At 36.5% G+C, this 144,179-nt stretch overlaps 2 protein-coding genes across 3 annotated transcripts; one reads left to right on the forward strand and one right to left on the reverse strand.

The window, feature by feature from the left end:
- The first annotated feature begins 4,696 nt into the window (after positions 1-4,696).
- Positions 4,697-114,903, forward strand: CDC73 (cell division cycle 73). Of its 2 annotated transcripts, XM_084796412.1 has the most exons (18): positions 4,697-5,033; positions 8,212-8,317; positions 12,065-12,134; positions 16,974-17,036; positions 17,121-17,173; positions 21,532-21,620; positions 26,845-27,061; positions 28,717-28,746; positions 31,149-31,247; positions 32,815-32,893; positions 35,350-35,414; positions 71,728-71,785; positions 81,163-81,198; positions 81,489-81,576; positions 96,586-96,747; positions 98,524-98,624; positions 104,160-104,301; positions 105,121-114,903. In XM_084796412.1, exons 1-18 carry the CDS (start codon positions 4,903-4,905, stop codon positions 105,155-105,157), a joined length of 1,626 nt encoding a protein of 541 aa, XP_084652538.1. In that variant the 5' UTR covers positions 4,697-4,902; the 3' UTR covers positions 105,158-114,903. The 2 variants fall into 2 exon arrangements, with proteins under 2 accessions (XP_084652538.1, XP_084652539.1); XM_084796413.1 differs by lacking the exon at positions 28,717-28,746 and having other exon boundaries at positions 4,698-5,033.
- B3GALT2 (beta-1,3-galactosyltransferase 2) lies at positions 52,989-60,668 on the reverse strand. The gene is made up of 2 exons (XM_084796440.1): positions 59,396-60,668; positions 52,989-55,091 (listed from the first exon to the last, which is right to left on the reverse strand). Exon 2 carries the CDS (start codon positions 54,967-54,969, stop codon positions 53,701-53,703), a length of 1,269 nt encoding a protein of 422 aa, XP_084652566.1. The 5' UTR covers positions 54,970-55,091; positions 59,396-60,668; the 3' UTR covers positions 52,989-53,700.
- Positions 114,904-144,179: the final 29,276 nt, after the last annotated feature.

Here is a 144,179-nt window from a genome sequence, read left to right on the forward strand (position 1 = left end):
CATCCATAATCCCAATTACTTGCTAATGTTCTTCATCTAGGCCGAACCCTTCATCCATGCTGGCCATGTGCTTCTTTCTCCCCAAGATCCTTCACTCCCCAAGCCCCTGAACCTTTTCCACGCCTAGCTTTCTCAGGCCCTACCCAGGTATCAGCATTTTATTGGTCAAACAGGGAGGCAAGGTTCCACAGAGTCAAGGTATCAAGCCGATCTTGGGAGCCAGTAATTAGCATCAAAATACATCAGACCAACCTCCAACAGTTAGAATTTATGGCCATCCTGAGTTAGGGAGAACCGTAGCAGGCAGGCAGTCCAGGCACCAGTGCAGTAGCTAAGAGCTCATATCTTGAGATACAACCACCAGGCAGAGAGTTAACTGGAAATGGCATGGGCTTTTGAAGCCTCAAAGCCTGACCCGAGGGACAAGGCCACACCTTCTAATCCTTCCCAAACAATTCCATAACGTGAGGACCAAGTATCAAATGTATGAACCTATGGGGCCAGGCTCATTTAAACGGACATGCTGATGAGTTGCTGGAGGCACAGAGTGGGCAATTCTGATAGGTAACCTAGTCCTAGGGAGACTTCCTAATGCTGCTGTTATCTCTAGGATTTGGGCCTGTGTTCTCCCAGTAAATATCAGAAAACAACAACAACAACAACAACAACAAATCCCATCATTTATCCAGCAAAGTGCCAAGAAGAGATACTTTCGAAATATAACAGAGAACTCTTTTCTTAACAAGGTTTCTTCTAAAAAACAAGCAAAGGACCAGAAAACCTAACCGGTTAACTCTGGTCTGCTGGAATTTTGTCAGACCCTACCTGACCTATGAGATAGAATATCAAATTGCAGTCGTCTGTATCATCTATGTGGGAGAAGGGACAAGCTGAGACAAGCTGACGCCACACTCACTGTCCTGCCTCTCCGAGGTCGAGGAGACCGGTGAAGTCCTCAGTTCAGCTCCACAAGCCTACTTTGAAGACCTAATGCTACTTATCGGAGACAGAGTGTGTCCCCTTCCTGTAACTTAATGCCACATTTCAAGGCCTTGCAGCAATTCCCTTTAACTGGTCCATTATGTGCAGATTAAGGGGGAAAAAAAAGGTTTATCAAACAGAATAAAAGCATGATTTGAATAGACCGAAGTTGGTACTACTGTAAACACACTGTTATTTACATTAGCCTACCCCAAAGCGTAACACTTAGGTATAAAGCGAACCAAATATGAGTGAGATATTTGTGAGAAAAGTTAAAGAGCCCTAAGTCAAATAGCTAAACAAATGAGATGATATTCCATGCTCATAGACACTTTTATTTTATGTGCATTGGTATTTGCCTGCATATATATCTGTGTTAGGGTGTCTCTGCCATATGCATGCTGGGGATTGAACTTTGGCTTAGCCACCATTAATCCCAGCACATGGGAGGCAGCAAACAGATCTCTATGGGTTAAAGGGCAGCATGGTCTACAGAATGAGTTCCAGGACAACCAAGGCTACACAGAGAAAGCCTGTCTTGAAAAATAGAGAGGGCAGGGATAGGGAGGAAAAGAGGGAGGGAGGGAAGGAGAGAGAGAGAGAGAGAGAGAGAGAGAGAGAGAGAGAGAGAGAGAGAGAGAACTACATACCCACTAGATGGCCATAGTCCATAACCCTGAACACTGACAACATTCAAAGCTGGTATGGATATGGATCAACAGGAGCTTTCACTCATTGTTGGTATCAGTGAAAATGATACAATCACATTGGGAGATAATTTGGCAGTTTCTTGCAAAATTAAGCATTCTTTTACCATTTGACCCAGCAATCTGACTTCTTGGTATTTACACGGGGAATTTAAAACTTCCATCGATACTAAAGCCTGGGCAAAGATATTGGTATGAGGTTGATTCAACCTCAAAGCTGACAAAACTCAGAAGTCACCAAAAGACATCCTTCGCTTTGTAAATGATTGACTCATAGCACATCCAGGGAATGAAATATTTGGTCCTAAAAGTAAATGAGCTGTCAAACCAGGAGAGAATATGTATGTATGTATGTATGTATGTATGTATGTATGTATGTATCTATTATCTACCTATCTATCTATTGATCTATCTATCTATCTATCTATCTATCTACCTATCATCTGTGAGCTTTCAGGGACAACCATTTGGTTTTGGATAGCCAATGTTGTGTTCTTCCCTGAGTTAGTCTCCTTCCCCTTTTCTCAGCTTTCCTTGCTGCCTGTAGTTCTTTGTCTAGGGTTGAGGCCCCATGAACTTTCTCCCTTCTGTCTATTGGCGTCATTTCTTGTTCAGGTCATGTTTAGGCAGCCACGCTAGTGAGACTTCGTGGGTGTAGCCCGTCTTTCAATCTTTACACTGCTCTCTTTAGAAATGACCTCTGAGCTTTAGGTGCAGAGTTGGGTTGCATATGTATCAGTGAGGGCATAGCTCCACAACTCTGCATTTGATCAGCTGCAGTTTTCTGAAATGGTGAGTTGCAAAGAGAAATTTTCTTGGAGAGGAGTGAGAATCACACGTATTTGTGGGCATAAGGACAAATGTTTAGAATGTAGTTAGGGATTATGCTGATGAGTAAAGTGTTGACTGCAGGCCCTCCTTCAGGATCCATGACCTCACTAGCCCTGGGGAGTTGGCTAGGTCTTCTGTACCAGGCATCATTTCCCTCTTGTTGAGGGAGGCTTAAGACACACTAATTACTGCCAAAAGTATATGTGTCACTATGAAGTACATAGCTTTTGCTCAAGATAAAACTATTTTGAGTATCTTTTAAAAGTTAGTTTTCCAAACTTTCAGGTCTGTTACTATTACCTTTTATTATATTTTGACATTCTTCCACCACCACCTTCTTTGTGTAGCAGAACCCTGGCTGTCCTGGCCTCGCTTTGTAGACCAGGCTTGCCTCAAACTCACAAATCCCCCTGCCTCTGTCTCCCCAGTGGTGGGATTAAATTCATGCACTACCATACCCAGCTATACTTTGACATTCTTGACTTAACTAACATTAGAGCAGCAATTTAAGGGTATTTATATAACAAAAATGATGTACACATTTCACTGTTTTAACTGATTTAACTACTAATCACATACCTTACAACTTTGAGTTTAGGGATCATTAACCTAAAAAAAGATAAGGTAATCAAAATGAGGAATTGCTTGGAAATTATTTGTATATGAAATAAAATTCATAAAGCTATTGTTGACTTCCAACTCATCATAAAACTTGTCCATGCGTTTATTACCCCAAACTTTACTAGGAACCTTTATTGTGTCACTTATTGATTCAATATTTTCTAGGAGCTGTTACTGTACCAAGTAACAGTTTAGATGTTCATATGCTGTCACGGGTGTATAGTCCTTTCATTTCCTAGGAGGCAGGCAAGCAAACAAATAAAGAGGACCAGAAAATACGGAGTGCTGTGATACAGGCATAAATACAGAGTGGTGAACTGGGCAGACGAGCGCAGTCGGTTCTTCATAACCTGCGTTGGCAGAGAGGTTCAGAGACTCATAGGTCAACATGTGTGGGGTAGACATTTTTAACCTCATACTTTCATATCCAAAGTGGCCTTTGCCACACATAACAAAAGTTCATTCCTTTTTCAAAACAGGTCAAGAAATTCCATGCAGAGTTGATTTCTAGGTTTCCATAATAGTAAGGGCAACAGTAAGTCTTTTGAGTGCTACTTAAAAGTCAGGTTGTCAGGAGCCTGGATGTGTGCCTTTAATTCCAGCACTCAGGTGGGAGAGGCGGGTGATCTCTGAGATCAAGTCCAGCCTGGTCTACAAAGTGAGTGCAAAAGCCAGGGCTACACAGAGAAACCCTGTCTCGAAAAACTAACCTCCCCATCCCCCCAAAAAGGTCTGGCTGCCTCAAAGTGTTCTAATTGAGGTTTCTGAAGGGGTACTTCTTCCATTCATAACCTGGAACCATATCTGGTGATTACACGGGAGAAGTTGCGGGAATGGAAAAAAGTTACTTCCAAGGAAAGGAGCGGGGAGCGTTGATAATTCATTGTCACTTCGTCAACGCGTTAGGATGCTTTCAGCCTATTGTATCAATTTTATTCTGTCCACCAACCAAATGACGTTAGGAGACCAGCGACTAACACAAATGGTGCCAAAATCGTTCTCAACCCAACTCTTCTTTTCCTCTTTGCAAATCCATCCCTAACTAAAACCAAACCTAAACTTCATAAGCGGGTACATTCCAAAGCCTCAGCTTTCCGTAGTAACTTATCCTGACCACAGGGACCTGAAGACCTTTCGCTGAGTGTCGCTCGGATGCTGACAGAAAGGTAGCTCTAAAGGCTCCTCAAACTGCTGCAGCGAAGCAGAAGGAAGCCTGGGGCTGGGAAAGCAAATCCCCCGGCGCGCGCTCCGGGACCCAAAGTGCGGAAGCGCCCAGCAGGTGCGCGCGCACCTGTCGCTTGCCCTTTGCGGGCCTTGGATCCCGCACCGGGCGCAGCTCCGCTAAGTCTCTGCACCCATCGGGGAGCGGCGTAGAGGGGTCCCCGTTTCCCCCCGAGTCCTCGGCGAGCTCACCCCGACAACGGGAGTCTGGGAGGCGCGTCTGCTCGGGCGGTCTCCGCGCCCCCTGGCGGCGGCCCGCGGCGCTGGCGGAGCGTGGGTCAGTCAGGCGTTCTCCGCGGGCAGCCCGCGGCGGGGCCTTGCCTTATATAGCGCGGGGTCCTCGGCGGCCTGGGTAGCTAGTGCCCGTGCTGCTGTCGTAGACGCGGACGGCTGTTAGTGCGGCGGCTGTTGGGTCCCGGCGGCGGCGGCGGCGGCGGGGGAACGAGGGCGAGGCGACGGCGAGAGGAGGCGACAGGCGCGGCGGAGACGGCGGTGCCCGGGGCCCGCGGCGGCGGCGGCGGCAGCAGCGAGGGGGGCGAAGATGGCGGACGTGCTCAGCGTCCTGCGACAGTACAACATCCAGAAGAAGGAGATTGTGGTCAAGGGGGATGAAGTGATCTTCGGGGAGTTCTCCTGGCCCAAGAATGTGAAGACCAACTATGTAGTTTGGGGGTGAGTGCGGTATGGCTTTGGCCTAGTGGTGGCGGGGCAGCGTCGGGCGCCCCCGGGCGACCTCTTCCCTGGCCCCCGGCGCCTCCTCCCCCTCCCCTCCTCCCCGGAGTCCCTCGGGGATGGGAGGAAAACCTGTGCTCTGGGGAAAAAGTTATTCTCTGGAGCAGAAGTTGCACTTTTAGGTTGAGGAGGGAAGAGGTGGAGCGGATTCTAGAGCGGTCAAGTCTGTTCTGTGTGTTGGAGGAGCCAAAGGGAAAGGTACCCTGGGATTTCCGACTTTACCAGTTGGTGTTCACCAATACGTGTAGGTTGTCCGCACGGCGTGGGGCTGGTGCTCTATACCTGAGGGAAGGTATAGAGGCAGAAAAGCACAGCATCTGGCGGCCACCGAGTCGCTTTTTGTTCTTAGGTTTTTTTTTTTTTAATCTCCCAGAGGCTGCCATGTGTTGCAACTGTCTCCTCTGGCTCTTCTTTGAGCGCCCGGGTAATTTTCTTTTTCTCAAAGTTGGGGAGGGTGATGTTATTCTTTAAAGAGGAAAAAAAAAAAAAAAAAGAGGAGGGAATAGACTACTTAAAGTTTAGGATAGAAAGAGATTAGGAGCGTTTTGGAAGTCAGTAAAATCAGTGCTGGAGATGAAAGCAGGGCTCTGTTGGGGAGAAAGTTACTGGTGAAATGAAGGCTTTTACATACAGGGCCGAGAAAATGATCCTATGTGCTTTTCGGAAAGTGCTTTAAAAGGGGGAAAAGTTGAGAATGTTGATCCATGAGTGCCATGAATTTAAGTCATTCAGGAAACCAGAGGATCAAGTTTAATAATCCATTGGGGCCTCTTTAATGATATTACTGTCATTGATGCTTCTCTTTGATAATTAAAATCATGAGTCAGAGTTTTGGTACCCATTTTGTTTGATTGAATGACTTTATGAATGATCAATTAAAAACTAGAAAAATTTAAGTTTTCTTGCAGCTTATTGATTGAGTCTCTTTTTGAAATGTTAAGTGACAATCTGAGTTTCCCATGTTTTACTCTTTCAAATAAATTACCTAGAATTATGATTATACTTTATTAAATTTTAATGAGTATTCCTTAGAAACTCAAGGGATAAGGACGTTTAATTTGAAAACATCTCTGGTAGTCCTATTTCACATGATGCTAACCTATTTTGACTAGAAAAGATGAAACAGATTAAGTTGATGTGAGATGGTTTCTTGTTGCTAGGAAGAGAACAGTTGTTTACCTCTAAGTGGGGGGTTATTTAGAGAAGTCTTTATGGAAGTGTGTTTAACCTGAATCCATTCCACAAAGCCTTCTTGAGTAAATGAATGAACAAATGAATAAGCTTTAAAGAATGGCTAAGATTTCTGAGTGAAATGGTGGAAGAGCCTCCATAGTGAGGGAACTGTATACTTAACATAGGAGCCCTTAAAGGACATGTTTTGACAGGAGCTTGTAAATGAGTGAAAAAGCAAAGCTTAGGAAAAAAATGTGAAACTTTAGCCTTGCCAGGCATGGTGGTGCATGCCTTTGGTCCCCAGCACTAGGGAGGTAGAGGCAGGTGGATCTCTGGAGTTAAGAGACCAGCCTAGTCTATAGAGTGAATTCCAGTACAGCTAGAGCTACACAGAGAAACCTTGTCCCGAAAACCAAAAACAAACAAACAAACAAACAAACCCGAAAAAACAAACAAAAAAAGAAACCCAACCCCCCCAATTTTTTTTTAACATCTAATCTTCAGCAGAAGTTATTTTCCATATGTGTGCACATATAAATATCTACACATATAAAAGATTAATCAGTGCCTTTAATGCATTTAGTGCTTTCTACCCTTTTTTTTTCTCTCTTCAGACAGGGTTTCTCTATGTAGCTTTGGCTGTCCTGTACTCACTTTGTAGATCGGGCTGGCCAAGCAGTCTGCCTGCCTCTGCCTCACCAAGTGCTAGGATTAAAGGCGTGTGCTGGCACCTTTTGGCTATTTTTATGAGAATTACTTTGTATAATCACAAGTGATAGTAATTTGACATATATCAGTTTAGAACAGTGGTTCTCAGCCTGTGGATCTCGAGCCATTTGGGTGTTGTCAAAAGACTCTTTCACAGGGGTCACCTAAGACCACTGGAAAGCACAGATATTTACATGTGCAGCAATGGTACATTTATGAAGTAGCAACGAAAATAATTTTGTGGTTGGAGGTCACCACAACATGAGGAACTGTATTAAAGGGTCTCAGCGTCAGGAAGGCTGAGAACTACTGGTTTAGAGGAAAAGTGACAATAGAGCTAGTCAGGTAGGTTTAGGACAAATTACAATGAGCTGTATTCACATGGATCCATAGAGTTGGATCACTGTAAGTAGATGGAGGAGGCAGAAAGAAATTAGAAAGCTGTGCAAGTGTTAGTAATAGAGAGCTTGCGTCCCCAAGACGACATTGTGTGATCACAGAATTATATTTTGGTTTTGTGATATTGACTTTTACTTTTCACTTTACAGAGTGTTGTTGAGGTTGTTGTATGGCGGCAGTCTCTTGTTTAGATCCAACTAACACGTGCAGCCTGCTGCTGATTCCTTCACCTAAGCAGTTTGTTTTCTCTGGACGATCCTTTCCATTGTGCAGCTGGTTGTAGTATTATTATTGTTATTATTGTTGTTGTTGTTGTTGTTGTTATTATTATTATTATTATTATTATTATTATTATTATTATTATTATTAATTTTCTTTCAACAGAGCCCAGAACCCAATTTTTTAGGTCTTATTTTAAACTATGTATATAGTGGGGCTGAGGATGTAGCTCAGTTGGTGGATGCTTGCCTAGCATTTGCTGTCTAGCACCACATACAGCACGATGTGGTAGATACTAATGCCATCCTAGGATCTGTAGCCGGTTTGAGGCCAGCTAGGGCACACAGACCTTGCCCGTCTTAAAAAAAGAAAAAAGTGTAGTATTTTAGAGTATGAATTTGGGTGCTCTCCCTGTTTCTTAAATTTTTTTATGTTGTCCTCTTTTTGCCCCAACGACAACTCACTTACTATGAGAGTTTATACTGTGTGTATGTTTTTGCTATGTTAAATATTAAATATGTTGTTAAGTAACCAACCAGATGTAGTTAAATGAATGGTGTAACTAAGATTAAGTAATTGACTTAAAATCTTAATAAAAATCATGCCTTAATCATTTTAGGACTGGAAAGGAAGGCCAACCCAGAGAATACTACACATTGGATTCTATCTTATTTCTACTTAATAATGTGCACCTTTCGCATCCTGTTTATGTCCGACGTGCGGCTGTAAGTAGAAGTCATTTTAAAACTTCATTGATTAAACAGTTAATAGATAACTTGCCTTATGGATTTCAAATGTCTGAAATTGTCTTGAAGAGTGAAAATTAAGCTGCTATGAGATTTATTCAGATTTTTTAGTTGGTAATTCATTATTCATGTAAAATTTAGGTAATGTTTATAACAAGTTTGAAAAGCACTTACATAGATCTTTTAAAAACATATAAGTTGGTAGAGCTCCTGTAATCCAGAAGTATAATATCAAGAAGACTTTCCTTAGCATTGTCATTGTAGAGCAAGAAAGCGCAAAGTGATGTAAATTTAGTACTAAAGTATGAGACTCTCAGAAAACCCCAGTGTGAACAAATACTTTTTTAGAAGTTTAAACAGCATAATTATTTTTGTACCTTATTGACAGTTTTATTGTTCTTCAGTTTCATCTGCTTTCTCAGTGTTTGAAAATTCATTGCTGAGAGGAAATCATTAGAAATAATTAAAAATATCTCATTTCACAGAGATTATTGTGATGAGACTCTTCCACTGGCAAGGGACTTTTAAACTTTGATAAGTAGCCGGTCGTTGTGGCGCACGCCTTTAATCCCAGCACTCAGGAGGCAGAGGCAGGCGGATCGCTGTGAGTTCGAAGGCCAGCCTGGTCTACAAAAGTGAATCCAGGACAGCTAAGGCTACACAGAGAAACTCTGTTTCAAAAAAGAAGAGAAAAATTGATAAGCAATTAGGATTCAGAGTTATTTGAGTTTGACATTGCAGATTGCCATGAAAGTCCAAATAAGATGCTTCCCCAGATACTTTTTTTGGGTATTGGGGGACACAGGTATCTCATGTAGCTGTGTAGTTTGGACATAGAATTTTTTTTTTTTTTAAGATACTGATACAATCAAATATCCACTCTAAATGTTGTTTTAACTTATGAGGACATACTTCACTGCATTGTGTTAATTTGGAAGTATTTTCATTTCTTAAATTTCTTTTTTTTTTTTTTCCTTAAATTTCTTAAAACATGCTTTGCATAGAGTCATTATTTTGCCTCCATCACTTTTTGGCTGTCTAATACTACTGCTGGATTGCATTATGTTGTGTGAGGTTTACTTTTGTTTTAATGTTTAAAAAGCAAAGATTTATTTATTTAATGTATAGTGAATACTCTGCCTGTGTGTATACCTGCATTGCCAGAAGAGGGCATCAAGTCACATTACAGATGGTTGTGAGCCACCATGTGGTTGCTGGGAACTGAACTCAGGACTTCTGGAAGAGCAGTCAGTGCTCTTAACCTCTGAGCCATCTCTCCAGCCCCTGAAATATACTCTTACAACCTTTCTTTGAAAGTAGTGATAGCTGAGGTTTTTAAATAGTAACTTGATATTTGGAACAGTTGAGAGAGCTCATCATTTAATGGGAATGTATAGTACTGCTTTTCCAAGCAAGAAACATATTCAATGTTTAATACATTTTTTAAAACCTTAAAATTGGTAAGAAGTATGGAAAAATATTAATAATTTACCAGTACACTATTCTTTATTAGATCTTTAAAAATGAAATCAAGCAATAATTAGAATTATTAAATAATTTAAGTATTTAGTGATTTAAAGATTATATATATATTACTATCATTATTTTATTTTTTTGGTTTTTTGAGACAGGGTTTGTCTGTGTAGCCCTAGTTGTCGCGGAACTCACTCTGGTACACCAGACTGGCCTCAAGCTCAGAGATCTGCCTGCCTGTGCCTCCCATACCATTGCCCAGCAGGATTGTATTCTTGTGAGTGGTTATAGTTCATAACTAATAGTTAACAGTTGTTACTGTGAACCCTAGGATTTATAGTCATATAAGATGTAACATTTGTTTTTCTTAAAAATTTTCCAAATGAGGTGTGGCAGAGATCTAAAACTCTATAGTTCTTCCTTCGGATTAGAGGCTGCTTTTTAAAATTGCTGTGTTACTTGCTCTTTTTTGGGTGGGGTGCCTTTTCCTGGAATAGTTGCTCCTGATCCTTGGTGCCTTTTAGTGTCAGAAGAGCTGTAACTTCTCAGGTGGATCTAACTTGAACATAAACCATATCAGACTTTGAGATAGTAATTTAAAGAACATCAGTTAAAGCTGGTGGTGGGGGTGAGCACCTTTAATCACAGCACTCTGGAGGCAGAGGCAGGTGGGTTGGAGGCCTGCCTGGTCTACAGAGTGAGTCCCAGAGCAGCTAGGGCTACACAGTAAACATTGTCTTGATAATCTACTTTTTGTTTTGTTTTTTTGTTTTTGTTTGTTTTTGGTTTTTTGAGACAGTTCTCTGTTTTAGACTCGCTTTGTAGACCAGGCTAGCTTCGAACTCGCAGAGATCTGCATTCTTTTGCCTCCGTAAGTGCTGGGGTTACAGGCCCCATGCCCTTTTGAAACCTTGTCCTGAAAAACAACAAAACGTTAATTCAGATATGTGTAATATTCCATGTAGGCTAGTTTAAAAAAATGACAAGGGCAGAAATACTTGTAGGTTTTAAAACTTGTATATATATACTCATAAGGAAAAAACAAAATTTAGTCTGACCCTTTGAAAAAAAATTAAGCGATTTGTTCAGCTAAGTAAGAAAAAAGTATGTGCAAATAATGGGTGTAGTGACATATAGTGGTCATTATGAGGTAATTGGCTAGTGATACTAAGGGTTCTCATTACATCATTGTTTATAATAGTTGACAAAAGTTTTAATCTATATAATCCATTGGCAACCAGTTTTCCTTGCACTCTGTTGTTTGTATTAGACAAATGATAAGGAAAAATGTGGTAATGACAAAGTTCATTGGCCCAAAGATAACCTGATTCTTGAGTATACATTTTATTTGTTTTAGTCATCTTTTTAAAGGATTTGCTATTTTTACTTGGGTCTCTGTGTGTGTGTGTGTCTAAATACACATGAGTGCAGAGGAGTTTTACTGCTCCCCCAAACTAGAGTTAAAGGTGGTTGTGAGTCACTTGATGTAAGTGCTGGGGAATCAAACTTTGGTCGTGGAGGTTCAGCAAATGCTTTTATTGCTGAGCCCTAGCTTTAATCATTGCTTTACAAATACTGAGTGTAGGTGGATTAAAGCAAAATCACTCATTTTTCTAAATTGATAATACATTTCAGACAAAAATTTTTCAATTCTTTTTCCTCCTCTGCTATCTGAATTTATATACACTCAAGAATAAAAAGAAATTTGTTATATAAAGTAAACTACTCTAATTAACATTTTTTAGGTTTTTCTCATGTTCTTGTTAATTATCAAAATTTATATTTAGTCCATTTGGAAGAATTTCAGTTGAATAGTTTGAAGAGGTTTGGTCTTATGGGGAAAAAGCAGTACAGACACCATATAAAGTGAGGCCACATTAGGACTGAAAAGATAGTGGTCTTATATGTGCATAACATGATGAGTGCAATAACAAAATAACAGTAATGCCAAGGGCTGAGAGCATGGGACTGATACTTGGAAAAAAGATAAAGTTATTACTTATGAAAACAAGTGTCATTTGAAAAATAAGTGTATTGACTATATCTTTCTGAAATTTCAGAAGTAAATTACTAAAAATTAACATTTGAGAAATTTGCAAAGTTTTTAGATTCTTCTGAGCTTTTTCTTTAAAACAAATATGACTTTAAATAAATTTTACCCCGGTATGTTAGGTAAATGCAGAGATTATATGATATTTATCAAATTTCATAGTTGATTTCTATTCAATATCTAATTTACAATTTTGGCTTCAGACTGAAAATATTCCTGTGGTTAGAAGACCTGACCGGAAAGATCTACTTGGATATCTCAATGGGGAAGCATGTGAGTAGTTGTAAAATTGCTCCCACTCTTAAAACATTGTTTTTTAAAAATCTTTTATGAAAATAGATGTATTGGGAAATTTGTATCTCTACTAAATACCCTACTTGAAGCTGTGTCCTTGTGCTTCTCCCTGTAGTTGCACAAAGTTGCCCCATTTTTAGGCTGTCACTCCACCCTTGTGTGAGGGTTCTTTGCATACTATCAAAGACGTTGCCTATGTAAATTATTTTTGTCTTGCCTTACTGTTTTTTCCTTTTTTCTAAATCATTAACTATTAGAATAGATCTAGAAGAGATATATTCTTTAAAAACTATTTTTGATTCCATAGTTCTATTTATCAGTGTTTCCTTTTTGTTACTGTGAAAAGGAAGAGTTGACATAGCATCACTGTTTATTTTTTACCTGTTTCTTGAAGTCCTCCTGACTATCCTCACTATCCCATTAACGTCAGCAAGACTTGAGAATGGGCACATCCTTTGTTTCCTTTTTTCCCCGCTTTTCCTATGAACAATTGGTATTGTTGCACACTTTCTTCTTTAAGTCCTTCATTTGCCATTTGTGACACTAGACTTTGGGTTTTCTTTCTGTTTGTTCACCTTTCCATATATTTTGTCACTTCTATGCCACTGTTAGTTGTCTTAGGGTTTCTGTTGCTGTGATGAAACACTATGACCAAAATCAGTTTGGGAAGTTATCTTTCAGGGAAGTTAGAGCTGGAACTCAAGGCAGGAGCTGATGCAGAGGCCATGGAGGAGTGCTGCTCTCTGGCTTGTTCCTCACTGCTTGCTCAGCCGGCTTTCTTATGTCCTCTAGGACTACCATGGTGCTTGTAACCACCCACAGTAACCTGGGTCCTCCCACATTAGTCACTAACAAGAAAATGCATACATGCTTGCCAATAGATAATCTTACTGAGGCATTTTCTCAACTGAGATTTCCTCTTCCCAAATAACTTGTGCCAAGGTGACATAAAACTAGCCAGGACTCCTATTTTCTGTGGCTTGATTTATTTTTTTTCTCTTGTAACCTTAAAATCTCTAGATGACCTCGTCTAAGTTTTATTCTGTAAATGTCCACTCCTATTCATATTGTTGAATTCTAAATATAATTGGCCTTTGAATGACATGGGTTTGATAAGTACAGATCCACTTATATGTGGTGGGGATTTTTGTTTTTGTTTTAGATTTGTAACAATTTTGAAAAACATTAGCCATCAAAACATACCATAAAAAAGTGTGTCATGTTGTATACTAACTTAACAATAAAAATACAATGACAATAAGAAAGTATGTCATAAATGTGTTATTTTTATTCATTCATAATTCAAAAGCCTAATAGGCACAGTTAAAACTTATCAAAACTTAGGCATATAGATATCATATTTCTATACTATATGATACCATTCAGGGCTGAGAGAAATGTAAACAAACATAAGATGCAGAATTAAGTCATAAGTATAAAATCAAGGTTAATATGTTAGAGCTTTATAGTCATCTCCTTTTACAGTTGTAGTCAGCCGAGTCTGCGGAGTTATCTGCTTAAAATGCCACGAAATGTAATTAAAAAAAAATAAGTTGTAATCTTATAATGAGATCACCTTTAGAGTATGGTGTATTATTGTAAGAACTGATTTCTGGCAGTTCTTAGATATTTTTTCACCACACATCATGTGTACAGTATATGAAAATAAAGGTTATTAACTATGTTATGATTAAGTACCTTCTGGTAAATATCAGTTATTAATTTTTTTAGCAGTTTTTGACAAGTCAAAATGTATGCATGAATTTTCAACTTAATGAAAACGTGAGTGTCCCAACTCCCATGATGAAGTCTCAGCTGCAGTTTTCTCCCACTGACTCATAAATTTACTGTTGTCTTCTTCCTTTGAATGTTTTGCAAGCATCTGAAATATAACATGTCTAAAATACAGTGCCCAATTTTCTTCTTCCTGTCTCAACCCACACAACCAAAACTGAGCCTGTTCTCATCTTAGGAGTAATGGTACCTTATGTAACTTAATGCAATGAGTTAGACCTTAAACCCTAGTAGGAAATGCTTTTCTGTCATATCTACACAATTTGTAAGTACTTTTCTCTGCCTTGAAAACCATGACAGTTTTTCCTCTACTCCAACCTTGTCCCATTTGTTGTCTTTATTCTAAAACCTGATTACATGTTCCTACTCATTATTTGCTATAGTTTATTTTGTATCAAACAAGATTTTTGTTTGTTTGTTTGTTTTTTCGAGAGAGTCTCTCTGTGTAGCCTTGGCTGTCCTGGACTCGCTTTGTAGACCAGGCTAGCCTCAAATTCACAGCGATCTGCCTGCCTCTGCCTCCCTAGTGCTGGGATTAAAGGTGTGCGCCACCACGCCCGGCTCAAATGCCTGTCTCTTTACTCCCCCATCCCCCAAGTGTATGTGTGTATGAGGTCGCATGAGCCACGGCTTGAAGGTTGAGGTCAGACAGTAACTTGGTGGAGTCATTTCTCTTCTTCCACCTTTATATAGCTTCCAGTAATCAAACTCCCGATTGCTAAGTTTGTGTGTCAAGTGCTTTACCACTATCCCTCCTTGCTTATTCTTAAATTACGTTTGGGTACTGTGCACAAAGCAAAATCTTGTTCCTTTTATACAAAGTAAACAAGAAGTGAGGAGGAATCATTTCTGCAAAGGCAATTAAAATGGCAAGAATTTTAAAAAGGCTTCCTATTTTTGTCTGTTTTTAATAAGGCCAAGTTTAGTTATTTGGAGCATGAGAATCATGGTATACCTGTTAAAATTGGGTTTTTTGTTTTTTGTTTTTCCTTCTGAGGCTCACTCTAATTCTCCCATTAAAAAAGTGTATTGAAGGGATTGTAGGATTTGTCAGTTTTACTAAGTGTCTCAGATGCTCCTGTTAAATAGGTTCACTTTGGGAGAGTCTCAGTGAGTTGTTACTCACATCATTTCTTATGTTTTCTATAGGATAAAGTTAGTTCTCAGATGATGATGATGATGATGATGATGATTATTATTATTTTTGAGGCAGGGTTTCTCTGTGTAGTCCTAGCTGTCCTGGAACTCACTCTGTAGACCAGGCTGGCATCAAACACAAGAGATCTGCCTGCCTCTGCTTCCTGAGCACTGGGACTAAAGGCGTGTGCTGCCACCATAGCCCTGCTCTTTTGTTAGTTTGTAAAAGATGTTACTAGTTCAATGAAAAAAGTTGAACTGCTTTTAAGATCATGTTTGTAGGTCTATTATAATTAATAACTTAAAGATATTAGCTGTTAATGTGAGTTAAAATGATCTCCATAAAAACCTAGACTTTTCTTGAGCAGTAGAACTACATGGATAATTTTAAATTTTATTTGGTAAAATTGAGTGTCTTAACAATATGAGGAAAAGCAATGAGAAGATACTCATCATTCTCGATTGTAAAACTTAAAGACCTAATAATTTAAGAGCTGAGAGTGAGTTGACATATTAATAAAACTAGTTTTCATATATTAGATTAGAAATACAAAGATGAGGCTGGCCAGCCTCATAGTAGGATGGTAGTGCATCTGGTTCTAGAAATACACATCAATTTAGTATTGAAACAAAGGCATGTCACATCAGCGGGAGAAGGTGGGACTGTCAGTTAATATTTTGATAAAGATAAAACAAGTTCTATATCATAAAAAAAAGCCCTGATAAACTGGGAAAATGTTCCAACTCCTGTATAAGAGAAAAAGTCAGTTGTATGCATGAAGTGTGACCTTGGAAGTAGATGCACAAAAGACCAACTACTTGAATAGTTATAATCAGTATAATTATCAGAAAAGGAGATAAATCAAGTATAGATATGATTTATTTCATTATAAATTACAAATTCAAAAGAGTAAGATAAGACTTTAAAATTTGCTGTTAATGAATTCTGATGAGGCTGTGATAAAGCGCTTGTGTTGTTGGTTGTGCCACTTTATACCTTTCCTTCGATTGCTGACCGCTCATTACAAATAACACAGAAACCTTACATTTGGAAGTGTCCTAGAGCTATACTTGAAATTATAAAAAGTCATATGCATGTGAAGTTTCTTCATGCTGTTGTTTATAACAGAAGACTTAGAATTGAATGCTGTGCTCACTGGAAACCAGTCAAATGCATTATAATGATTCTGTACAGTAAGATACCCATAGATGTAAAAACTAAAAGCAGTTAGGGAGCTAGGGCACCTACTGGTGGTGGAAGGGTGTCTGAGCTGATATTCTTTGATGAGTGGCAAATAAGTTCCACAACATTTGTGTATTATGTTGTCTTTGTATAGAAAGGTACAAGTACAGTATAATTGTGTTCCTTAAATCTGAAGAAGGACATACAGGACAGTAACTGGTTACCTAGGTGAGTAAGAACTTGGTGGAAAGGACACCAGGTGCTCTTTTTTTTTTTAAAAATAGTTTTATTATGATCCATTCAACAATAAAATACTTTGTAGGGTAGTTGAAAGTTTCCTACCAATGGTGAGTAACTAAACTTTGTATGTTAATATGATGTGTGCATATGTAAGTATTTCTAGTAAGCATACTTTTTAAATGTGTTTGTTATAAAGGAGTATAATCTGAAGTGAACAGTTAACTTCAGTAAGTAGAATCTCAGCAGTTTTTAAGCTAAATTTAAAAAAATCCTTTGTTCTTTCACATACTTTCTAACATTGAGTCATCTTGTTAATAAAATACTTATAGAGCTGCGTTTTGAAACCATTTTATCTGGGAAATCCTTCTATGATACAAGAAATGAAACAAAGCTTGAGCATTTCCCATGGAATAACATCCAGGATATATTGATCTGCTTATATGATTTTTCTTTTCCTTTTCCAGCAACATCAGCAAGCATAGACAGGAGTGCCCCATTGGAAATAGGTCTTCAGCGGTCCACTCAAGGTACACCATGTCACATCCATATCTTGAACTTTAAATAAAAACCCTGTTCCTAAAGTACACACTTAACCTTTATTTTTCTTATAGTCAAAAGAGCTGCAGATGAAGTTTTAGCAGAAGCAAAGAAACCACGAATTGAGGTAATAGAACTCTATTTTTAAAGTAATTTGTTTTGTTACTGAAAGTGGAATTCTATGTCAGGTGGTGGTGGTGCACACCTTTAATCCCAGCACTTGGAGAGGCAGGGGCAGGCAGATGTCTGTGAGTTTTGAGGCCAGCCTGGTCTACAGAGTGAGTTCTAGGACAGCTGAGCCCACACAGAGAAATCCTGTTCTAAAAGAACAAAACAAACAAACAAAGAAAAATAATTCTTTATAGTAATTCTAGCAGCTTTTTTTAAAACTGAAAAGTAGATCAATAGGTAGCTTGCTTGTGTTACTGTGACATCTAAGCTCTGTGATTAATATGCCATTTTATTTATTTTTGCTATCTTTTGCTATATTCATGGAAACTGGGTGAGAAGCTGATATCTGATTGTGTTAAAGGTCATGTGCTAAGTAGCATAGGTTTTCGGGCTCCTGCAGTCTTGATAGCTGCACCTCCATCTTGCTGCTCTCTGATACTGCTATGGGGAAGCATTCATAATCACACATAAATGGATAGATGGTGGGGCCAGAACTGGTCTTCAGGCTGCTTTGCTGACCAGGAGGATAAGGTAGTATGGGGATATGTTTTCCTGTTCAGGCTGTGAATATGAAGTGCTTATTGTTATTTCATTAAAACACTGACACAGGTTCTAGATTTCTAGTGTGTTAGTGAACACAAATGTGTTGGCAACTCTTTGTCACTGTGACAAAATACCTGAGAAAACAGCTTAAAGAAAGGTTTGCTTTGGCTCATCATTTCAGCCCAGGGTTACCTGGCCACACTGTGTTTGGGCAGAGTATGGAAAAGGGAGTAGTGGATAGAAATTGCCCACCCTCCTGCAGAGAGAAACAGAAGGAAGATGTAGAGCAAGATAAACCTTTCAGAGCACAGCCTGTGCTTCTTTACTCAGGCCCTATAGGTCCATGGAGTGGTGGGTTCATCAGCTCACTAGAGCCATAGGTAGAGAACCCTTAGAGTCCAGCTGCCTCTCATAAGCCCATTAGGTGGCAGCCATTTCCTTAATACCTGAGTCTTTTGAAGTTATTTTTAGGTTCTAACTATACCATTTACTTGAAATAGAGGACAGGTAAGAATGTAATTGACATTAGAGTATCTGTTGTATAATTGTGGTAACTACTTAATTAACCATGTATTGTATTTTGAAAATTGTTAAGCAAAAAGTGTTCTCAGTAGAAAAAAGTGGCAATATGTAAAGTAATGACAATGTTAATTAACTAGATTGAGCCATGTCATAGAGTATGCAATTTTCAGAAGATAGTATTATTTATAATATGTACTTTTGGACAAGTCAAAAATTGCTGTTATCATTAGTTGACCAGTTAGTGTTATGGTAAATTATCCTTTGGAATTTTAATTACATATAGAACTATTAATGATTTATTAACAAGCGCCATATTATTTGTATGCATAGGAAAATACTGGATGTAGAGAATAATTTATTAGGAACTTAAAATCTGGCAGTTTTATAAATCTGTATTATTTATAGTCAAGATCTTCACAAGTGTTAACAATACTAGAAACCATATATATTTTTATTTTAGAATATACATATATACTGTAAATTTTAGACATATATATGTATATATATATATATATGCTTCTTTTTTGCTATATAAACAACAAAGTTTCTACAAGTAAGGATGAGGAAGGTAGCTAGGTATAATGTTGTTTAGCAAGTATATAATAGTGGAGTCAGTAAGAATGTGATTAAAATAATGTAATTTTAGTTAAGTATATTTTGAGGAACCAGGAAGCTTGTGCTTTTTAAGCAGTGATAACTAGTTCATTGTTATTAGTCTATACAAGATGGTATTTTAAGTGCTTCAGTCATACTGAGTCATGTTCTCTTTAGTTCTTCTACCCTTTGCCTTTACTCAGCATCTCTGATTAAACAGGATCCACACATAAGTGACTTGTTGAGGTTTGTATAACCAGAACTAGCACCAAGACAGGGTGGCTACTGAGCCATTCTGCCCTGTTTACTGAATATGCATTTTGTGACAGTAAATCTAAGTTTCTCCATTTCCTCTTACAAAAGAAGACTGACCACTGTTAAAACAGTGAGTGCATTTAGGGTCATCAATTAGTTGGAAATAGGAAAAAATCACAATATAATCATTTGAAAAGAAATTCAACACCCAAGAAAAGTTAATACCAACGCTACCAGTTACTTGAAGCATCAGCAGGAAGTAGTACTATCTTTTCTGTCATTTATAAAGTTGTAACATTTGTATTAGTATTTAGTTCAGCAATTTGAATGCTTAGGACACTGTGGGAAGAAAAAGAAAACTTGAGGTCAGGATTTCTGATGTGATTAAAATTTAGGTTGTAATTTTAAAATTTCTAGTTTCTTGAGGACCTTGACCTTCATGGATTATAACGTCCTTACAAATGGTAAAAATTAAATGCATTTATTTCAGCTGATGTGTCTTTTTTTCTTTTTTTTTAAACATTTTTACATGCTAGAAAACTAATAGGGCATGAATTGAAGACCAATATTTTTTTCTCTTTTGATGCCTTAAAGTTGTGATAATGTATAGTTTCATACACTCTTTTACTCCTTGGCCCTGACTTTACTCCTTGTTTTTTTATTTGTTGAATATAGACTTTGATCTAAATAGTTGTCACTGAATTTTTTTTCTTAATCAGCCACTTGTCTTTCAAATTAAATTTCGCTTGGTTTTCAAATATAAGTTATAAATCGTATTTCCCAAGTTGACCTCAAGCTCACAATTGTAGCCAAAATTGTCTTTAAACTCTTGATGCTTGACGGTTGGGATTATAGGCATGAGCCACAAACATTTTGAAATAGTCTATTAGGAACTTAGTAGCAAGATTTTAATGTTCCAAGGAACTTGTTTTGAAAGCTATTGACTTTTTGTTTCTAATGTATCTGGAAGATTTTGGGACCTGTAGTACCAGATTGGAAAACAAACAAAACAAAACAAAGCAAAACAAAACTCAGCATCTAAAATGAACAATTTTACTTTGATGAAGACTTTCTTTAAAAGTTAAGATGTTTTTTCATCAAGAGTGGATCCATAGGGCTAGAGAGATGGCTCTGCCGCTAAAGGCTAGTTTCACAACCAAAATACAAAACAGATCTATAGGGGCTGGAGAGATGACTCAGCTGTTATGAATATTTGTTCTACCAGAAGACCTAGGCTCAATTCACAGAACCTGCTAGTGATTCACAACCACTTATAACTCCAGCTCCTCTGCAGCACCAGGCATGTATGTGGTGCATGTACATACATAACAAATAAATTTACACATAATAAATCTAAAGAACATTTTGAACAGGGTGAATTATACATATGCATGTGTGTGTATGTCTACACACACACACAAAAACATACACACACGTATGTATTAGTGAAAGTAGTGATAATTAGGAGAGCACATAGAGATGTCTGGACACCACTCTGTAAATGCTTACAAATGGTTTTCAATGATATTTTTTCTAAGTTTTTTGATGATACAAAAGCAATAAATATATGTTTAGAAGAGTTTATTTTACTTTTCAGCACAGTTTTCAATAAAATATAAGATGCCCAATACTTTATAATACAACAGGGTTTGTATTATTTGGAGGCTAGTCTATATGTTCAAGTAAACACTGAACTATGAGATTTAGTAGGTAGATGTGCAAAAACACATTTTGGCTTATGTTTTAATTTTACCAGGATATTTTAATTTGAGTTACTATTGCTATGATGAAACACCATAACCAAATGCAACTGGGGAGGAGCGGGTTTCTTTGCTTTGTGCTTCCACACCAATAGTCCATCACTGAGGAAAGTCAGGACAGAAACTCAAACAGGACAGTGACCTGGAGTCAGGAGCTGATGGAGAGGTCATAGAAGGCTGTTCTTTGCTTGCTTGCTTCTCATGGCTTGTTCAGCCTGTGTTCCCATAGAACCCATAAGCACCAGTACAGGATGACATCACCCCCATTGGGGTAAGCCTGGCTCTCCCCTGTCAATCAGTAATTAAGAAAATGCTCCTCAGGCTTGCTTACAGCCCAGTCTTATTAGAGGCATTTTCTCAGTTGGAGTTCCCTCCTCTCAGATGATTAAAGCCTGTGTCAAGTTGACATAAGAGTAGCCAGCACAAGTAACACATGTAAGTAAGGAACATCAGAAGTCAATTCCAGACTTAAATGATCCAAAATCCACTTCTTGTCATTGTGTAAGTAAAAGCAGTTGACTTAAGTACAATATTGCATTGAACTGTACTGCGCTAATTTTGGTAAATTTTGTGTAGTGATTTTTTTCCTCGTAGAATTTAAAGAAAACTTAAGATGTTACTAAGTGGTGATTATTTTTAGGATGAAGAGTGTGTGCGTCTTGATAAAGAGAGATTGGCAGCTCGTTTGGAAGGCCATAAAGAAGGGATTGTGCAGACTGAACAGATTAGGTAAGAGTTTCTTAAGTACAGATTTTATGTAACGGTATGTGGAAAATGGGATGATTCGATGTTACTCACACTTTAATTGGCATCTTCATTCATGGTATACCCCTGTTCCCTAAGTTTAGAAAAATGCAGTTGTCCTTCAGAATCTATTGGAATTGGTTCTAGGATCTCTCCACAGATATTAATATCCAGAGGTGCTCTGTACTGGGCTTTAAAAAAAAAAGTTACGGCCCTAGTTGCTTCAGTAGCCATGCTTTACTGTGTCATAATGTGAACTTATTTCCTGGCACACTGCACTTTCAAGACCTTCCCTGGTTTTGTTTTGCTTACATTTATTACAATAAATTGGCTAAAATCAGCTAGCAGTATCCATGTTGAGCTGCCTTGACATTTCCTCTGCCTTACTGTTTAGTTTATTACTTTTAAATTTAGCACGACTCAAAGCCTGGGAGCATGGACAAATGATCACAGTTTCTTAGGAATGGTTTCTGTGCAAATCCTAGTAGAGTCCTTGCTCTCATACTAAACTTCATACTTAGCCAGCCTCAGTCTTTCTGAGTTCCCACAAGAATTAAGCTCTACATAGCATTCCAGGGCTTGTCTAGTCCATCTCTTCAAACTTAACAGATTCTGTCCACAAAACAGTTCCTAACGCTTATGAACAGAATAGGCAAGTAATCGCACCAGTGACCCTACTCTTTGTACCAATTTTCTTTGTTAGACTGTAGTGATAAATACTTGAGACAAGAAAAAGATTTGTTTTGTCTCATGGTGTCAGGGGTTGTAGTTGGTTGTTACATAACTGTTGCTTCTGGGCTTATGTGTCTGTAGCATCTAGTGAGGAAAGAAGAAAGTGACTTACCTCGTGGCAGGTAAGTACACATACATGAGCACAGACCAGCCCACACAGCTGTTTCCTGTTTTTCTTTCTCTTGGCCCTTTAGAGTCACCCTCTTTCCTGTTCCACAATTTCTTTTTGGATTTTTGAGATAGGGTTTCTCTGTATAACAGCCTTGACTGTCCTAAAACTCACTTTGTAAGCCAGCCTGTCCTGGAATTCACAGAGATCCACCTGCCCCTGCCTTCTGAGTGCTGGGATTAAAGGCGTGCTCCACCACTGCCTGTCCTGTCCCATAATTTGACTATGGACTCATGTCATTCTTTTTTCCCTCCTGTTTGTTCATTCGTTTGTTTGTTCACTTACTTACTTTACAGCCTGATTCCAGTCCTCCCTCTCCTCTTCTCTCAGACTTGTGACATTCTAACTCTCCAGGAATTTCTAATTACTCAACCAGCCATCTTTGTAGGATTTTTACCAAAGGCATGACTTTCTTTTTTTCTGGGACTTTATATTGAACAAAGATTGATTAATTAATTCTGATTTTACATGCAGTAGTGTTTTAGTAGACTTCCTAACATCTCATAGATATTTTTCATTTTCTGGTGGGAAAACCTTGTATTAACAACGTAAACTTACTGGGTGGTAGTTGTTTCCAGGTTTAGTAGTTTCTTCGTTAAGCCCATGTGTTAGCATTCTACTGCAGTAACTTATGCAGCTCTTTCTTAAATACTCTGTACCATACAAACATTTTACTCTTACTATATTCCAATTTGGCTCACCTTATGACCTATTTTGGAAAAATTTAAGACAGTAAGCCAGGGAAGTTATAGGAGTTACATTGATTCTCATTTGTCAGAGAATCACTGTGTTCAGTGTTTAATACCTAATACCTGGTAAACCATTATGTTGTGTATTTTAGCTGGTCATTTTCTGGTATGTGAGCTAATCTAATCACTAGCACTTCATCTTGGCTGGAAGTAGAAGTCTGATAATTGAAAGCCCAGTGCCAGCTTGAGAGCCAGCCAGACTGCTCACTGGATAAATGCCATTCTGCCAAACTCAACCAGTGACCTGAGTTTGATATCCATGCCCACTTGGTAGAAATATAGAACTGATTCCTGCAATTTGTCCTCTGGTTTCCACACATGGGCTATGGCATATGTTGTGCTGCATGTGTGTGCATGCACACAAACATATAATAAAAACAAAGTGAATTTGTCTAAAATCACTCTTAGGGGATTGTTGTAAGGTATATTCAGATGAATTGTCAGGTGCATATTGAGTATCTGCTATAAGATGCTTTCATACTCACTCAAGCAAAAATCAGAATACTGCATTCATTCATTCGTTCATTCATTCATTCATATTTATTTATTTATTTATTTTTCTGAGACAGGGTTTCTCTGTGTAGCTTTGGCTGTCCTGGACTCGCTTTGTAGACCAGGCTGGCTCCGAACTCACAGTGATCCCCCTGCTTCTGCGTCCCGAGTGCTGAGACTAAAGGCATGACCACCATGCCCAGCTGCATACTGTTTTTCAATATCCAGTGATCGATCTAGTGATTCTTTTTTTCAGATTGTATGAAAAAGAGTGTCAAAGTTTGCATTTTGTAACTGAACTAATACTTTTTCCTATAGGTTTTAAGGTACTCTGTCACTTTAAGAATAGCCAAAATGTTTAATTGTTAAAATACATTGACAAAGCAAATAATTTATATTGTAGCAATAAATATGTATGGATCTTAGGAGAAATTGAAGAGTTTTGTAGATATTTCACTAATTATGATTACAAGTCCTTGAAAACACAAAGTAACATTCTGGAATACAAAGATTACATCCAGGTAAAATAAGACTGAGTGGCTATAAAGCATTTGTAATTATAGATTTGATTAAAGAAAATAGGAATTTAATCAACATGTTCATGTGGCATATACATTTAGCTTATTTTTAAATATTGTGATACATCTTTCTTAAAAAGCAATTCTTGGACATCAAGTAAAGTTAGGGAAACAATAATAAAAGAGGGTGAGATAGAAGCATTCACTTAATTTTATAGCTAGAAACCAATGCAAAGTAGAATGAGAAAAAAGATAGCAAAAATATTACAGCATTTATTCTGCACCTATAGTTTTCACTGTATACCAATTTAAATTTGAGCAAGAGAGCAGAGTGTAGGAGGGATCATGTTCAGAATTTCTTTTGAAATATTTGTTCCTGTTACAAATCTACTGGAGACACATCCCCTCCAAATTGATGAGCAAGTGCATACTTATTGAGTTGGTATGTTATTTTTCTTTAATGTTTTGTACTGTCTTTGTTTGGACACCATATTGACATTTCAGATGGCATAGACTAGCATAGCCTTGCACAGTTGCCTCTTGTCACTCTCTGTTAGTGGTTCTTATATGTTTAGCTGTTGCTGCAAGGCTTTGACTCTTGCTTGTGCTGGTTGAGTTTCCATGACCCACTGTATTGCTGGCGTGGGTTCTGTTTGTTATGGGTCTTTGCTAAACACACAGCCTCATGCTTGCTAGGCAAAGGCTGTACCACCAGTCCTCAACAACTGTGGAATTAGTTTTCTCATTTCATGTTATAAAAAACCCCAGCACATTATCAGTGCAGACTAAATCCTCAAATGTCTGGTTTCCACATGTGGTTCCATAAGAGGTGTCTTTATTGGAGATCAGAATTTTAAGTTATATTTTTCACTGAATCTGCCCCCCCCCCCTTTTTTGGGATGTGTGTGTACTTTGTAGTTCTTTGTATGTACTATTCAACTTAATATATTTTATTCTTTAGATAATAAATTGTTAGAGAGTTATTATAAATACATACACACACATACACACATACATACATAAATACATACACACACATATATGTATATACACACACATACATACATACATATATAATTCAAAACAGGTTTCCTGGGCTGATGATTTTTTTTTTTTTGATTTGGTTTATTTTATTTTGTGTACATGTATGTCTGTGTACCTTGTGCCTGGCACACACAGAGGTCAGAAAAAGGCATAATGTTTCCCTGGAATTTGAGGTAATGGATGATTGTGAGCCCAGGTCCTCTGTAAGAGCAGCCAATGCTTTGAACCTCTGAACCAACTCTCCAGCCCCTGGAATACTGATTTATTGTCCCTGAATCTTAAAGAGGAACATGCTAGGAAATTTAAAGCACTGAGAAATTTACTTCATTTCATTGCATACTACAGTATTTAGTTGTGTCACTGTTGATGAGTAAAAATAATTTTTAAATAAGACTAAACCTAAGATGATTGTTTTATGAAGTCTTAATGTTAAAAGTCTTTCATTGTTGTGAAGGCATAGGTTCTCTGCTTTTTGCTTATTTGAGGATCAAGTAAGTTGAAGGCATAAAAGCTATTCAAATACATTTATTTCAGTATGTGATTTTTTTTTTTAACTTGCAAGTTTCTTATATTGAAGTTTTAATCAAATTAAGTATGGCTTTTTTCCCTAGAAATTAAAAGGATGATTGTGACACAAAGTTTCTTTTGATTCTGAAGTCTGCTGTTTATTTGGCTTGTAGTTGTAAAACCTTGAAATACATTTCATGGAAAAACCCAAGCTTTGGGCTTTTTGGTTTTTAGGGACAGTGTTTCCTTGTGTAGCCTTGCCTGTCCTGGACTCACTTGGTCTTGAACTCACATCGATCCACCTGCCTCTGCCTCCTGAGTGCTGGGATTAAAGAAAGGTGTGCACTACCACGCCAGGCAGCTTTTTAATAGAATGAATTTTTCACCCCATTACTGTGACCTCCCTGCTTATGTATAATTTCCTTATGTAGGCGTATAGAGACAGTGGTGAAACTTCAGGGAATATTAGCAGAAAAACACTTATTTATTAGTTTTGCTTTTTGGGGAGGATTTTAAAACAAGCAAAGAATTTTATTACGGTTACTTTTTTTTAAAAGAAATTACTAATTCAAGGTTGGAGAGATGACTCAGTAGTTATGAGCACTGCCCATTCTTTAGAGGACCCTGGTTTTGACTCTCAGCACAAATGTAGTGGCCCTCAACTGCCTGTAGTTTCAGTTTCAGGGTTGATGCCACCTTTTGACTTTACTGGGCAACAGGGATACAAATGATGCACAGACGTACATGTAGGCAAAGCATTCAAACTCAAAATAAAAATTAAAATGAAATTACAATCTTGCTTTTAGAGGATTATATCTATGAATTGTTACCTGTAAAAGTTCTGTATGACTATAAAGTAACAAATATTTAATTTTATAGAAAAATGTATTGCCAGTTGCAGTGCTTCTTCCCCAAGTCCCATCAATTTAAGTGCAACAATGTACATGTTGTACTGAAGAAATCTTTGCTGTGAAATTTATAAAGTCAATTCCTTTTAGGTCTTTGTCTGAAGCCATGTCAGTGGAAAAAATTGCTGCAATCAAAGCCAAAATTATGGCCAAGAAAAGATCTACTATCAAGACTGATTTAGATGATGATATAACTGCTCTTAAACAGAGGAGTTTTGTGGATGCTGAGGTAGATGTGACCAGAGATATTGTTAGCAGAGAGAGAGTGTGGAGGACAAGGACAACTATCTTACAGAGCACAGGAAAGGTAATGAAAATATTTTACTCATTCTTTGGAATGCTATAGGATTGTTTAAAATTTATTAATAGGTTTCAAATTTATTTATTCATGTTTACACAGCCAAGGGCTGATTATTTAAAAATTCTGTTCAGAGTAAAATGCATGCACTTTAAAATTTGAAATATAAGAATTTGAATACAGATCTGGTAATCTGAAGGTTATTCAAACCCATGTAAAAATGGAATGGAGGAGAGCATCCACTCAACAAAATTTTCCTCGAATCTTCATGCACATTCTGTATCCCCGCATAGTGTATGTATAACGCACGCGCATACACACACACACACACACACACACACACACACACGCACACACACACACACACACTCACGCACTCACTCTTTGATAATAGATGCTCTGGTACGTCAGTTGATCTCTTAAAAAGATGCATCAGTTCTCTTAGGTGAACATATCTTTCTCGGTGTTGTGGGCTTTCCTCTTAGCTTTCGTAGACATTGATTTTTCTTTGATGCATGGTTGCTAACAATAGTGGTTTTTAGAGACATTTGAAGAAGAGTGTGAAATTATTGGGGAACTGACCTTAACGTTTACATAGACTTTGTTTAGAGAGACTGTTTTTGAGATAGGGTCTTTCTTACTGCCTTGGGCCTACCTTTGCTCAATAAGTACACTATGGGTATGTGCCACCTGGCCCAGCTGGTTTTGATTGTAGCATAATATTGGGACTTGAGTTTTTAATGTACTGTCCTGTTTTGCCAGGAATAAAGTTACTAGAAAAGGAACTAGTAAGGAAAATAGGTATTTGTATTTATTTTGTATTTTGTCTTGTCCTATATTAATAAGCCACATAGATGACTCAGTTGATGAAGGCCCTTGTTGTATAAATCTGGCAACCTGAATTAAGTCTCCAGAGCCATGTAAAGGTGAAAGAAGCAATTCCACCAAGTTGCTCTCTGGCCTCTGCACATGGTGTTTCATGTGTGCCCTCATATACATATCGTGAATGTGTGTGTGCACACACAATAATAGTAATAACTTTAATTTAGACAAGAAGGAAATTATCCAGAACCAGTGAGATAGCTCAGGAGTAAAAGTGCTAGCAACGCAAGCCTGGTAACATGCATTTTGTTCCTGGAACCGCTATGATGATGAAAGGAGAAATTGGACTGCACAATGTTTTTCTCTTACTTCTGCATTTATGCTGTAGTGCATATATCCTCATATACATATTTTAAAAATAAAAAAGGAACCTTTTCTAGGGCTTAGAATTACAAAAATATGTGAGGTTATGAATACACTTTCATTTACTTCATTTTTGTTATTTACAGTTAATTGTTATTATTCTCATTTTCATTGTATGATTTGGCTAATACTTGAGTAACACTGTGACTTTTTAGTTCCTTTTTTGTTTTACTTTGTTCTGAGACTGGGTTGTAGTGTAAAGACCTGGCTAACTTGGAACTCAATATGTAGACTAGCTGACCTCTATCTCAGAAGGATCTGCTTGCCTCTGCATCTTGAGTGCTGGGATTAAAGGCATGTGTCACTGTAGCTGGCTGTTTTTAGTGCATTTTAACTTTGTCTTAAACTTAGAGTTTTCTTTTGTCTCAAACGTTACAATTTTAAATTGTTGAGATGAGCTTTTTTTCTATCAACTCTAGGTGGCAGGATTGTACCAGTTTAAAAGTGTTGTAAGTTAATGTTGGTACCACTGTATCCTTTTAAGGAAGAAATCATTTAACAATTGCTTAGAATCGAGGTTTGCTTTTATGAGTATTAACTTTTAACAGTTTTATTTCTAAATGTTAATATTTTAAAAGATCAAAAGTAAACATTTTGACTGCTGATCTCTAGGCATTATACCTTTTTTTATCTGCTAAACTCTAAAAATAGTAGGCACTTAGAGTAGTGTGGACTTCACACTTGTGTGCACATGTGTGTATGTGCGCACATGTGTGTGTGTGCATGTGTGTGCGCATGCTCGTGTGTGTGTGTGTGTGTGTGTGTGTGTGTGTGTGTGTGTGTACTTTTTGTCACAGTGCATGTGGAGGTCAGAGGACAATTTGTGAGAGTCAGTTTTTTCCTTTCACCATGTAGATCCCTGGGATTGAGTTGAGCTTGTCAGGCTTGGCAGCACCAGCTCAATGTAGATTAATTTTCCGAATTTTAAGGAGCAAGAAAGTTCAAGTTCTCATTCTTCTTACTCACTTAATATACCCTAGTTGTAGCAACCTGATTTTATAGAATCATTAAATTATATTGTCTTATTCTGTTTCATGCTGCTATAACAATATCACAAACTAATTTGTAACAAACAAATTTCTCTGCCACTAAATTATTATGTCTTATTCTGTTTTGTGCTGCTGTAACAGATGTCACAGACTGAGTAATTTATAATGAATAGATATTTCTGTGGTTCACCAGCACTTGGGAGGCAGAGGCAGGTGGATTGCTGAGGGTTCAAAGCCAGATTGGTCTACACAGCAAGTCCAGGACAGCCAAGGCTAAACAGAGAAACATATAAACAATCAAAAAAGACGTATGTGTATGAGTATACTATGCACATGCCTTGTGTCCATGGTGGTCAGAAGAGGGCATCATAGTCCCTGGAATTAGTGTTATGGATGGTTGTAAGCTGCCATGTGGGTATTGGCAGCTGAACTTGGGTTGGTTGGAAGAGCCAACCCAGGCTCTTTATTTATTTTTTTTAATTACTCTTATCTGAGCCATCTCTCCAGCCCTCAGACTTATTTTTCTTTTTCCTTAAGATTGTGTGTGTGCGCATGTACGTATGTGTGTGTATGTGTTCGTGTGTGCTTGCTATGGTAAAAATAGGAATGTCAAAGGATAATATTGTGGAGTTGGTTCTCTTCTACCTTTACATAGGTTCTGAGGATTGAACTTGGGGAGACAGGCTATGTCACAAGTGTTTTACCTCTTGAGTTACCTTGCTGGCCTGAGAATGCTTCATTCATAGAGAAGAGAATTTTATTATATTTGAAGTACATGAGGACAGGAACCACATGTTTGTTGATCATCATTCAATTTTAGTGTCACTTCAGGTAGAGAGTTTACAGTAGATGCTCACATAGTTCTTAAACTATTTAATGATTGGTAGCAGGGAAGGAGTGGAAGCATCCCAAAGCGTTTTTAGTCATCGGGCATACTGTTTAGTCATTAGGCAAACATTCAGCGGAGAATAATGTGTCAGGGACCAAAGAAGGTTATTTCATGAAGGGATGAAATCGCCTAGTTGGCAGTGTTGAATATTCATGGAAAAGTTTATTTGTGATTACTTTCTATATTTTCATATTTGAAAAATGAACAGTGACTCCTATAGGTATCCTTTGAGCATCTGACAAGTCTGTGGCAATCTAAATGTAGCACAGAGTTTTACTGCACTTTGAGGATTTAGTAGCTCCCTTTGATACAAATCTGTTACATTTACATACTTACTTTTTTCTTTGTTATATATTTGAGTAAATGCAGAGTAGTACAAATTGTATTTAATTTTTCTAAGTATGATTTGTAATAGTCAGACTCAAAATAGTTGGCTTTTATTTTTATGTGTAATTGTTTTATCTTGTTTTCTTTTGTCTCAATGAAATACCCAAGGTAGGAGGGTGACAGATAGTTAGGGCTGGCTACATAGGCTAGTGTAAAACACGTGCCTGACAATGTGAGGGCCTAGGGTCAGGGGTGAGGTGGAAAGATACTTATTTAGCTCAAGCTGTGAAGACTGAAAGGTGGGCAGCTCCACCTGTTGGCCTGTAGTGTGGAAACAACACAGAGAACTAACTAAACTACTCAAGTTTAGCATCAGTCCCTTCTGACAACAGGGCCCAGGTAACACAATTGCTCCTTATTGGGCCCTGCCTTTCAAAGGCTCCTCTATCTCCACATCGCCATGCTTAGGAGCACCTAATTAGCAAAGGAATGTTTGGGAGACAGACCACATCCAGTCCATAGCAACAATACCTTATGAATTAGGAAAAATTAGTTGGAAGAAAGTTTTGATATAAATTGCTTAATGGATAAACTACTGCCTTTGCACATGTACTCTGGGTTTAATTAGAATCTATTTGTATTTTAGAATTTTTCCAAGAATATTTTTGCAATTCTTCAATCGGTAAAAGCCAGAGAAGAAGGGCGTGCCCCTGAACAACGGCCTGCTCCAAATGCAGCCCCTGTGGTAAGAATCTTTTCTGCTTATGTTGTTGTTTTTTAAAAAGTGCTGTCTGTTTTATAATTTTTACATCTTAACATCTTAAACATCTTAAACATTTTATATCAGTAGGGAATAAAGTTTTGTTACTTAAGCATACTTGAAGGATATAAAAACCCTTCCCAGTTTTAAAAGTTATATCAACAGTAATTATGGGTCATTCTTGAGATATACCTGGGTGAGAGTCTGAAAAGGGGTTAACTAGGAAGTGCCTTCTAAGTAATTATTTTGGATTAACTAAATAAATAATAAGTAGCTGGCCTATTTTATCCTTGAGAAAATTGTTAGCTTTTCTTAAAAATAAAAATTATTGTTACTTTCCAGTTTGGACTTCTTGTTTTTTTCTTTTTTTTTTTTTTTGAGTTTTTGTTGTTATTGTTTTTGAGACAGTGTTTCTTTGTATAGCCTTCGCTGTCCTGGACTCACTTTTGTAGACCAGGCAGCCCTCAAACTCATAGGAATCCACGTGCCTCGGCCTCCCGAGTGCTGAGATTAAAGGCGTGCGCCACCATGCCCTGCTTTATTTATTTATTTATTTTGTTTTTTCAAGACAGGGTTTCTCTATATAGACTTGACTATCTTGAACTCGCTTTGTAGAAAAACCTGGCCTCGAACTCACAGCAATCCACCTGCCTCTGCCTCCAGAGTGTTGGGATTAAAGGCTTGTGCCACCACTGCCCGCAGTTTGGACTTCTTATTTGATATCTGTGCCATTTTATTTTGGTATGTTTGTTTTCCCTTGGTACCCACCATATGGCTCTTTGATTGTACTTTGCCTATAGCTCCTCTGATGGCTGACTTGCCTCACTGTTGAGGTATCACTTAGAACCCTCCAGACCCTAAATTCATGTATGATATGTTTAGTCTCCATTGAAATTCAGAAATATCCTCTAGTTTGCTTTAAATCCTTCTGCCTGTTCTCAAAACTCAAGAAAGGTAGAAAGTACAATTCACGTTGATTCACTTTTATGTAGCATTTCGAAAGAAATTGAGAGTACTAAACATAGCCTTGGACATTTATAGTAATTATACATATGCATGAAATCATTCATGTTTAACATTTACTGAATTATTGGTAATATTTAGACATAGTTGACTTAGCACACTTTCTTTTTTTCTTTTTCTTTTTTTAATATTTTATTTACTTTCTTTTCTTTTCTTTTTTTGGAGACAGAGTTTCTCTGTGTAGCCCTGGCTATCCTGGAACTCACTCTGTTCATATTACCATTGGAGAGAACATTATTTCACAAAGTCATTTAAATAATTAGAATGCATCTGCTTACCATATTCTTTCTGTAGTTTTGATACAAGTATACTTGAAAATATCTTTATTCTTTGTGTAGGGATGTCATTTTCTAGCAGTAAATAATACTGAATCCTAGTCATCAAATGCCAAGTAGTCTACTTACCACATTGTCTTCTGTGCCATTTTGGGAATAACACGTGTTTTGTAACTGCCCCTATCAGGTTTTAATTATGAGAGTTAAATAAGTAATACTTAAAAATATTAACTTGTAATCTTACTTTTCTCTAGGATCCCACATTGCGTACAAAGCAGCCTATTCCAGCTGCCTACAACAGATATGACCAGGAAAGATTCAAAGGCAAAGAAGGTAAGTTGCTTATCCTGTGTCTTCTTCTAATCATGGTCAAGCTGAGCCTGAGTGGTAGTGTAATGTGATATCTAAGAATAAGGGTTGTCCTGCTCAGATGTAATCAATAGGCAGTTCAGTCTCCATTGAGTCCCGTAACATGGGGAGTAGGGACTGCCTCTGACATGGGCTCTGTTGTCCACTTATTGATCACTCCCCTCTAGTGGAGCGGCCTACCCAGGCCACAGAGGAAGAGGATGCAGGCAGTGCAGATGAGACTTGATACCCTGGGGTCAGATGGTAGGGAGGAGAGCTCCCCCTTTCTGCCGACTACGGAATGGAGGGGGAGGGGATGAGGGAGAGAGGGTGGGATGAGGAGGCAACAGGGAGGGGCTACAGTCGGGGTGTAAAGTGAATAAATTAAAAATAAATTTAATAATAAAAAGAAGAGAGTAAGGGTTGTCAAGTAACTTCTGTGGTCCAGATCCAGTTCAGTCACCTGCTTTTGTGATGTTGTCCTGTTGTTTAAACCCAGCCATATTCACTCATTTATGTGTTACCTATAGCTGTTTAACTCTGCCAGCTCTGTTGAGTAATTTTGACAGAAGTCATATAGCCTACAACACCTAAAAGTAGTAATTGGACTTTACAGAACAAAATTGGTTTATCTCTTGTGGGTAGCTTTGATTCTGGATCCAGATAGCTTGTGTTTCAGTTAATTTTTGTGTGAATTTTACTGTGATTTCAATTGTATTCTGTCTGTTACCTCATATCTCTAAGTATTAGTAATACTGATAACTTATTTCATAGAGTTACTTTGGAAATAAACCTGATGCTGAAGATTAAGTTTCTAGAATAATGTCTGATAATGTAATAAACTAACCACAAATATATTATTTATGCTAGTTCTGGATATAAGAATTTTGGGATGGAGAATGTCCCGTGGGGCAAGTGTGAACTTATTTTGTGATAGCCCGATTGACAGTCTAGCTAATACATTTGTGAGCCATTTCTTAATTAGTGAACTGAGACTTCACTAGTTTCTCTTGAGATTTTTATTCATCTTGACTGCTCTTATGAAGATAGGAGATAGAAACAACTGAAAACTTACCTTTTACTATTTTTTTGGTATAGAAGTCTTAGGGCAACTTTTAAAGTAGATTGTATTGCTTTGATGCAGTATTTTTGTGTGCTGATTTCATTTACCAGATAAGCACATGGTGCATGGGTGCCACAGAAAGAAAGTGATCCATTCTTTTATTCACTGTGGTGTTTTCTTATAGAAGGAATTGCATAAAGCTTTTCATAACAAATCCAGTCCTATAAGAACCAACTTCAGCTTTTTCATAAATGCATGTATATTCATCTTGATTTTGCAACACAGCTGCAAAATCTTATAGTTGAGGAAAAGGTATATGGTCTGTAGTTTGCAAAATATATCTTATTTGATTTTTCACAAGATTAGAATATACTCTCTGAAAACATTTCACTTAAAATATTTAACTGATAGTCACATAACCTAGATGAAATTTAAGCAATGAATGTTTTATTTCAATAAAGTATGGTATGTTTATATACTTTCACTGGTAAAATATTGTCAAAGTCCCAAATTGATAGGCATTAATTGATTGACCATAATAAGAGCCAAAACAGGAGTGAAAAGTAAATTGCCCTGAATGTATAGAATTAGGCATTTGTTTTTAAAGGGAAAAAGAGAAGAGTATGTTGCACTTGTATTCTGAAACTCATTATTGTTAAAAGCACCGTTTTCTAACTCTGGTACAAAAGCTTTTATAATTTAGGAACTTCCTATTTTACATGGTGTAATCATTTAGTAGCTAATAGGAAAAATAATGGGGTTACAGTTTTTTATTTATTTTGATTTCAATTTTATTTAAAAGTCTTATTTTATGTGTATGGGTGTTTTCCCTATTTGTATGTCTGTGCACCACATATGTAGCCAGTGTTCATGGAACAGGAACAGGGCATCAGATCCTTTGAAACTGAAGTTAAAAGCAGTTGTAGGCTGATTGTTTGGGTCTTTTGGAAGAGAAGCTACTGCTTATAACTGCTGAGCCTTCTCTCTAGCTCTTTAGTGTGGTTTTAAAACAAAATTTGAAAGATCTTAACCAGATACTATGCAATAAGTGCACTTACTGAATATGTTTTTGTAACTAGTATCTTAAAGTTTTTGTTTGTTTGTTTGTTTTCCCAAGACAGGGTTCCTCTGTGTAGCCTTCCTTGACTGTCCTGGACTCACTTTGTAGACCAGGCTGGCTTCAGACTCAGAGATCCACCTGTCTCTGCCTCTCCCAAGTGCTGGGAAGTTCTTAATCTTTAGAAATATGTGATAAAACTGTGTATAGTATATTCAAGGCTTCATGACACTGTAGAATTGTTAGGTGTAATTAAATTCTGGTAGGAATTTTTATCTGTCACGAAATAAATAAATTATAATAGACTCTTTTTCTTTGTAGAAACGGAAGGCTTTAAGATCGATACTATGGGCACCTACCATGGCATGACCCTGAAATCTGTAACGGTAAGTTACAATGACTGTAGATGTTATTTGTTCCAGGTGTCTTATGTGAGTAGCAGATGATATATATTTATTCTCTAGCATTTTCTAATCGAATCATTTATTTTTTAGTGGCCATTGTAGTGCTAATAAATCTCTGATGTTGATTCATATGTTTTCTTTCTAATCTGAGTTTGAATTTCTAAATGTTTTGACTACTTTGCAACTATGATGATGCAGTGTCATTGAGACATTTAAAGCCACTGAGGAGTTAAAGATCACATAGGCCATTAAAAAAACTAATATCTTATGTTCTTTAAAGTGTAATTCTCTTTGTAAAAGTCAGAGAGGGACTGGACACATAGTTCAGTGGTAGACCCCTTGCTTAGACTGCTCAGTGACATGGGATCAGTCTACAGATCAGCTAAACAAGTAAATGGAGTATAGTACTTGGGAGTGCTTGTAAAAACTTGATAGAATCAAATATTTATACATTCATGAAAGTAAGTCTTTGATTCAAAGACTTTCAGCTAGCTCATTTGTTTTTTCCTTTTCCTTCCTTTCTCTTCTCTTTCTTCCCAACCCTTTCATTTCTTTCCCTCTTTGCTCTTTCCCTCTCTTTTCTTGCTCTTGTGTCCTACTTGTCCCACACACTGTCTTTTTCACTCTTGCTTTGTTGTTTTTAGCTTAGACTTAGAACTTTTGGCCTCCAGGAACCTTCCTTTTTCAAATTCTTTAGTAGCTGAGAATATAGCGCTCTACAAAATTTTATTTTAGCAATAGCTTGGCCAACATCTCTTTAACACTTCTAATTATTGCGTAGTAGCTGATGGTATTTGATGATATAGGTCAGGTATACTTTTAATTTCAGTTTGCATTTTTATATTCCAATGCATACCTCTTATACTTTAAAATCTATATGTATGCGTTAAGTGTCTACGTATTTCAGAACTAAGAATGTTACTTTTTTCTTTGTGAATCACCAGTTTTACAGACCTCACATGATACTGGAATCATAATATATTTGTTGTGGTTTCTGAGTTAAGATTTAGCCTTTATCCTTAAAATTTGCCGTAAAAATTAGTTTGAATTTTGTTCTTAATTTTTAATGGAACTCTATATCAAGTATTTTGCTAATTTTGTATTTAAATTAACAGATTTGATTTTGCATTATATTATTGAAATTGTATGTAGGCTTATAAGTTAACTCAATAATTATTTATCAAGTACTTGTATTAGGCTATTGAATACTACAGGTGAAACTGCTTCAGAGAATAGATCAAAAGGCCTCTCTCTGAGGTCAGAGTTAAGAAAGTCCTGCCAGAAGACCATTCTGTGAAGGAGCCACAGAGTTAAAAACCAACTCAGTAGATAGTAATGTGGCCAGTGTTTGCAGTTTACTGAGCAAGAGCAAAAGTGGTGAAAGATTAAGCCATTTGTTTGGTCATTTCTGATTTCAGAATGTAATTAATGGTGGTAAAGGTTAACCAATTATTTGTTTGCCTGTCTGTCTGTCTGTCTGTCTGTCTATCTATCTATCTATCTATCTATCTATCTATCTATCTATCCATCCATCCATCTATCTATGTTTTTAAAAGAGAGGGACCCACTATATACTTTGGCTGGCCTGGAATTCACTGTGTAGACCAGCCTGGCTTTGAACTCAAAGAGATCTACCTGGCTCTGCCTCCCAAGTGTTAGTACTAAAGGCATGTACCATTGTGCCTGGCTTGAATTAAATTTTTATGTGATTCAGTTAGTTGGTGCTTTCTTGGAGACAGAATTTGTCTGTTGCTGATTCCCAAAGTGAATTGCTAGGGAACTGAAATTACTCTTAGGTAACCATTAAAAGTTAAGTTTTTCTTTTTAAATGTGCATTGGTCTAAGGGTGTCGGATCTCTTGGAACTGGAGTTACAGTCAGTTGTAAGCTGCCATATTGGTGCTGGAAATTGAACCTGCGTCCTTTGAAAGAGCAGGACAGTGTTCTTAACCATTGAGCCATCTCAGTGATTGAGTGCTGTATGAATTTAAAGAATTATTACACACATACAAAAAAGACTAATCATAAAAAGAGATTGCTTAAAAATTTAACAAAAGGCCAGGCGTGGTGGTGCATGCCTTTAATCCCAGCACTCTGGAGGCAGAGATAGGTGGATGTCTGTGAGTTCAAGGCCAGCCTGGTCTACAAAGAAAGCCCAAACCAACCAAGGCTAGATAGAGAAACCCTGTTGAGGCGGTGGGGGGCATGGGGGATAAGGGGAACATGTGGCAAAAGACTAAAAGTGGTCCAAAGGGTTAGTTTTATTATTTTAGTAATTATTTTGAACTTTTATGTGCTGACTTAGTGTTTACTAGAAAGAGAATACACAGACAAATAATGTTTAGATAAGTGTTTATTTTTAGTTACTCCTCAAAGTTTCCCTTTGTTTAGTATATTTACCTTCTCTTTTCTGTTGAAATTATCATTTGTGAGCTGCAGCAACTTACCTTATACTGTTGTTCTGAAAATCTCTCTTATCCTATTAAGACAGAAATGTATGTTAAATGTAAAAGGTTTTATTGCCCACATGTGAATTCTTTCTTTTATATGTATGATTTATATTTGCTAATGTTATTCTTAAAAGTTTTGATGTGCTTAGTGTAATTCCTGAGACTAGCATTGACCTACATCAAGATTAATCTTTGTAACTTTTAACTTAAGTAAGAGTTCTCTTGACAAACAACTAAATCAGTACATTAATAATTTTTATAGTATCTTTTTTTCCTGGATGTGTTTGTTAGACAAGGCTTGTGTTTTAGTAGTCATATTTCATAACTCTAAATTATTAAAACTTTTTGTATGAATCAAACTACTGGCAAATGTTTTGATAATAAAGCTATAAAGTATTGAGGAGCTAGAGATGTTCATTGGTTTAAGAACACTTGCTGCCTTTCCTGAGGACCCCAGTTTGGTTGTTCTTGGCACCCAGGTTAGGCAGTTCACAACAGCTTATGCCTACAGCTTCAGGAGATCCAAGGCTTCTGTGCACACCTACACTCAGGTGCACATGCATGCATACCTTTAAGGTACAAATTTGTGTTGTGAATTTTGGTTAACTATTTCTTTTCTCACTTTAAAAAAACTGTTTTTGGTATTGCATTTTTAAAGACAGTGTTTCACTATGTAGCCTTGGTTGGCTACTGTTTAATATATCTTGAGACAAGAATTGCCTCAAAATCTTAAATTATTCATCTGCTTCTACCTCCTGACTGAGAGTAAAAGCATGGCCACCATATCCTGAAGGAAAAACTCACTAGTTAGATCACATTAGTATTTCTTTGTCAGGGGTATCTCCTTCTATCTTGGCCTCCCACATGCTAGAGTTCAGGTACATGTTGCTTGGCCTAGATTCTGGTTAACCTTTGACTTAGATAGTCAAGGCATAGTTTTGGTTTGACATCAATGGTTCTAGAGGACCAAGGTACAAAAATGTCCTCAGAGCTTTTCTTAGATGGGCCTTTCCCCCCAGATACGTTCCTGGGGATTCTTTAATGTTTTAAGAAAACCTTGATCAAATAGCTTCTTGTAGCAGAGAAATGTGAATGTTTTAAACATGTGGTTATTGGAAGAAAAGAGTATTCATTGGTGGCATTCTCTTCACTTACTTTTGAATGGAATACTCTTAGAACTAATATTACAGAGAATTTAGTTAAAGCTAGCCTAAAGTTATGGGTTGGAAGTAGAAACATACTGAGGAAAATTCTTCATATAGTTCATATGCTAGTGTTTTACTTTAGTAGTATAGTGAGAATCTATAAAATTTACATTTGAAAACTTTTTAGTTAATATGTTTATATATTTTATAGTATGTATAACTTGTGCATGGACCTTCATAGATTAAAAAATATGTCATTAGAGTTTATAGTACTATATGTCTATATTACTTATGCTTGGGATGCAGAAGCAGGAGGATCGCTGTAAATTCGAGATCAGCCTAGTCTATCTAGCAGTTTCCCGACCAGCTGGAACTGTGTAGTGAAAATCTGCCTCAGGACCGCTACTACCCCACACAAGGGGGAAAATGTTACTTGCTAATGTTTTTTTTATTATATGGTAAAGATCTTAAAAAAAAAAAATTTTAGTAAAGATCCTTAAAAAAAAATTAGAATACATTCTTGTTGGTCATAGGGATATGGTAATTTCATTATGAATCACTTAATTTTCTCTGGTTTAGCCTATTAAAAATCATGTGGAAAGATTAAAAACTCTAGCAACTATTTTTTTCGGGACAAGATCTCTCTACATAGCTCTGGCTGTCTTGGAACTTGATAATGTAGATCAGTTGTTCTCAAAGTCACAGAAACCCTGCCTCTGCCTCCCTAGTGCTAGAATTAGAGGCATCTGCCACCATGCCCAGCAGGTACTGTCTTCGTATTTGAGGAAGCATTTTGCACCATGAAATTGTACAAATTTGAAAGCTTTTCTTTAATATAATCATTTGGATTAACTCAACAGGTATAGTAAGTAGTTCTTAAATCTTTTATGGTGGACCATTTTTCAGATAGTAAATATCAAATGAGATAGAATAATATCACCATTACTTTTATTTTTCAGGGTAATATAAAATCTCTCTATGTCATTCAGGTTATAATTCTTAAAAGCAGATATACATACATAACTTCTCTATGTTTTTATAAAATCCCCCTAGTTGTTCTCTGCTGACTGTGTTTTCTGAATACAGTGTTCTGGTAGTGCTACAGTAGGAGTAATGTTCTTGATTTGAGTCTAGTTCTCAGACCCATCAAGGCAGAGAAGCCGCTCAAACATTTCCTTTTGGGCAGTCTGACCTAGGCAGGCAAGCTAGGCTGGCTGACTTCCTTCCTTCCTTCCTTCCTCCTTCCTCAAATAACCTTTTGCATACTTCTATACTGAGATAAAAGAGATAATCTTGGGCGAAAGGTTAATGGATGACTTGAATATGAAATTATAACTGAAGCAAGTATGTAAAGGTACGTTGAGGTGGTAACATTTGAAGACAGAGCTGAGGTTTACGTACATGTGAAGAAAGCCAGAAAACACAAATTGAGAATAGTAATCAAAAATTAACATTAAAAGCTCTGCGATAAGAGGAAGAACATAGAAAACAGAAAGATTTAGGCAGGTGTGGGGTGCACACCTGTTATCCCAGCACTTGGGGAGGCAGAGGCAGGCAGATTGCTGTGAGTTCAAGTCCAGCCCGGTCTATGATTTGAGTCCAGGGCAGTCAAGGAAGGCTACATAGAGAAACCGAGTCTGAGGGGGGGGGGGGCGCAGTGAAAGCAGAATGATTTAAAAGATTGAGGTAATTTTTTAGTGATTATGTCCATAGCAGAGTTTCAGAGTTAGATGCGGCCTGTTGTTCTCAAATGCCAGTGCATCTTTCCACATATTGTTGATTATATGGCTAGCATCATTTTTTTGTTGGTCTAAAATTTGTCCCAAATATATGTTATTAGGAATCTGTTATAACCTCAGCTTCTCATTTTAAAAGTGTCATGAGCAATCTATATAAACTTTCTTTTATGTTATTAGGTATACAATCTCATGAGAAAATAGCTACAATGGCCTGGGCTATCGCTGTGTTTCTTTTAGATTGCCAGAGGACTCTCTCATCGGTCTTTTATCTAACATTATCTATAAGTTACCACCATAGCCCCAACTAGTTTTACATCCCTGATCTAAATAAAGCAAGTGCCAGGTTGCTAAGGAGAAGTACTTGGGAGCACTAAAAATGTAAGGCTTTGCAGACCTAGCTTTGAGTACTAAATTCTGTTTTTATTTGGTAGTAAAAGTAATAGAATTTACATTATAGCTCTGTTAAGGATTTAAGAAACTGTTGAGTCCTAGTTGTGCTAAGGAGCAAATGTTGAGCACAAAGAGGAATCAATAAGGGATAACTTATTGGGTTGTGAGAATATGTATGTATTCCTAGTTTGACTTACATATAATGTTGGTTATAGCTTTGTTGATGTAGTTAATACTGTTTTTATTCAGTGTTACCAAGAGTAATTCATTTAAGTAAGATGCCATTTTTTTCAAATATACTAGGTATTTTTTGTTATAGCTACAAATGCTTATGCTGTAACAGAAATATTTAGCTCTTGAGAGAAGGTAATTGCCAAGAAGTTTTCATGTAAACTGATAACTTAGGGTACCTTTTACTATTTACTTGTTAGGACCCAGATGTATAGGAAGAAATGTTACTTATATTGGTTTTCTTCTTTTGAAAAAAAAATCTTAGTATTTATGATTTCAACATGTTGTAGAAATAGTACTTCTACATAACAAGATTTCATGTGCTATATTTTTAGACTGGTCTGTATTATATTGCATGTGAATATTGCACTCGAAATAACTTTTACAATTTGATTATATATTTCAAGATGGTTATGAACCACCATATGGGTGCTAGGAAGTGAATCCAGGTCCTTTGTAAGAACAGTACAGGATCTTAACTGCTGAACAATCCCTCCAGCTCCCAGCACACACACGTGCGTGCACACACACACACACACACACACACACACACACACACACTAAGGTTTTTAAAGTTAATTTTATAAATTTCCTGGCTTTACATGACTATTAACATTAACACACCAATATTAAATATTAACATATGAATTTTAAAGTTAGACTTACATTTTCACAGATTTTTTAAAGAAGCCATCATTAATTTAATGGATTTTTTTTTCTTTGAGGAGTGGGATATTCAAAACATGCCTGTGCATAGCAGTTTCTCTTGTTTTTCTACCGTCCTTCGTTTCCTTAAACTTGTTTTGTCCTTGCTTTATTTTGCCCCCACTTCCCCCTTTTTAAAAATATTGTGGGACAGGCTATAGATTTGGTTCATATCTTGCTAAGAAGAACTTTATATTATATTCTGGCCTATTTGTTGTAGCATATTAAACATTAGCTTTTATTTGTTTTTAATATGAAAAGGGATATGACTTCTTAGGTTTTTGTTTTGAGGTTCAAATATATACATGAATACCTTGAATTGTATTTTATCCCTAGGGCTGTTTGATTTTAGAATGGAATTTAATTTTACTTATTGCAGAATTTGTTTTATCATGCATGTATAATACTGTAAGTTTTCTATTCTAGTCATATAGCTTGCTCTTTTTCTATTTGGGTGGTATTTAGAGTGAGCACATATTTGGTAAATAAGTATTAATCTCATTATAGGAATACCTTGTTTATAGTAGAGGTTTTAGGATCAGATATATCATTATTTTTCAACATAATCAGCATTTCGGTTATAATGTGCTTAAAGGAAATGAACTAGAGCAAAGAATAGTACCAGATATCAGGGAATTTCAACACATATAAAAGTTTTGTCTTTTAGTTTATGTATCTTACTAGGATTTTCACTGAAAATTCATTTGTTTTTTTAGGAATAAGATTGCATAATCAAATGCAATAGTCAATATTTCTTTACTTAAAACCACCTCTAAATTTTAGAGATGTTACTAACATGTATAGCAAGTCCTTAAAATTAATGTAGAAGGGAGCTAGGGAGATGGCTCAGAGGTTAAGAGCACCATTTATTATTTCAGAGGTACTGAGTTCAATTCTCAGCAACCACCTGGTGGCTCTCAACAATATGTAATGGGATCTGATGCCCTCTTCTGGCATACAGGTGAACATGCAGATAGAAAACGCATATACATAAAATAAATAAGTAAAATCTTAAAAAAACTTAACAGGCCTAAAAGTTAAAAAAAGAATTAATCTAGGGGAAAGAGAGATGGTTCAGCAGTTAAGAACACTTGATGCTCTAACAGAGGACCTGAGCACATTTCTGAGCCTTCACATGATGGCTTGCAACTATCTATAACTATAATTGCAGGATATACAATGCCTGCTTTTGGCCTCTGCAGCCAGTAAGCATATACATGCTATAACTATGTATGGTTCCAAGAATTGCACAAAAATAGACCTTAGTTTTCTTTTAATATTTTCTTTTCCACATATTAGAATAGATCTTTGATTTTTCGCACAACTATAATAATTTTATTTGAGTAAATTTGATATTAATATTAAGATATTTTCATTGTTAAATTTTAACCTATCAGCCTACATTTAGGCTACTATTTTAAATTACATGGATCTCCTTTACTCTTTAGAAGAGTAGATATTAATGTTTAGAATTTCATGATTGAAGATCTGAACCATTTTGTTCAAGTAACAAAATTTAGTATATTTAGTGACATGCTATATAAGGGTGTTGGTTAAGCTTTAGTATACTTCATCAGTTTCTTAATGTTTATAAATAATTTAAGTCTTTTATGTAATTCTTGAATTCAAATTATTATTCTCTTATTAATATTTTGTCATGGCATTCATTGGGTTATCTGCTTAATTCATCTCTTCCCTCTCCCCTTCCCCATCCTGCCCAACTTCATTTGATCTTTAATTCTAAGTTTTGGTTTCTTTTCCAGGTCTTTTTCTTGATGGATGTTTCTTTTAGTGTTGTTCTTCTTGTCTTTCCTGCTTCTCATGTTCCTCTGTGAGTGACTGATCTCGTGTTTATTTTAAGTATCTGATTTAAAATTCTTATTGCTTCTGTTCTGGACAGATCTTATAGTTAGAAGCCTAGTTCTTGGAATTTTGGAATACTGCTTTTTTGTGAACAAGTTGAAGACAAATGTCTTGAAATGGTTGGAAAAAGATCCTACTTTTGCTTTAGTTGCAGAAAGCATTGTCATAGAACTGGATTGTTTTTACAGTCGATCTTGTATTATAGTGACAATGAGATAACTTGATTTTTGCATTTAGGTGAAATAAAGACAGAGTTTGAAATAGGACATTTTAGCCTCTTACAGATTATGATGAATTAATCATATCTTTTGTTATCATCTACAAATAGTAAATTCTTGAGATTATTGATCCTGTATCATTTACCTTCACAGATTTGGTATTTTTAGATAGATAGTTCTATTCTCTTATGTTTCTGTTAGTATGGTCTGATGTTTGTCGTTGTGAGTATTCTAGAATTAATTTCTTGATCTATTAATCAACTAATAGAACTAAACCAACTCCTTGATCTTAGAAGTCACTGATTTTTATCTTCTATTATTGTTATACAGCAAAACCTCTCCAGTTTAGATTTTTATATAATCATATGATTTCAACAATACATCCTATAAAGCTACACAACAAAATATTATATAGTGCCTTTAGGTGTTAGATGGAGTAGCACAGTGTCCTGTCATTCAGATACTAAATCTGTGGGTATATTATAATGTATTTTAAATTGTAACATATATTTTTCATGTAAATGTAAAAGTGACTGTAGCATTAGCAGGAGAAGAAACTTTAAGAACTTGGGCTGAGTGTGGTAGTACCTGCTTGTAATCTTAACACATAGACAATTGGGGCAGGAGGGGAATGGGTTTGAGGCTGTTTTCAGCCACATAATGAGATCTTTTTTTTTTTAATCTCTTAAATATAAAAGGAAAAATCATAAAATGAGGATTAAATGTTCTTTAAAATGCTTGCCTAGCATGTGTGACATCCTGGGTTCAAACCTCAGCACCACATAGGCAAAACAACCTCAGAAATACTTTTTCTTTTAGCTCCATTACACTTTAAAAGTTGAGCTTCAAATAGCTTATCTCAAATTTGGAATATCTATGATATATAAAATTACTCAATTTTTAAGTTACTAGTATTTTATGGTGCCATTTCCTTTGTTCACTACTTGAATGGGCTTCCTCAGTGTTTGCTGTTGTTACTTTTTCTTGTCAGCTCTAATTTCTTTCCAGATCTATAGATTAATAGAATGTATTACTTTAGAACATAGATAATTTAATTTAAGCCTAATACCTTATCCTAGTCTGTTTGCTTTGTTTAGGAAATGCTCCTGAGATAACTAAAGTTTATAATGTAGATATGCCAACACAAGAGAAAGGATAGAAATTGTAGAATGCTTCCCCCACCCCCTCCCAGACAGGGGTTCTCTGTGTAGCCTTGGCTGTCTTGGGTGTACTTTGTAGACCAGGTTGGTCTTTAACTCACAGAGATCTGCCTGTCTCTTCAGTGTTGGTATTAAAGGCATGAGCCACCACCCCAGCTTAGAATGTTTTTGCTTTAACTTTAGACTTTGTGTTAATCACATTAAATTGTGTAAATTTTTAAGTACAGAGAGAAGCAAGGATTTTTAAAAACTGGATTTCATATTTTTATCTTTCATGCACCCTGTCTTGATAAATTAATGGGAATGCCTTCTTCCTTAACTCAATTTCATTGTTAAAAAGCACTACAGCTTTGTTTTTAAAAATTTTTATTCATGGTGTAAAAATATTATAATATACTCAGAGTGAATACAAAAGCCAAATATAAATTATAAACAGAATATTATTACAAGTAGCACTGTAGGAAACTATGAATAAGAACATATGAACTTGGGGGCTGGAGAGGTGGCTTAGAGGTTAAGAGTACTGGGAGTTCAATTCCCAGCAACCACATGGTGGCTCACACCATCTATAATGCGATCTGGTGCCCTCTTCTGGTATGCACCTGGTACATACGGGCAGAGCACTGTATACATAATCATAAATAAATCTTTAAAAAACATATGTAGCTATATTGTGTTGGCATGCACCTACTACACAGCTGTACGATAGCAGCATTAAAGATATTTTGATTTGAAGTATTTATTTAAAAGATGTAAAGATATATAATAGAATAATGATACTGTGAGAAAGAGTTCTTCCTAAAAATAATTGGATTGAATAGAAAGTTTTGTTCACATTTTATTCAGTTGATAGCACTCCACAAATAAAATTTATTTAATGAACTATTTTTTAGTAATAGAAGTAAACACATCTTCTTTTTTCTCTCTCCTCCTTTCTATCTCACATACATAGAAATAATGTTGATATAAATATGCTAGAGGTTGTCTCATACCTAAATGAAATAAATGTGTATTTGCTGTACAAGTAGTGAGCACTGGGGGAAAAAAGAGAGAAAAGAAGCATGCATTGTAACAGGCACCGAGAAGCTGCCTTGCTGAGACGCTTTGACTCCTTCCCTGGCCCAGCATGAGAACTAAAACAAGATAAAAACCTGAAATTTCTGTCTCCAATTTTCGTTTGTGTCACCTGTTTACAGGGCAAGTAGGCGCATTAATTATTCAAGAAGTGTCTATAAGTGAGTGATACCTCAGGCACAAGGACGAATCATTTCATAAACCTTCAGTTATCTTGAACAACAAGTGAAAAGGTGAAAGAGACTGTTCTCAAGATGAGAACAGGTGTCTGTTATGGCAGGACTGTACCCAGGGAAAGATAGGAGCCAGATTGGTCTCCTGGGGAGTGACAGTGATTGCTAACAGTTAAACAGTTTCTTGTGAGATAGGAGTTGCTACCACCCTTAGTAGGTCCATGCCTTCATGTGACTACATGATTATAAGTATATCTCTTTGGCCTCCCTGATTCTTCCTTTATATAAATATATAGTTATATCAGAACTCTGAAACCAAAGTTTGGGGTTGCACCTCTTTCTCTGTTAGTATTCTCAGTACTCATTAAGTTTATTGGAACAGAGAGTTAGGTGTGGCATGTTGTGGCTGCATTAGCTAGGGTTTCTGTTCTAAAACTCTGGTCACACCACTGTACTGGCGTCTTATTTATGTTATATTGATTCTTGTCCTCAGAAATACACAAGGTATCTTTTGCATAGTGTACATTTTACACACAGGCTTTGTGTCCCTGTAACAGTTATGAATTCTGTAGGATTTACTAAACCATTTATTGTCTAAGCTGCTCTTTCAGAAATATCATCATGGAGTTGTTTTAGTGAGATGTGTACTTAGATGGGTAAGATGAACAAAAGTGGATGGTTGTTAGCATATGACCATAACAACAGAAGGTATTAGTAATGGTAATTTTTGGTATTTTCTTGTAGTCAGTAGCTATGCACTGAGGGTGCGGAAAATACATTCATGGTTATAAGTGGCACATGACTTTAGCTGCAGCACTCAAGAAGCAGCCTGAACTACATGACAATTTAGAGGATGAAAGACTAGAAACAGGGGTTAAATATATGCTAAGTGCTCAGATAGTCAGACATTCATATAGACACTTGATTAACTAAGATTTTACTTTTAACTTCAAGAATTGTATTTTTGTGGAAAGTAAGTTTACTGGTCCCCCTTTCCCTTTTAAGTGTATGGTAAGTGTTGTCTGTACTGTTACATAAGTCTTTTAGTTTTTCTTTTTCTTTTTTTCTAGATGTTGTCTAGAGATGAACAGATCTCTGATAATGGAAAGGTGTTTTAAACAAAAACTTAAAAACCAAACTTTAAGAAAAATAGGAGTAAAATGCTAGATCATTTCTCTCTGTTCATTAATTTTTAACCTGAGACATCATTGTACATTGTATCATTAGAGTAATGTTGGCTTCTTACTGCAACAGTCTTAACTCTGTTAATTGTAAGGAGTAACAAAGCTTGGTTATTCTTTGGAGATTTGGCTAAAGATGAAAATGCTAGACAGTGTTCAGCTTTGTATTTTATTCTTCCTCCGTCCGTCCATCCGTCCATCCCTCCCTCCTTCCCTTCTTCCCTTTCTCTGCCTCTGCTTCTCTGCTTGCTTTCAGCTTCTATTCTTTAACAGGTAAATTACTCTTTGGATTCTTCTTTATTCCAATTTGTTCATGTAGCACAGCATTGTGATCATGGTCTTACATTTTGTGGAATCCTCATAGACATTAGAAATGGTTTTATTACTGCAAGGTCTGCTAGTACTGTATCTTCCATCAGCTAGGAGTTTCTGGATGCAACCAAAAACTAAGCAAACAAACCAAAAATTTGGAGAAATTTATACGATTAAAGACATTCATGGCTGAAAGGACAGAAACCACAACAACTCAGAGGATTTGTTTGCAGGAACTGAATACACACACACACACACACACACACACACACACACACACACACACACAAAGTAGTAACTATTTCATTCTTGTTTTTCTTTGTTTTTTGAATACAGAATTGATTTCTTTATATCTTATGGACAGAATTCCCTTTAATAATTATCAAAGTTTTTCATCTATCTGTGTTTTGTTAATTTGTAACTGAAATTCATTTTATTTTAAAATAATTTTATTGTTTGTGTTTAACATAATGTTATAAGATACATATATAGTTTATTTGTTACGGTAATGAGATAAATTAACATACCAGTCATTTCAAGTAGCTGTCCAGATACCTCTCTTAGGTCAGTAGGGTGCCTCTTGAAGTGGAGACTGAAATATTTTTACTTTACTCCTTAATTTTTCTTCCCTTGATACCTGGCATACTTAAATTTTCTACTTCAGATCTGGAATTCACCATTTCTGCAAAGATAAGTGGTTGCTTTTTAAGACAGTGGTATCTCGAAACCGTAACCTAAGCATTGGATGTGTTCAGTGGGCCGGGGAATTGGTTCAGTGCTTGTTGTCAAGCCTAATGGCCTGAGCTCCAGTTTTGAAGGAAGAACCAACTTGTACAAGCTGTCCTCTACTTGCTTTGGCATTTGGGAACTCAAACACATGCAAACACATATAGAATAAATAATCAAACTTTTTTGAGATGGGTCTTTCTGTTATATAGCTCTGGCTCTCTGGCACTTCCTATGTTGAGAACAGCCTGGCTGTGAACTCCTGGAGATATGCCTGCCTTTTTCTCCAAAGTGACATAATTAAAAGTAATTAAAAATGTTCTCTACCACTGAGACTCCCATTGACCTTTATAATATTGTAGTAGACAGAGATAGAAATTTCTTTTGAAATGTTAGATAATTTTTATATTGCTATTTCTAATGTAATCCTAAAAATCAAAAGTTTTACTTAAATTCTTTGTATTGTAAAGGAAAGAGCTCCTGTGATGCTAGCAAGGAGGGATTGTGCACCTAAGCTCGTTCCTTACACTCTACCTACTTACAAGAACATTTACTCCATAAGGGCTGCACCTTTATGGGTCCCAGGTTCAAATCCCTGCACCTACATGGCAGCTCACAACTGTCCGTAACTCCAGTTCCAGGGGCCCATGGTACCAAGAATGCATGTGATGCACATGCATACATACATAAAAAAAATACAGTGTAAGCGTAAGTGATACTAATTGACTTGAAGTAGACAAAAACATTGAAAAATAGCCAACTTCCATTTCCCCACGATTATGATTCTTATGTGTGGTTGTAGAATGTGAGCCATATACCATTTAAAAATATTTTTGAAGCCGGGCGTGGTGGCGCACGCCTTTAATCCCAGCACTCGGGAGGCAGAGGCAGGCAGATCGCTGTGAGTTTGAGGCCAGCCTGGTCTACAAAGTGAGTCCAGGACGGCCAAGGCTACACAGAGAAACCCGGTCTCAAAAAAACAAAAAAACAAAAAAAAATTTTTTTTTTGAATCCTGATTTATTGATAGGAGAGTTTAGTAAGGATATGTTTCACGTATTTCTAAAATTTGCCTTTAATCTTTATTTTGTTTTGTTTTTGAATGAACATTTGCTGTTGCTTTGGCTGATCTGGAACTGCTGGGCTCAGGTAATTGACCTGTGCCTCATTTTGGGGAGTAGCTGAAAGGCAGGCTTGACCATACCCTGCTTGTATTTCATTTTATTTTTGATAGAAATTAGTTTTGCTTAGATATAAATAACTCTCCTGTTCATTTTTATTTTTATTTCTTTTTTCTGACTCTACAGTGTTATGAATTAAAAAGTTGTCATTAAAAAGCTTAGTAGAGTAGGCATTTGAGTAATTAATACTGTAGTTATATTACTTGGGATCTATTTTAAATTAAAAAAATTTTTTAATCTATGTTTTGTGTGTAGATTCAAGTAGCTTGTGCACACTTGTAGTGGCCAGAGGACAACTTGTGGGAGTCAGTTCTCTTTTTCACTATGTGGGTACCTTGGAAAAGGGCACGTTATAACAGTCTTTGGTTTGGTTGTTCTTGAGATGTGGTCTCTGTAGCTCTGGCTCTTCTGGAACTTGCTGTGTAGACCAGACTGGCTTTGTACTCACTGAGATCTACCTGCCTCTGCTTGGCAGTAAAGGTGTGTACCACCACACCTGGCTAAACTTAATCTTAATTAGATGAGTTGGCTTTGACCCTATGACAGATAAGTAGCTGATCTATAGTGGTACAGTGAGTAAGTATATACATAGAAGTATATAGATATTTGTCTGCTAGAATTATCAGTTGTGAAATTTCTATTACTTACTATTACAGATATAACTCTGGGGCCAAAACAGCAGTGTGCACATTTTAAAATTAAAGTTACCATTTACTAATATTTGCAAAGGGGAAGAGAAAACATCCAGGAACCAAGTGTCTTTTCCTTTTCCTTTTCTTATTTGTACCTACCACCTGATGTCATATGCTAGTCAGAGCAGTGAAATCTGTGGGCCCAGCCTGTGACTATAAGCAGAGAATGGCAAATAGTGGGATAAGCCAATTTCTTTGATTTTTTTTTTGTAGACCTGTTAGCTTCTGTCATAAGTGAAATACATAGCAGAACAGCATAATAAGTAAAAGCTCTATCTCTGAGGTAGAAGCCTTTTACTAGCTTTGTGATTTTATGTATTTAACCTCTTGCAGGAATCTTTTCTATCTTTAGTGTTACAAGTACTGTATGAAGTAATAAATGAACATTACTTTAGAACAGTGCCAGGTGTACTGCTTCCACAGTCAGTAAATATGTGTGGTGTTACTGGTATTATTATTGTAGACTTTTCTGGAATTAGGTATTAATAAAGCTCCAATTAGAATGTATGTGCTTATGCATATTATATGCATGGAAGAGATTAGGGAAAATGTGAATTATTTAGTCATTGTAGAATTTCATTACTTGTAATTTTATTCCAGAGAAACTACTGTTGTGAATATTGAAATTTGCATTTTCCTTCCAAAATGTCTATTAACCCTTTTGTGTTACAAAGTTGACTCTGTAATTTTGCCTTTGAACAAATCCATATAGTCATTTCCAAACATTTCTTTCTTATATAGTACTGAGGTAAAGAAGATGCAGCTAACTACTGGTGAGACATTTAAATAGCTTATAAAGTTAACATTTATATTGTTGAAAATGAAATGTGAAATAAATTCATAGTAGAATTTTTATTGTAAAGTAACGTTTGGTTGTTTTCTTAGTTAGGAGTTTGCGGTTTAACCTAAATTTGACTTGAAACTCTCATTCCTCTTAACATCATTTTCCAGGTGCTGAGGCTATGTAAGTAGGTGCTACCCTAAAGACAAAAACACAAACATTAAGAACTTGATGGCTTAGTCCCCTCTGGGACACAGAACCTCATCAGATTATCAGTATTTTTTAGGAGTAATAATAGAAAAGATTTCAAATTTATGCCTCAGAATAAATTTCACTGAAGTATTTTTAAGAATTCTGTTCTTCATAAGTCCGTGTATAAACCCAACAATCTATTATATACTATTATAGTTCAAAAATATCACTTGAAGGTTCTGTTTTTGTTTACATACCTGTGCGTGAATGCTCACAAACATACATGCTCCTCCTTTTCTTTGTAAATCAGAGGGAATTAGTAGACACTGACAGGGTCCCTGTCTTTCATTACTGAAGTGGTTTGGGGTTATCCTCTTGCTCATATAATTTTCTTTTTTCTTTTTGTGGCAATCCTGGTCATATAATTACATAACTTAAGTGAAAATAATCATTAGACAAAAACTGGTGGATGTTTAATAGCTGATCATTCAGAATCATTTGATGTGGAATAGATTCTTAGGCTTCTGATTTTAAAAAATGGAGGATAGATTTAATATAAGTAGAACTCAGTTTATTACTGACATAAAGCCTTTTGTGCTTCTGGCAATTTATCCTTTTATAATAGAATCAGTGATAAAAATGATTATTAGAATTCTGGTAAGGAGACATTCTGACTTCATTAAAATTGATTAGTTTACCTAGAATAAAAACACTTTTAAAGTTAGTGGGCTTATATTTATTGATGTTAAAATTCATGATAAGGGCCAAACAGAATATGAGAATATTTGTATAGCATTCAGTTCAGGGGTTTGTTGTTTATTAATAGTACTTTGGTAAAAGTGCATTCAGTATATTGCCCATTTAAAAAGCAAACGGTTATCAAACATTTATTGCTTTCCTCCCCATCCCTCCCTAAATGTTTTTTAATTGGCGGTGCAGAATATTTGTCATCTACAAAATTAAAAACTGTAGGCCTGTAAACTTGGCATTGAAAGAAAGAAGTAAGTACCATAAATGATTAAGTGTTGGCTTATATACACCTGCTCTCAGGAAATAAACTTTTCCCATATGTTGCTGTTTGGCAGACATGCATCTTAAAAATACATTGAATGAAATTACTGCCTGTATTTCTTTTTTCTTTGTTTCAGCAACACATTATCATTGTGCTTTTATGTTACTAATTTTGCATTAGTTAGAGGAACATGATTCTGTTTTACAGACATATTTGAAGTCTGGTATAGTTGAGGTTAAATAGTCCCACTCTCTGAGAGTATAATATTTTTTCTAAATGCAAATTCAGTGAAATATTGGCTTGGTTCTTAATACCAATGAAGAAACAAAATTGATCTATTTTGATACCTTTAATAGTTCCTTTTATAAAATCTTGAGCCTGAGACACATTAATTTTTTACATCACATCATGTCAAAATAATTTCCCCAGTGTAGATGAGTATTTATAAAAGAAATTAAAATAATTATCAATTATTTTTAAAAGTAAGTTCTTGAATGAGAATTGCATTGCTCAAACACCTGAATGTTATAAGTTTATGGAATAATTTAACTAAATCTTATTGCATGTAGTATAAAATTTTAGAACTCTAGAGTTAGGTCGGGAAATGTGTTCTTTGCACAATTACAAAGTTCTCTTAAAATCAATAGTACTGTTTTATTTACATTTAATTATATGGTGAAAAGAAAAGTAAAGCTGGGGTCTTTTGACTGCCTTCATTTCTTAAATCAGATATATGTAGAAAATGTATGTGGATACATTGTATTGGTCCTTAATGTAAGACTCAAACCATTTATGTATGCATGCTTATTATTGCATGTTAATACAGAGAATCCCCTTACACAATTATTTAAATAGACTCCTTTGGGATACCTTTTGTCATAATTTGTAATTTTATGAATTATCTTATTCAGAAAATAAAAAAATAGTTTCAAATTCCTTTATGTGATGAATTGAACTAAAACTTGTCCTGTGTATATAATCAAAATTTTAACTATACATGCTTTAAACAATATTTACAGATTGTACATTTGAACAAAAATAGTCTTTTAGTGTAGTTTGCGGTGCCGATACCTGCCTGCCTTTTCCTTTGCTGCGTTGGCACAGGCGTTGTGCTTATTTTGTTGTAAATGGTTCCAGTATTTTATCAGTTCACTAGGCTGGAACTGATGAGAGGTAATTAGATGGCTGTATTTACAGCTTGAATAAGAAACTCGCCAGTGATTGAACACGAATTCATTGGGAGGGGGCACAGGATCAATTCTCAACTTGGCAAGACAGATCCCTACATACACATCTTCCAAGTGCAAACGACGGATACCTAAAGAAACCTTAAATATCTTTTCTGCCAGATCCCCAGAAAAAACATAACCAGTTCCTGAGCAGAAGACAGGGTAGCGCTCACTTGGGTAAAGGTCTGGTGGCATGTACCACTTGCTGTCTTTGTTTCTGTTAGGTGCATATCCTCTCATTAGATACCCAGTAAAATAGTTGTGCCTAGGAGGCAGGTCTGGCTTTAGTAACTTGTGTATTAAATATTCAGTATTGACAAACATGTCACTGTCTGTTTTCATAACATATGGAATATGTGGACAGTATGTTGCAACCCAGTTCATACCCATTAGTGTTTTAATGGTCAGATTATAGTATGTGTCTAAATATTCCTGTTGAATTATATCATGATATTGTCTGCTTTCTTCTAGAATTGCATGTTGAAGATAGCCGTTTAGTTTGATACTTATGCCCAACAAAAAAATCCGTGTGATTTGGATGCCAGGTGCTAGAGTTTCATTGCCCCATGTTTGCCGGATAGCTCTTCTTGCTTCTATTTGTCCAGGTTCTGCAGCTATTAATAGTATTAAAAATGGACTTTTCTCTTGGCATTTTTCAGGCTCATTTATAATATATTTGAAATGGTAAGAGTTTGGATGTCCAGTACCTTTTTCATTGTAAATACTTCCATTGGCACTGAGTGTGTTCTCCAGTCCTGTAACTCCTTGTGATGATAGGTCTGTGTTATTGGAGTTAGTTGCTGTCTGAGGCCTCAAAGTCTGAGGAACTGTTTCTTTCCAAATGTTTCGAAGGGAGCTGTGATTTGTCTCACTTTTCGTAGAACGAAATCCTCGGAAAGTGTATGTCACAGGGTTTTCTTTGAATCCAGGTCTACCTGGTAGCCAGTCATGATGATTGAAAAATAAAAACATAGCAAAAAGAAACACTAGAGAAAGTATACCCATAAGGTGGGTCCGGAACAGAGACCTTTTAGCATTCCATGTCATTTTTGCAAAGCAGCAGTGTCTTCTCCTCCACTGAAGCATGTTGTAAATATCCAGTGATAGTAAAGGATGTATGTGGCCAAAAATGCTCCTCTTTTTTCCTGGATCAGTACTGATTTTTGGTCATCATTTTCTGGTTCAGTTACGTGTCCCTCGAAGTCATTCTATAAACATGAAGCAAAATGGTTTACAAGATGTAAAATCTTACAAACTGCTTTAAAAGGGCTCTAGGTGCTAATAAAAGGACCTTTTTTAAACTGAGAAAAATAGGGAAATCTAGATGTAGGGGGAGGGAAAGGAGAGGAAAGACAATATAAGGATATAATGTTTCCTTATGCCAACATAAGATTACTGACAAGATTAAAAAATATTATTGAGTGCAATGAACACGTAAAAGATAAGTAATTTATTTTATTCACTTGATCTTAGTAGCGCTGGTCATCTGTTCTTTTGACATAGGTGAAGATTTTTACAGTGTGTCAGGTAGAAAGGAAGGCTCTGCAAGAAGGCCTTCAGAGCAGATGGAACATTTATTGGCATTAATTAAAATTGATTTGATATACTATGGCAGTATGGTGCACAGTCAGTGGCCTTTTTTGGAAAATGGTCATGTATCGGCTATGGGACAGACGGTGCAGGTTTGATTGTGGCAGAGTTCATTCAGTTAGTCACAGTACACTGCTTGGCATGTTTCCACTGGCCCCCACTGTGTTGAGAAAGTCAGTGAGAAGATACACCTGTCAAAATTAATTTTCAGGGTCGAGTAATTTCAGTGTGAGATTTTAGGCAGTAATAAATGATTAACATTTAAAAGTACTTTGCTAATTTTAACCATCCACCTCAAATAGGATGTATTCAGCTCAGTCTTATCGACGGGTCAGTCTTACTTATCAATGGTTTTGGCAAAGGACATGCATTTTGCAGTTTTTCTGGACTTCTTGAAAAATACAGGCAACATCCCCTACTATTTTGGGTTTCTTTAAACCCCATTTTCCACAAAATAAATTTTAAAATATTCCTGAATTATATATTGTTGTATAATCTGCAACAAACAGATATCAGTTTAGTTTTTAAGTCTTTATAGTAGCATAGCACTTAACAGTCCTAGTTCTTCCGAAAGTTACAAGCTGGTCAAAAGAAATTAATGAGGCCACTTAGTGAAAACTGGTTGTTTTGCAGGAGGCTTTTCGGCACAGCACAGATTTATTTGTATTTATTAATTTGTTTCTATTCTTAGATGACTCTAGATGAAGAAATGAGGTATTAGATGTAGTTTGAATTATGACAAAATGTGTTTGGAGAAGCAAATAACTAGTTTTGATTTTTTTCAGCTTAAAAAAAAAACCAAACCAAAAGTACAAGTCACTTATTTAATCATTAATCCTGATTTTTTAATTTCTTCTGAATCATAAGTTCTTGTGCTCAGGAAGTAAATTTTTTCAGTTATTCAGTGAAATAATTTTTAAACAAAGGAAATAAAATTTTAACATAGCCACTTATTGCAAATTATTTATGTAAATGAATGTGCTTATCTTATGATTTTCCTATGCTTGATGATCCTTTTGTTTAACATTGACACAAATGATTTTTATCAAGAAATATACTTTACATGTAGGTTAAAAAAGAAAACCTGAGTAATTGTAGCATAAAATTTACACATAGTCCTTTCTATTACTGCTTGAAAGCATTAGGTGGTTATGAATGAAGTACTATTCTACTGGCAACCACTAGGAGGAGCAAGTAGGTGGGAATTTGAACAAATTTCTAAAAGAGTTGATCTTGTTTCTGAAATTGAATGGTGCTTTCAGTGATTAGAATATTTGTCAAACCTGAAAAATATTCAGTCACACACACACACATACAGTGACTTTAAAAAATCTAATTTAGTTTTATCTACATACATTTAAATATTACAGCACTATATAAAGAACCAAAGCTATTCTCATTCTATGAAACATGGTTCCTTCAATGACAGATGAAAATTACAGAGCTTGATAATGTGAAATAAGGCCTGATTTAGAAACTATTTTTCCTTCCTATACTTATAAATAGTTTCTATTTAAAGTAGAAAACTATTCTTAAAGAGCTTATTGGAAAATTACATTATGTGGTAGATACTAATGCTATACCCTAACCTCATAATGAAACTAGAAGGTATTTAGGGCTTATGTACATACATTTAAAAAAGAATTTACTTTTGAAAGTCCATTTGATCCGTATCAATTATTATAAATACTATCATGTCACCCTTCTGTTGAAGTCACAGGGAGTAGAACATGACTGAGATCCAGTCATTCAGATGCTTTAAAATTGCAACTTAAAGTTCAAAAAGAATTAAATTCAAGGTCACATATTTAAAGGAATGAGTAAAAGAAGTTAAGGGAATGAAATACTGTAGTAAGTTACATTGTTTTCATGAAAACATGGTCCTTGAAGTGATAATCCAGAGTGTTTTAATGTTACAGAAAGCAGCTAATTTCTAAAATTTATAACAATGTACATTCATAACTGGTTCTAGTATGATTTTATAAGATGGAGGTACACTTAAATTTAAGTTTAATGAGAATTGTCTGTTTGCAAGTATTAATCTAGGAGGGCTTGGAATTCCTGTACAAATATACCTATATGATAAACCCCCATTGATAAATGAAACTCATGCATCTATCATTAAATTCTTTGCTAAAGTTTCTCAGGTTGGAGTGTTCTCTCTCTCTCTCTCTCTCTCTCTCTCTCTCTCTCTCTCTCTCTCTCTCTCTTTCTCTCTCTCTCTCTCTCTCCTCCTGAAAACAAAAAAACCATAAAATTGCCATAACTATTCCACCTTTTGTTACATGATGCAATTATTCTCAAGTTAATGCCTGTTGTAATTTAGTTCTTGAAAATAAGAATAAGACTAAGAGTTTAGTGTTTTGCCATGCTTTTTAAAATAGCTTTAAAAAATAGATCTTTTCTGTTTTGAATATAAATACTTTGTGTGTTTTTTAATCTTATAGATTGAAATTTGTAAAGATGTTACTATTATGTATCCTTCACATAGAGTTCTTACCTTTTGACTTAAAAGTTGATATAAATATATTGATTTTTGAAACAGCTTTTGATTTAAATCATGCTTTGATAATGTATACTTTTGAAATATTTAGTTTATAAATTGTCTTAATTTCTAATAAAGATACTAAGAGAGGCTGGATTTTAAAACCATGTTTTACTTAATAGTTCCTGATTTTACTCTTTATCAGAGTACAGATAGCTGTTATTGATAATTGATGTTGATACACAACAAGGTTTCTTACACTCACTCAATCATAACTTTACAATACAATGCTTCCATAGATTTATTATTTTTTTGTGATTGTTAACAGGCCAATAAGTTTTAATAAAAGTGAGAGGAAAAATCAAAATACTTAATAGGTTTGTAAAATTTTAGGAACACCTTTAAATTCTTGAGCCCTGGGTTGCTCTTCTACCATTGATTGTCCCCAGGATAGTTTATTTCTGACCTATAGACACATGTAGAGGCAGAAGGTAGTAAATAAAGCATAGAAACCCATTATTGATATTTTGTTGACCTCATTATTATTATTATTAATGGATATTTTCATGTTAATCTATTTATGCTAGATTTTTAATTTCACTTTTAAAATTATCTCCATGGACCGGTGTTAACACTTTATTATTTAGAAACAGTTACTTAAAAGCTTCCTTCCTGTTTCACTAATGTACTTATTGCAACTATTGATAGCTCTTTGTTTAAAGTTGTATTCATTGATACTGTAATAACATGTGACTGACTACTGTGCTGGTGTTGTGCTTTGCATAAACTCACTACCGTTTTAATCTGATGCTAATGTTTTGACTTGTAGTGTCTTGTAGCTCAATAATACTTAAAATTTTCTGATATACTCTTGAATTGTGTTTGTTATCTCTCTCTGAGGAGATACATATTAAGAGAAGATATTACTATGAACTGTTAAGATTTTGTTTTGAAAGGATTTTTCTGAAAAGTCCTCATGATATTAAGATCATATTTGATGCTATTTAATAGAATTTTACTGCACTGTTTCTTGATAGCCATTTTAAAGAAGGTGCTTTAATTTATTAGATAAGGAATCAATTTGACCTAATTTGCCAGAGGATTGCTGGTTTTCTTTAAAAGATTTTTAAAAAGGATTTTCTTTTCTTCTTAGTTTAATTTCTTAGAATCGTTTCAGAACATCTTGTTACTATTTGATTTTTCTCTTAATGTTTACAATCCTGCGGAACTACTCCCAGCTGCATATTTAGTTGAATAAAGCAATAACAGCGCGTATCTACTAGAGAAGGCAAATTTTAAAATCGTGTATTTAGAGACCCCTTTCATAGTTTCAAGGGCAGTGAACTGAATGAACTTGTTTATCAAGTGTATTAGTGTCTCTAGGGCTATAAAATCCTAACACATTTAATGAACATTGTACACAAGACAGCGACATACCTTTCTTTCTTGGTCAGGCCATTTAGATGGAGAGGATTATGCCCACTGAAAACACTTTTGGCACGCCATCACTTCAGCAAAAAACGGTGCTATCGAACATGCGCACATCCCCCAACAGTCTGCCTCCTGCGATTGCTTTTCACAGTATCCAAAGTGTCCGTCTGTCGGGTTGTCTTCAAGTTACCCTTCTTGTCCATACGTGTCCTGATCTTCAGAGATTTTCCATTTCTTTTTTTCTTTCTCTCTTTTAAACAAAAGAGCTGTAGTTTTCTGTTCTGTTTGGTGCACTGTTGACTCTTCCCGACAGTTGATGCATTGAAGCCCTTTACATCTGCTGTATTCCCAGCTGGACAATGCAGTGCTGTATTCTCTTCTCAGTATCCATATTTCTAGGAGCGCTGAGCTGCAATGTAAAGCAGCAGAGCTGAGGCTTAGTGTTTCAGTTGCGTTGAAAAAAAAAAAAAAGGCTTTGCCTCTCCCTGTCGTTGTTGCCTGGCAGCTGCAGGAAGGATTTTTTTTTTAAAGCTGTTTTACTGGGGTTTTCGTCTGTAATGTGAAGTCCACGGTCTTCTGTGCTGCACAGGCAGGCAGCAGTTTAAATGTGGGCTTGACAGATGCTCTCTCTGACAGAGCAGAATTTAACGTCACTGCTTGGCTGAGTCCCACGTGATTGTTTGCATTCATTTTGACTAAAAACCTAAGGTAGGGAAAAGCTTAGAAATCTTGCTGCTATGTGATACATAATATTTATTTAGAACAAATACAAGAATGATTATGAAATGAATGTTACGGTTTTTTTTTTAGTCTTTATTTGAACTTACAGGCTTTCTAAATATTTTCTGTGTTTGATGGTGGCTTTTTTTTAATAAGCTTTTGTAGAGCAGAAGTAACAAAAGCTTTTACATGTAAGTTGGTGTAAATTAACTCTTTAGTATATTCTTGCTCTTAAAGTTTCTTTTGTCTAAGTTGTTCTGATTTTCTAGTCTAGTTAAAACTCATTATCTATTATCTGTAACGTAGACTACCTCCCTATTTTTTACAGCTTACCTTGGATTACTTTAATGATGTGATACAGCCTAGTTTTTTGCTCTGTGCACTTTTCAGTGTTCTTGAACGTAGTAAATTTAATTTTAAATCAGTTTCTTGTTATCAACATTAAAAATTTTCATTTAAAGTTACATGTATCATAGAATTAAAAATGATATAGTAGATACAACATGTATAGCTTTTCTTGATTGCTGAGTTCTAGTCTACATGATTGGTTGTACTTTAAAAACTTTAGGTAGAGAAAAGCTTAGAACTTTCGCTTCTTGTAAGTAGTAAGTATATTTATATATATTGCACATGTGTGTGTAGACCAAATATAGTGATGAGCTAAAGTACATTGCTTCTCATAATGTTTAATACTTTTAAAAATGGTTTTGTAAAATGCTGTCAAACAGGTATTGTAAACATTAGAGAAATTGAATTCTTTCTCTGATATATTTATCTAGGATCCTGGGTACTTGGAAATCTTTTTTTTTTTTTTCCCCTTACAGTAGCAATGGGGTAGGTATTTTTGTCACATGTTTTTAATGGCCATAATTAACATTTTCTCTGATAGCCTAGAAACATTAACTACTAGCAATTTATAGTTTTAGGGCTTATATTATATATTTTAGGGGTACAGACTCCATTTCCTCTGTTTCTCACATAGCATCATATGTCATTTCAGGTGAATAGAAAGTATATTTCCTCTAATAGTTTTAAATTATTTCTTTTCATGTTTTATTGACAGTGTGCTTTCTTGGTTTAGGTGTACCCTATAACTTTCTTAGTTTGTGTCTTATATCCTTTAGAAGTGTTAGAACAGTAAAAGAGAAAGAAGAGCGAAAACTAGGGGAGAAACTTAAAGCCTGGAAATTTGTCTTTGTTTAGTTATATTGTATGAAGAGGATGGAAACTCTGGTTTCTTAGCATTTGGTTCTTAAAACTCCATATTCTAGTCCTCACTGCTGTTGTCAGCTCTTCTTCCTCCTCCTCTTCCTCCTCTCCCTTCCCCCCTACCTTGCCTTAGTTGTTAGACAAACTGTAATAGGTAAAGGAATAATGTTTATTGACTCTGCTTAAATTATTTCTCCAAAGTAGATTCCTAATAGTAGGGCTTAACTTAAGTTAGGACTGTACAATTATTTATTCCAAATTAGATTGAGTGATAAGTACCTGAGCTGGTATGTAAACAACCTTCCTTTATGATAGTGTTATTATTGTAGTATCTACTTTAAAGATGAGGAACTGCTACCTATAGTTGTGCAATAATTAACCTAAACACCGGCTAATTACTGATGGGAATGAAGGCTAGCTGAGAATTTTGAAACTGGACTATTTGAAAATTTAAAATCTGATTTCCTATAATCTATTGTTAAACATTATACTACGTGACTGCTAGAAAATTGTGAAAGTTTCCCCCAATATTGACATAGTACCCTAATAATCACTCATGGAATACTGGATGTATTTTTACTTTTTTATTAAATGTTTCTCAACAAACTACTATATGCTGACATATAATTTAAGGCATGGCTTATTAATTTTTTGGGATTATGAGGATGACTGAATAAATTTCCCACCTTCTTTTTAGAGAAGGACAAAAATATCTTTTACCAATTATTGTTAATATATTTTAAATCCATCTTTTGGTGATAACTGAGAGCAAGACAGTGCTAGATACGTTCTCTACTTCTGACCTATGCCCCCAGCAACATGTTTCTTTTAGTTTTAATTTACAGTCGTTATACATATTCATGAGGCCCAGTGAGATGTATAGTGATCGTCTCAGAAATGGCATATTCGTTAACCCAGAGATGGCTCTTTTTGATTGAACTGGATTTATTATGGATCTCAATTGCTGAAGGCTTCATGGACAACTCAATAATGGTTTCCTTTTATGTTGGGTGGAAGCCTGAATTACCCATTAGGGACATGTTTTTTCCTACTGTTTGCTATAGAGCAAATGTTTATATGACAAGAAGATTCCTAAGATTGGTAACCAAAGGTTCCTGTGTGTCAGACATAATACACAGTAAGCAAGAATTTATTTTGAGCTGTAACTAATAACTGTACCTTTTTTCTTAAAATTTAATTTTGTCAACAGCTTAAGGTTTCCAGACAATAGAAATGGTAAAAATCCATGATTAAGGCAACCTTGTACAAATTCTTCCTTTAGTCTAGTTTTTTTTTTTATTCTGAAATCTGTGGGTAAAGTAACTCAATAAAGGTGGCAAATTTCTTCATTAAATTCAGCAAACTGACAGTTGCCTTGCTATGTTTTATAGATTCATGAAAGTACTGCTTACATAAGTCTGTTCTTATTTTTTTAACATAGGCCTTATTTTTGACAGGTGGGGGCGTCTATTACTTTGGGCATCATGGCCCAAACTATCTAGCTGTTTATTTTTTATTTGCTTATTTTTAGCTGTTTATTTTTTATTGTAGAGATTTCCTGGACAAATCTATAATAACCCTTAAGGAATGAAATTTAAAGAAGGGTTTTGTAATGCTTCCTGATTTCTCCTTCCTAGCAAATACACAAAATTATTTCTTTATTCATAGAATTACTGGTTCTGAGTGGCTTACATGATATAAACTAGCAATAACTTTGGGAATTACACATTATTTGGTATGTGTAAGTTCAGTCATGTATCTTTGATTTTAAAAAAGATTGACAAGAAATGGGGGTAGAACACTTGAAACACTGAGCTATTATTGAATAACAGAAGAAGGGAGGCATAAGTCCAGACTTGTCTACATTGGTCTCCTTTCTGTTTGTGCTCATGACAAGAACTAAATATTTTTTACTTTTAGTGCTAGATTTTTGTAACAACTTTCACCACTTTTATTTGAAAATTACTGTTTGATATAGGTATCCAGGGACCAGGTTTAATTTTATTGATATTCCTTAATGTGTATAAAAATATTTATTTGGAGTTTATATTCATTGGCATTTAAAAAAATACAGATTTTTTTCCATTGGATTCGTTTGGTTATTTGATTTTAGTAAATAGCTTTACCCCTTTAAAAATTGCTAATTAAAATAAGTTTTTTGTCAAATCCATTAGTTGTGTATGAACTGTTTTATTGTTCTTTGAACTTAGCATGTATTAGCCCAATTGTAAAGTAGTAGTCTCAGAGTGACCACAAGTGTCAGTGTTTGCCTTATTTTTCTTGCTCAGTTTTCCTTAAGTTGGACAGCAGATAGTCATGTCAAGAGTTTTTCTTCACTTGAAAGCAAAGTTAAATATACATGTCTTTTTCAGAACTCGTTATCAACACCTTTATTTCATTGCATATAATTAAACTATAAATATGATTCATAAAAAATTAATCTAAAAGAATATAATCATTTAAAATTGTCAGTGATTTGATCGATAAATCATTATGCTTGCTTGCATGCTCTTTGTGAGTTAGCAGTTTTAGTTGGGTATATTTTTTAGTTAAAATTAGGGTTGTTGGCTTTGGAGATGGCTCAAGGAATAAAGCACTTGCTGTTCAATCATGATGACCAGGTTCATATCCTCAGTACGAACTTTTTTTTTTTTTTAAGAAAGGTTGTACAAAATGTCATCTATATTTTATACTTTAAACTTAAGTATTTGATGTTTATATCACTTAATGTTAGTCATGAATTGTGATTAATACTAGTATAAAATGTGTGTCCTTGCAAGAAAGGGATTGGGTGACATTTCAGTTCCTTGGTAATTTGAGGGAAGGACTCCATTGTATGGAGAGCCATAGTAGTTAATAAGTTTTGCTTGTTTTTGAGAATAAGGTCTTTATTTGTAGCTCCAGCTATCCTGGAACTCCTTGTGTAGATGTTCCAGCCTGGTCTCCAACTCACAGAGATATGGCTGCCTCTGCCACTCCAGTGCTGGCATTAAAGGTGTGCATCACCATGCATGGCTTGTTAATAACGTTTTATGGGTCAGTTGGTATCTAAGGTAAGCACATCCGTAGGTAGGCTCAAAAAGCAGCTGTGCATGTATCTTAGATCTGATCAAGGGTTGCTTCCTGATTCTATTTAATGTACTAAGTCAGTACTACTACATTTTGATGTTTTTTCACTCATAATTTTATCTGTAATTGCTTATAAAAATATACCTGAAGAGTGCTCAGACTTTGCAATAGTTGATGAGCATAATGTGATTTTCTGGGAATAGTACTCAGTCCTAAACATGAAGCTTATTTATTTTTCATACATGCTTTATATGCATCTGCTGGGCATAGTTTCATGTTTTTATGTAGTTTTCACTGACTCTTAACATGAAGTCAGGCTAGAAGTTTTATAAATAAGGTTTTCAGTTAGAGATGCTAAACTGGATCTGTGTGTGTGTGTGTGTGGGGGGGAGATATCAATCTAACTATTCTGTTGATCCATGAATGTGGGAAGTCTTTTCATTTTCTAATGTTTTTAGTTTCTTTAGAGGTGTAAAAATTTTTAATATTAAGACTTTTCACCTTCTTGGTTAGGTACATCCCTTTCTTGCCCCACCTATATTACAACACACACACACACACACACACACACACACACACACACACACACACACAATCACACAAGAGATAGAGGGAGAGACCAGAAATTGGCGTACATATTCATGGAACTTCAAGAGTCCAACATTGTACAGTAACACACTGGAGACTGAGAAAGTAATTAGTATTGTTCAAATTTGAATCCAAAGGCCTAAGATTCACAAGAACCCATGATATATAACTTACAGTAGGATGTTAATGCAGACAGGGAATTTCTCAGTTTGAAGACACAATTCATTCTCTGTCCTTTTGTTCTGTTTGGGTCTTTAATGGGTAGATGACTGCCACTTATTTTGGGAGATACAGTGCAGTCGGCTTTACTCAGTCTAAAACCCTTATACACATGTAAAATAATAATGACCCTTTCAAAATGGCACACACAACTTCCCATTGACATTGTCCTTATCTTGCTCTCAACTAGAGAAGTCTGTCAGTGACACACAAACTATTTTGCATCAGCAGACATTTTAGGATAAATTTAATGTTGAATCGGTGGAGATTATTTTTGTGGTTCTCCTGTCCCTCTTAAATAATTGTTTTTAAATTTTTTATAAGTGTATATATATATATATATATCTATATCCTTCTTTTTATGATGCATTCATTGTTCAGACCAGTTTAATATTTAGGCATCAAAACAGTACAGATGATAAAGTGAAGTGGTATACATTTTTAATGTTACTGACTAGCATTGTGTTTTTCAATTTTGTATTACTTATAATGAATATTATATTCCTTCTAATTATGAATAGATTTTGATCGGAATTGATTTAGTATTTCTTTTGTTAAGATTAAAATGCTAAAGGCATTTTGTAGTTAAGGTGGCAGAAACCCTCTCAAGTCAGCATGTGTAAAAAAGACAAATACATTATAATAATAGAGTGGTGTAATATATGAAATTTAGGTTTTTCCTTCCTGTTTTGTCTCATTTTTATTTTTATTCGGATTCTGTATATGGGATAAAATATGCTTTGTTTTTCTGAGTTTGCCTTATTTTGTTTAATGTAGTAATTTTTAGTTCCATACATTTCTTTTCTTTCCTTTTTTTGATCAGCGACATTTTTATTTAAATGATTTCCTTTGGTATGAATTTTATATTTTGATTCAATGTTTGCCAATGTGGTGTGTTTCTTGCAGACAGTGAATTGTTGAGTTGCATTTTCTTGATCCATTTAGCTAATCTTTTGAGAGTTTGAAGCCCTTTACATTTAGGATTATTATTGAGATAAACTTACTTATTCCTATAATTTTGTAGTTTTTTTTTTTAGTTGTTTGGGTTGGGTGGTGTTTCTTTTTCTTGATTCTATTATGGTTTTCTAGTTTGTGGAATTGGACATAATTGATTCACTTTTCGTCTTCCTTGTTCATCTGTTGTTCCCATGGCTTAAAAAAAAATATATTCTCATGATTCTTTTTCTTTCCTCCTCTTGTTTATAATTCCCTCATATATCTAAAAAGTGCCAGCTTGACTGTCATACAGTACATTGATTTGGGTTTGTTTTGAAACAAGTTATTTTATCCATCACTTAAAAAAAACAAACAGGTAACTACCGAAGGTGATGCAGAGATGGTTCAGTGGTAAGCACTTGCTGCCCCTGCAGAAGCCTTTTATACAATTCCAACGCTCCCATGACAGCTGACAACCTGAACATTTAAAGCAGAGAACTCCCTGAGTTTGCTGTGGTGTAGGAGAGGCAGTTCTGTTACTGGAGGACATTTTCAGTGCTTTCTAATCTTGAAGTACCCTTTGAGAGGAGTGAGGTTTTGAGAAGTATCCTGTGAACTGACTTTTTCTCCTCTCCTTTTCTTTTTTATTCTTCTCTAATATTTTACATCCTAAGTTTCCCCTCCTGCTCCTTTCCCCAATCTCTTCTCCCACCTTCCCTCTCCCTTAAGTCCATCCACCTCTCCCTGAGGCCTGGCTCTGCCTCCCCTCAGAGAAGAGCAGGGTTCCCAGGGCCATCAACCAAACACTGCATAACAGGCTGTGCTAAGACCATGCACATGAAGACTGGGCTAGACATCAAAGAGACCAGAGAGACTTCATCCAGCAACTGAAGAATATCTCAACCAAGCATTAGGTGGAGCTTGGGGAATCCTATGGAGGAGGTGGGAGGAAGGATCAGAGGAACTAGAGGGTTCAGGTACATCACAAAAATACAGGTCACAGAATCAACTGACTGGGACTCATGGGGCCTCCCAGAGATCAGGAAGCCTGTGGGGGTCTGACTTAGGTAGGTCCTCTTTGTGTATGTAGTGGCTGAGTAGCTTGGTATTCTTGTGGGACTCCTAACAGTTGGAGTGGGGGTTGTCCCTAACTCTTTTGCCTACTTGTGGGACCCTTTCAATGAACCTAAATTTTTTGAGCCTCAGTCCTATGGGTTGCCTCCTTGAGCTGCCTCCTGACTTGTGTTCAGGGTTCTCTGTCTTTATTGCTATTTAGTTTTTGTTGTCACTGTTCATATCCACAGGCTCTTTGCCACCTGAGGCTCCTGCTATTCTATGTCTCAGTGTGTTGGGATGTAGCTTCCTCAGGGACTGTGATTGGATATGCCCAGGTTCTTCTGTTTGTGTTTGTTACCCCAAGAGCAGCATCTTCTTAAGGAAGTAAATGGTCGTAGCTCTCTGAAGTGTGGAGAGTGTCAGGGTGAATTTCTTTTTCAATGGTGACCAGGAATCACTTTCACACCAAACCTGTTAAGTGCATTTAAAGCTTGTAAGAACCATCTGCTGTACCACCTGCATACAAGAATCTTCTCCTTTCATACTCCAAACCTCTCATTTTTGTTGATTGACTTTGTCCAGAGTTTTCAGCTTTGCTGCAGTCTCCTTTATAGTTACAAAGCCTTCAGTATTGTTTCTCTGACTTTTCCCATTGGAATGCTATGTGGGATCCTTGAATTCTGATATCATGGCATGTTTCTAGGAGCTTAAACATATTTTGTGCTTATTCTTTCTTTAATCATAAAATAACTGTAACATATGCCATTTTGTCCACTTCTGAATTCAAAATTCAGTGACACTACATCATTTAAAATGTCCAGCTATTCTTGACATCTCATGTGAAATCATAAAATGTTCCCGTCTTTTCCTTCCCATTTACTAGCATGGCATATGTGTGCTAACATACCTGGAAATACTTTGCCTACTTGTTTAAGCAGCAGGTACTCTATTTCCTAGCACCAGAAAGATCTTAGACTATCTCATTCACTAAAATAAGAGCTACTTATAAAGAATACACCTTGTTTTTTGTCTTCTTCAATATTTCCTGGAAATACAGGTCTGTCATTCTATTCTCCTTCCATATACATTGAGTTGCTTTAACTTTCCCAAAATATTTCATGTCCAAATGTAGCTGTAATGCTTGATTCTTCCCACTCTTCCCCCCAAGAACAAGCAAGTTTCCTTTCCCGGTAGCACAGCTTGTCAACACCTTTGGTGGTTTTCTGTTGATAACTTTCTTTCTTTCCTTTTGTACCTCCTCCCCCATCCCCCTCCCTCGAGACAGGGTTTCTCTTTTTAGCCTTGGCTGTCCTGGACTCACTTTGTAGGCCAGGCTGGCCTGGAACTCACAAGAGATCCACCTGCCTCTGCCTCCCTGAGTGTTGGGATTAAAATTATGCACCGCCGCAGCTGGCTGATAACTATTTTTTATGGTTGGGTTTCCAGCAGTCCAAATAGCTTTTAAAAACAATAGTATTCCCAGTCTATTTAGTATTACTGCTAAATTACTATTGTTAATTCATGCCCAACACAGCTATATACCTTTGAAAATATTTCACCTTTCACTCTTTATCTTTGTAGTAAAGAGTTGTAGAATTGTTACGTTGTTTCTTAGATCTCTTATGCAATGACTTATCTAATTTTATTTCAGAGCAACAGAGATCCAAGTATAATGTGCTTTTTACACTGAGCGTTGGCTAGGGAACCCTGGAAATGGCTATAAATTAATGACATGACACAATAAGGATATTCCTAGTTTTGTCTTATTCATAAAGTACTTGTTCAACAAGTACAGTGTTGTGTCACACTGTATAACTGTGTATGGAGTCACACTAAGGGAAACTACTGTAGTGATTTAGACAACTCAGATAACTGAAGAAGATAACATAGATAAGTTTTTCTTTGTCAACTCACAGGAATTTGGTTCAGTAAATTGAGGTTAAAAGGTATGTAATCAGTGTACAGAGTGATTAAGATGAGGGATTTTAATGATTCATGCTATGAAGAATTGTTAGAGGAAACGTAGAACTTGAATGCCAGTGGGACAAGGCAATGGGTGTTAACAAAGGGAATTAATTGTGTTGTTTTATATGTGTTTATTTATGCCAATTATGCCTTTCCTGCCCGTAAGTTGTCAAAGGATATTATCAGTGATTCTAGGCTTAACCACGTAGTTCAACTTTATGGTTAGAATTCTTATTTATTTATTTTTATTTTGAAAGCAGTTTAATTATACAACTATTTAACAATGGTTAGAATTCTTATCATCTGACTCTTATTTATAAGAAGTAACCTCAGAAAAGGATCTTTGACCTAGTTAGATTATGTGCCTTTTCTTGTGACGAGGGAGTGTTTGCTTCATTGAGAAGGACTGCTTATTGTACAAACTGAAAACGTTATTAATATTTAAAAGGATCAAGGTTTGAGTTTATTCAAAAGTAGACAAATTCTTAAAGTTTATTTGTAATGGAAAAAAGTTTGTATGTGTGTTGCTTCCATGCTCCAGTCTTTTGCCTGGTCTATTTTGACTTGAAGAAGAAGAAGAAGAAGAAGAAGAAGAAGAAGAAGAAGGGAAAAAAAAAAACCCCACCATTACAATGAGTCAACAAATAGTTGGTGCCTACTGTGTTCTAGGCAGTGGTATTACAAAGAATGAAACGAGTCTCTGAAGCTGACCTTAGAGATAAATATAATCAGAAAGTTTCCTAACTTATATTAAGCTCTCAGTTTTCACTTTAGGGATAGCTTATATTATTCTACATTTAATTTTTTTACTTGCATTAATTTATTTAGAAGATAGTGATCTTATTGTAAATAAGCATTATGGGTTTTCAGAAAATGAATACATGCATGAAGTTGGCACTCAGAATAACTGGTAGATACAATGTGCCTACTAACTGCATAGAAGAAAGTGCATTTGAAAAAGATACTTCACTGTCTTTAAGTGCTTTGGACCCCAAAAGTGTTTGCTAGTAAATATTGTAGCTATTGTTTTTCTGAAAAAATGAATGGTTTCTATGACATTGTAACTGAAGGCTAGGAGTATCATTATACTAACAGTGAAGGTATTCCCTCTTATCTTTTAAAAGTGGTGTGGGATATTGTCCAATTCTAGATTATTTTTCATGTAAAATCTCATTTTAATAATTATTTAGTAATTTTAAGTGTTCCTTGTAATGATAACTGATTTTGGTTACGGAACTATAACTCATCTTGATACTTGTCAAATTCTTTTCCATTGAGAATACAATGAGGATAAAATCTCCATACAGCAATGGTTTTGAAGCTTATTGTTTGAAGCTTTCTGTAAAGAAAAATGGGTTAAAATTATTGTGAATATAGTAGAAGCCATTGCACAAAAGGCAGATGCCTTACTAACTGAAGTATTTCAGAAGTATCTTCCTGAGTATACTTCAACACTTAGTATATTTTCTTATACATATTACATCCCAGTAATTAACATTTATTATTATTTTTTAAAATAAAGATTCTTATTTGGTTATAACTTAAGTATAGCAAAAATATTTTTTATAAATGAATTTACCTGGGCATTGAAATTTTTTACATTTATTTTATGTGTGTGTGTAGGTGGAGGAGCAATGCATATGGAGGTGAAAACACCACAGGGCTCTCGCCTTCCACCATGTGGGGAAAGGGGCTTGAACTCAGGTTCTCAAACTTAGTGGCAAGCCACCCATACCTGTCAAGCCATCATACTGGGTCTTTTTGTCCTGACTATTTTAAAGACCTTTACTTATTTGAAAGAGAGCCCCGCTTTAAAGATGTACCAGAAAGTACTATTATATCTATTTAACTTGAAATTGTGTGTCATTTATCCATTTTGGCACTTTTAGGGGAAATCGTTTGAGTTGATTTTAAAATAGGTAGACTACGAGATGTCTAACGTGTACATGGTCTTAAGCTTGATCCCCAACACTTCACTAAAAATAAGCTTCAAAAGTTAACCAGAAAAAGTCAAGCAGTACTGTTTTTGTATCATCATCATCATCATCATCATCATCATCATCATCATCATCCGTCCCCTCCTCCTCTTCCTCCTCCTCATCAGTTAAGCAAATCATTAAAAGTATTCCATGCTTTTAGTACTTGTTCATTAGTAACACTGTACTTTTTCAGTAAGTATCTTCATTAGTATACCTTCTTAAAAATAGAATAAAAGATAAGGAGGGCTTTTGTTTACTTGTTTATTTTGCCTCATGGTTTTAAGGCCTATTGCATCAAGGCAGACAAGGCATACCACCACCAGCCGCTCTGGCTGTGGCAGTGGTAAATTTTTTTAGGTTTAGGGGGTCTTTTTGAGACAGGGTCCATGTGTAGCTCAGAATGGCCTGGAGCTCACTGTATAGCACCAGCTGTTCTCAGACACACTTCTGTCAGCCTCTTAAGTAGTTTAATTTTTAAACTTACAGGTCTGGGCCAAATGACTGACTGACTGGGAGAGCTATATGAGATCTCTTTAAACTGTTTAATTGTTATGTAAATGAATTTTGATGTCACACATCAATTTTTATCTTTTAAAGGAAGGTGCATCTGCCCGTAAGACTCAAACTCCTGCCGCCCAGCCTGTACCTAGACCAGGTAAAAATATAAAACTGATTTTTTTTCTAGATGGTCATATAAATGAATGTTTTTTGATTGTAGTAATCTGAAGAAATCATTGTTTTGCTTAAATACACTGAAAGACCATTTTTCTTCAAAATAATCATCACCATTCCTTAAGCAGTTCTTAAACTGGTGATATACACAAAATATTTACTAGACCTTGGCCAACATCATTCATTAATCTTTATATTCTTAACAGAAAAACATAAAGAAGTTAAAATGAATAGTTTTCAGAATCTTTGAAGTTTTTATTTTTAATATTATTTACTGGGCTGTCTTTTCCTGAATTTGATTTAAAGGCTTGATTACTCACTTGTATATGTAACAAAATATCTGGCAAAAGCAATTTAAAGAATGGTTTATTTTTATTAAAAAATTAAGGGTACAGTTCATCATTGAGGGAAATTCCGGTGGCAGGAGCTGGAGGATGCTGGTAACGTTACATCTGGTCAGGAATCAGAGAGAGATGGACAGTTTGGCTCACTCCATTAGCTTTCTCCTTTTCATGCAGTATGGGACCCCAGCACCTGAAGTAGTGCCACCTCTGTTCAAGGTGACTCTTCTTATCTCAATTAGTATGATTTATATAATCCCTTACAGATGCTTCTGGAAGCTAACGTCATTTAGACAGTCTCTCTCAGATGCTTCTAGAGCTTGTTAGGTTGACAGTCAAGATTGACGTAGAGATCGACGTTACAGGAATCATCAACAGAACAAGTTATGTGATTGTGTAACAGTAGCATATAAATTACACTATGGGGTCTGTTTTTGTTGTTTTGTTTTGTTTTTGAGACAAGGTTTCTCTGTGTAGCCTTGGCTGTCCTGGACTTGCTTTGTAGAGGTCTGCCTACCTCTGCCTCCCAGAGAGCTGGAGTTACAGGTGTATGCCAGTGTGTGCGTTTCATGGGAACATTTGTTTTAACAATTTGATGTAGTTGAAGAGTTAAAGGACATTTTTAGATGATGCTTTTAATTTGGTTAATTTTTTTTGTATTCCTTTACTCAATAATTCTTTGTTTTAGATTCATGATATTCTATGCAAATTTGGATTGTTTTTTCTACAGAAGTTCAGCATATGTTGATGAGCACTTAGAAGTTCTACAATCACTTTTTAAGATAGTTGGTAAGCAAGGGTACTATCAAAGCTATTTTAGAGTCTGTCCCTTCTCTGTACCTAAAAAATGATTTTTGCTGATCCATGTAAGCACAAATAGTATATTCCTAATTATTTCTGTGTATTAGGATAAGCTAAAGAGCACTTTGTAGGAAGAAGGAAAAAATAACATATGCAGGGATGACAGATGACTCTGGGTACAAAGAATAATGTCCATGAACTATAGCTACATTATAGAAGCAGTTGTGTAACCTTTCTGGGGAGGGAAGGATATGAAGTTATGATTTGTCAGCCTAAAGAAGATCACATAAGAGATTCAGAAATTACCAAAAGAAAACAAAACAAAAAACGCTTTGAGTATTCTTATCCAGTTTTGTATTCGTGAATTAATATGAGCTTTTGTAGTTTCTAATAATGAATATAAAAAAGAGGTAGAAAGAAGTTATGGATGTAACAAGTCACTTGACTAAAGTGTTGTGTGTGTGTAGAAATGGAAGTTAAGGGGTGTTTGTGTTTGAGTGTGAAATATTCCCCTAGTCTCATGTGTCTCAATACTTGTTTCTCAGGTGGTGATGTTATTTGGGAAAGTTGTGGAAGCTTCATGAGTGGAGGAAAGGCCCTGGGGGTAGACCTGGAGGCTTTCTATCCTGGCCCTACTTCATGTTTACTATGTATTTACTGAGTGTCGATGCAGTGTGACCAACTGACCTGCTTCTTCCTCCATGCCTCCCTTGCCTGCTGCCATGTCTTCCCTGCAGTAATGGACTGTATCTCTTTGAAACTGTAAGCCAAAATAGACCCTTTCTCCTTTAGACCGCCTTTGCCAGTTTTTTTTCCTTTCTTTTTTAAGTATGTTTGTGAGATTGCATGTGTGCACACTGCATTCCACAGAGCATATATGTGAGTCAGAGGGCTGTTTAGGGCGTTGTTTCTGTTTGAATTCTGGGCATTGAGCTTAGGTTGTTAATGCTTGGCAGCAATCACCTTTATCTGCTGAGCCGTCTTATCAGTCCTTGTTCAGGGTATTTTGTCAGAGCAACAGATTAATTATGAAAAGAAGGAAGTTGGGTTCTATATAAGAAGACAATTATTTGTTAAGTATTGGGTTCTAAAAATTTCAACTCTTAATATCCTATGCTGCTTTTTTCATGTGTACTCAAGAACACAGTTTTAACTAATGGAAGGAATTTAATCTAAACTAAATGTTTAAAATATTTCAGATATGCCCTGCTTATACCTGTGAGCTTTCTTGTTTTATTTATACCTTTAGTTCGTTTTTTTTTTTTAGAATCAGTGTATTCTGCAGCTTAGACTAGCAAGCCTAGACCTTGATCTCTTAATCCTTCTGTCTGAAGTGCAGGTATTGCAGGCACACACCATCATGCCTTGCCATTTACTCTCTGGGTTATTTTTGTTTTGTTGTTGTTGTTGATAGAATCTTTTTCAAACTAGACCTTCCTGCTGCCTTTGCTTTCCGTACTGGTATTGTAGACATGCTTTATTACACTTGGCATCATTAATATTTGCTTCCATATACCCATAGCTCTTACCCAGCATTCTTTTTTTTTTTAAAGATTTATTTATTTATTTTTATTATGTATACAGATTTCGTTATAGATGGTTGTGAGCTACCATGTGGTTGCTGGGAATTGAACTCATGACCTTTGGAAGAGCAGTCAGTGCTCTTAACCTCTGTGCCATCTCTCCAGCTCCTTACCCACCATTCTTAAAGAAATTTAGACATTAGTACTAGATTGGCCTTAAAAACCACTTTAAATGGATGTTTATGGCTTGGAATCTTTATTTGTCCTAATTTTTTGTGAAATAAACTTGTTAAATTCAAGCCAGCTCCCCACCTCTCCAGCTTCAAGAATAGAGAAGGATTGGGGGCGGGGGCACAATCAAATTCAGGGTTGTGATGGCTGGCAGAGTTCTAGTAAAGTACAATTTTCAAAGTTGTCACAATTACAGAACATAGCAGTCACAAGCGGCAGCCCTCCAACCCCTCCCAGATTTCTACTCAGAAAAACAAATTCCTTACTGAAAGCTGTGTCTTAGGACTGTCAGTCCATCTGCCTTAGGGGAGCGGACTCATTTAACTTAACTCTGGCTTCAGAGACCGCAATCGAGAGTCTGAAAAGGGAGACTCCAGCAGGTACGGTTTTCCCACTGTGCTTCCTGGCTTGTCACATTCCCACCCCATGGTTGCCAGCGAGACCCACCTCCCAGCCAGGGACTGAAAGCAGGAGCGCTGGGTTGGGGTGTTTTGGTCCTGACCCAGTGTTTTCTCTTGACAGGGGAACCACTTGTGACTACAATTTCATGTACCACTACTAGTAAACTCATTTGAAATGAATTTAAGTAGATTATAAATTAGCATAGTGAAAGGATAAGATTATTTTATTTTTTGCTAGTTTATTACTTTATTATTTTGAGATAGGATCTTATAGTGTAAACCTACCTGTAAAACTCATTTTGTGGGCCAGGTTGTCCTTGAACTCAAAGAGCCCCATCTTTGGGTTTGAAGATATCTCATTGTGCCCAGCCTTCTTGCTTTAAATCGTTTGCTTATAATTTAGAATTCTTCTTAAATAATTGGCCTATAGCTCTTGCGTGCGTGCGTGTGTGTGTGTGTGTGTGTGTGTGTGTGTATGTGTGTGTGTGTGTGTGTTGTACACTCATGTGAGATTGAGACTTGTTTACTTCAATCAAATTTCTTATGGTATTAGTTATTCAGCTTATAAGTGATGTACTGGATGGATTACTTCTATAAACATCCTATAGCTTTAAATGTGTATGCTGAGCTGGGCAGTGGTGGTGCATGCCTTTAATCCCAGCACCTGGGAAGCGGAGGCCAATGGTTATCTGTGACTTCTAGGCCAGCCTGGCCTACACACTTAGTTCCAGGACAGCCAGGGCTAGGCTACACAGAGAAACCCCCAAAATATGTATGCTGATAATTTCCAAATTTTTATCTTTGTCTAGCTTTGTCACTTGATATTGAAAATATTGGTTTTCACTTCTATATGAAAATAAGTTATAGACATCTTAAAACAAATTAAACATTTTCCTTCCCCCATACACACTCCAAGATCTCTCTCTATATTTCAGTAAGTGGCACCACTATTAAGTCTGTTTTTTAACCCCCAAACTAGTTAGCATTCTTCATATCTCCTTATACCTTTCCTTTCTTCTGAGTTCTCTCAGATTTACTTTTTCTGCATACCCCCTTCACCTGTTTCACTTCTTAGTCTCTACCTTAAGACCCACCATTTCCTTAAATTAGAGCATCTTACATTGTAGACAACAGACCATATTGTATCAGTCTGCTAATTTTCTGCTCCTGCTCTGCCCTCCCAAAGATAAAAGGTAGAAACTGTCACAGGCATTTGGATATATAAAAATCTGTTTCATAATTCAATTAATTCAATCAATTTAATAGTAATTGTTACAACCTTTCCCCATTTAGCCTTAGAGAGGAGTAAAAAGCCTTCATTTAAATTGCACATAATTTGACAAGGACTTTTTTTTTTTTAACTAATTCTGCCCGAGCTTTCTTAAGCTCCTGCTGGCCAGAAGCTCAATGTTATATGCCAGAAAGACTGCAAAACCAAATATGCCTGCTTATGCTCCTACCTCCTGCTGGGGTTAAAGGCCTGTACCGTGACATCTCCTCCAAAAAGTTCTCTTTTTATTCTCTGTCTAAATCCCCTATTTTTCTTTTGTAGAAGATATAAGATGAAAATAGTATGGTGCCACTTTCTGGCTAAAAATTATTAGGCTTTTACTAGGGGGAGAGGCACACCAAACATTTTAATATCCCTTTCAAATTAAAAGTTAATTGAGATTCCATATCATATGTGCCAGATTAGTGTGTTGTCAGACTGGTTGGTAGCACATATCTATAGATGCTGTTAGTTAGAAGTGGGAAGATAAGGTGAGTCCAGAACTTAAATTCCTGTGGATTCAGCCCACTAACTGAAAAGTCTGTGAAGATAGATCCTGCTGCTGCTTGATGACTATATGAAATGTCTTGTGCAAAGGTTCTCCTTATGACGTTTAAAATAAGGAGTTCAATCATTTGTAACCAAGCAAAGGAACTATAATATTTCTTTTGGTTTTTATTGGTTGGCATATTGACAGTGGTTGTATTTGCTTTAGTAGTAGTGGTGCTGGTGCTGGTGCTGGTGCTGGTGGTGGTGGTAGTAGCAGCAGCAGTAGTAGCTGCAGCAGGGCTAAGTAAGTGACATAAATATATGCCAGGTCTGGCTAAGGATTTAGAATACACCATTATTTAATTTTTTTTTTTTTTTGTGGCATTTAGTAGGATGTAGAATTATTTCTATTCTGCAGTTGATGAAACTGGGTAAAGTGAGCCACCTTACCAGTTTAATTTATATAGACAATACCAAATGTGGGCATTGAGCATATTTTTTTTACCTGTTACTTTCTTCAGCTTCCTCTTAGCAAATTAGTCCCCTTTCTGTTTTTGTGGTGTGCATGGGCATATATTAATGTGTATGTTTATAAAAAATAATCTAGGCTCCATATATGAGAGAAAGTATCCTGCTTGTCTTCCTGAATCTGGCTTGTTTTTTATTTGGCGTTATATGTTTGGTTGTCATAAGTTTTAGCTGTCTTCCTCAGTGACTCTCTACTTTGCTTGGAAACAGTGATTTTAGCAAAGTTGGAATTCATGGATTAGGCTAGATTGGCTGGCCAATGAACTTCAATGACCTATCTTTAAACACCTCCCCCAACTCGAGGGTTGTCATGGGCCCACATCACTGTACCTGACAGTTGGTTAGGGTATCCAAGCATAGATCTTTGTGCTTGCATAACAGACACTTTACTTGCTGAACCTTCTTCCAGACCATACTTGTTTGTCATTACAGCCGAATCTAACTCCATTATGTATATATACTACATTTTTTTTTTTTTTTTTTTTTTGGTTCTTACTCATCTTCTAATGTACACTTAGCAGTGGTTTATAGCGGAATCTTGTGGTATTTGTTTTTGTTTTGTTTTTAAGGAACCCACCACGTGGAAATCCATAATGGCTACTGTAAATTTCGGTTTTGCCATTAGTATGTAAATGCCTCCCCTTTGAAATCCTTGCCAGTATTTGTTACAATTTTTTTTTTAAAGTTACACCAAGGAGGAGAGGGACAGAGGGAGGGAGGGAGGGAGAGAGAGGAGAGAGAGGAGAGAGAGAGAGAGAGAGAGAGAGAGAGAGAGAGAGAGAGAGAGAGGGAGGGAGGGAGAGGAGAGACACAGACACAGAGAGAGAGATCGGGAGCCCTTGTTTGCCAAGGCACATGTATGGAAATCAGAATGCAGTTGATCTCTTTCCACCATGTGTGGGGACTGAACACAGTTGTCATGTTTGTAAGCAAATGTTTTTGCCTACTGAGCAATTTCGCTGGCTTTTTCCCCCCCCATGTTACTTCTTACATAGGGGATAGAGAATCACAATCTAGTTTTTATTTGAATTTCCTTGATGGTTACGGATATTGAACTTTTTTCTTGTTATTTGTTCTAAGATCTTTAAGCAGTATCTTCATTTTATATACCCATTTATTGACAAGATTTTGTGTGTGTGTGTTTAGTTTCTCAAGCTCTTTCTAGATTCAAGATATTAATCCCTTCTATAGTGTGCACCTGACAAGTGCTTTCCCTCCTGTAGGCTGTTTACTCTGCTGTTCTTATTGCTCTGCAGAAGCCTTGGACCTTTAATTAGTTCATTTACCCATGCCGTGGGTGTTTTCTGAACCTGGAGTCCTTAGAAGTCCTTAACAAAGTGTCCTCCTTCTGACTTTGCACTTGGAGAGTCATGTCTTCCCTTAAGGTCTTGGAGTCAATTTGAGTTGACTTTGTACAGGAGGAAAGAAAGGGAACTGGTTTCTGCATGTGGGTATTTCCCGGCACTGGTTCTTTTTTTTTTTTTTTTTTAAAAGAGGCTTATATTCTACAATGTATGCTGTTCATACCTTTGTAAAAAATTAAATGGCTATAGGTATGTGGGTTCATTTCTGAATCCTACATTCTATTCCTTTTCTCTATATGTTTGTATTTATGTTGGTACAATACACTTGTTCTTTTTGGTCATAATTTGTGTGGCCAGTTGAGAGATTTTATGTTTCCTTGTGAAATTTAGTTTTTTTCTCCTTCTCTATTTCTGTAAAGAATGTCATAATTTTGATAAGAATCACATTGAAACTAGATCACTTTTGGTTGTGTAGCTATTTTTACAGTATTAATATTGCAAATTTATGAGCATACCATACAGAATTTTTATTGAGCCCACACAGTTGTTTTTCCCTTCTTAATCAAGCTCATCAACATGAGTTTCACTAGGCCTCTGCTTTGCTACTTAAACACTTAAACACAAGGAACCTACTACTTTTTTTTTTGAACTTTACATGTGTGAGCTCTTAAAATTTTAATTTTTCGTGTACTTGGTCTTTTGAGAGTTTATTTTAGCAATGTTGCTTTACTTCCTAAATCTACCTGTAGATTCCCATGATAGAAAACAAAGAAATCTGACATTGACATAGATTTTCTTTCTCATCTCCCTCTCATAGCATCTTTTCTATGTAGTGTGTCCATTTTTCTACTTAATATATCTCTAGCTTATCCTCCACCAAATGCTATTTCCCAAGACTGTATTATATACCAAATAATATGATCTAGCTACTCACATTTATTCATGGTCCTAAGAATCAGTTAATAAAGTTTGTATGTTTCCTTGGGACAAGAAAAAATGAAAATATTACAAATATGTGTATGTGTGAGCTAGTCTTTGTAATGATCATACTGTACATTCTATAGTCATAACAAAATAACTATGCAGAGTATGAAGAATTCATTAGGATGTAGCACTTTGCTCTCTAAAGAATGGAGTTTATTTAAAAAATGGTTGTACTCTGTATTCACTTACAGGTGGTAACTTTCTGAGAATTGACTATGAATTTGAATCTTTCCCACCATTCACTAGTTTAATTATGTTACATAAAAGCAGTGGTTTTGGAGTTGCTAAAACACATTTCCCGTGGAACAGCTGTTATCAGTTAGGTATACTGTTTTGCATCTAGTCTCAGAGACCTCATTCACAGTTTACTTGTTAGCATCTCTTTGTCCTACCCTCCTCTCCCCGCACCCACCCCCACCTTGTGCATGTACCTGCAGTACATTTAGGTCCTATTACCATAATCTACCACAGTCTGTTCTGAGAGCTTTCTACTCTCCCAAATGATTTGTTTCTTTTTTGGGGGGTGGTTTAAGGGGGGAGGGCTCAAGACAGAGTTTCTCTGTGTTGCCTTGGCCATCCTAGAACTCACGCTGTAGACCAGAACTCACAGAGATTCCCCTGCCTCTGCCTCCAGAGGCATGTGAAAGGCATGTGCTAACACCACCCAGCTTCTGAATTTTTTCCGCCTAATTTATTTCTTAAATATTAGTATTTACTCTTTTTTCTTCTATGTAGTTTAATGATCTGGATAAGTGCTCACGTTCTTGTGTATTTCATCACTGTATGTGACACATAAAAAGTATTTCAGAAGATGTTATATAGATAAATAATAAAACCAAACATACAACACTATTTATTCTTTTCTGTAGATCATTAATTAATGCCATATGCTAACAAATATTTCTATGCTGCTACAAATAGAATAATAAAACCAGAAATATTTGTGTTTTATAATGCAGCCATAATTACTACCATTGAAGTCATTTCCAGACAATATAGATTACATAGATAATCAGATATAGTTGACTCACTGCTTTTAATGGACTTTCTCTGATGAAAAATCATTTAAAAATCTTAAAGACAGAAAAGAATTTAAAAACTATTTCAAATCGTAATCACCAATAACTTTTTCTCTTTTCTCAGTTTCCTTGCCTTGAATATACTGCATTAGATGTTCTTTTAATACTCTTCTTTTACATTTATAACAGTTAATTTCTGTATTATAAAACTATTTTTTTTTCTTTACCAGATGCAGACATCCATCTAGCGACATACTATATAGCACTGTTAAATTATTCATTTCTTATGACACCAAGTTGTTGAGTAATGCTACAACATTTTAATATTTGTAAAAAGCAGAGGCATAAAGTATGGAATGTTTTTGTTTCACCACGAGTCCTATGAATATTGGCAATATTTAGGCTTCCTTTTGCAAGTTGGAAAATTTTTTAAAAATAAAAATTATAATATTGTGTTTTCTCTTTATAGTTTCACAAGCAAGACCTCCCCCAAATCAGAAGAAAGGTATGATTGTGCCTTTGATTTACTTGAGGAGGTAAATGTGCATGAACTAGGTTACAAAATCAGGGCTAATATGCTTATGTATGTATATTGAGTGTATCTACTTAGTATTTTTGCTTTGAAGGAAATAAGCCACATGTGCTATTAAATATTTTTGTCATTATTGCTACTTTAAAATCATTTAGTATAAAAGAATTAAGGTTATAAATGTAAAGGTTATTTTAATAAAGGAAGTAATTTCAGTAATAATAATAGTGATGATGATTATTTTTTACCTTAAATTTTTTTTACAGGGTCAAGAACACCCATTATTATTATTCCTGCAGCCACCACTTCTCTAATAACTATGCTTAATGCAAAAGACCTTCTACAGGACCTGAAGTATGTAATTTATAGATTTTTTTGTTTTTTGTTTTTTTTTCAGCACAGTGTTTCTTTGTGTAGCCTTGGATGTCCTGGAACATACTCTGTAGACCAGGTTGGCCTTGCCTCTGCCTCCTGAGGGTTGGGGTTAAAGCATGCCCCACTACCACTGCTAATTTATACTTTTTAAAAAACAGTTAAACTTGTTCTTTATAAGACACTGATGTTACTATGTGGTTTTTATTTTTTTTAATTTTACTAATTTATTCATATTACATCTCAGTGGTTATCCCATCCCTTGTATCCTCCCATTCTTCCCTCCCTCCCATTTTCCCCTTATTCCCCTCCCCTATGACTGTGACTGAGGGGGACTTCCTCCCCCTGTATATGTTCATAGGGTATCAAGTCTCTTCTTGGTAGCCTGCTGTCCTTCCTCTGAGTGCCACCAGGTCTCCCCATTTAAGGGACTTGGTCAAATATGAGGCACCAGAGTTCATGAGAAAGTCAGACCCCACTCTCCACTCAACTGTGGAGAATGTTCTGTCCATTGGCTAGATCTGGGTAGGGGTTTAAAATTTACGGCCTGTATTGTTTTTAATTTTTTGATATTATAATATAATTATATTTCTTTTTCCTTTCTTCCCTCTAACCCTATGGTCCTACATTTTCTTTATTTGGAAAAGAAATTGCTCCATACACTATATACTGAGCATTCTTTTCTCTCTCCAAACTCCTCCCAGGTCCCAGGTCCTGCTTCCTTCTCACTTAGCCAATTTCATTATTTCTCTCTCCTTCTCCCTCCCACCTACCCTCTTTCTGTCAAACAATGACACAAATAAACCCTTCACAAAAGTGAAAACCAGAATGTGCAAGCGAAGACTAATAAGACAAGAAATACCCAAATAAAGCAAAATGAGCCATAAAGTTTACAAAAATAGCATTATACTTCTGGGAAAGTGACATACCCTGATGTGTGTTTAATATACCCAGCAAGACTCCATTGGAGAAAATGAATTTTTCCTTTGCCAGCAGCTGTAATTTGCAGATAGTTTCTCGCTTAGGGATGGAAGCACATGTCCACTGCCCCCCCGCGGCACTGGGACCCCTTCTTTTTAGCTTAAACCTGCTCAAATCCTATGTTTGCTGCAGTGGTTTCTGTGATTTTTATATGTGTACCAGAAACATTGTGTATGGAAGACAAATTCCTTTGAGTCACCCATCACCCAAGCTCTCACAATCTTTCCACACCCTCTTCCACATGCGTCACTGGGCTCTAAGGGAATAGGTATGACTTAGTGTTCCAATGTCTCACTCTCTGAACATTGTCCAGCTGTGGGTCTCTGTGTTAGTTCTCATTTACTGGAAAAAGAAGTATCTCTAGTGATGGCTGAGTGAGGCACTGATCTATGGATAGAGCAGAATGTCATCAAGAGTCTGCCTTAGTTGCCTCTCTGTTGCTGTGATGACATACCGTGACCAAGGTTACCTTTAAGCAAGCATTTAATTAGTGGCTTGCTTCCAGTTTCAGAGGCTTAGTCTGTGACTGTCATGGCTGCCAGGATAGTGTCAGTTGGCAGATAAGCATGACTCTGGAGCTACACTGGCTAAGAGCTCACTTCTCACTCCATAAGTTTCAGGGAGAGAGAGTGAGACCTGGCTGTGTGTAGGCTTTTGAAACCTAGAAAAGTCTACCCTCACAGACACACCTCCTTCAACAAAGCCACACCTGCTCTAACAAGGCCAAACTTCTTCATCCTTCCCAGGTAGTTCTAAAAACTGGGGACTAAGCATTCAGACATAGGTACCTATGTGGACCTTTCTTGTTCAAATCACCACAGAGTCATTTTATTGCTCTATTCTTTTAGCAGAATAGTAGTTTTAGGTTTTCCCCATCTTTTCTAAGGTGCTTGACCACTCTAGCAGTTTGATCTTGATTTAACTTTGATAGATCCAGAAATTTAATCACTTCGAGTTTTTCTGGTTTGTTAGTTTGTTAGATTTTTAAAGTATGTATGATTCTGTGGATTTGTTTGGTATCTATTACAATGTACCCTCTTATCTCTCTCATTTTATTAATTTGCATCTTGTTCTTTCTGTGTCTTAATTAATTTGGTTAAGGGTTTATCCATCTTAATGGTTTTCTCAAAGAACCAACTCTGTCATTAAGTCTTTGTTTTTGTTTTTGTTTGTTTCTATTTTATTGATTTAAACTGAATTACATTATTTCTTGCTATCTATACTTTCTGTGTTATTTCTTCTTCTAGAGCTTTCAGATGTGCCATTTAGTTACAAACATGAAATCTCTCCTTTTTTTTTTTTTTTTTTAATGTAAGCATTTAGTGGTATGAACTTGCTCTTAGCACTGCCTTCATTGTGTCTCTTGAGTTTTCATTTTCATTCAATTCTTTAAAAAAAAAAAAAAAATTAGCCGGGCAGTGGTGGCGCACGCCTTTAATCCCAGCACTTGGGAGGCAGAGGCAGGCAGATCACTGTGAGTTCGAGGCCAGCCTGGTCTACAAAGCGAGTCTAGGACAGCCAAGGCTACACAGAGAGACCCTGTCTCAAAAAAACAAAAACAAACAAACAAACAAAATTAAATTTCCTTCTTCATTTCTGTCTTGACAGATTTTTTTTCTTTCAGTAGTAAGTTTAGTTTGTATGTGTTTGTATATATATGTTGTTGTTGTTGTTGTTGATATCCAGCTTTAATTAAGATGATGCTCAGACAGGTGTTCTTTCTGGTTTTTGTTTTTGTTTTATGGAGACTTCTGGCTTTCAAAGTCTTCATTGGAAAGTCTGGTGTCTGCCTTTATAGGATACTTGGTCTTTTTCCCTATTAGCTTTAATAGCTGTTCTATGTTCTCTACATTTAGTATTTGGTTTATTATGTGTTACGAGAAAATTTCTTGTCCTGTCTGTTTGGTGTTCTATATGCTTCTATAAATTATGTATGTTATAGTACTTTGATAGGCACTTTCTTCCTTAGTTTGGGGAAATATTTTGCTGAAAATATTTTCTGTGCATTTGATCTGGGTTTTTTCTTCCTCTTTCCACATTTTCATAGATTTGATTTTTTTTTATCGTGTCCTTAAATTTCGGGATGTTTTGTGCTCTTTCTTTCTTTTTTCTATTTCTTTCTTCCTTCCTTTTTATTTATTCATTCATTTATTTATTTTTTGATTTAACATTTTCTTTGAGGTAACCATTTTTGTTTAACATTCTAACTGTTCTGTTTGAATTTTTTTCATTTCATTCAATTTTTTAAAAACAGGCTTTATTAAAGGATTTATTCATATCCTCTTTAAGAACCTTGAGTGTATTATACTTGCTATTTTAAAATGCTTGCCTTTTGCTCCAGCTATATTACAAGTGTGGTGGCTGTGGAGTCCCTCGGTTAGAGTGTCTTGCATGTTGGTAGGTGGTAAAAAGGAATGGAAGTAGACTAGGAGCAAAGGATTACTGGCTTCTCGTAGAAGTATATTGTCTTGGTTGTTCATGTGTCTTTTTGTGTTTGTGTCTAGGCACCTAGAATTCTGATGTTTGAGGTGTTTCTTGGTACTGATATCTGGTATTGTCTTTGTTGGTGTGTGTTCTGTTCTCTGGCTAATGTTACCCTTCTTGGATCCTAGGCAAGTATGGTGGCTGTGGAGTCCCTTGGTTAGAGTGTCTTGCATGTTGGTAGGTGGCAGAAAGGAATGGAAATAGACTAGGAGCAAAGGCTGAGGGCACTGTGGGAAAGAGCTAGGAGTACTGAGTAGGCATCAACAAAGGGAGTCCCCAAGAGTTGGGGTGTGACAAGAGGAAGGGCTTCTACAGTCAGGATGCAGAAGGGATAAAGATAGGTTTGGAGAGAGAAATGAAAGGGCTAGGGGTACGTGGGTCTGTACTTAGAGGTGGAGTCTCCAGTGAGGTGAGTTGGGGTGGAGGAGTAGCTCTTGCAAGCAGCCTGAGTAAGTTTAGAGAGTGTAAAGGAGGACAGGAATGATAATGAGGCAATCCTACTACCTGAGTTTCAGCCCTGTTTGGTCACTGAGGTCCATGGTAGAAAGTGTTTGTGGGCATTGGTGGGCGATACAAACGGATAGACTAGCTAGAGTGGAAAGCTGAGAGGGTAGGTCGAAAAGAGCTAAGCTGAGTCTGCACCACAAAGAAGAGTCCCCGTGGGATGGCGGTGGGCTGGGAGCAGGCTCTTCTGCAAGCTGGCTGCCATATCACACTGAGAGTGAGACTGGAGAGACTGTAATGGAGGAGAAGAAAGATAGTGAAAATCACCTATCTGAGTCACAGCCAGGTCTGGCCACTGGCGGTGCTAGTAGAAAGTAGTTCTGAGGATTGGTGGGTGGTGACACAAAGAAAAATGGAGATGGGCTGGAAGGGAAGGCTCATTGTGTAGTTGTTATTGACCAAATATTACTTATTTGGTAGAAAAGAATTTTGTCTAGTAAAAGCTGAGGTAAAAGTGTACAAAGTTATATTCTTTATTGTCTGAATTCTTTAGAGCAGTGCTTCCCAACCTATGGGCCCTGACCCCTTCGGGGCCTAACAACCCTTTCACAGAAAGTCTTCACTAAGACCATTGGAAAATACAGGTATTTATATGACCATTCATAACAGTAGCAAAATTACAGTTATGAAGTAGCAACGAAAATAATTTTATGGTTGGGGTCACCACAATATAAGGAGCTGTATTAAAGGTCACAACGTTAGGAAGGTTGAGACAGTTTGAGGAGGATACTCTTCTATTAGCTATTTTATTTTTTGTTTGGTTTTTCAAGACAGGGTTTCCCTGTGTATCCTTGTCTGTCTTGGACCTGCTTTCTAGACCAGGCTGGCCTCAAATTGAGAAATCTGCCTCTCGAGTGCTGGGATTACAGGTGTGCACCACTGCACCCAGCCAATTAGCTTTTAAAAGGAATTTTTGTGTTTTCATTTTACCTGGAAACCTTGAGGAGTTTCTAAAACAAACTCAGGTCCTTTCTATAGAGCTCCCTACCAGGAGGATGCAACCCTATGGGGAGCATAGTCATCTGACATAGCAGAAATAGAAGTTTAAAAAGTACAAATGAAACATGTCCTATTTTATTTACAAGTGCTTAGCTTTTGAAGAACTTAGTAGCCTCTTTCCATTTCTTCTTGAGAGTGATTACATTCACATTTATGCTACATGTGTTTTAATAAACACATGCATTCATGTTAATGTATATTCAGTAAATATCACCCTTTCCAACCAACTTCATTCTTACATGTTAAGTATTTGGTAATATATTTTTATTAGTATTTTCCTGTATGTTAGTGAATATGAATAAGTGTCCTGCTGAATTACTGTGAGTTGCTTGTTTTGGGTTTTGAAAAGGTACAGGCCTGACCTTGACTTTCTGAGTAAGCAGGGCTGGCCTGGAACTCTCTGTTTCCCAACTGCTAGGATTACAGAGGGGGGAAATGGTTTAAATAGTTTTTATGATAACCCTCATTGACAAGGTTTAAGACTATTTCTGACTAAGTGATTTCAGAATGCTAATAAGTTAATGAGAATCAACCTCGCAAGGGGTAGATTTTTCTGAGTCCCCCCCCCCCTTTATTGTTAATATGGGTATATAGCTTACACATTCCACAAAACACAGCCAAGTTGTTAATTTAATGGTATGGTATAATAAATGCTTATTATTAGGCTTATAATTATTACAGCAGTATTAGTTAACTTGCTTTCACAATTAAAGTCACAAACACCTGCTATTTTTTAGAATAGCCTTATCACTTGGGCGCATGGCAGATATTAACTCCTAAGCTATCTTCCATTATATCCCAGCCTCCATCCTATGCATTCTGATTCTAATAATTTCTATTTGGGCTACCTCCCATTCATAATCCCCAAACGCTTGCTAAGGTTGTTCATCTGGGCCATCTCGTTCACGTGGGACTTAGAGTTCTTCCTCTTAACTCATGTAGCTCCTTTCTATCCCATGATGAAACTTTAGGATATTTTCTTCTCTTACAGAGTTTCATATATAAGAGAAAGAAAGTGGAAGAACTCAAAATACTGTATTTGAGAGGATAAGAGAAGTGCTGTAGTTAGTTACTGGATGGAAAACAGTGGAACTACAATGTATTCATAATGGTTTTTGTTTTGCTAGTAAATGGAAGTTACATATGATATAATTACATTGGGTACCTGGTGATTTAATCTTAATGGTTGCCGTAAGTTTGGACTGTAGTTTCTAGTTTTTAACTCCTTAAATAAAAATAAAATGTTTAATTTAGCATGCAGAATAGTAGATTTCATTATGACATTTTCATATGTATATGTCATATTCTGTTGTGTTATTGTTCCTCTCCCTTTCTCGCTGTACTACTTGCCCCTTCCTGCTCATCCTGTTCTTCCACTAGGCAGTCCACTCTCCTGCTTTCACGACACATGATTAGTCTCCTACATACTCACTCACAGCCGTCTGTACCTGGATGTCCAGGGATGTAGACAGTCTCTTCTCATCTCCACAGGCACCAACATGTAATGTGTATTAGTTATTCTATTACAGTGACAAATACCATGACCAGGGCAGAAAGTGTTGAATTGTGTTTATAGTTCGAGGAGGTTAGAATCCATGATAGTGGAGCAAATAAATATATGATAGCAGGAAAGCTAAGAGCTCATATCTTGATCCGCATGTAGGAGGGAGAAAGAACACACTGTGAATGGCAGGAATCTTTTGAAACCTCAAAGCCTGTCTCCAGTTACACACCTTCTGCTACAACACCACACTTCCTAATTCTTCCCAACTAGTTCCACCCCTGGGGGACCAGGTATGGTTAACTATTAAACCACTACATGTGAGGTGAGCGCACGCGCGCGTGCACACACATACACTTTTCATTTTTTCTTTAAAAAGAGATTATGTAAAACAAAACCCAAAATGAAGGAGAATACTGAATAAAACCATGAGTTTGAAAATTATGGTAGGAAATTAAAATGGAAAAACCACCTTCCTTTGAGCTTTGCTGTTGTAAAACCTGTATTGCTCATGTGTACAGTATCTGCTAAATCTATCTTTACTTGAATAGCTTCCCCTCTTTGTGTAACAGGATCCTGTGCTAGCCATATAGCTTTGTTATTTATGGGCTGAGCCAGTTGTTTCATCCTCCAGCGACTCCCCAGATGCTCTGGGTTTGCTGGTATTCTATATGGAGGTTGCCTCCTAAATCAGTTGGAAGTGGGAAGTAAATGCAACACTGAGCTTTGTCTATATAGCGGAGCATCTGACTCTGCACTTTATAGTTTCCTAAGTATTAATCAGCCAATAGCGGGTGTACTTCAGAGATGCTGAACTATGCAGCAGTGAGGGCAGGTAGGTGAGTGACTCCAGAGGTTCGTCCACCTGCTGGTCTCAAGGCGGGTCGAGACCGGAGGAAAGGCCCAATCTGTGATTCTCAGTTGATAAACTTGGCTTCCAGCCTCTAAGGGCAGAGGTAGGCCTTTAGCTGCCTGGGCTCACTCTTTTCTTCCTGCACTTTTTAGCTTATGAGATTCTATCCCTCCCTTTTCAGATGGTTTGTAGGGCTGGATAGCAGTCTTGTCATAGCATGTTATATTTGGATTCCCTGACTCCTGGTTGTTCCTAGTCCTCAGTGCTGCTTACTCACAGTGTTGGCTTGGTTTTAAGTAATAGGGTTCCTCTTAAACTGGTGCCCAGCTACTACTCTGAATCATGTGGAATGGCAAAATGGGATTCCTTCTCAGTGCTGATGTGCCCTGACGAGGGATCACTGTCTCACAACTGGATTTGAAGCCTGTGAGTACTTGGGCGTCTCTTTTGGGTCATACTGCCAGGGTATTTGGTCTCCCTCCACTCAACTTCCCTTTTAGATGGGGTTTCTGTTTCCCCACTCCCTCCTATAGCTATTTGGCTTAGTTTCTTTTCAGCATGCTGGTTTTTTGTTTTGTTTTGTTTTTGTTTGTTTGTTTGTTTGTTTTTTAAGGCACCTTTAAGCTGGACTATAGTCTGTTCTTTTCTTGTACTGACTTTTCTTAAGGGGTCACATGAAGGCAAAGGTTCTAGTTTGCTGTCTTACTGAGAAGTCCCTGTCTTCAAAACAAACAAACAAAAGCCTCACAAATCTGAACATGGCTTTAAGAAATTCTGGATTGAAGGCATGTTCTTCTAGAGTGTGTATCTGCCTGTCTGTCCATGTTGGCTTTTTACATATTCTGAGACTACTTAAAGTGATCAGTTGATTATTGAGTTTAATTCTCCTCTTAAGGATTTCTGGTACATTAGGGTAATATAAGTTTAAATTCATATTGATGTTAGGGTTAGCCGTTGGCTGACAAATTATCTGTAAGCCTTCTTTCCACCCCAGCTGTCTAGTCACATCAAGGTAGATAAAATTTCCTTGCCATTTGAATGAAAACACTTTTTCCCCCAAGTCCATCTGCTGATTATTGTTTATTTCTTCTGAGATTCTGGTTGCATTCCTTTGGGTAAGTGGTAAAATGTAACCCATAGAAGTATGTACCTTTCTCTGGCAACATCCATGCCCTTAATTGGCTGTCATTTTTTGTTTATTTATATTTTATCTAGTTGTTCTAGCTACTGACAGTAAGAGGACTGTATACTGCAAGATACATTGCATCATTGCAGCTGGAAGTTTATAGCACATACTTTATACTTAATGTGTTCTATGCATACTACGGTTGATTCCTCTTCCGGAGGCACCTTACCTGATTAGGAGACAGTATATTTCTTACATAAGTGTGAACTCTGCCTGAAGAGAAAGTGCAGGATATGTCTTTCCAGTTTAGCTATCAATGGATTCTTTGTTTTACAGTATATCAACAATAGAAAGTATTCATCCTTATTTAACCAACATTGTTTGGTGCCTAAGTTAAGAGGTTAAAATTTAATGAAAGGCTGCTGTGTATATTGAGTTTGTTCATTCAAGAAACAGCTAACATACCAACTTTTATATAGATAAAAGTCCAACCTTCTCTGATAGTAATTTGTCAGGAGTCATTATTTGCAACTGTTTAAATTCTTCTAGCAATTAATATAAAAAGTCAGCTTCAGCTTCTATTATACTACCTGTTAGTATAGTGAAAATACAATGTCTTGTTTTATTTTACAAACATGAATGACATCTTGATAGAATCAAATCAAATTAAACCCATTAGTTATCAACCACTAAACACTTTGCCTACCACTTCTCATATGTTATGTTGTATAAATGAGGGTGTAATTTTTCTTTTTTTTTTTTAAATTTTTTATTATTAATTTATTCTTCTTACATCTCAGTGGTTATCCCATCCTTTGTATCCTCCCATTCTTCCCTCCCTCCCATTTTCCCCTTTCTCCCCTCCCCTATGACTGTTCCTGAGGGGGATTACCTCCCCCTGTATATGCTCATAGGGTATTAAGTCTCTTCTCGGTAACCTTCTGTCCTTCCTCTGAGTGCCGCCAGGTCTCCCCCTCCAGGGGACATGGTCAAAGGTGAGGCACCAGGGTACGTGAGAAAGTCATATCCCACTCTCCACTCAAGTGTGGAGACTGTTCTGACCATTGGCTAAGACAGGATTTCTCTGTGTAGACATGACTTTGCAGACCAGCTGGCCTCATACTCACATGGATCTGCCTGCCTCTGCCTCCTGAGTACTGGGATTAAAGGGGTGTGCCATCAAGTCCAGCGTGTTTAATGTTTTTTAAATGAAAAGCAATAGTTGAAATTTACTGTTTTCTACAACTTTGTGATCTAGAAAGGATATAGACTGCCTAGTTTGACCCACTCAGGAGAACATCATTAATTAATAAGCAAATATAGTTTTTCCATCATTGACAGTCTGTGAAGTAGAACATACTTCTGTTGTCTTTAGTTCTATTTTTCTATTTTTACAATTTTCAAGTAAATTTTGGATTCTTCGGTAGCCTGGGCTTGTTATATTCTATAGCTAATACTATAGATATGCTGTTTAAAGCTAAACTTTAGGTATTAAGTAAATGAAGAAAAGAGAAGGATAAATATAATGGAAAAATTGGGAAAATAGAGACTTGACCTAAAATTCAGCATTTGAAAGTGTGTGTGTGTGTGTGTGTGTGTGTGTGTGTGTGTGTGTGTGTGTGTGTATGAGTCTAAGAGTAGCATGTATATTGATCTCAACTTCTTTTAAAAATATATTTTATTAATTTATTCATATTACATCTCAATTGTTATCCCATCCCTTGTATCCTCCCATTCCTCCCTCCCTCCCATTTTCCCTTTACTCCCTTCCCCTATGACTGTGACTGAGGGGGACCTCCTCCCCCTGTATATGCTCATAGGGTATCAAGTCTCTTCTTGGTAGTCTGCTATCCTTCCTCTGAGTGCCACCAGGCCTTCCCATCCAGGGGATGTAGTCAAATATGAGGCACCAGAGTTCGTGTGAAAGTCTTAAGGTCATTGTTTAAGGTGTAGATTGTAGTTTCCATGAGGCTGCCATGTACTTGATCTGAGGATTGTTTTACTCTTTGTAATTCTGGATTTGGTGACTCTTAAAGCTCCTTCTAACTAATTTTTATGCGGTATTCATCTTAATATGGCTTAAGTCTAGTATTTATAGTTTGAAGAAATAGCAAAATATTAAATTTTCTTATTAGCCTTACTACAGAAGAGATTAATGGACCACACTTTTAGGATATATGTGCCCATTGTTTTTTTTTTTTTTTTCTTTCTTTCTTCCATATTTAAATCATTTCCCTCATTGTTTAATGACTCATTGTAGTTGATGTCTCTCCTACCAATTGAGTCAGCTGGAGACTTCACCACACAATTAATGCATAATTGAAACCTCCGTGACACAGTTACAATATTGGCTGTAGCTCATAGTTCAAATTGGCATAGATTCTGTTTGGCTTTATATGAAACTAAGGATTCTTCTGTCTGTAACCCTTCAGTGATAAATGAAACAGAAACTAGAACTCAGTAACCTAACTTTTAACACTCCTAACAAAATGAAGCTAATATTATAGACGTGTCCAGACTGTGTGTTATCTGTCAACATGCTTGAGAGAGGGATTGTGGGACTCAGGGTTATATAGAGTGCTTAGATGCAAATGTTGCTCTGACCAAGGAAATGCTCAAAAGAGATATATGTAGAGAATACTCCTTGCAGTCACTAAATGTTCTTCCATGTATACCTGTAAGGAGACTGCTTGGGCCTGTGCAGTAACTGCTGGAAATGAAAACAGGCTTTTAACTGACCAAGGGTGGTTCTTATTCTGAACAACCGCAGTCAGTGAAAACAGTATACACTTCTTTTCCTTCTTCCTTCATTAAAGATGGAGTCATGATGGCACTTACTACCCTTTGTTGATGAAACCTACTGTGATTATTTTAATGATCATTTATAACTTGCTCTATTTGTATGTGGAAATCCTTTTTTGCTCCATCCTATCTAGATTAAGCCTATTGATTGTTATTTTTAATTTCTGAAAAGGTTATTTTCCTGTGAAACTTTGAGTTTCTTGTGAACATGGGAATACTTCAGAAAACAATTAGCTAAATAAGCACCTGGAAGCATTACCAATCTATTAACAAATTTAAATTCAGTTCTAGGTTTTGAACATGCATGTAATGTTCTAGGTGTCAATACTGTTTTGAGTTATTTTGGTTACTAGGGTAGGGGTAACAAGCCTAGGGTAGGGAAATTAGAATGGGTTTGTTGGTAACTTGACATTCCAGTGAACTTAATCCTAGAGTTCCAGAGTCTGAGGAAGGAAGTTATTAGATCCCCTCCTTTGAGCAGGATTTGAGCTTTGCTTGCAATTGTGGGAACTCAGTGAAATGTGAAAACTAAGCTCAGACTTCAGTGGTTTGCCAGTTTCTTCTACGACTACAGCCTACTTTTTGAGTTTTTTCCTACCTTTGAGTTCCCTGCTTAATCCTTGCCCAGACATTCTTTATCTTTTGCTCTCTAAGACAGAGATGTCTTCATGATTTTTTTTTTGTAGACTTCATTAATACTTTTTAGGGCTTATTTTTTATTTTGTTTTGAATCATTGTTCTATTTACCTGTATCATACTGTCATGTCATACTAGAAACAGGAAAAAAATCTTAAAAGTCATAATTTATTAGTTAACTCATGTCATTGTTCCTTATACTTTTAAAAATGCCTATAAAGTATAATTGTCATTATGTTTGAGTGGAAATGAGAGCACACAGGAATGCTGTGTTAGTTACTTATGGCAAGGACGAAATACCTGAGCAAAGTAACTTAAGGTAAGAAGGGTTCATTTTATCTCACAAGTTTGAGGATATAGTCTCTCATAATGGGGAAGGGTTTCCTAGTTTGCTTTCTGTTGCTGGTGATAAAACACTGTTTAAAAGTAGCTTACAGAAAGAAAGGGTTTATTTGATTTGAATGTCTCAATCAAAGTCCACCAGGAAGGGAGATGAGGGCAGGAACTCAGATGGGACTGAGACACAGAACTGAAGCACAGTCCTTGGGGGGCTGCTGCTCAACGGCTTGTTCTCTGTGGATCTTTCAGCCTGCTTTTTATGCCAGCCAGGACCCTCTGCTCAGTGTGGCACCATCCCCATTGAGCTGGACCCTCCTCTTCAGTCGTCATTATTCAAGAAAATGTCCCCACAGGCCATCTGGATGGAGGACATGAGGTGTGGGGAAGGGGGAGACAGAGAGAGACAAAGACAGGCTAACTACTTGCGTTTTCTTTTTCTTTCACTTGGGACCCAGCCCATGAATGGTTACTACCCACAGCTAGTGTGGACCTTCCCACCTCAAATAACCTGTCCTTATTTATTTTCTATTGCTCTATTAAACACCATAATCAAAGTCAGCTTGGAGATAGAAAGGTTTATTGTATCTTACAGGTTATAGTCCATCACTGAGAAAACGCAGGGTAGAAACTCGAGCAGGGCAGGAACTTGAAGCAGATGCTATGGAATAATGGTGTTAGTGGCTTACTCTCTGGCTTCTGCTTGCCAGCTTTATTGTACAACACATGGCCCTTTGCTTAAGTATTGAATGACCCACACTGCACTGCATCCTCTGAGTTCAGTTAGCAGTTAGACATGCTGACAGGCCGGTCTGATCAGGCAGTACCTCAGTTAAGACTCCCTCATATAACTCAGGGCTGTGTCAGATTGAAAGCTAACCTAATCTGGCAGGCTTGCTGGGCTTGTTTTTGAGGCCATTCTCCATCCTGTTCAGTTGACAATCATCAACATTCAGCATCACAATCTGGAATAACATGGTTCTATCTAAATAAATCTTTCAGACTGGTTTTTCAATTTATCCAGTGTTGGCATATATGCTGTAGAACAGCAAACTAGTTGATGTAAACATGTCTGGAGTGAAAGTTGAAAGATGGTAAATTAGATGAATTGCTCTTTCTTTAGAAAAAAAGAAAGAAAGAAAGAAAGAAAGATCAGTTGTAAAATTATAAATGTAGTACCACTTTGAATAAAGAAAATAAACTCTTAATGAAATATACATGGTTTATATTTAGAATTAAATACTTTAATCAATCTCTAGGAACAAATTTAAAAATTGGTAGACTAGGAGATCAAAGCTAGGTATAAACTGAAGCAAAGAAAAGCATTTTAGTCTTGCTGGAAAGAACTCTGTTTTGTGTATCTGAAACATGAGGTCAAGAGCACAGAGACTCACCTGTGTGTATATGTTGTAACTTTTAAGCTAGTGTGTTGCACTTTCACATGCAACTTGCTTAGATGCCTTTGTTAGTTGCTCCTTTTGGTTTAGAATTGTTTCCAGCAGCATATAAATACAATATTTTAAATAGTAAGCAAAGGACCAAGTGACTAGTGAATATGAAGTCAAGTCAGTTAAGACAGCTTTATAAAGTATTTCAAGGCCCCCTAACCAAGTATTGACTTCCACATTCTCTTTTACACTGTTAATCTTTTTTACCCTTTAGAAGCGCATACTCTGAGGTCAGTGATTACATTTCCTAATGTAATTGGAGAGGCTAAGTCATGACTAATAGACCATGGGTTTGGATTGTTATTTTATTTTAAAATCAGAGTGTTTGTAAATTCTCACACATTAGCATTTGCAGTGCTATGACAGACTACTAGGCAAAAGCATCCTGGGTTCCTTTTGGCTCACAGAGGGGATAGTCTGTCATGGTAGAGAGCCATGGCAGCAGGAGAGTGACAAAGTTGTATCTGAAGACAGGAAGCAGAAGCAAATGCTGGTGTTCTGCTTGCTTTTTCCCTTTTATTTAATCCCATGCCCCAACATTTGAGATAGTGGTGTCCATATTCCAGCTTGATCTTCCTTCAGTTAAACCTTTCTAAATTGCTTTCATAGACACATCTACAGGAGTGTTTTCATATAGTTCTAAGTTTAGTCAAGTTGACAGTAACATGCTAACCATTATAGCTTGCAAAATACTATCAGGTTCTAGAATGGTAGTATCTCTTCAAAATGTTATTTTTATAGTATATCTTTTGAGGGGAGGATACAGTAGAAAATTGCCCACCTAGAGTTTTTAAGTACTACTGTACTTAAGTGTGTGTGTGTGTGTGTGTGTGTAGTGGTGTTTATTAGAACAGACTTGGTATATGTTGATTTTTCTATTTTAAAATCATAAAAGTATCACAGAAGTTTGATGTTATTTTCTAATTTTTCTGAAACATAAAAGTGTAAATGTATTCTTTTAAAAGTGTCTCATGGAATTTCAGGATGAATTGAATCACCCAGTGAATAATCCTGTCTAACCACACAAGTGTCTTCCTTTTAAAGACCTTTGGATTTATGATCATGTTTTCGTCCAATTAATAGCATTTTAGAAATCAAATTAGTGTTACAACTACTGAGTGTTCACTAATGTCTACAGATTGTTTATACACATACATAGGGCACACCTGAAATACTGCTTCTTTTTGGTATACTCTCCAACTGTTAGGGTCTACACATAAAGGCAAACATTTTAGCATAGAATACTAACATTTCAAAAATTATTTGAAAATATATTTTCCTCGTTTATCATACTGTGTACTTTTTCTCTACTTTTCCAAAGATTTGTCCCATCAGATGAAAAGAAGAAACAGGGTTGTCAACGGGAAAATGAAACACTAATACAGAGAAGAAAAGACCAGATGCAACCAGGGGGCACAGCAATTAGTGTCACAGTACCTTACAGAGTAGTAGACCAGCCCTTGAAACTTATGCCTCAAGACTGGTAAGATAATCCTTCTTTCCTCATGTTCCTCCCTGTCCTTTCCCCATTCTCTCTGCATTAATGTTTTGTTTCTAAATGTTGTTTGAATATTTATTTTATATTTATGAGTATGCTATTGTATGATTCCAAGGGTCAAAAGACAACTTGCAGAAGTTCCTTTGTTCCCTTTACTATAAATGTCTTGGATCAGACTTAGGTTATCAGGTTTAGTAGCAAGCACCTTTATGTGCTGATCCATCTTAACTGTCCATTTTTTTAAATGACGTAAGTATACAGACTTTATCATGGATTTTAAATAGATAGTATCTTGGAAAAGTTATTCACATATGAAGATCTAATTTGGACATAGTAATGCTCACATTCTAATACTATCTTATTCTCACAGCTATTACAGGGTATAAGTTACATTTAATTTATTTAGTACTGTGTTGTACTATTGAATTTTTTTTAAGTTTGGGGCAGATATTCCACAGAAGGGAATATTTTATGACTTAATTTTAGCTTCAAAAACTTGGAAAAGAGTAAGAATTTAAAATTGATTGTTTTTCTCAGTGACTTTGCTAGGTGTGTATGTACTTGGCCTCACTCCAATTTAGGGTTGAAGGCATAGCAGCCCTTTTGCTTCAGCTTCCTGAAAGGTGGTGATTGGCAGTAATTCCACCCTTGGCTTACTACAGGTCTTTCTTTTGAACAGAGTAACTGGTTAGTTGTCTTGCTAGATGTATAGAATTGTCACCTATTAATGTGTAGTATGAAGATCTTTTAAAAGGGTAACCTCTTTCCATTGTGATTCTGAGGTGATTATTCTCCTTATGGATCAGTTTAAATGGACTTACTATCCAGTGTCCACGATTAATCATTATTCTCCATCCTTCCCTCCTCTTTCCCTCCACTTCTTCCTTTGCTTTCAGTTTAGTGGACGGTTCTCTAATATACCCATGTGTCTGTCTCATCTGAAAATGGGGTAGAATAGTATTTACCTCACCGGAGTGTTTTGAAGAAGAAATGTGTTGATAAGATTAATGTGTAATGTGCTTAAAATAGCCTTCTCACATAGTAAATATTGTAGTAAATGTTGCTAATGGTAACTAGCCGTCATTCCTTTGTTCCTGACTCTTGTGTGCTTCTAAACTGCTTATGGCAGTACTTAATATAAGTTTTAATTAAATACTGTGCAAAACATTTAAATATGAGGACCTAAAAGGAGATTTGTTCTTTCTTGGAAAACTAGTTTGTATAGCTGAAAAAACGAGTTGCTTTAAAAACCAAACTAACATTTAGGGTAAATAAAATAGTTGTCTAAAGCTTGGAAAAATAAGAAAAGTTAAAATTTTTTTATACTCGGATTTCTTCCTAGGGAACCAGAACATAAGAAAGTAAGTCTTGGAGTTTCATAAAATGGCTGGAGCATTCTTATAATATAGTGTTTCAATTAAATTTAATTATTTTAATTTTAATAACTTCTATTTAAAACCATTTTGTTCAGTTAATCAGCTGCTGATCCTATTCCAATCTCTAAGTAGATCTACTTAAAGGGGGAAAAAAAAAGATTACAAAGATGACAGAAAACTAGTGTGTTTGCAACTATTTCCAGAAGACTTAGGTAGGGCTGTGAGGATGGATAAATATGTGTGCAGTATAGGACTCAAGGTTTGTATCATAGCAACATACTAACAGTCAAGTTAATTATTTTTGTCTCACCAAGAGGACTGCTGGGAAGGTTCAGATGAATATTATGAGACAGTCTCTTTACCACTTCATTTTTTCTGCTTGTAGGGATCGGGTTGTAGCTGTTTTTGTGCAAGGCCCTGCTTGGCAGTTTAAAGGTTGGCCATGGCTTCTACCTGATGGATCACCAGTTGACATATTTGCTAAAAGTAAGATTCTCCATATATTTACTGCTTATTCCATATACAGTTGGTTTTAAAAGAAAGAGGCATTTGTAAGTCACCCTGCAAATGAGTGTATTAAAAGATTGACATTAAGTAACATACAATATACTTGTTAACCACTGGTTGGCTTTTTTATTTGTTTTTGTTCATTTTATTTTATTTTTTTCAAGACAGGGTTTCTCTGGGTAGCCTTGGCTGTTCTGGACTTTGTAGACCAGGCTGGTCTCCAATTCACAGAGATCGCCTGCCTCTCCCTCCCTGAGTGCTGAGATTACAGGTGTGCATCACCAGGCTCAGTTTAACCACCTGTATTTTTAAAGCTAAAAATACATTAGTATCTTCTATGTGGTTGTATATAAAAATGAGTATTGCTTATATGATACATTGCTAAATATTTTAGGTCATTTACATTATCAGTATTTCATTATGCCTGTTCATTTTTATTAAGATTGATAATTAGCTTTACATAATGTACATTGTATAAATTATTTTCAGTGTGATATTTCTATAACTGCATATATCAAGTAATAACTAAGTGCTATATATATTGATCTTTGCTCAAAAATATGTATAGCACTAACTTAAAATGTCTAGGACATTTATCAGCTACTGCACCTGGGATTGTTAACTGGATTGGCCTTTTCTCTTCCTTCAGTTCTTTCAGTTTAAGTGTGCTGTCTTTGGAGACCCTTTAATAGTGCTTGTTTCTTGGCAACTTCTAATTTTTATATCTTTACTGGAAGTCTTGTTTGGCAAGAATGCAAATACTACAGTAGGAGCATTCATTCATTCATTCAGTTTTGAGTTTTCAGCATAAAAGAATGCCAGGCACACAGAGACTTTTTAATAAATATCCTATGAATGAATTATTTTATATAGATTAAGTCTCCTGTTGAACATACATTTGTGTAAGTTGATATTGTACATTATGCAGTCTACTTGGTAGAAGGGATATTTCATCTATTACTTAGCTGGGTGCCAATTAAAATACTAATCTTAGTAAAATTAATTACAAATTATTGTCATAAACAGGCACTTAATCAATGACAACTTATTGTCAATATAAATTATACAATTATGCTGACCAGACATGTTAGCAACCCATTTTTGTTGGTAATCCCATTCTATCCTAAAATTAAAAGTTGTAATAATTTGTTGTTATTTTAATCTCAGCTTATTTTCAAAGATAAATTACAATATTACTATTGTTAATGATAGCTGTGTATGTCATTTTGAGTAATGCATAGAATTGGCACAAAGAAAGTTAAACATATAGAGAGAATGGAAATTTGATGAATGTGTTAATATAAGTACCTGTTTCTTTTTTAAAAATCTTGCCTGTTGACTATTGTTTAAAAATCATTAGGTTATCTTCAAGATATAAAGACTCTGAATTTTATTAGAAATACAGTACATCTATTTCTATTGTTGAGATTATTATTCTTCCAAGGTAGATAAGGATGTAGAAAATTTAGCAGTAATCAGTGATTTTTCTTTCACATATTGTTCTTTTTGTTGTTGTTGTTTTTTGGTTTTTTGGTTTTTTGAGACAGGGTTTCCCTGTGTATCCCTGGCTGTCCTGGACTTGCTTTGTAGACCAGGCTGGCCTCGAACTCACAGTGATCCGCCTGTCTCTGCCTCCTGAGTGCTAGGATTAAAGGTGTGTGCCACCACGCCCGGCCTTCACATATTGTTCTTTCTCTGCATTGTTGCTTTTGTCCTGGCTCCTTTCTGGCAGTGGTTAAAAATGTTCTCCTTCTATATTTAAAGGAATCACAAAGCAATCCATGGGCTTGATGTCACATCCTCTTTTTTGCAACTGTTCTTTCAAACAGTTATCTCCACAACTTTGTGCTCAGGTCTCAAACCACTATATATGGCTCCTTCACTAAAGGTGTTTTTCCTCATCTCCCAATATTGGATAGTCTTGACCTCCTCTCAGAATTTTACAGTGTTGATGTATTTCTTACTTTTAAAAATGACTGTTTTCAAGTACTGGGCTTCATTTGATCTCTGGTTTTACGTGTGTGTGTGTGTGTTTCCTGGTGTTTCTCTTTAAATTCTAAATACCCTCTTAAGGAAATCTTGTATTTTTAGTTGTTTGTTTTGTTTTGTTTTATTTATCTACACATCTCTTTGTTTGGTTTTGGTTTTTCAAGATAGGATTTCTCTTTATAGCTTTAGCTGTCCTGGAACTCACTCTAGGCTCTCCTTTTCAGTTTTAATCTCTTTCTCACTTTATAAAAGTTATGTCTCTTAACTCAACATTGTGAGAATGTCTGTTTTACTACCTGATAATACTTAGTAATGAATATTCTGTTGGAATGTGACACTCTGTTCCAAGTGACATCAATTAATTGTCTTACTCTCTTCCCCTAAACTCTTTATCCCTAGCTTAGCTTTTTCAGTGATGTACCTAAGCTGCAAACTTAGTACTGTACTGTCTTTTAGCTTTTAGTGCTTGTCCGAGTTTCTTTTGTTTTGCTGTAATAAAATACCTCAACAAAAAGCAGCTTAGGGGAAGTGCGTTTGCTTCACCTTATAATTTCAGGTTACAGGAGGTCAAGACAGAGCCTTCATTTCATAGCCATTATCATATCCACAGACAAGAGCAGAGAGACGTGAATGCATTCACGCTCACTTGGTTGCTACTTGTGCTCACTACAGATTTTCTACACTTAAACTTAGGACCTGTTGCCCATGGATGGTGCTGCCCGTAGTGGGCTGGCTCTTTCCGCATCAGGCCACTTAGTAACAAAGTCTGCCTTAGGCATGCTTACAGGCCAACCCAGTATAGAAAAATCTCTTATGAAGACTCACTTCTAAGATAGCTCTAGTTTGTTTCCAGTTGATAAATTGACATTCACAGTACTTTCCCCAGTACTACCTTTTTCCACATCATAATGAACATAGTAGAGAATTTAATTACTTGTATAGCACAAGAGAAACCTGAGAGGTTGGGGGGGGGTATTTTCATGGGCTGTAGTAAAAATTAACACAATATTGCATAATTATTGAATTAAAATTTAACAAACATACTAGATTTTATATAGACTGAACTATAAAATTACCAAATAAAATCCTTTCAAAAGTATAATAAATTTTAATTTGTAGCTTAAATTTTTTTGTTTTAAGTAGCTGTATACATTTGTTGATTAAAGTTATTTTACTCCCTCTGTTTTTGGAATGCTAGAATTGAATCCTAGACTTTGTTCATGCTATAGGCAAGCATTGTATCTTAAGCTCTCAAGGTTTTCAAAAAGATGTATATTTTTATGTATGTTGGTACTTTGCTGTATTTATGTTTGAAAAAAAAAAAAGTCCTACCACATGTGTGCCTTCTGTCCATGGAGGCCAGAAGAAGGTATTGAATTCTTTGGAGCTGGAATACACAGGTGTTTATGAGCTGTCATATTGGTACTGGGAATAGAACCCAGGTCCTCTGGAAGAGCAGCCAGTATTCTTGACCACCATGCCATCTCTCCAGCCCCATTCCTCAAGATTTTTTCATGATAATCTAGGTAAAAAATAAGTAACAGAAAAAAATTATAGGATTAAGGATTCAGGTGAATCGTTTTATTTAAATGTTTTTCTATCTCAAAAAGGCCGCAAAGAAACAAAAACACTAATATGCGATAAAACAAACAGTCACAAAGGTTACAGTCAGAATCATTTTTAAAGTCACTTGTTTTCTTTTTAGGAAACTGTGACAACAGGTAATGATGGTGATAATAACAGTTGTGCTCTGGGGGAAAATACATATGGGGAACAGCATTTTACATATATGTTCCTAAAACAGAGCTCCATTCATCTAACATTGGCTATATGATGACCTAAGTTTTATCATGGTATGAAAAAGGATGATAAGGTTTTTCATTTGCTTTAGCTCTTGTGTTATCTTTTAATATTGAAAATCATACCATTTCACTTTCTTGATCTTTTGTACTATCTATCACATTTGAAATAAACATAATATGTTTATCTAGACCATTGCCTACCTCAAACACATTATTTATTTATAAGGCATCCCATGGGTGCTTCCATGGGAAGACCTCTAGAAGCTATTCTGTTTTGTTTTCCAGTCTGAAATCTTACATGTATACTGTCTTTGCAGCACAGCTTCCTACTTGTAGGTCACTCCTCTAGAAGGAGGTGTTCTGTGTGCCGTGTCCACACTGACCCTCACACACTGTTGGTGCTACCCTGTAGTGCTTCGTTTTCCTCACTCGCACTGTTTGCACATTGCATACTTATTTGGTTACTGGCTACTAGAATATATATTCTGCAAGGATGGGAAAGTTGATGTTGGTCACTCTTGTACTCTTCATACAATAGCTCACCTTGTGTGTAAGTACTGTACTTAACTCAATTTAGCTATATTTATCACTGTTTTTTTTCTCTCGTATCATTTTTTAAAAAACCAAATTGTATTTTGCTTTCTATTGTTGTGATAAGCACCATGACCAAAGGACCATGTGGAAGGAAGGGGTTTATTTGACTTCTGTGTCCTGAATGCATTCTCTCCTTAATGAGAGAAGTCATTGTTGAGGGACATCAGGACAGAAGCAAAGCTGGAGCAGAGGTAGAAATAGTGGAAGAAAGCTTTTTCCTGGCTTGCTTTTCATGGCTTGCTCAGGCTGCCCAAAGATGGCACTGCCCACTCTGGACTGGGTCCTCCCACATCAATCATTAATCAAGAAAATGCTCCCGCAGACTTGTCTGCAGGCTAAGCTTCCCCCCCTCCCAAATCATTTTGACAAAAACCTACCAGCATTTGAGTCATGTTAGTTTTCACTCCCCTAGTAATTTCACAAGTATTTGTTATTCTGGTTATTCTGGCTATGTTTCTTCTACCCAATTAAAGAACTCCTTTTTTTGTTTTTTAATCTACCAAATATTTCATAATGATTTTCCATATTGCTAGAATTCTAGACTCTGTTATGGGCTTCCAAGACCAATCTTACTCTGAACGTTTATGGTCTTAATCTTTTGTTCCTTATCTATCTTTCTTTACATTTATTCATTTCCAAGACTAAGCCGTTTTCTCTTTGAGCGTTCTTTTGATGACCCTGTCACTTTGTTCATTGCTTGCTTGATTTTTCTTTCAGTCTTAGGTTAAATATTGCTGCCTATACAATCCTTTTCTGAATTCACAGCTTGTAAATAGGTAATTCTTTTGTGTCTCTGATACTGTACTGCCCCTACCATACTGTATGTGAATTGTCTTTTTGTTTTTCTATTATTTTTCACTGGGCCGTGAATTTTATCTTACCTTATTTGGCATTCCAATCTCCAGTAGCTAACTCGTATCAGCCTTCACTGTTTGTTGACTTTGAGTGTTTCTGATAGTGCTTAGCAGTTGTTTCAAAGATCACTGGTTATAATGTTAATGTAGCTTCTGTTGGTAGTAGAAAGATTTCATTCTGTATTTGTCTTTATATTCTTTCAGTAAAGTATTTCCACAATTTTGGCTATAATTTTAATAAGAATGTTCTTTTCCCTTCCCTGTTCTCTATATAGTTAAAGCCTTCCATCTCAAGTATGATGAAGTTCGTCTAGATCCAAATGTTCAAAAATGGGATGTAACAGTATTAGAACTCAGCTATCACAAGCGTCATTTGGATAGACCAGTTTTCTTACGTTTCTGGGAAACATTGGATAGGTAATTGTGTTCCTAAAAATATACTCACATATGCTTTAGTGATTTTTTTTTTCAAATTAGAATTTAAAACCTAAAGTTATGAGCTATATTCTGTAATTCCTTGCTTTGAATATTGTCTGAATTGAAGCCAACATATAATTGATGATTGACAAATACTTTGGTTTATTGACATTATATTTAACTGAAGAACAAGTTTAGAGTCTGTTAGATGGCACACTAAACTCTCAGTGAGAAGACAGAGATTTTTGTGATTTTGCTCTTATGAACTACATAACCTTCTGACCTTCATTTTCTTTCTGCTCACAGAGCTTGGAGTCAGGTGACCCTGAGCTTTGCAGACTGAAAGCTCATGAAAGAAATTAAACTTCTGCATATACTTGAATTACTAGTATAGAGTTCTTAAGTCCCTTATAAAAAACAACTGTTCTGTAATTTACAAATAAAAAAACAACAAATTATCATAAGTAATACTGTGGGCTCAATTGTGTTCCCTGATAAACCATAGCTTTTTTGATATCTCACTGGATTGTACCACTTTTCTAAAAATCATGAAATAACTTTGTGGCTATAACTGATAGTGCGTAAAGACACATGCACTTCCAGTAAGCTCTAAGGTTATAGGATTTAATGAGAAATATGTTTGCTTACTGTTTTTCAGAAGCTACAGATACACATTTTCAGTTGCTTAGTAAAAACAGTATTTTATCTCCTAGTGATTTTAGGTTATAAAAAAGAAGTAACCTTTTTTAAATGAAATGTTCTTAAAATTTTAAAATTTGTTTTGTCATCATAACCCATTATCCTATTTTTTTCCTTCAGATACATGGTAAAACATAAATCCCACTTGAGATTCTGAATCATTTGATTCCTCCTTTTCTGAAAACTTGGATTTTAAAGCATGGATATAGCTTGATCTACAGACTGAAACCCAAGCTTTATGAATTCATCAAGAACTTGCAAATGAAGAAGGTCACAGAGCAGTCTTTTATAAGACCTTGTTTGATGCTGTGTGCTTCAAAGGGGCAATGCCTCCCATCCATACAAGCAAACTTTTTTGGCTTACAACTATTTTTTTAATATTAGCCTAGTCTGTAATGGAAATTGTATATTTTGATAGAAGTTTTTTCTCTATTGGTTAAATTAGCATTACTTAAAATTTGTTTCTTTAGAAATAAATACAGGTTATAAATGTGTGTATATTTAGAAGTTATTAGGCTCTTTAAGCCATCTTGCTTCTGATTTTTCATTGCTCTATGATTCCTTTTACTGGAAAATACTGTCATGGAGTGGTATTAAATTTAAGGTTCTAGAACTTCAAAACCCTATCAAAGGGAAATAACTATTAAATCAATTGAAAGTCAGCCTGTGTGTATACTATGTCTATACTAACTCATTTAAAAAGGAATAATGAAAAATCAAGAACAAGTCTTTTGTTTCAGTAACTGTTCAGCCTTTACAAGATTTCTTTTGTAAATGAATACATTTAATGAATGTACATTCTCTTTGTTGACTTTGATGATTTTAAATTTAAAGTGATATATTTCTATCTGGGATGTGTTTCCACTTGAAAAGAAATCTCAAAAGACAAAGATTAAAGTGTAATAGGTTATAGTGATTTTTACTTGGGAAGCTGAGGTATGATTTGGGGAATTGAGTGTATGTCAGCGTAGTTACAGTGTAACTTGAGCCTCTTCTAAGTCTGACTTTGATTCTTATTTTATATGCACGATAAGATTTTGAGTCTTCTATTTGTACACATGTCAACTTGGGACTTCTTATCTTCCATTATCCTGAAATATTGATAAATTCCCAGGCACCAAAGAACACATTTGCTTACGTGTCTGAACAGAAACAAGATAAAAACACTGGTATTTTTATGTGTGTGTTCAATGTGGTATAAAATATAAAAACCTATATTTTAACTTAGTAAAAATATTTTACTATTTCTCTACTTTAGACAGAGTGTTGCATCCAAGCTGCAGTGAATGACCATGCTCCTTGAGTCTTTTTACTACTTAACAGGAATGTTTATTCTTTGAAACTTATTTTGCCATTAGAGCTGTTGTTCACCATCCCAGCTTGTGTGTTGTTTTCCTCAGTGGCTATCTCTTGGGTTATCAGTTGGGGGAGGGCAGTAAAACATTTAGCTCTTTCTTTTATTCAGGTGAGGATGCTTAGTCTCTGTAGAATTTAATGCCATCATAAAGACAAGAAACAATTATTTATCTTATTAACTTACCACAAAAGTCCATTATCTGTAAAAATGGAAAAGTATTTATTCAGATGGAATTCAGGGGTCTCTCCAAAAGAACAGCTAGTGTTTTAACTGACTTCAGCACATTTGTAGTCTCAGTGAGTTCTACCTACAATTTCCCCTTTTTAATATCCTCTTCTTAATGGTAAAAGAAAACTCACTTTGTTCACAGAGTATCTCAGCATACAAATCTATTCTTAAATTATGTATGGAATAAACTTTCTCCATAATGAAATAGTCAATGACTCAAATCTGAAATACTTTAATGTAAAGATTACTTGTTAGGACTACTGCAAAGGACATAACTACTACCTTTCTTTGAGGATGTTTGCTACTTATTCTTAGTATCTGAAGTTTACTTGATAACAAAATCTGGTTAAAATTAATATCTTCTTTGAACAAGGTTTATTTTTCTATTTAAGTTTGCTTTGTGTATAGTATAGGTCTACTCTGTAACGTTCGTAAATCTAGAACTATGCCTTCCATGTACCCTGAAATCAGGTCCTTTCTGTGCACTAGTATTTCTTGTTTTATTTTTATGATTAAAAGGAAAAAATTCAAGTAAGTAAGGTAATGAATTTCATGATAGCATTTTGGTGGATACATGTCATTTTTACTTTGATCTTTTCCCACCCCCTGCTGTTGTCCCTAGCTCTCTTGCCTTTATTTTGCTTTTGTTGTTTCTAGCACATCTTTCTCTTTTTCTTCTTTACCCTTCCTTAATAACTCTTCTTCCTTCTGCATCATAGTCTCCTTTCTTTCACTACCTACACACAGACATGCACATAAATTTTAGGTTTTTTTTTTTAAACCTCAACATTTTGGTCCTTTAAGTAGGATTATAAATTTTTATAATGGTTAATTATAAAAAATAACAGGAAAAAGTAAATTTTAAAAGTCCACCATGCTCAGCCAATCATTCATTATTCTTTTGTAACTTAGTTCTACAGCAGTACCTGACACAGTGCCTTGCACATTTAGGCATTCAGTAGGTATTTATATGTGTAAATGGATGATATATTTTTAGATTAAGTGGTCCAGTCCACAAAAACAGTTTTGACTTTATTTGATCTTAGAATTTGAGAATGCAGAATTATAGGGTATGAGAAATAATTAGATAATTTTCTGAAAATGAAGTACACTTTAATAAAGTTCAGCTTGCCTTTAAGTTGTTAATAGAGCTCTTCTTGCCAGCTTTATGTAAAGAAAGGTTCTCTGTTATTTGGAGTCCCCTAAATAACAGTAAGGAAAAGTATGTAGTTTTTAATCAGAAACTCACCATTTGGAGAGATTAGAAAAATATCATCTAATTTTCAAAAGTTTTGCAATTTTTTTTGTGTGAGAAAAGAGTAAGATTCATCTGTTTAAATTGTTATTGGAAGTAATACCAGTATTAAATGTGTTTTCTTCCCCCCTTTTCATCTCTGTATGTTTTGTGAGCGTGGATGCATTTTCTGAGGCCATTCTTTGCACTAGACCATCTCTGAGATTGATGATTTTGGCCTCTATCCCCAAATGACAAATTCAAATCTTATTTATTTAAGGAATATTTTGCTGTTTAATATTTAAACAACATTTAATATATTTCATATCAATTAGAATTATAGCTTATGGTTTGTTTCCTGGTTTGTTATTACTTAGTATTCTTTAGCAGCAACAGAACAGCAGCGTATACAGGAATGACTAATTCATGAGGATGAAAACCTCAAGTCTCTAAGTTCAAAGGACTGTTAATTTCTTTGCTATGCAGAGCAAGTTACAATTTAATCATGAGAAAAGGCATAGATTTGAGTTAGTTTATACAAAAAGATAAAAGTTCTCACCTAAAGAAGATTCGGTATCTAATAAATATTCAAGAAATATTTACCTAAATAAAAAAATTCTGTGATTCTTAACACAATTAAAGTGATGGCAGTGTTTTTTTGTTTTGTTTTGTTTTAAGGTGGGAAAGGATTATTTATTGCACTGATAAGCTATGCAAAATTATTTGACATTTTCAGTGTCTTATAATATCATAAATACACTAGTTAATGAACTGGTCAAAATTAACCATTTAGAAAGTGGCTTTTTTGGGGGGGGTTGGTTTCTGTTTGCTTTACTGTTGTTTATTGGCTTGAGAATAAACACAGGGCCATGTGCATTCTAGGCAAGCATTTCTACTGCTGACTTACACTTGAACCATAAATTGTAAAATAAAAAGTGCAAAATTATAGCTAAACTAGAGTTTATTTTTGTTTTTGTCCCCCACTCCAGGAAAAGTTATTAAAGTATGTGAGTGAATGCACATACATGTGCACACACACAACTCAAAAGAATATTATGTCTAGTTCAAATTCATGTAGAATGTTAAGGAAAAGATATAAGAAAATCTGTAGAAATTTGTTTTTAGCTGAAAAGCTGGTGGCTGCTGTCATTCAAATAAATGAAACTTAATTACATTCACTTTGAAATTACTGGACTGAATTTTCATTATCTACTTGGGTTTGATTTTCACCTGATTTTCATTAATTTTATAGTAAAATGGAGAATTGACTTTGACTTAGAGAATTTGATTAGGTACTTTAAATTAAGTCCTAAATTTTCTGATATATTCATGGTCATGTTTAGAGGCATGTGTTGGCACTAACAGTTTCTGCACTAAATGTTAGCAGAAAACTAAGGAAAAATTGAAAATGTACAGTAGATGTATAAAGAATTCTTTTTAGTAAGCACACAATAGGTTAATAATGCTTTCAGGTATTGATGTGTTTGGGATTGTGTGTATTAGAAACTGTTCATAAGAGTATCTTGGAAGTTCAACATTGCCATATACTGAAATTCAGTAATCACTTTTATATGAATAAAGTTTGTGAACTACAACTAGTTTTGTGCCAAAATTTAAATGATGGGATTATAGTCTGTTAAAATTAAGCAAATAATCTTTCCAAGTATTTTGTATGCTGTTACATTTTGTTTCTACTTAAACGTAAGTAAAGCTACTTGACTTTCAACTTGGGTTAATAGTTCTTAATAGGCAACTTAGGTTTTTGTTTTGTTTTTTGTTTTTTGTTGTTGTTTTGTTTTGTTTTAAATGGTAGCCACTGTAATTGCTTCCTTAATCATTATCTAATGCTGTAAAGCAGTTCCTGAATAGAGGTACTTTGAATCCTTTGTTACCTAATGAAATTTTCTCATTACATTTGGTAGCTTTTTAAATTGTGGGCTGTATCTTATATACATTATTTTGCTGTTAAAAATCTTGGTAATATATTCACCATCCTTTAGTGTCCCCCCCCCCAAAGGCTCCAAACAACACAACAAGAATGTGTGTGTGTGTGTGTGTGTGTGTGTGTGTGTGTGTGTACACACGTGTGTACAGTGCACGGCTACCGCAGAAAATACTGTGAGTTTGGGATGTTGTGCTTATGTAAAGTGACTCATGGGATTTATCTAGCATAGTATTTCTGTTCAGGAAATAAAGATGTTTACTTTTTGGTATCAATGAGTTGAATCCAGTTAGTCTCCTCTTTTCAGTTGATAAGTTAAATAATTTACAGAATTAGAATTCTTCATAAAAGCAGCAGATTTTATGAACCAGTGAAGTTTAAGTATCTCAATTTGCTTGTGTTATTATAATTGTTTTAAAACTATATTCCATTATTTTTTTACATATTAAATATACTGATTGTAACATCTTTAAATTTCAAAACAAGAGTGGTATTGGTGCACGCCTTTAATCCCAGCACTTGGGAGGCAGAGATAGGCCCGTCTCTGTGAGTTTGAGGCCAGCCTGGTCTACAGAATTGAGTTCCAGGACAGCCAAGGCTACACAGAGAACCCTGTCTTATGGCGGTGGGGGGTGGGTTGAACAAAAACAGAAAGCACAAACCACATTCCCATATAATCAAATCACTAACGGCATTATCATATTGGCAATGCCAGTAATAGTATGTGAACCTGATGTGACAGTTTTTAATGAAGGATTTAATGGGTTATACTCTTAATTTTTATTCTCTTCATAAGTGCCCAATAAATATGAACTTTATTTTTCTGTTCCCTTTGGTTGTCTGCTCTTAGATCCCTGTCTGTGTAACTAAAAGTGACTGCTACTGGGTCATTTTTTAGGGCTCAGAGGTTTGCATGTTAATAATAGCATATTGCCAGGTAAGCTTTTTTCTCATTTTCCAAAATATGTTCCTTTTTAATTTAAGTGTATAGTGATCAACATTTAGGGTGAATTGGAAGACTGAACATCCATTTTTTAAATGACTGTAGGAAACCCAATCAAGTAGCTCTCAAGTTTGTCTGTTACCTGCAGATCTTTTGTCCCAGAATTCATTTTGTGTTTCATCCTTATCTGAAGAATACTGAACTAATTTACATAGACCTGGGTTACACTGGGGCTGATGACATCTGAGAGATTTTGTTACTATATCTTGATATTTTATCGGACTCTGCTTCCTTTGCTAACAAAACCCTAGGAGAGGACACATTATGACATTTATTGTGGTAAAACATGGGCATGTATTCATAGAGCTAACTGCCTTCCTGGAGTTGACAGTGTTAAGACTAAATGATGATAGTGTCTGTTTTCCTTTTGAAATGGAACAGTCTTGAAAGTTCTTATCAGTTCTCTAATTACTGAAAGATAGAAAAATGAGCCTCACTAAGTTGTTTTAGCACAATTTAGTATCATTCGTATTTATGGTGGTTTAGACTGTTAAAACAATTTGAAAATATTTTGTGTTCGTAGGTATGTATTTTTATTTTGTAATGAATAAACAATTATAGAAACAGAATCATGGATAAAATTAATTGAGCTTTAAAATAGTTTAAGGATAAAGCAAGTTTAAGAAAATGGAATTATTTGAGAATTTTTATTTAAAAGAGTATGAACTTGTGAGCTAGGCAGGTCTCTGATGTCATTTTTCTCCAGCAACGTTTAGCTGCTAATTGCAAGTGTAGTGTAGAAAATCAGAGTTAGATTTACTTAATAACTAACTTACTTACTTTTAGTGTATTTGGTGGAAGTAGAAGCAGGCCAGGGAATTGGAGACATTGGCTTTGTGATGGTATATTTTGGCAGCAGGTGGAATCCATGTTGTACAAAGAATAAAGCATGGAAAAGAGCTGGTGGAAGTGAGAAGGTAGCACTTCTGTTCACTGAAAGCTTCAGTCAAGTTGAGTTTGAGAGATGACAAGGAGAGATTAAGTGGGATGTGTAAAATAAAGATTTTCATGAAGTGCCAGTAGCGAGGTCCTTTTTTATGCGTCTCTACACAGACTAACTTGAAGAGTTATGAACTGACTGCTAGATGTTAGAACAAAGGCATCCTGAAATATACTGACAGTGGGAATGGAGACTTTTTCTTGGCCTTCTCTGAGCTGCCTGTTTACTAATTTGTTCTAGACTTGAAATAAGAATTGTTAAGATGTTATCAACATTCTTTTCTGACCATAAGGTTAGTTAAATGCTATTCTGATTCTTAATTAAATCTTCCTGTGTGTGTTTTTTTGTTAGCATGACATAGTATGCCTTATGTTTTTGGTGGCTAAGTTTTTTGGGTTTTTTTTTTTTCCTCCTTCCAGTTCTTCCTCACTTTATCATCAATTCACTGATTATGCAGCCACAACCCAGTATTATTCCATTGTCTTCTCAGAAGTGACCTTACCTTGTCTTGATAGAGGAAACACAAGCCATGGACTTCATGATACTATATGTCTAAAACCTTGAATATACATGCAAGCATCTTTTCTTGCTATTGGTCCAATGTCTTGTTGCTCATTAGGGACTTGTATTTTTCTTTGCAACTTCTGTTTTGTTACTGGAATTGCCATTCTATTCTCTCTTGTATATTTATCTTGTCATTATCCTGTAGTTACACACTTTGCACACATTTGTTGCCATCTTTTGTCTTAAAAGCCAGTGGTGTTCTGGGAGAAGGCTTGGTTACTTGTCACCCGCTTCCCTCTTTTTCTGTAAATGATCTTAATCACTAGAGAAGCAGCTGTGGCACCAAGGACAAATTGTATTTACAGTCTGTGGGGTCTACCAGAATATTGAGTTGAGGCTCTAAACTCTTCAGTTTTTCTTTCAAAGATGATGGGCTTAGAGGAAAAGTGTTGTCCACATTGTGCTGCCAAGGGGATTGCGTTATAGTGTACTTTGTGGGTCTCATGATGAACTCAGTTTTGTTATGCTTGGAGATTTCCTTATGTTAGCTGAATAGAAAACGTGCTGATAACAAGTCATCATCCCACAGAAACAGAGGTAATTGGCTTCTTGCCCATGATTATTGCTGATGAGGATATTTCATAGTATGAAACCAGTAGACAAAGGAAAGTAGACAAGAAAGCCTATGGGAAGTGTCTCTATAGTGAGAACATTCAGAAGAAATGGAAAGGGCTTGTTAGTTGACATGGAGGACAATTTGAATTTTCAAACATCTGAAAAAATTCATAGACTGTTGAGTGTGGCTAAAAAGAACCAGTAAACACACAGTGTTTTGGGCACAACTTTAAAACACTAGAGGAAAATTCCAGTATTTGAAAGAACTTAATGATTCCTGTCAATATTGTGGAAAAGATAGGTCTAGACAAACACTTCACTTGAATATTTATTATTATTTTATTTATGCCAGTGAAAATCACTGTGTTAATGAATAAAAACTAAACTCCCATTGTTTTGTATGGTTACAAAGGAAACAAAAAAGAAAAAAAGGAGTGGGATAGTATTTTGGAATAAAATGGTTGCAGATTATCATTTTATATCACTAGGGATCAAACCAATGGTTTTGTACACTTTAGCCAAGTGTTTTGTCACACTAACACTTAGCATTTTATATGGTTGACCAGAGGTGAATAAAGAGACGTGTGCATTAGGTGAAGAAGTTAGCTTTGTGAATATATGGGAAGAAAGCACTCTGGATAGAGAAGACTTCCAAAGACATGCTAGGATTATATTTGCTATTTTAAGGACAGACTAGGAGGCCACTGGGCTCAGTGAGGGAGCAGGAATTGAAATAGGAGAGCAGATGCAGCAGGGAACAAAAGTCTCTAATGTCTTAAGGATCAAGTAAAGCCATTGGCTGTGGCTTTTCTTATTGTTCAATGCAGAAGCTATTTAAGAATCACTTTGGTTAAAGAATAGTTCATGTTTAGTTAAAAAGGGAAAACCCAGAAGACCAGATCTTTACCTACTACAGGAACTGAGGCAAATAATAAAGGCATAGGCTATTGTAATATTGGTGGGAAAGTGATAAATGGTCAGATTTTGGAGCTAATGAATAAGTAGAGAGATTGGTTATAGTATGTAAGATGATGGAGCCAGCAACATTTCAACATTTTGAGGAACTGAAAAAAAATAATCCTGAATAGAATGTGCAAGATTGTGTAAGTACTAAGTTTGAGGATCTCAGCAGAGAGGATTGGTTTACTTTTGAAATATTTGAAATGCCTATTAACTGCAAGAAGAGGTCTTTGGGTTTTAAGCTAAAAAGGGGTGTTGGAAGGAAAAAGCATATTCCTAGACTTAAGCTTTAAGCTGCAACCAAGACATAGACAGTGCCAGTGGCTTTATTTGAGGAACATGCCTCTAAAACTTAAAATAACAAAGTGAATATTTTGTGGAAGAGTAACAGTTTGTTATATGAATGTGGCATATTCGCGTCAATAAGCCTTGTTCTATGGGAAATGTCACACTGTCAGTACAGAGCTGTTTTTAGCAAAACCCAGAAACAGAAATGTAAAGAGTAAATATTCTGAGGTTTTGTAGCCCCTGAGAACAAAGATGTGGCTTCTTGAAAGAGTAATAACATTTGTTTAGCACCTAATCCTAGTACCTGATTTTTAAGAAAATAAGCTTTCTAAAGCTTATAGAAGCACTTTGGACTATTAAAAAATAATTTGTATTGATGTTTTGGAGATCTTAAAATAGGTATAGAAGTTATTTCCAAGTTATTGCAAAGCTTGACATTTTTGTTAAGTAGTAAGCTATGTTTTCAGCCATAAAAGCACAAACCAAAGTATTTTCAGTAAGTTTTTAAAATACACTCTTCTGATAGCACTTAAAAAACATCCATGGAGTTTTTGGTTATCCGTTTTCATAACTTTTAACCTTGTAATTTAGTAAAGCAAACTTAGGAGGAAGCTCAGTTGTGTCATCTTGAATTACTATGCCTGTCACTTCCTACATCAGATCCTTTTGTGCCATTTTACTGTTTTATGACATGTTATTTGATCTGGATGCAAGGTGAATTAAGAACGGGCCCTGACAGTGGTGTCCTGACTCCCTCATTTATCAAATAGCAGCATCTGTACCAGCATATTTATTATCTATTAATAAAGCTTAATTTAAGTACAAATATTAAGCTTATTGTCCCGTGTCTTTCTGTGTGTCCCTTGTCCCCCTCCCGAGTCCCTCCCGGACTTCAGTGAATCATCTTACATGCTCCCTAAAGTATGTTGTTCAAATGGAGACCTGTAACACTGTATTGGTTACTTTCTTGTCAATGTGACAAAATATCTGACATGAAATTAAAAGGAATTATTTCAGTTCACCATTTCAGAGGACTCATTGCATGGTGCTTATCTCATGTGCCTGAAGGAGCAATAAGTGGAGCCCGTTCTTAATGTCTGGAGGACAAGGTGCAGAGCAGAGGATATTGACACTAGACTGGCTTTTCACTTTTTATTTTGTACTCTGTGCTCCCAGCCTGTGGCTTGGTGCCACCAACATTCAGGGTGGATTGTCTTCTTGAGTAGTTTTCTCTGGAATTGCTCTTTAATTCTAAGTCTTAATTCTTTGTGAAGTTAGCAATGAAGAATAACTGTCACAACCACTAGATAAAGATATGAAGAGTTGTTTTTCAGAAGCATTACCTATTAGTAATAGGGTGGTGAATTGGTTGATTGTTAAATCCATATTCTTTGTCTTCTGTCCTAAGCTTTTAACCTGGTTATGTACTCTTCCACTATGGCTGTACGAACACCATAGAAACAGTCTAGATGGGTACAACTGTTTGCTGTTTTATGTCATTGCTACAGTGACATCCTTTGCATATATATTTGCATATGAAATGTGCACAGCTGTATGTGTGAATGTATCATGGATAAATGCCAAAAACATACTGGGTCAGATGCCCTTTCTTTCTTTCTTTCTTTCTTTTCTGTTCTTTTTTCTTTTTTTCTTTTTTAATCTTTTAAAGACAGCTGTGGTGGCTAAAGCCTGTAATCCCAGAACTCAGGCTGAGGTGGAAGGGTCACCAGGAATTTATGGCTAGCTTGGATTATGATATATGATATAAGACACTATTAAAAGAAGGAAGAAAAGGGGGTAGAGAGAAGCTAGATTTTTATGTATGTGAAGGGGTAAGTATCCAACAGTTTTATATATATGCCTCACACCCCCACACACACACCCTTTGAGTACTGAGATTACAAGTATGCGCCACACCTATTATTTCATTTTTGTCTGTGTCCTCATTTTGAGGGTGTGTATCTTTTCATCATGAGTAGATTTATGTATCTTTATAGTCTGGATATAGAAATATTAGATCAGTACTGAAGTCCTTTGTGCTACCTCTATTACTAATACATTGGTCCTAAGTGTGACAGTCAGCTAGTCTATTTGGCTCCTTCTTAGTTTTGCCATTTTGAACCTTTTCTCTGATAGTCTGTATCATTTAGACACCATGTCTGTTAGATGAGCTCTTTCCTATTCATAATCTCCTGGAGACTCCCCAGCTATTTTTAAAATTTGGTGTTTCAAGACAGGGTTTCTCTGTGGAGCCTTGGCTGTCTTGGACTCACTTTGTAGACCAGGCTGGCCTCTGCCTCCTGAATGCTGGGATTAAAGGCTTGCACCACCACGATTCACCAACTTCTCTATCAATATTTTCCCATAATCCTTGAGTAGCATTTCATAGTATGAACGTGCCACAGTCTGTTCAAATAGTCAGCTACTGAGGGGTGTGTCTATTTGAGGGCAAGTAAAGCCCATAGAGCAATCATCTGCATATGAATGTGTGGACAGAATTTTTACTCTGATAGGCCCTAGAGTATGGGTTGTTGGATGCTATGGTAGCTGTCTAAGTAATATTTCTTAAAGCTGTGAAACTGTTTTGCAAAGTGATTGTACCTTCTCATGGTTTCCTCCTTGAAAGGTGGAATCTTTCGAGCCTTGTGAGCCTTTGATAACTCATGAATTTTTTTTAAAAATGATGTTTTAGTAGATATAAATGACTACTGTTGAAGATATCTTTAGGAATCAATTTTCTATCTACATTTTGTCAACATGTCTGCTCAATGTCTTCTTTCCATTTTACTTTGATCTTTTTCAGCTATAGATTTATGAGAATTCTTTTTATAAATGCCACTGGCTTTGCATGCCTTTCCCTTCCCCCATCCTGGTTTAGGTAAACCACATAGCTCAAATCTCAGTTGATATGGCATATTAGTTGTGGTTGCATTAAGTACAGACCTTGTTGCTAGCTTTCTAGTCCATAGAGTTCAATATAAGCAACAGCTGGGTGCCATGGTCAGTGATCAGTTACTTCTTTCAAAACCTTTGGTAAATGTTACAGACCTTCTATTAAGGTAGAAATCAAAGTGGCCCAGGCTGTGGGACAAATCGAACAGGGTTCCCTGGGAGAGGGAGTAGGGATTGAAAGTGGGGGACAGAAAAATTGAGTCAAGTCTGGAGATTTCTGATCAAGGCTCCCTTTAATGCAGGCGAGTAGACTTTATATAGCAAGGTCACCAGAAGCTCTCATTGCAATCTCACTTCCCCCAGCCCCCAGGAAAGAATACAATCCTTTGAATAGCTCCCTGTAAGAACTTCCTTAATCCTTTGGGTAGTTCCCTGTAAGAACTTTCTTATTCCTCTGAGTAGTCCCTGTAAGAACTTCCCTATATCTTTCAAAGGTAAACAATCCAAAGATAGCCTAAACACAAGACCTCCTTCAGCAAAGGTCAGCAACTTGAAGGTCGCAGTGTGCAGCCTAAGCATAGGTTTTCTAACATGGCTGAGTTTAGCATGGCTCAGTACATCAAAGTGCATGCTTGTGTTGTTTCCTTGTCTCTTGATAATAAGTCCCTATGGCACTTTATAAAAACAAATCACCTATAATGGAATTATCCAACAAAGATGAAAATAAGCAAAATTTATAAGGTGAAATTCTAATGAGGCACAAGGGGGATTCTGTAGTAAATAGTTGATAATAAGAATGTTAACACTGGTACATTTAAGAGAGTAGCTGTGCAACCAGTGGAATTTGGTGGTGATAAACCTCTTGACATAACTGGGGAAAAGGTGACATCTCACAAAAAGTGGTAGAAGTCTTCACTAAAGAAGCCCAGAGACATCTAACCGCATTAAAATGCAACATGAAATGCAAATATTAGCATATACATATATTACCAGTTGATCCGGCTTAGACAACAAACAGTATAAACACTAAGGGTAACCACTTAGGAAAGACATTATCTCTGTATTATAAGTTATGTCCAGATAAGGCATGTCTTCAAAGTTTCTATTGTTTTAAAGTAAGTATGCTAAATAAATGTTAGTTTCAGAACTTTTCAAATTTTTGTATGTGTACATATGTTATATATATAATATGTATATGTTATATACATAAAACACACAGGAAGCTTTGACAAAAATTCATTAAAAGTCAACAACTGTAAAATCTGATGTTTATTAGGTTGTTTTGTGTAGTTTCATCTTACATGCTTTTTTGATGGTCTCTTCTGTGAAGATCAAGGATTACTTATGTTTTCTATGTGCACATCCTTTGTCACACTTGCAGTTTACATGTTTTCCCAATGCTACATAGATTCTATTTTTGTATTGTTGCTTTTTAAATTGTTTCAAAGTTTTCATACAAAATGGGTTTTATTTATTACATTTTCATACAAGGATGTCATTGTACTTTTCTCACACTCACTCTTTTATTACTCTCTCCATTTTCTTCCCCTGGTTCACTTCTTCCTCCAAAATAGTACCCTATCTGCTTTCATGACAGATGGATGGATGGATAGACAGATGAATGGAAGGACAGGTAGGTAGATGAGTATATAGGTAGGCAGGGATTGATTGATTTTATGTATGATATTGTTACCTTAAGACAGTGGTTCTCAGAGAGCGGGGGAGAGAATTTACGTATTGTTGTAGCCTGGGATACACTGCTAAATGGAGAAAACAACACAACAACAAAATAACAGTCTTCGAGGCTCATGGAGCTGAGCCAGCATAGTTCAAGGCAAGACTTTATCTCAATAAAGAGAGCAGTAGGACAGGGCATCCCACATATTCCTCCAGCTTCTACATGTACCAGCGCTTACACACATATACTTGTGCATACACATCCACTTCCAACACTCTAAATGTGTTCACATTTGTAAAATAAAAAAAATACTGAAATTATTGTAGAAATTGTGAGACATGTATGAGTAAATTTGAGAATTGACATATTTGCTATGTTGAATCGTTAAGCCTATGAATATACTCATATCCTCTTTAAGATTATTTTTCATATACATTTATATTATTACAACATATATATAATAAACTGCATACAGCAAAAAGAACTCCGAAACAATCAGGAATTATATAAATGTTGCACTCGGTATTTTGGCTGTTTGTATTTGGCAGCCTTGAAGAAAACATCTTGGTGAGTATAAAATTATGAATGTAAATCAATATTATATCTCTATCAACTTAAAACATCTATCTAGACCCAAAAACATCTTAACCCCCAAACAAACCAAGCTTAACTGTAAAATTAAAGAATCTGGTCTTCAACCCCATCAGAGACATGAGAAGGAATACAATTAATTACCTGAGTAAACATGAAGTACAAGTTAGCAGCTTCCAAAGTGGGGGAAAATGACAGTTTGCTGCCTGAACAGTCACCTAAAACTATAATGTTGTAGCATCAATTTCAGCCTTCTGGTCCAGTATATCTGACAGACATATTTGTGAGGCAGGAACTATTGAGGACTTGCTTACCCTGTCTTGGCAGAGTTTGGCTGTTGACTCTACCTGCATCCAAGCATGCCCATTTTTAGACAGACTCTGTGGCAAAGGCAAGGACATTTTGCCCAGGAGCTGATTTGCCATATTTGAGGCCATCTCCATAAGGAGGTTCTTTGATTTTCATCATCATCTTTGAGGTATGCTGGGTTGGAGGTTGCCAAGTTAACCTGTCTCATTGTCAATCTTTAAAATAATAATAATAAAAAAACAATTTTAAATGTCATATTCTGTAGGTCTCTAAGGTTTTTGAATACCTTATCTATTTTACCTTATGTATAGAATCATATCTATTACACCTAGGATGTATATTCTTGTGATAAAAATAGACTAGTAATTGACATGATCATGATTTGATCAACTGATAGTTAACTTGGTTTTTTACATTTTAATTAATTTATTCAGATTACATCTCAATTATTTCCCCTCATTTGTATCCACCTTCCTCCCTCCCTCCCGCTTTCACCCTATTCGCCTCCCATAGGTCTGTGACCAAGGGGGGCCTCCTCCCCCACTATATGGTCATAGGCTAACTATCAAGGTAGCCTGCTTATCCTTTCTCTGATTGCTCCCAGGCCTCCCAAACACAGAGAAGTGGTCAAATATGGGGCACCAGAGTTTATGTCAGAGTCTGTTCCTGCTCTTCACACAACTGTGGACAATGTTCTGTCCATTGGCTAGATCTGAGTAGGGGTTCAATGTTTACTGCATGTATTTTCCTTGGTTGGTGCAGTAGTTTGACCATAACCCCCTGGGTCCAGATCCACCCGTCATGATGTTCCTCTTGTAGGTTTCTAGGACCCTCTAGATGATTCTATTTCCCCATTCTCCCATACATCTCTAACCTAGAGTCCCAGTAGGATGTCCTCATATCTATCCCAGTCTCCTGGTAAGTGAAGACTTTCATGGGACATCTCTTTTAGGCTAGTGTCCAGTTATAAGTGAGTATATACCATGTGAGTCTTTCTGCTTCTGGTTTAATTCACTCAGTATGATCATTTCTAGTTCCATCCATTTATCCACAAATTTCCTTGTTGTGAAATATCCACAAGGATTTTCTTGTTTTAATAGCTGAGTAGTATTCCATGGTATAAATGTACCACAATTTTTAAAAAATCCATTCTTCAATTGAGGGACATTTAGGTTGTTTCCAGGTTTTGGCTCTTATGAATAAAGCTGCTATGAACATGGTTGAGCATATGTCCTTGTTATGTGCTGGAGCATCTTCCAAGGAGTGGAATAGCTGGGTCTTGAGGAAGCCTTATTCCCAGTTTTCTGAGATCTCTGGTGGAATTTTGGGGGTCACTTATGTACACTATCATATCTTCTGCAAATAGGGATAATTTGACTTCCTCCTTTCCCATTTGGATCCCCTTGATCTCTTGTCTTATTGCTCTGGCTAGAACTTCAAGAACTATATTGAAGAGATATGCAGAATGTGGGCAGCCTTGCCTGGTTCCCAATTTTATAGGAATTTCCTTGAGTATCTATCCATTTAATTTGATGTTGGCTATTGGCTTGCTGTATATAGCCTTTATTATGTTTAGGTATGTACCTTGTATCCCCGATCTCTCCAAAACTTTAAACATGAATGAGTGTTGGATTTTGTCAAATGCTTTTTCTGCATCTAAGGAGATGATCATGTGGTTTTTTTCTTTCAGTTTGTTTTATATGGTGGGTTACATTGATGGATTTCCATACATTAAACCATCCCTGCATGTCTGGAATGAAGCCTACGTGGTCATGATGAATTATATCTTTGATATGTTCTTGTATTCTGTTTGCAAGTGTTCTATGGAGTATTTTTCCCTCAATGTTCATAAGAGAAATTGGCCTGAAATTCTCTTTTTTTATTGGGTCTTTGTGAGGTTTAGGTTTCAACATGACTATGGTCTCATAGAATGAATTTGGTAATACTCCATCCATTTCTATCTTTTAGAGTAGCTTGAAGAGTATTGGTATTAGCTCTTCTTTGAAAGTCTGGTAGAATTTTGCGCTGAAACAATCTGGCCCTGGGCTTTTTTTTGGTTGGGGGACTACTAATGACTGCCTCTATTTCTGTAGGAGAAATAGGAGTATTTAATTTGTGTATCTGATCTTGATTCAATTTTGGCAAGTAGAATTGATCAAGAAGTTTGTCCATTTCCCTTAGATTTTCAAATTGTGTGGCATATATGTCTTTAAAGTAAGGTCTTATGATTCTTTGTAGTTCTTCTGTTGTCTGTTGCTATGTCTCCCTTTTCTAATTTTATTAATTTAGATAGTGTCTCTCTGCCTTTTAGTTAGTTTGGCTGTTGGTCAATCTTGTTGATTTTCTCAAAGAATCAGCTCCAGTTTTGTTGATTCTGTGAATAGTTCTCTTAGTTTCTAATTTATTGATTTCAGCTCTGAGTTTGATTATTTCCAAATGTCTACTCCTCTTGAGTGTTTCTGCTTCTTTTTTTTCCTAGGGCTTCCAGCTGTGTCGCTAAGTTGCTTACATTAGATGTTTCCAATTTCTTTATAAAGGCACTTAGTGCTATGAATTTTCCTCTTAGCACTGCTTTCAATGTATCCTACAGATTTGGGCATGCTGGTCTTTCATTTTCATTGAATTTCAGGAAGTACTTAATTTATTTCTTTATTTCTTCCCAGGCCTAGGTGTGTGTGTGTGTGTGTGTGTGTGTGTGTGTGTGTGTGTGTGTGTGTGTATGTATTATATAGTGTGAAGAATAATTTTAAATTTGAATTCTATACCAATGTGTCAGATTAAACTTATTTTGTGTCAATATACAAAATTTTATACCAATGAATTAAAAATAACCTGTGAGTAACAATTAAGGCCTTAAGTTGAGAAGTAGACTCAATAATCTATTTTTTGACCTATCATCCCAATATATTTCTGAAGGAGAGATAAACCTGTTTTTTAGGATCCCAAGTGTGGGATCAGAATGGTCTTGTGAGAGAACAGGTGAGGTTAATCCACTAGAAGACCAACCACCTATTGCAGGAGCTTGATTGTTGCCAGCTGAAAAGGTCCTGTGAACACACTCTGGGAGATATATAAGCCCAAAACTGAAGGTGGTGCCTTTTGGAGACTTGGGATAGTTTTGGCTGTTCATCGCTTCACTTTGAGATGCTCTTAGACAGAACTGCTTGAGGGAAGGCTTCAGAGCTCCAGATCCTGCTGAGGTTCCAGGCTCTGGTTACTCTAGGTTTCAGCAGAAGAAATCCTGCTGATTATACCAGGAGAATCATTCCTCGGAACTGATATCCTTACTGTTTTGTTATTGTGTTCCTTAATCCTCTTTTCCTATTGTTTTGGTGAGTTGGGTTATAAGAAACATATGCTCAGTTACTAAGTTGTTAATAAAATATATTGGTTAAAAAATTAAACTTACATATTTCTATATTCACCATTCTTTCTTTTCAACCCCTATCTTTAAACCTAAGAAAACAATAAAGCAAAAAAGATACATTCCTGACTACAACCCTGTTTTCTCCCTGAATATGACCAATAGTAACATAACCAACTCCGAATAGAATAGACATCTATAGCCCAAGAAAGCAACCAAAAACCTACCCACCCCAACCACGAAGGGAAGTGGGATGTTGTTCTCTTAAGGTTTCTTCCGACTGATTTGGGATAAATAATATTTTTGTAGGGGCCCAAATCAAATTGGGGAAATGATTAAACAAGTTAAGAATAGCATTTGTGGTCCTGTTTCTAAATGTTGAGAAATTCCAGGCTTAATAGAAGTCCTGTGTAGGACAGTCTGAAATGATGGACCAATTGGGATCAGAAGCTTTCTTCAAAATCTAAATATGTAGCAACATGTTAATGTTTTATTCTGAATGCTTGCCTCTATTGATTTCTTAGTATTTTCTATGTAGCTCATTGTCTTCTGCTGTCAAGTCAAAGTTTATTTTCTTTTTTGTTTTTAATGTATCTGCTTTTTTTTTGCCTTGATAATTATAATTACACTTAAGAGTGCTTATAAACCATGTTGTCAGTATTAGGATATAAGCTTTTCTGTAGTAGTTGCACTTGCTTTAGCTCACCATGTTAGCTGAACCCAAAGTAGAATAATTGGTAATGAAAATGCAATCCCCATCCTGGACAATGTTACACTTAATTACTTTTAGAGTTGGCATAAGTGCAGTCTCTAATCTGGCTTCTATAGGGGTACTAATAGACTCTGGAGTGTGTTAGTACACACACAATTGGTCAGCAGTTGCAATTGCTATAGTTCTTTTTAGAGTCTAGAAGTTAGTATAGTTCAAGCAGAAAAGGGTCTGCTGAACTTTTCACTGAAGAAAAGATATGTATAAGATTTCAATGTTTTGTTTTTTGTTATTGGGAGGGGGCTGGTGAGAGCTTTAGAGACCCATACTATTTTCTCTGAACAAAACATACTACAGCACTGATAAGTAGAATCACTGTGCCTCAGCCTCTATTTTATTACTAAATAAAGAGAGGGAAAGTTGAGATTGCTTTTTATTAAATTAAAATGTCAAAAATGCAATTCAAATGTATACAGCATTTTGTATGTCACTATATCTTTTTCTTCCACGTATACCCCATGTTGTTGGCTTGCTGTCACCCTCATTACGAAGTATTATAGGCCTTGTGTCTTAAACAATGAAAATGCTTTTTTCTTCTCTTCTGTCTAGAGACTAGAATTCAGAGATCAAGCTGTCTGCAGTATTGGTTTTTGGATGTGATTTTTCCTCTTATAGATGTCCATCTTCCTATCTTCATAGGGCTTCTCTTCTGTTTGTTCCTAATCTCCTCTTACATATAGTCAGAGTGAAGTGAGGTCTACCCTTATGACCTAACTTTATCTTATTTACATCTTTAAACATTCTCTTCACAGTTATATTCTAGTATATTGAAGATCAAAGATTTCAATTTGTCAAATTTGAGGAGGTCTGTCCCTAAGAAGTGCTGACCAGGGCAAAACTTCTTAGGGTAGTCCCTTAGGAACACTTCAAGTGTGAATTTCTAAAAATTGTGTTCACATAATATCACTCTATAAATTAAAAGTGAGTAGTATGATCAGTGTGTTAAGGAGTCCCTGCTTGTGATGCTGGCAAGTTACAATTTTTATATATACTTTTTCTCCAGATAAAAAGTTCTGTATCTGGGTGTGGTGGCGCATGCCTTTAATCCTACCATGTAGGAGGCAGACGCAGACAGATCTCTGTGAGGTTGAGGCCAGCCTGGTCAACAGATTGAGATCCAGGACAGCCAGGGCTACACATAGAGAAACCTTCTCCCGGAAAACAAAGACAAAGCAAAACAAAAAAAGTTCTGCAGACCCTATTCTGTTTTGTCTAAATTATTCTAAATTTAAACCACAAATCAGTCTAGATTCAGCTATTTTTTTGTTTTTTTTTAATTAATTTTTTATTGAAAAATAAAATCATTTGTATTACATCTCAATTGCTATCCCATCCTGTGCATCCTCCCATCCCTGCCTCCCTCCTGCTTTCACCCCATTCCTCTTCCCTATGACTGTGACTGATGGGGACCTCCTCCCCTTGAATATGATGCTAGGGTATCAAGTTTCTTCTTGGTAGTCTGCTATCCTTCCTCCGATTGCCATTTGGCCTCCCCATCAAGGGGACATGGCCAAATATGCGGCACCAGAGTTCATGTGAAAGTCAGTTGCAACTCTCCACTTAACTGTGGAGAATGTTCTGTCCCTTGGCTAGGTCTGGGTAGGGGTTTGATGATGACTGCACATATTGTCCTTGGTTGGTGCCATAGATCGAGCAGATTCAACTATTAAAAATGTACAGCTAAACAAACTGCCATATTTTTTGTGTCATGTTCTGCAACCCCTTTCCTGCTGGATAGCAGCACACACTGTGGAGAGACAGTGGTTGGCTGCTTCTCTGTTCTTTTTCCTCCAAGTCCTTTTCCCTCTCTTTGCATGTTTGAGCTAAGAGGGAGAAATGGTAAAGAAACAGAAGTTCCTAAGTGAGCAAGTTACCATTGAGAGTTGAATAAATACTCTTAGACACCAGTGAAGGTTTACAGCAGTTGATGTTTCTCTGGTTGGTTGTCTTGTTCACTGGAGATTTCCTTTGGGTGCTACTCTTGCAGCTCATATGCTCTGGGAAATTGTTTCAATTCCTTTTAGGCTCTGGAAATGACTTCCTCTACTACCAGGAAAATGTCACCCCCAGCTTCCTGTTTTTGAAGGTCATTGTGCTTCTTTAAGAAAGCCTTGGATAACCCATAAGCATCTACCCAACTGTGCCCTAGGCTTCTTTCTCTGTTGTCTGGTTAGAGGCACTCTAGTTTTCCCTGTGGTTCCTGGAAACATGTTCACTGTGTGGAGTGAAGGAAGTAAGCGTTCCCCTACCTTTCCCCTACTTTTCCTGCTGTTCCTACAGAGCTCCACTCACACACAACATTGCTGCCTGCTATCTCCAAAGTTAATCATCTGAAAAATAGCTCCTCTCTGCAGGTTTTTAAATTTTTATTCTTCTACTGAATGAGGCAGTGCCAGACTCTGGGTATCATCTCTTTATGTTACTTTTATAAATTATGTAGATGGTGATTTGTCTTTAAATATTCACATAAATTATATCTTTTATCTTTAAGTTTTAACATATTGCAGAAATGGAAGTTAACAGAATTCTCTCTTCTCTCTCCTCTCTCTCTCTCTCTCTCTCTCTCTCTCTCTCATCTCTCTATTTCCCCCCCCTCTCTCTCCATGACGAGTAGGCTCTCAGCTGCAGTCTGCAGTCTGACTACAGTGAGGGAGGCGTATGGTTCAGTCTCTCTGGTTACAAGTGAGAAAAACGGTTCTTCCCTATAAATCTCAGGAAGCACTTTTGCAACGGCTTCAAGCTTCTGTATGGCCATGCTTATGTCCTGTATGGATGCGTTGGAACATTATTATTTGTCTTTCCACAGTGTTGGAAAGTGTGTGGTCTTTTACCTAACAATAGCACCCTTCTCTTAGGTTTTGGAGGTTGAGCTGGGATTACGAGGCAAGCACCTTTATCCTACTGAGCCATCTCATTGGCCATATCATTTTGGTTATTTGAAAACAAAGCAGTATCAACTGAGAATTGTGAAGTTTGGCAAAGTTTTCAGTACTATTTGCCCTTTGTGTACCATTATTTTTCCATTAAAATGTGCTTAAGTTTAATTTAAAGGTATTTTTGATTAAGTCATATATAGAAATTAAAACTCATCTTCTCTTCAACTTACAGTGGTAATTTTCTAGGCATTTCTAACCTCAACATATAAGATTATTAATGATACAATCCTCATTATACAGAGCTACTAGCTAGCAATACTCTCTTTTACCCTGTAAACATTTAATGGTTTAAACTAATATAGTGGCTAGGGTAATGACTCAGGTCTTAAAGTGCTTGCTCTACAAACATCAAAACCCAAGTTTGTTCCTCAGAGCCCTTGTAAAAGGCCAGGCATGATAATCCCAGGTATAATCACAGAATTGGGGAGGTAGAGACAAAAATGATAGTGAGGAGTGAGATAAATTGTTCTTTGTTGCCACAAACATATTCAATGCCATGTTTATGGACAATTGTTCTAAGGAGAGTTTAGACCCCAATACCAATTGGCTTGGTAGGGGCGCTGAAGAGACAAAGGGCTCAAATTACAGAAGTGGGTTCTGTTCACACATTTTTGAGAGTGGGGTGTTTTTATGGCAAGCCTGCAGCTAGGCTTTCTGAATCCCATTTGAGATGCAGAAAAGGAGTTGGGGAGCATTAGGTAACAGATTGTGGTACCTGGAAATTAAATTTCAGCACATGGGGTGATAATGCTACTTCCAAGAAACATGGACTATCTACCAAAACACCCAGTATCAGGCAAAAGAGACTTCTGCTTGAGTAGTTAGTTGGTCAGGGGAATCTTAGGAGACTCTCCTAAAACAACCAAGGCTATGTCTGTTGTCCTTCGTTGACTTCCAGAATTGGAAAGAAAGACTGTATTACTGAAGATACCACACACTTTGGAAACAAGACTTGGAGGAATCAAACTGTAACTGACCCAGAGCCTTTTTCCTGAGGAGTGACTCTAATAGCAACAGAAGGTGCTGGGTGTTGCCAAGGGAGAGAAACAATCAGTGGCCTACTCAGGAATAATGCCTATGAACTACAACAATAACTGGATCAGCAAGATAGTCCCAAAGGTGCAATAGTGGTGCTCTTATCTTTGGACACATCCAACAGCTGTTTCATTGGACTTAAGGCTGGAATAACAGGAAGGAATTAGTGCCTCATACTGTAAACCTAGCCAACTATCTATGGTTGGGAAGGTGATGGACCTATTACTTCCAGGTTGCTAATTGTACATAATTTCTTTTTTCTAAATGTGTGTACCTGTAGGTAAGTAAATGCAGCTTTCACCCTTCTTCAAAGAAGATTCTTTTGAAATGGAGACTATTCCAGAGATCCACAAGTGCTCAAAATGCAGAGAGTGACTGCAAGATGTCCAGCTGATAGGCCTGCAATGCAGCTCCTACACATAAGGCTCAGAAAAGATAACTGAAGAGGGCATGGAAAGATTGTGGGCACTTAAGGACCAGGATGTCCATTGTTACCACCCCTTAGATATGACAGGGAACTCTCAACGATAATATTTGCCTGAACAAGACCTAATAACAGCACTACTTGTCTTAGCTAGGGTTTCTATTGCTGTGAAAAGACATCTTAACCATGGCGACTCTTCTGAGGAAAACATTTACTTGGGGCAGGCTATAGTTTCAGAAGTTTAGTCCATCATGGTCATGGTGAGAAGCATGGCAGCATGCAGGCAGACATGGCACTGACGAAAGAGCTGAAAGTTCTACATCTTGATTCACAAGCAGCAGAAGTGGAACTGTGAGCTACCAGGCCTGTTTTTGTGCTTCCACGACCTCAAAGTCCGTCCCCTAGAAATGTACTTCCACTAACAAGATGCTGCTGTGTTCTAATAGTGCCACTCCTTTTGGGCCAAGCATTCAAACACATGAGTATGTGGGAGTCATTCCTATTCAAAGCACCACACCAGTTGACATGGAAACACAAAAAATTCTACATGGTCTCATGCCTGGATGAAGAATTATAGGTGATCAATGGCTGTTGAGAAAGGAAGAATTGATTTTCTTCAGGGGTAAACTATATAGATTGTCTAACTTCAAATGGTCAGTCCTAAACATATGTTTACATAAGCAAAGATCAATGGACTCACAGTATATGCACGGGTTTTTGTGTGATATATATTTGTGTGTGTATAAAACGAATTTGGCAGGGGGCATGAGAGGAACAGGAGGAGAGAGGGAGGGGCAAGAGTGATAGAGATACACCACTCATGGATGAAGTAAAAGAAAAAGAGTGAGGAATGTATTCGATGTGTCTTACATATGCTTTTATACATACATGTTTACTCATGATTCTGAGCTAGCGTCACTGTGCCTTCTGAGCTTGCTTGGCTTTGGCTGAAAAGTATGGGGCCATCACTCACATGAACACCATGTTTTCACTGATTTGCCATGGTGGAAGATGTGTCTGTGGGTGATATGACTCAGTTGAGACAACTAGTCTCTGTTCGCTATTGTATTGCATCTTTGAGTAGGTTGTCACTAGCTCTCTGCTTAGTTTTCTTATGGTTCTGGGTGAGAAAGTGTAAGACTGAAAAAAAATGTTTTTCACATATGCATGGGATTGTCCAACCTTTCAAAATTGCAGTCTGATGTTATCTCCAGATGTGTTTGGTTGCTTCCATAGCTATCTAAGGATGCATGCAACCTGTAGGTTGAGATTAGAAGTGTCTGAAACATACATGATAGTGTTCTAGTGACAAAGTCTATAGCCAAATCCAGATTTGTAAAATGAAGATATAGACCTTTCTTTCTGGGAGAAGCTGGCAAGTTCTACTGGTGAAGGCTATAGTTAAGAAGACAAAGTAATTTGTAGTCATTTTAGAACCTATCTTATCTTAGTTTTTTTTATGAATGTGACATGGAACTCAAAATAACTTTATGATAATGCTAATTTTTCCAATTTTAGAGTCTGTATTTAGTTAATATTTTTGCCTTCAGAATGAAAGCAAATAAACTCATTACCTATTCTGTTCTTTTACTTTTAAACAGTTTCCCTGATGTTTGTAATTGTGTAGAGTTCATAATTAATTAGTAAATTGCTAACCACAATGAGGTTTTATTTTTCTCCAGATGCTGTAGCATGAGAAGAATAAAATTTTAATTTAATATTTGAATTATAAAGTAAAAATTAAAAATTATTATAATAAGTAAATATTATTAAAACTACTATTTTTTTACTATTGTTTTTATATGGCCATATCTGCCCAACCGAGTTATTAAGACACACATTAATAACTTGGGAGCCTTGCCAGGCCACAGAGGAAGAGGACACAGGTAGTACAGATGAGACTCGATAGGCTGAGGTCAGATGTTAAGGGAGGAGGGCTCCCTTTTCTGAGGACTAGGGGAGGGAGGGAGAAGGTGTGAGAGAGGAAGGGTAGGATCAGGAGGCAATTAGGGAGGGGGCTACAATTGGGATGTAAAGTGAACAAATTAAAAATTAAAAAGGACACCATGCCCAGTGTTCTAGATTATATGAACATACATGGTAAATATAACGAACAATAATGCTACTTTCACAAAACTCACATAAACTTAGAAATCTGGGATACTATGAAAAGACCTAAGAATAGTAGGAATAGAGGAAGGAGAAGAATTCCAGTTAAAATGCCAAGAAAATATTTTCAAAAAAGTCATAGGAGAAAATTTTCCTAACCTAAAGAAAGAGATGCCTATAAAGATAGAAGGAGCATACAGAACATCAGATAGAGTGGATCAGGAAAGAAAGTTCATTTCTCACATTATAACAAAAACTCTAAGTGTAGAGAACAAGGAAAATATGAAAAGATGAAGGGAAAAAGATCAAGAACAATATAAAGGCAGACCTATTAGAATTATACCTGACTTCTCAGTAGAGTCTCTAAAAGCTAGACTGGCCTGAACAGATAAGCTGAGGACTCTTAAAGGACCATAGATGCCATCTATTATACACAGCAAAACTTTCAATCACCATAGATGGAGAAAATAATAAGGTCAACTTTAAACAACATTTATCTACAAATCCACCACTACAGTAGGTGCTAGAAGGAAAACTCTAACTGAAGGAGATTGACACACACATGAAAACTCAGAAAATAAGTAATCATACCAGCAAAATCAAAAGAAGGGAACCACACACACCACTACCACCACCACCACCAGAAGCAACAAAATACCATTGGTCATTGATATCTCTCAATATCAATGTCTCAATTTCCTCATAAAAAGACACAGGCTAATGAAGTGGATGTCAAAACAGGACCCATTCTTCAGATGCATACAAGGATCACATTTCAATATCAATGATTACATTACCTCAGAGTAATGGGTTGAAAAAGATATTCTGAGCAAATGGACGTAGGAAGCAAGCTGGTGTAGCCATATCTAAAAAATAGACTTCGAACCAAACTAATCAAAAGATATGGAGGGACACTGCATATTCATCAAAGGAAAAGTCTACCAATATGACATTTCAATTCTTAATGTCTATGCCTCAAACATAAGGGCACCTATGGTGACCCTCACACACTTTAATATGCCACTCTCACCAATGGACAGGTCATCTAGACAAAAATTAAACAGAGAAATACTGGACCTAACATGTTACAAACAAAATGGACCTACTATGTTTTAAAGACATTTCACCCAAATGAAAGAATATACCTTCTTCTCTTCAACTCATGAAACTTTCCCCCAAATTGTCCACATACTTAATCACAAAGCAAGTCTCAACAGACACAAGAAAGCTTTGAAATAACTCCTGCATACTAATATACTGCTACAATGTAGGCTGGATATCAGCAACAGAAGTGATAGAAAGCTTACAAACTTATGGAAGCTGAACAACTCTCTACTGAATGAAAAATGGGTCGAGAGAAATAGAACACTGCTCTGTCATCTCAGCAAGGCACAAAAAAAAAAAAAAAGCTCACAGAGACTGAAGCAGCACGTACAGGGCTACATACGCCTTCACCAGGTCCTCTACATTTATATTATAGTTATTATCTTAGTGTTTCTATGGAGTCCTCGCTGTGATAACAAGTCAGTCTCTGAGTCTTTCACCTGCTTTTGGGACTCCTTTCCTTCTGCTGGGTTGCCATGCCCATCTTCAATATGACAGGTTTTGAGTCATCGAATTATATTTTATTTTGTCATGTTTGGTTGCTATTTCTTAAAAAAAAAAGCCTGTTCTTTTCTAATGAGAAACAGAAGGGGAGTGGATCTAGAAGGAAGGGGAATTAGGGAGAAACTGGGAGGAGTAGAGGGAAGGGAAACTATAATCAGGATAAATTGTATGAAAAAAGAATCTATTTTCAATAAAAAAAAAAGCTAGAACCCCATTGAGGACAGGCAGAGCTGCTCAGTGGTTGTGTGTAGCACATAGCTTGCCGCAGAGCCAGGATCCTGTAGTATCTCTATGCCAAGGCTGTGTTCATACAGCCAGCGCTCTGACCTCCAGATGGTTTTCCTGCCCTACTCACAGGACTTTTAATCAGTGGGATGTCAACGACTGTGAGTGACACAGGCAAATCTTGAAAGGCTTTCACAATAGCACTTGCTTGCTTTTATTCTGTCATCACCATGAACCAGTGCCAAGCTAGCTGACTGGTGATTGAATCACCTACCTGTCCCACCTCTCTTGCCAAAGCCATGAACAGACAGGTCTCTTGCAAGCATGAGAGTACACCCCAGCATAACTAGAAGAACCTTTCTGTGCAGGCCAGCTTAATGACTGAAATGACATTTATTTTTCTCAAGGTCCTGATTTTTAGAACAGTTGATACTGAGAGGAACTGATGGATACTTATTTTTGGCAAAGTTATTTTCAGATCTTTTTGTCATTATTCTCAAGACTCAAATGCTATAAATAAAGAGATGATTTGGCCTAACTTTTGTCATATACTCATACATTGGCTAGAAGATGGAACATTACTACCCTGTCATTTGCACCAGCCTCTATTTATTGAGGGGGGGGTGCTAACTCCCTTTAAAAAGAAACACAATTAATTTTGGTCTACCAAAAATAATTATAGAACCCTTTACTAAATAATGTTGAGTGTTTGATTTAAAAGTATTTTGTAGCGGGTTGACAAATACGAAATGGTAAGATGCTTGAAGTGGGGGGAGAGGACTATCTCCTGAGTTAGCATTTAATCGTGAATCCATCCATTCTCTCAATAAGCCCTTCTTGCCTCACTCCTGTGCACAAGGTCCTGGGCCGGGGCATAGAGGTCTGGAAATAAGGAACTTAGATTTTTCCCATGCTCAAGAACATTGCCGTTTGTAGACACTGGCAATAAATCTAGTGATTTGGGTGGTTTGTGTGCGACTTCTACCTCAGCCCAGGAACAGAGAGTTCCTTGCTTGTGAAGACGAGAACAAGAACGAGGGGAGAGGTGCACTGAGGACACTACCTGTATGGTCTATAACCAGAGTGATGGAAACTGAGCAGATTAATAGCAGACGGTGACCAGATCGTGAGAGATTTTGCTTTGAGTGCGAAGGGAACGATAGAATATGCTACTGAAGAATTTTAAATAGATGTGATATGCTTAATTTTATAACTATGAGAAGGTGATGAAATTTGCCACATGGTCCATTGTTAAACAGTCCCGTAATCAATTCCTATCCAGAGTGGTTTTTTTTTTTACTTGCGTATCTTAAACTTTATGCATGTTCATCAACTTTCCCGTTCCTCCCTCCGCAATCCCTTCTGCTTCCTTCTGTAAGGAGATGTCAAGTGTGTTTCTCCTTTTGTGACTGCATTATTTCACTCAGCACAGCTAGTGGGAGGAACCTTCCCTTTGGAGGCTGCACAGCATTCTACAGTATGTGCACTACAGATTGTGCATCTTTCATCTGCTGATGGACATTTAGGTTGTATTTTTTTTACTGGTCCTTATGAATTGTACATCCATGAACATGACTGTATAAATTGTACATCCATGAACATGCATGTGCACATTATTTTAATAAAATGCTCTCAGTATAGGGGGTGGGGAGAATGGCCTGAAGAGTTTGTGCCTAGATTTGTGTAATCAGATGAGGTAAATTCTGACTTCACATAGCACCATTTGTGAGGATGGATACCCTGGGACGGACTTGAAAGCAGGGGGAGTGTTTTAAAACGTTTTCAAAACTTACTAATTTACTGTGCTGAGAAGGTACTGGGGAAAGAGGAGGGATGCTATTAGATTTGTAGATTGAAAATGAATGAAGCCATTTGATACTGAAGATTGTGTCATCCTAGCAGAAGATTTGTGAGAAGATTCTGCCTGACTAAAGAAGAGAGCCCTGGAAACAAAGGAAAGGCACAGGAGCCACAGTGCCCACATGCCCAGGCCTAATTGAAACACAGAGTAAAGTTTGTCATGGGAGCTTAAGAGATTAGTTATGTGTGCCTGCATGTGTGCATGTGTATGTGTGTGCATGTGTGTATATGTATGCATGTGTGTATGTGTATGCATGTGTATATGTATGCATGTGTGTATGTGTTCATGTGTGTGTATGTATGCATGTGTGTGTGTGTATGTGTGTGCGTGTGTGTGTGTGTGTGTGTGTGTGTAGTGACAACAGAAGTAAATCAAGTGCCAGTACCTCCTCAGCTAAGGATGGAACTTTGTGCCCACCTTCCTTCTCCATGCTGGGATATTGTCTGGTTTGATCTTGTGTGGATCAGACTGTTTCTGTGCCCCTATCATAGGGTCAAAGACTGCGTGTGATTCCAAGGAAGCTCAAGTTCATGTGTAGTCTTGAAGCGTTTAAAATTCAGTACATGGCATTGTCACCCTGAACCTATGAAACAAGAAATTGCACACATAAAAAATTATTGCTGTTAAAATCCTATGTGGATATTAATGAATACTTAGTTTGAATGTAGTGTTTGGAGTTGTCCAAACATGTTTGTTTACATTTGTTTAAAAAATATGAGTGTATGCATGTGGGTGTAGGTGCCCGCGGAGGACAGAAGATTCCCTGTAGTAGAAGCTGTAAGGGATAATGAGCCACTTGCGTCGGGGGCTGGGAACTGGCAGTTCTCTGCAAGAGCCATGCATAGTACAATTTGACAATGTAGTTATTTGTCTTTTTAATTTTAAGAGGCAAGTTGGTGTTATTGAACCTTTACCTAGAAAGAGGTTCATATTTACAGAAAATGTGTATGATAAATACTAAGAAATTCATATAGCCTTACCCAACGTGACTTACATAGTGTTAATATAGTTCAGCATTACTAACATTTATATATTGTCAACATTCAACAAAAGTAACATTTGCTTTTTCTTTCTCCTTTTCTTTTAGCCCTTTACTCTTCTGTGCACACACATACATAATAGCTTATCTGAGAGTATGCGATATGCATTATTATCCTAGTGCATCACTAGTTATTGCCAAAGAATGGGGAGATTTGTATAACCATGATGACTTATCAAATTAATGCAGTACTTTGATCCACTGTCTATATTTGCCAGCACAGTCAATAATTTAATTTTAATGAAATTTAACCTCCAGCAAAGCCATTATATCTGTATCTGTATCTCTATCTGACTATCTATCATCTATCTATCTATCTATCTATCTATCTATCTATCTATCTATGTATCATCTTTTGATCTATAAATTGTTGTGACTCTAATTTTTGTTTTTCTGATAGTTTATCAGTCTGTATGACATTGAGGTTTCTAAAAAATTTAGTCACCTTCCTTTAATGGGGATATTCTAATTTGAGGTTTATCAGATATTACTTCATGACTAGATTCTCAGGCAGTTTTTTCTTTACTCTCACCTATCCGTCTGTCTGTCCTGTCTGTCTGTCTATCTATCTATACTTTATTTATTTATTTACATTTATTTATTTTCTTTCTGTGTTGTATGTGGATGCATATGCCATGGTGACTGTGTGGAGATTAGAGGACAGCTTGTGGGAATCAGTTCACTCCTTCAACATATGAGTCTTGCAGATTGAACTCAGGTTGTCAAGTTGTGTGGAAATGCCTTGACCCACTGACCATCTCACCAGGCTTTAAAGTAGTATTTCTGAAGAGAATATTACATAGTTCTTGAGATAGCACATTCATGAAAACATGACAGCTCCGTTTCCTTTGAAGGTACTTCTTTGAAGTACCTTTGAAGGTACTTCTGATTATTTGGTCAAAGTATTATCAATACCCCTACAATATATTACATACTATTTGGTAATTTGTAGAAAGACACCTTTTAATAACTTTTTTCTTGTTAGTTGACATAACTATATACATTTATGGAATTCAGAGTAGCATTTTAATGCATACATACATTGTGTTATTGTCAGATCTGGATAACTGGCATACCACCATCTCTTGATCATATTTTGTGGGTGCTAGCAACATTTAAAATATTCTCTACTAGTTATTTTGAAATATAAATTAACCAATGACAACCATAATTATCCTACAGTTCTATAGAACTTTTAGAGGTTATTATCTTCTCCAACTGTATTTCTGTAGTGATGAAGCATCTTGAGATAAATTTTTAAGACTTCTTTTTAATATTTTTACTTATGTATATGAGTATGTATCTGTGTGAGTGGATTCTGCATGTATATGGGTGCCAGCCAAATCCAGAAGGAGGCATTGGGTCCTCTGGAGTTGAAAAGTTGGAGTTACATGAATTCAAGAGCCTCTCAACATGGATGCTAGGAGCTGAACTTGGGTTCTCTGCAAAAGCATCAGGTGGTCTGAGTTACTGAGCCATCTTCCCATTCCCAACAGATATTTTAAAAATTATTTTATTTTATGTGCATTGGTGTTTTGCCCATGTATATTTGAGAGAGGGTGTCAGAGCCTCTGGAACTGGAGTTACAGACAGTTGTGAGCTGCCATGTGGATTATGGAGATTGAACCCAGGACCTCTGGAAGAGTAGCCAGTGCTCTTAACCACTGAATCATCTCTCCAGCCCTAGATATTTTTAGAGGCCATGCAAATATCACACATCCTTAAAATATTTCTTCTATATTTAGCAACTATTAACATGTCTTGCCTGAATAAATCTTTCCCGTGATGATTACAAATGGTAGTTTTCCAATCCTGTGCCCGTCACCATTCAGCAGACTTTCTTTTTTCAATTAATATATTTAAATATATATTTTTATCTCCTACCAGCTTTGACTCAAATGTTACAACCTTTTAAAAAAAAAGACAGAACCATCACTCGCCCACCTTTACCCTGTGGGATATGTTTCCCCCTACTTACTGTGTTCTTATGACATTGTTCCATCAGTGTTGTGTGTGTGTGTGTGTGCGTGTTTCCTGGGAGTGAACACAGAGCCTTGAGTGTGCCAGGAAAGAATTCTACTAGTGAGTTCTCTTCCCCTAGCTCCTATTTTTTAAAAATACTTTTGTACTTTTTGAGAAAACATCTCACAAAATTTAGGTTTGGTAACCTAAATTATGAAAATATTATATGTTGCCAGGCCTGGTGTGTAACTTTAATCTCAACACTCTAGGAGGCAGTGGCAATTGGCTCTAGAGTCCTGAGTGCTCTATGTAGTGAGTTCCAGGCCAGCCAGGGCACATAATAAGTCTTTGTCTCAAAAAAAAAAGTCATGTCTAATATAAAACTTAATAATAATTCTGTTTGCATAAGTAGTCATCATCTAGTGAAAAAATTTATTAAAGGGCTGCCTGCCTCTCCAATATGGACTATCACGTAAACCAATCTACTTTCACTACCTCACATTTTATGTTAATTGGCAAAAACCCAGCTACAAATCATGCAATAATTCAAAACAATTTAACAAAACTTTACGTTGACAATGTAAAAGCTTTGATTTAGTGGCTAGTTTAAATGTGATGTTGCTCATTTTAAAAAATGATCATAGAAATATGATGAAAGACATAGCTTTGAAGATGCAATCTCTTTGGAAATGGGTAGTTTACTAGTAGGTCCGAACATAGAAATAATTTCAGTGTATTATGTTATTTTAGGATACTTCAAGCAGGCATTTGTGATTATCAAGATTTTTTGTCCTAGATATTTCTTTTTCATTTCTATAATTCAACATCATATGAATAGTTAATATTAATTGTCAAGTTCTTTCATGTGAATGTTTTTATTCTTACTCTGATGGTTTCCTTCTCCTAACACATTTCCCTGTCAACTTTGAAGACAAGCAAGAGGAATCCAAAGTTACTGAGATCAGAGACTTTTGTCAGTGCTATTTTAATGGATATATCCCTTCTACTCAATTATTAGGCTGCTGTTTGGAGGTACTTCTTCAGAGAGGTTTATCTATTTTATGAGTATTATTTTTTCAACTTTGTTCATAATATTCTGCATGATTTTCATGCATGACAGTATGCTTTATTAGTGCAGTTTTAAAAAGTTAATTGAGATATTATTAGACGTGGTCTAATAATATAGTATGTATTATTATATTGCATAATAATATAATTATATATATATGTTAATTATAACTATTATAAGTATTATTGGTACAGCCTTATTTTGATCGCTCACCCTCATTCAAAAAAATTTTTTTTGCACAATATTAAGTCAACTGTGAGGAATATCAAAAAATAGTTGCACTTGTAAGCCCTGGATTTGCTCTTGAAGACTACTATTTTGATAGGATGTGCTCTCAAATCATCTTGGGTGTTCTCATCACCTATTGTTCAGTAACAAAGTGGTCTGAAGCTTAGTAGCATAGCACAACATAACCTGGCTGGTGGTGCGCACCTTTAATCCCAGCACTGAGAAGGCAGAGGCAGGCGGATGTCTGTGAGTCGGAGGCCAGCCTCGTCTACATAGTGCGTTTCAAGCCAGCCAGGGCTAAACAGTGAGACCGTCTCTAACAACAACAACAACAACAACAACAACAACAGCAACAACAGCAGCAATAACAAAGGCTGTTACATGCTTTTCTGCCCCTACCCTGGTGACCCGCATAGTGAAAAAAAGAAAACTGCGAAAAATTGGGAAAGGTGTACATTAGGGTTCTTGCACCCACACATACATTTAAGGTAAATGAAGGAAATGCAAAATGCTTTGTTTCTGGGGTGCCTTCTTTTGTTAAAGACACTTTGCCAAATAAATCACATGTTTTCACATCTTGAAATAAATAGCCTTTTCCACTTTCTCTTGAACCACGAAAATGTTTTTCCTCCCTTTTCTCCACATCTGAGAAATACAAGTAAAGAAATAGCTCATTCACACTGACAAATGGCAACTGACACTTCACTCTGAATTAAAGAGGCAGCAGGGGATAGTAGGGGCTGTGACATGCCACTTTTAAGGGAGAATCCACTTCTCAGTTTCAACCCGTAATTTCCACAGAGAATGTAGGTCACATGTAGGAAATTCCATCCACTTTCTTGCAAACAATATGATTTTGTTTTTCTTTATGGATGAATAATATCCCACTTATTTTATGCTACACTTTCTTTACTCTCTTATTTGTTAACAGATTTGAAGGCTGAATGAATAGCTCTACAGGAAATAGAGATACACAGCTGTCTCTGATGAATGATAGTTAATCATTTGGTACATTCTCTCTCTCTCTCTCTCTCTCTCTCTCTCTCTCTCTCTCTCTCTCTCTCTCTCTCTCTGTCACTCAGGAATGAGAAACATGAATCACACATCACACTATAGTTGTTTTTTTTTTTCACAATGGCTACACTAGTTTGCAATATCACAAGTGAAAAAAGGTTCCCCCTTTCCGTATCTTTTCTAACATCTGTCATCATATGTTTTCTTTAAAAATATTTTTTGCACGTATTTAGTGTGAGTGCATGCACATATATTTGGCACACATGTGTCATGGTGTTATGGAGTACATGTGTGAGGTCATAGGAAAAAATGCAGAAGGCAGTTCTCTCCTTCCCCCATGTTGACTCTGGGAAATGTACTGAGATTATCAAGTTTGGAAGCAAGCACCTCTAGCTGTCTCTCTGGCCTGCATCATGTTTTCTCACTGCTAGCCAGTTCTGACTGGGGTTAGATGAAATCTCTAGGTAGTTTTATTTTATATTTTCTTGATGGATAACAATACTGAACTTTAAAAACATATTTGTTGGTCATTTGCATTCTTTTCAGATTTAGCTATTCAATGAATACTTAGTATGGATTTTTTCCAATTGTGACTAATAATCTTTTCACCATGACAGTTGTTTCCTTTACTGTGTTTTTTATTCTCATCACAAAGGACTAGTTGGAGTTTTGGTACTCCATAATTTCTACTACTCATAGCTATGGTTTTCCAAAGCCCAGTTCCAGTGTGTAGGTGTATTCACCTGCTTATTCTCCTAATGCCCCGCCCCCAGCTTAGCTGGTTGCCTGTCTTAATGAGAAGATGAATTCTGCTCTCCTGTGTCTCTAACCTGAATCTTGTGGTGTACATCTTTTTTTTTTCATCTGATGAGACACTTCTTTTTAAAAATTTAATATAATTTATTCAGGTTACATCTCAATTGTTGTTGCCTCGCTTGTGTTTTCCCATTCCCACCCTCCCTCCCTCCCTCTTTCACCCTATTCCTCTCCCCTAGACCTCTGACAGAAGGTAACACCGCCCCCCCCACACCATATGATCACAACATATTACGTCTCATCCACATAGCCTGCTGCCCTGTCTTCTGTGTGCCGCCAGGCCTCCCCACTAAGGGGGAGTGGTCAAATCGGGGACACTATAGTTCATGTCAGAGGCAGTCCCCACTCTCCCCACAACCATGGAGAATGAGCTGTCCATTGGCTAGATCTGAGCAGGGAGTCTAGGTTTACTGCATGCATTGCTCTTGGTTGGTGCAACAGTTTGTGCAGGCTCCCCTGGGTCCAGATCTTCTATACCACGCCCACCCTGAGTCCAGCAGCGAGTCCTAGCATCTGTTCTGATCCATACATCTTTTTTTTAAATTTTTTATTAATTTATTCTTGTTACATCTCAATGGTTATCCCATCCCTTGTATTTTCCCATTCTTCCCTCCCTCCCATTTCCCCCTTATTCCCCTCCCCTATGACTGTTCCTGAGGGGCATTTCCTCCCCCTGTATATGCTCATAGGGTATCAAGTCTCTTCTTGGTAGCCTGCTGTCCTTCTTCTGAGTGCCACCAGGTCTCCCCCTCCAGGGGACATGGTCAAATATGAGGGGCTTGTTTCAGTGGTATTCTGCCAAGGCCACACCAAATCACAAGAAAGACACTGACTGGCTAGGATAACATTGCAATATTTGCTGAGTTCCAGGAGAAAGGGAATATGGGAATTAAACAACAAGCTTAAATACAAACTTTTAAGATGACTTTCTCTTACATTACCACATAGGGCCTTTGACAAATGCACTTCTCCAATGCCAGCTACTGTGTAGGTCTCTGACCAGGCACCATTGTACTGCTTTTCTGTTCTGCATCTATTTCTGTGCCAGTGTTGCCCACCACATCTCTTCCTCTTTCCCTTCTCTTACAGCTCACCTGTACTGTGACACTGAATTGCTGGGCGATCATCACTGAGAACTTTTTTTTTTTTTTTGAGAAGCTTCTGGGTTTCTTCAAGCCACTCCTTTGAAGAGCTTTAATGCCTTTCCTCTTATTCAAGCTTCTGAGAAACTTGTTTTTAGTTACTTCATCCTGAGTCAAAAGGATGCTGACCAGTAGGCCTTGCTCCCAATCTACCATCTTAGTTCCAATTCTAAAAGTCAGTCTTAGACAAGTCAGCAACACTGAATGAACACCCGGATGAAGAGTTTATCTTCAGACTGAATTTGGTACATAGGCTGTCATGAACTGAGACGTGATGGATGGTCTGAAGAGACAAGCCCAGGGAGCCTGAGGTTAGAGTACAGTGTGGTGATTGGAGTACGTGGAAGTGAACCAAGTGTGATGTGGCTTAAATCTGACCAGACCCTGGTTGAGCCAGGGTAAGTCAACTGCTATAGGCAAATTCTGAGTGTCAAACTGTGACAGCAAGGTGTGATGTGAGGTGGGATCTGCTGACTCCATCTTCTTATTTGGAAGCCTAGACATCAAGGCTGCTTGAGTGTCCCTGCTCCTGTCTCCTTTCGCGATGGTGTTTCCTTCCCAATGGTGCTGGTGGGCACTTGAATAACTGATGGAGACAAAGAAGACAGTTGTGCTTATGAGAGTTGGGAAGCAGGTCATGAGTGTTATAAAGATGTGAGGAAAGGGACAGAAGTCATGGCAGGAAGTCCAGGCCTGTCTAAGGGTCAGAGAAGTCTCCCCGGGAAAATTAATTAAGCTGACATTTGAATAATAGAGAATGGCAGGAAGAAGGCCTCCAGGGAGAGGGCATGTTATGTGATGTGGCCCTGAGGTGGGAAGAAATGCGAATGCATTTGAAAGAAGCTACAGCATGCAGAAAGGGAAGGTGGTTTTTATGAGGCAGGAGCTGTGTTGGAAAGGGCTTCTAAGGCCTGTTAATGAGCCTGGCCTTTAGTTCCAAGGCTGGTGTTAAGTAGGAGCATGGCATGATCAAGCTAGTGTCAGCTTTTTAAGTAGATTTTTTTTTGTATAATGTATAATGTGTGAAAAAAAAAAAAAAGAAACCAGTAACAGTCATAGACTTAGGGTTTGATTATGTGAAATGAGTGAAAATGTAACCAATATCTAGACGTGGAGCAGGAAGCCCTTTTCAGTCACTGTCTCCACTTGGAACGTCAGTGTATTAACTTCCAGAACCATACATTCATTTTCCTGAATTTTAAAGTTCTTACATATGGAATTATAAGTGTCTGTCTTCTCTGTGTCTGGCTGACTTCACTCACCATCATTTGCAAGGCTTGTTCACATGATGCTGCCTATAGTTAGCTCATTCTACGGTCCTGGCTGTGTAGCTTGCCCTTTTCACTGCTGTGGGTGTTGGTGCATGCATCTGGACACTGCCGGAAACAATGCTGCAGGGATATTCCTGCCCATGTTCTTTGAACACAACGTGTTATGAATTTCGGTTGCATAGACCTTCGTTAATGGAGAGAGACAAGCGTAGACTGTAGAGGTGTGGGTAGTCTATCGGAACGGCTCGGTACTGAGGGAGGTGTAGCTCAAGTGGCAGATAAGGGGACTCAAATGACAAACCTGTGGGGCCCAGAGCGTTGTGAGCATTTACTGATTAAACCTATGGGGTGAGTGAGGGGCAAAGGTCAATAAAACCTGTAAGGTTTCTGATTTGTTGACGTGGAAATTGGCTTCTCATTCTCCATCATTAAACCGTTCTGATCTACTGGCCTGGAGACTTTATGGATATGTATGATAAAAAGCATTATTGCTTGAGTCCAGAATTTTGACTTTAATATGTGAGGGTTAAAACAAGTTATAATTATCAGGCTGGAAAGATGGCTCAGCCATTAAAGGCCAAATTATAAGATATGATTATATATGTATATAGTTTAAAGATTAAATCATGAAGTCTTAAGCTTATAATAAATATTTACATAGTCTTTTCGATGTTCTTTTAAAAATTATTTTATTTGAGTTTATATATGACGACTGTATTTATATTATTTTCCACCGTGTTCTTCTCTCTCCAGCTCTTCTCATGTGCTCATACTCCACTCAAATTCATGATCTTATTTTTTAAATTATTATTGTTATGTATTTATATAAAATTTTAAGTACAACCTGTTGAGTTTTTCTCAGGGTGCTCATATATATGTGTGTGTTTAAGGGCTGGCTTCTTGGGATTGCCTGACCTATTGGGATTTGTACCTGGAGCACAGTGATTCTCTCTCTCTTAGCAAGCAGCCAAGAGAGGTTTCCTCCATCCAGGCTGGCATGCGGATTTGCCTTGTCATTTTTCAAGTCCAGTTTAGATAACCATGTTGATAATTAGTGGGTACAGCTTCCCTGTAAACTGTAGAAGATGCCACTTTGCAGCAGATGCCCTGGTCCTCTGGCTCTCACAACCTTTCTGCCTCTTTTTCTTTAATGTGCCCTGAGTCTTTGGTGTTGGAGTTTCACTGTAGATGTATCAGCTGGGATTGGGTGCAACATGATTGTTTTGTTCTCTGCATTTTGACCAGTTATATCTTTCTGTAATGATCTATAACTACTGCTAAAAGGATTCTCTTTAATGAGAGTAGAGAGTTACATTTATCTGTAGGTTTACAGATAACCGTATTAGGAATTAGACTGTGCTTAGGAACATGGCAGTAATGGGTACTCCTATAGGGTCCTTGGCCTCACTAGCCATGATAAGTGGCCACGGTTTACTCTGTCAGGCACACATTTCCTCCTATCGAATGGTTAGCTTTAAGTCCAATTAGATAGCTGATGCTTATGCTCAGTGTGCCTCTATTACATCATTTGGGATAGCTTGATGTTCTGGTCATTGTTGTAGTGTGTAGACTTTTCAGCTAGCTTGGATTACTGACTGCTTTTCTCCTTTGGCAGCTTGCACAACTCTCCATGGTGGCCTGAGAACTAGTCCTCGGGAAAGAGGATTGTAGCTCAGTTCCAGTTCAATTCCAAGTATTCTGTCCAAAGTGTCTTCAACAATAGGGTGTTACCTTCAGCTTCTGGTAGGCATTAAGGGCAACGGCAA

This window comes from Acomys minous, assembly GCF_964271855.1.
Source record: "Acomys minous genome assembly, chromosome: 1".
Taxonomy (NCBI): Eukaryota; Metazoa; Chordata; class Mammalia; order Rodentia; family Muridae; genus Acomys; species Acomys minous.

Bases quoted from the DNA above. Each gene is read 5' to 3' on its own strand.
- CDC73 (XM_084796412.1), top strand. From the start codon at position 4,903: ATGGCGGACGTGCTCAGCGTCCTGCGACAGTACAACATCCAGAAGAAG. The intron at 17,037-17,120 runs GTACACCATGTC...TTTTTCTTATAG, and splicing joins TCTTCAGCGGTCCACTCAAG to TCAAAAGAGCTGCAGATGAA. The intron at 81,577-96,585 runs GTATGTAATTTA...ACTTTTCCAAAG, and splicing joins GACCTTCTACAGGACCTGAA to ATTTGTCCCATCAGATGAAA.
- B3GALT2 (XM_084796440.1), bottom strand. From the start codon at position 54,969: ATGCTTCAGTGGAGGAGAAGACACTGCTGCTTTGCAAAAATGACATGG.